Source organism: Numenius arquata, chromosome 13, assembly GCF_964106895.1.
Source record: "Numenius arquata chromosome 13, bNumArq3.hap1.1, whole genome shotgun sequence".
In the NCBI taxonomy this organism is placed as follows: Eukaryota; Metazoa; Chordata; class Aves; order Charadriiformes; family Scolopacidae; genus Numenius; species Numenius arquata.
In genome coordinates, this window is record NC_133588.1 from 1462282 (window position 1) to 1593564 (window position 131283).

Consider the following 131283-nt stretch of genomic DNA (forward strand, 5'->3'; position numbering starts at 1 on the left):
TTATTCTGGTCATTCTATTGGGCAAATAATATGAGGAGAATATAAAATAACATTTCTAATAAAATTCCGCCATTTCATTTAACCCCTTTCTGGGATTAACACTGAGTAAAGGGCATTTTGAACAGGGGGGGCAGTGAACTAACCTGTCATGTTTTAAACTGCAAAATTATATTTTGGAGACATTTGTGGACATGTTAGAAAGGGGAAGCTTGCCAAAGCCTGTCTGGACATAGTACTTGGAGAAAATTGATTTAGTAGAACAATATTATTTATTTTTTTTTGTAAACTAATATGCTAAAAACAGCCTGAGATGCTTTAAATATTGCTGCCCTGCTACATTGCCAATATGTTACTAGAATAACACTCCTAAGAGTTTCTTCATGGTATGATGAAGGTAATTTGGCTATCAGTGTTTGGCAGCTGGAAGTGAAGCTGCTCCGATTGCAAGCTGAAGAAGTGTAGGAAATGGGTACTGCTATCATGTGACATAAAACCAAATTTTCTACTGAAAGCAAGAATTATATGAGCTTTCACATGGCAGATAAATTGGTCTTATGATTTCCTGTTAAAGGATATACCATTATGAGGCAATTTCAACTTTTTTACTTGTACCTCATCCTAACATAACTCATGAAAACAGTTTTGCTGTGTTTATGGCCTGCAAAGATGCCTTGATTAGCTGGAGAAAATAATTCTCTCAAAGCTTCTATCTTACTCTATTTTATTGGCTGTTTCCTCATTTTGGCAAGCTGCTAGACAGTACTGATTTTTTTTTTCTGTTCTGCTTACAGAAGATAACATAGAAAGGCTAACAATTTTCAAAATTTAAGTTCTGTTTAAATTCTGGTTTTATATGCTTTAGAGTAGTCTTCTTAATACGCATGTAACCTTGTATAGAAGATAGTATTACATGATGATACACAATAACCCAGCAAACCTCCTAAACTATAAATTCAGCCTAACATTGTTCAAAACCTTAATCAGAGAACTAGAACTTGGATAAAGTTTGTGACTAGATCTGTGATTTGTCATGGGGACGGGAACCTGCTAATAATTTGACCGGCTGATACTCAGCAGCAGCATCTAGCAAGACTCCTGCCATAATTTCCCTACTATGTAGTCTGTTTTTCACTCAGTAACAGACCTCAAAATGTGCTAAAAGCCAGCACTCCGTGTCAGGATATATTGCACATAGTAAACATTTTGCTGTGCCAACCTGAAGTACTTCCAGCTAATACAGAGGGGAGCCAAGGCAGCAGAGCTGTAGCAATAGCTTCAGTAATATTGGGGTCAGATACCACACAACTTGGTTAATACACAGCAACTCAAAATACAGGAAAACAGCGATCATGAAAAAAGGAGTCACACATTTCCTGTGTGGGGAAAGAACACATATTAAAAAGATACCATTCAATACCATTGAGGGCTCGATGCTTCCCACACAGATAGGCATAACAAGACACGAATCTACAAAGAAAAAATAACACACACAATTGAAACTGCCTTTAATAAAATACCAAATAATGGCATATTTAAATGATACTTGAGTTTTAATGGTTTAAGCACCAGCAACACACAGCAAACAGGCATATAAAGTTCTACCAGACAGAGGACAACCTATAGTTTAAGGATTACGAGGTAATTTCATCATGTGAGGATTTCTATGATTGTGGAGCATCTGGAGGATCATGAAGGAAGATTGACACAGTGACCTTTGGAACAAAGTCTTCTAAATGCTGGAGCACAGACTGGCATTAAGGAAAAAAATTAGCTAATTATTATTTTTGTGGTTTGAATGTAAACTAAATAATCCCCAATTTTTAAAAAAATGACATTTTTGACAGTACCTTAAGCATAGACAGCTAAGCTGTCCTCCTTTTTACACCATAGCAGGGTGAAACAAGCAGACACGAGATGAGGGATCTTAGACTTCCACGTTTGTTTCATTTTCCCTCTGCATCACACTGCAGTTTAATTGAACTCTTGAACTTTAGAAGTAGTCTGTTCCTCTGTCCCAAAGAGAATATAAAAGAATTGAATGAAGGGAAAAAGGCAACAGGGATGCTGAAAAATGTGGAATGGTTTCTGTATAGGGATTGATCATAGAATCATAGAATGGTTAGAGTTGGAAGGGACCTTAAAGATCGTCTAGTTCCAACCCCTCTGCCATGGGCAGGGACACCTCCCACCAGACCAGGTTGCTCAAAGCCCCGTCCAGCCTGGCCTTGAACCCCTCCAGGGATGGGGCAGCCACAGCTTCTCTGGGCAACCTGGGCCAGGGTCTCACCACCCTCACAGCAAAGAATTTCCTCCTAATATCTAATCTAAATCTCCCCTCTTCCAATTTAAAACCATTACCCCTTGTCCTGTCACTACACTTCCTGACAAAGAGTCCCTCTCCAGCTCTCCCGTAGGCTCCCTTCAGATATTGGAAGGCTGCTATGAGGTCTCCCTGGAGCCTTCTCTTCTCCAGGCTGAACAACCCCAGCTCTCTCAGCCTGTCTTCACAGGAGAGGTGCTCCAGCCCTCTGATCATTTTCGTGGCCCTCCGCTGGACCTGGTCCAACAGGTCCGTGTCCTTCCTGTGTTGAGAACTCCGGAGCTGGACACAGTATTCCAGGTGGGGTCTCATAAGCGCAGAGTAGAGGGGTAGAATCACCTCCCGTGACCTGCTGGCCACACTTCTCTTGATGCAGCCCAGGATGCGGTTGGCTTTCTGGGCTGCCAGTGTGCACTGCCGGCTCATGTTGAGCTTCTCATGCACGAGCACCCCCAAGTCCTTCTCCTCAGGGCTGCTTTCCATCCATTCTCCGCCCAACCTGTGTTTGTGCCTGGGATTGCCATGTCCCCGGTGCAGGACCCTGCACTTGGTTTGGTTGAACTTCATGTGATTTGCACGAGCCCAGGTCCCTCTGGATGGCATCCCTTCCCTCCAGCGTGTCGACCACGCCACCAAGCTTGGTGTCATCGGCAAACTTGCTGAGGGTGCGCTCTATCCCACTGTCCATGTCTCTGACAAAGACGTTAACTAGCACTGGTCCCAGTACCGACCCCTGAGGAACACCACTTGTCACTGGCCGCCACGTGGACATTGAGCTGTTGACCACAACCCTTTGAGTGTGGCCATCCAGCCAGTTCCTTATCCACCAAGTGCTCCATCCATCGAACCCATGACTTTCCAATTTTGAGACCAGGATGTCATGCGGGACAGTGTCAAATGCAAGAACTCTTCAGTCTGGGAATAAGAAATGACTGGCAGGTGCAGGGTTTAATCAGATAAGGACTACGGAAAGGATGGATAGGGATCAACTGTTCACTGTTTCTTCCAACACGTGAACTGTGGGGAGCCAGCTGAAGCTAACGGGGAACCAGCAAACAAACAAAAGGAGGTGGTTCTTCACACAGCACGTAGCAAAACCTCAGTGCTGAAGGTTTATGTGAGTTGAAAGATAGACTTAGGAAGTCTACAGAGTAAATTTCCACCAAGCTTTATCAAACACGCAGAAACCATACCTGGCTCAGGAAACTCCTCAGCTGTAATTGGCTAAATGCCAGAGAATACATGGGGCAGGTGTAGTCACACATGGTTTGTTCTTATATTCTTCCTTAGGCACCTGCTTTTGGCTGCCAGCAGAGACGAGATACTGGGCTAAAAGGACTTTTTGGTCTGACTCAATATAAGAAATAAGAATCCCTAAACCCAGATCATGTTATTAGGCTCAAGAGTCAAATGTAAGGATAATATGAGATTGGATGGCTGTGGAGTCTATTAGCCTTACATTGTATTAACATCCATAAATAATTAGATTTTTAAATAAGAAAATGCTTCTAGCACTTTCTGACAGCGAAAATACTTGCTTCATTTAATGGAAAATCATTCACAGCCATTTCTAATATTAAATAACAATTCTACAGAAGCAATAGAACACATTACAGAATGATAGCAAATTACCTGTGCCTGAAGATTGCGTATCTTACATTTTTTCCATACAATATAGTATGTGTACATTTAGTAAATAGCTGTTAGCGTAGCTGTGTGTGGCATCTCAGAATCAATCCTGCCTACTTTTTATTTCAGATTAAGAATGCCTGGATAAGATAATTCTGAATAGCAGTATAGTACAACACACCAGCTTCTCTAGCTATGCAGAACAACTAAGTGACTGAGGGTGTAAGCATTCCTCTCCAAGTTTCTTTAGCTAACACACCTATGGTGGCTGCTACAGAGCAGGAAAAAAATCCTTGTATTCCTCATAAAATTAGTACAATCTTTCTGCTTTCAGCACAGTTAACCAGTCTCCTGATATAAGGCCACAAAACCAAGACTTCATGTCACACTAGTGTCCAAGCTAGTGGCTCAATGCTTGTGTATTAAAGGAATTAAATAAGACTCGGAAGCTGGTCAAATCTGCTGAGCAGGATTGTTTCACAACACAAGAGGTTGCAATTTGATCTGCTTTTCAGAGAGACTATAAAAACACGCTCCGCTGCAGGAGCAATTGTTAATATCATTGCCAAACTTCCCAAACTTTGTTAGTTCAGAGGCATAGGAAATTAAATCAGACTCCAAGCTACATTTGTTGCGGAGGGAGCTGCCCTTATTATATTAGTTACAGCAGATTATAACATTGGAAATGAACTTAGATCAACACAGAACTAAGAGACCTAGAAGTATAAGTATTTAGAAAATAATACAATCTGCAAGACAGAGAAGACACTGTGATTTTTATCTATAAAATTATCAATAAATTAGAAACTAATGACATCTAAGTCACAATCATCTAACCTTATGCAAAAGAATCAGTTCTATGGGCCTTGAACTCCATGCACCACGAGCAGAGAAAGGCTACACCTCCATCGCCTCCAGTCTTAGCCAAAAACACAATAGATGGTTCCCCAGTGCCGCCCTGTGTTGAAAATGTATAACTACACAGACAGATCCTTTTACGTAAGAGTATGCTATAGGAAATAGCGTATGCCTGATTTACGTGCAGAAAAACAGCTACCATTTGTGGCACATTTGTGTTTATTTAATCAGAGATCCTTCACTAAGAGATGCACTCCTAAGGCTTTCTTTAAACTGCTGAATAGCAAAGCGAGACGTTGATCCTATAGTAATATAATATTTACATGCAATCCCTGAAAACCAAGTAGCAATGACAGTAGGTTTAGCTAAACGATAAAGAAAAATCAAAAAATCAAGTGACTTTTGGCAGCAAATCATCCAAGCAGTATTTGTTATCAGCAATCATGTTATCAGTAATGTATTACTCAAAAGGAAGAGTATGTAAACAATGTGTTTGGTTTACTCGGTAGCAATTGGGGCGCCATACATACATGTAGATAAGGATTTTGGCTAGCAACCGCTACAAATAGCGACTTAGTGACAGCTGATTTAGAACCAGCCAAAGTCTCACCTTAAATTGTGACAAATCTATACATTCACTGTTGGAAAGCTTGTACTATGTACTATTTAATTACTAATTAAAATTATATACATTCATAATAATGTTGAGGAAAGATATTTTTAAGTTTTCCCATAATCTCTGCATAATTGTTATTCATATTCCTGCTTATAGTCAGAATTATAAATATAGTTCTCCACTATCTTAATTAGCACCTCTACTCTCGTGAACCTGGTATGTCTGGTTGTACAAGAAAAGTATTTCATCATATACTTGAATAGTTTCACAACTGCTGGAAACGTGTTCTGATTGTCTCTGATCACTCTGTTCGGGTAAGAAAGCTACCCATATGTAAGCGTGTATTGATGCATGTACCGCAGGTGCCTTGTAAGCGCTGCTCCTAGCACCAGTTCTAAAGCAGTTTTCCCTGAGCATAACAAACAGGACATCATTTCTCTGGCAAGTGGTATAAAAACTATCATTATTTGCTACTGAGCTGGGTAAGGGATATAATTTTGTAATATTATTAGAAGACTGATTAACAACAATACACACAGCAAAGAATATTTCAAACTTTCTATTTATAGTGCAAGGTACACGTCTTTTATTATGTTCTGGAAGTGATCCCAGGGCGGCTCTTCACTAAGTTACTTTCCATGGTGATAAAGAAGCACTGAGAGTGTTCTTGTTTGTACTCGCTACCTCATGGGCTGCTGTCACAAACAGTATTTGCAAGACCTGAGAAATGTCTGGTACATGACTTTTCCTACACTGCACTTTCCTTTGCAGCAGTTGCAGAGCAGAGACATTATTAGCTGCTGCGCATCACTGTGAAATCCCATTTATACGAGAGACACTCCTGTAATCAAGGAGGCAACATTCAGATCAGCTATGAACCGATGAACATAATTCTCTGATCAAGGCAAAGCATGCCACTTCCACACTGTCATTGGTAGCACGTTGAACTGAGTTTGTTGTAAGACAGCTATACCAATCCTGCAAATACGGTTCTGTTTCAAGGCTGCAGAACTAAAGGGGTTAGACTGGTAACTTCCTCCCCTCAGCATTAGCAGGCAAACAAGGTTACTAACATCTGTTTCCAGTGCCTTGGCAGATACATGATACTTGGTGATCATTATTCTACAATCACTTAGTAGATAAGCACTCAGAGGATCCTTCTGAAGACAAAAATTAGAGAGGATTTTAAAATTCTTTTTTGGTACAGCTATTTATACAAGTTAAGCGATACGGATTTCCCATGCATCAGCTACTCTGTGAATTGTTACAGACATACTCTTACTGCACGGAGGGGTGGATGCACTTTGAGCAGAGGCTGTTAGCACAAAGACTATCTGCATCTTGTAGTGAAAATCTGATTCTCAGAATAAACATGTAAAAGCTGGAAATATCAATTATAATTTACATTTAGTGGTCCAAACACAGCTGCCTGAAAATGTTCGGTAGTAGTGTAAATTACAGACCAACCACCAGAGGGAATCTCACGCATACGTACAAAGGAAAATACATAATTTGAAGGATGAATGAAACATCCCCCTAATATTCAAGCCAAAGCAAATTCTATTCAAAAGTTTTCTTAGCATAGCACAGAATTCTTGAGCTTGGAAAGTTTTCAGAAGTTATTTGCCAATCTAAAGGTAACAGTCTTAACAGAAAGTTTCCCATGTTAATAACTGAACTGTTGCACTGCATACAATATCCATGCACACAAAAAACATGATAGATTTAGCCTTTTTTTTTTTTTTTCAGAGGAATGCAGCCTAATTTCACTACTGTTAATAGAATTAGACGAGACTTTATGAGGTCTGAAGTCCAACTGCATGTTGATACATTAAAAGTCCCACCCATGTTTGGCCACTGGAATGAGTAAGATACGGAGTTGTTCACCTGCTGTTGTGTTTAGCATGTTATTGAACATAGTACAATGCTTCCCTTTTTAATGGAAATATTTGTTACATTTCCCATAAAGTTTGTGTGCTGCTAGCGTAAATTTGACAGATAACAGTCAGACACTTTTAAAGAATATTAAAGACAGGTTACAAACAATCTGAAGTTTTCACAGTAATCCAACAGTCACGCAGAGCACTTCAGAAACATGCTCCCTAGCTAACGTTAGCTCTAATATCTCTGATATTAAGTCTAATAGTCTGTCTTCAGAGCCTTACTCAAAGAAGTCTTAGCATTTCAACACATCTGGGATCTTTTTTGAAACAGAAATCCAAGGCTGTTGCTGCAATTCAGAGATTCATTTGTTTTCTTGCGTAAATGAAAGATACAGCTAGAGGCCATCTGGCAAGCAAACTTCGACTGAAGTGAAGAAACATGTTTCTGAAAAATGTAAGGGCAGATGCTTCAGAAGTTCACCCAGATCCATTCACCACTGGATTAGAACGATACTAATACTGATACCAATCAGCAATTGTACAGACAACTGCTCTTTGCACCAAAAGTAAAGTTTTAAGGAGGAAAGTCTTACAGAGATGTCACCCGATGTGACAGGGACATGCAGGTTCTTTTGGTAGAATTCCTTGGTAGAATGAGGACTGGCCACAGGGCTGTAGTTACAATTAGAGCTTGATTATGACATAAAAATTTTAATTATCAGGATAGCTAATTGTTATCTACAATTTCTAGCAGCTAGCATAGCTTATTGTTATACAGAATTTTTAGCAATTATAGGTTTCAGTTAAGCAGAATTTCTTGTAATTAGTATAGCTTTCTTACTATCTAGAGTAGGCCTAGTTATCTATAGTCACCTCTGCCCTCTGCAGATCAGGTCAAATTCTTAATAATCAATGATATAAACATGATACAATAATCATAACCTAGATTCAGGTTTTTTTTTTAAGGTATTTCAGATACCTTAAAGAACCTACCTGCTCCTGTAGCATCATGTGACAAGAGGTACTGGGCGTCTCTCCTTGATTTTTTTTTTTCTGATAAATAAAAATTTGCAACTTAGTTCAATCTAGATATGCCACTGGCAATAAATAAAGCCCTCCCAAAGTTACTTCTGGAGAAATAATGATGTGTATAAAGGTGATTTCATTAGAAGAGGCATTGCCCAGCACTTTCTTTCATTGGTGGATTTTTACAAGTGGTTTTCAGAAATTCCCTTTAGAGTACAAACAACTGATTTGGGTTTTTCCCCTACCCAATCTGTGTTAAATGTAGTTAAAAATAAAAGGAACTAGAATCATTTATCTGATTAAATCCAAATTAAAATCTTTATTACACAAATAGTATTTTGATGATATAATACTTAACTTCAGTGGAGTTATTCTGGATTTGCTTTTGATCTCATTACACTCTTATGAGATCAAAACCAGCTAAGCTGATTTGGGAGTGGTGGTGTTGCAATCATTTTCCACAGTGAAAGGTACTTTTCAACTTAATATTGTGTACTACATTTGCCCTGTTTGTAAAATTCTACCTCAACATTTAGGGAAATAATCTGTATCACAGTGCTAAATTTAAGAGAGCGAGCTACGCATAACTCCTTTTTTTTTCTGTGCATCTTTTTTATGGAAAATACCCTTCCAGTTTCACTTCTGTGACTCGAACATTTCTGTCGGTGCTGCTGTTTTAGTTCCTCCTTTAACTTTTTAGAAATGGACTTTAAAAGATGATGTTTTAACATCAGGATAACAAAATAGTTTCATATTCTTTGGCCAGACACTGAAGAACTTAGGATTCACACAGGATTTGAATACTGCATTGACTACCAAGTTTCCTAGGAGGTAAAGTCATAGCCCATTGCTGGCACAGCAGAACAACAAATTTCTGTCTGACACGGGTCATTTCCTCCTGTAACCCTTTGTCCACACTATTCTGATGGTTATTGTTTGGCTAAAGGACTGCAATTTCCCAAAGCATTAGAAATACAACTCACACCCACTTTATTGTACCAGTACAGTCTCACTATAGGGCAAATGTTGATTGCCTTTATGACAGCATATTTCTAAAGCATGATTAACTTTTCTGCTGAATATAAAAAGGTGACATGAAGGCAGTAAGCACAATGCTTTGGTATGGAGTTTCATGTCAAACATATAATGCACATTTGTGATTTATCTGCCACTCTTTTTTGGTTTTTGAAAAAAAAAAGTTGAGTTATTCATACAAACCAGTGGAATAGGATAAGAGGGTTTGTTTCTCTTCATGGCTGTTGATTAGATCAGTACCTTTAACAAAGTAGCAAGCTTCTTTAAATCTTCTGGGACACTTTTGAAAGACCACCACCATGCTTTAAAATCTGCTGAACTAGGATGGATGTATAATTAAAAGCAAAGTCGGGTGCTACATTGTATTTTTATTTTCGCTTGGTATGCAAAAATGCACAGTCTTCCTAAACAACAGGAACTACCATATGTGGTCATATGTTTGTAAGAGTGAGCATAAGGATGTGAGCTCATATGCTGTATTAGTCTACAGAATACCAGTTAGAGAACTTCTTTCAAGTAGTTCACTAACACCTTCAGAATAAAAGCAGAGTGCAAAGCACCAAGGCTATTGGCAACCAAGAAGAACTGAAGAATTTCCAGAATGAGTCAAGCTGAGGAAAGCAGTATCCACTCAACGTGGAATATTGTGAGGTCAGTGGTCTGCGTAATACTGAGCTTGTCATTTATTATTGGGACCCCTGGAAATTGCATCGTCATCTGGACTGTTTGTGCAAAAATGAAGCAAGTATCTCCTTCGGTCCTGCTGATCCTGAACCTGGCTATTGCAGATGTCCTTGTACTGATTACTTTACCAATTTGGATTTACTCCTTTGCTGACTCATGGGTTTTTGGAGTTGTCTTCTGCAAAATACTGGTTTTCATTATTTACTGCAGCATGTATGCTAGCATATTTCTAATTACAGCACTGAGCCTGGAGCGGTTAATGGCTGTGTATTACCCTTTCACAATTCAAAGATACAAAACAAAAGAGAAGATTTGTTTAATCATGTTCCTCATTTGGTTCCTGTCTATTGCTTTCGGCATTTCTGTCATTCCATTTCAAGAGACAGAAGAAGCAAATGGTCGACTGCTATGCACATGTCGCAACTACTCTTCTAGTAAACAGAAAGTGTCATATCTTTTGCTGGAGACTCTTGCAGGTTTTGTAATCCCTTTTTTAATTATTTGCACTTGTTATATGTGTGTTGCAAGAAGAATAAGCAGAATGACTTACCAATCTAAGCAGCGATCGGAACGACTCATTGCCAGCATTGTGGTGGCATTCATTTTATGCTGGTTCCCTCATCATCTCTTTAACATCCTAGATATTATTTCAATTCAGATAGAGCTCTCTAATGAGGAAACATCTTTGGCACTGGGTGAAATTGTAGACAGAGGAGTGTACATCTCTGGAGCACTCGTATTCATCAGTAGCTGTATTAACCCTCTACTTTATGCTTTTGCTGCACGAAGATTTCAGAATCACCTGAGATTTGCTAAGATTTCAAAGCTGTTTGAACAGATGAGTCAGACTGTAACAGAGGAAGACAAGAAAAAAAGTTTGGTTGTAACCAAACGAGAAGATACTTTAGTAAGCACAGAAAATCTCTAACAAGGGACATAGACTTTGTGAATAATGTGATTCTGTGTCATTCCTTCAGTAGTCCTTTCTCCTCATGCTCTCCGTATTATTTACTAAGCAGACTGGGTAAAACTAGAGGCTGATCAAAGTTATTAGGGTTTATTTCGTGTGTTATAAAAGAATTGGCATTGGCAATCTAGTTCAGTTCCTAAGTTAGTACCCACGTATGAAATTAGCACTATTTTAATGGTGCAGAGAACCTCAGCAAGATGGCTAGAAGCCCAAAGTGTAAGGAATACAGCATTTTTACTTTCCATTAAAATTATTTGTGATTTCTAAAAAGTCTGTGTGCAGAAAAAAAAAAAAAAAAAAAGGACTCCATGCGAAAAGCAGAAGCTTTGAAAGCATAAAACTAACTTTTCCCTTGGAAAAAAATTTCAGATGCTCAAAAATCCTTATATAATCTAAAGTTTTAAGAGAGCACACTTAAATTCCTGATATGGTTAAAAACGGTTTTAAAGTATATTGATGACACATAAAGCTCTTTTGGGTAGTTGGAGAACATAATGCTATTTTTATTTATTGCTTTATTTAGGTTTGAAAGTAGTAAGGGCTGTTTACACAGTCAAGCTCATTTACTGAATTATCTTCTGTTACTAGGTTTTAAGTAAAATGTGAAGTGTGACATGCCTCTTCAGAAAAAAACAGGAGGCACAAGAATTCTGTGTTGTATGGCAAACATAGGTACAGACTTGGCGTCAAATACATTGCATACTTCAGTGGCAATTAAATTATTGATATATTAAATATACATATTGCGAGTATCCTCAAAAAGTTTGATTCAGTTAAGCTTCCAAGATGTCTATTAAATTACAGGAATTGGATCAGGCTCTGGTGGGAGGGAAGGAGAGATCTTTGATACTATTTTTTATGTGTAAGAAAATTCTGGTAGCAGTACAATATGTCTAATATCATAAGAACTTCACCTTGCAAATAAAAGCATTATTTTTTTCTTCTCTTGTAGAATAGAGTGGACTTTGCCATAAGAAACCAATAAATTCAGCACTTGCAGGGACTTTATTTTAGTTTTGTGAATGTGTGCAAACTCACTGTGGAAAAACTGCATGGCATCGGGTCTTTGCTTTTGAAGTTTTTATTTCAATTGTGCCTAAGATCTTTCGTGATTACTCTTGCTTATTTCTAAGTCAATGGTTTGTAGTAATATATTGCTCTGGACAGCTGTTAAGTAGCTATGATAGTCATCTTTACAAAGAAATGACAAATACTAACTAGAACTTAATTTTCAAAATCAGATTATGTAACAAGCAAGCATGCTTGAGGTGTATTAATTTAGCTTATAAACTGAAATAAACACAGGGAAGTAAAATCCTTACCTGTTAGTGCAAGAATATTTCTCTAAACTTTGCATGTGCATTTTTTATTCCTGCTTGTTATGAAAAAGTAATTTTTTTTCTTCTCAGTAGGGGAAAAGTCCACACCACAGGGGTCTTTCCATCAATAGGACTCCTTCACTGAAATTAAATAAAATTTTAAGAAGACCTTGTTCACAGCAAAGAGTAAGCAGCAGGTAGAATCCCTTAGACTTTACCCCATCCACATACCACTTTTTTCACCCCACTAATGCCTCTTTAATCGCTATTAGTATATTCAATATAGTGTGTGTGTTATTAGTAGATATTCAATATAGTGGTGTTAGTATATATTCAATATAATGGCACTGTCTCACAATAAAAGCACCAACTTTAATTATCTACTACATAGAAAAAATGAAGCTGTATTTCCCAAAATGTTTGTCAGATAGGAGTCACTCACTATTCAACAACACAGATCAGATGAGGAGATAATAAGCACATGAGCACTGCAACTGAACCAGAGGTCTAGGCCACACGGAGCTGAGCATTTCACAACTTACAGGTTGGGAAAAGACCCAGACAAACTTTAGTACAAGCTACCTGGCCAAAATTTTCCCTTCTACCAGTCTTTGCCCTATACCTAGCTATAATCAATCTTCTTATTAGGAATTGGGTTAAACCCTAACCATCTCTGTGTCTGTATCAGCTATCTCATGAATGAAGCAGTATTTTTGTACCATTTGCTATTCAATAAGCCTTTTGGGAGCATTGACTTAAGTGCCTTGTGCTCGGCTATGCCTAACCCAGGACAGAATATAAAAGGGATCAGTGGTCAGATACATAGTCTGTGCAATACTGCCTACTGCAGTGGTGTTTGAGGTTTTTTTAAATCAATGGATAAGGAACAGCGAGTCAGACCTTTTTCCTTTTCTTTTTATCCTGTCACTCACAGACAAGTGAACTTTACTGCTCAGGCTGCATCCTGCCCAGCATCCAGGATTCTCAAAAAAGGAACCAGTAACATCCACAGATCAGTAAATACATTCTAGGGAACAATAAAATGATCAGTTAAGGCAGTTTTGAATTGAAAGCTGTTAACTCTGAGGACTCAGAATCATTTACTACCAGCTGCTGCTCTTCGACTGAAATTACTGTCCTTACTATAGAGACCTAAACTAAGTTAGCTAAACAATGAGAATGTTTCTTATGTTTCTTTGGTCAACAGACCAAAAAGCAGCATGGTAGCTATATTCTAATTCTGTTCTCTGCCAGTAGATGCATGAGTTTTCTTTCTCAATATTCATTTTCTCCACTGCTTTTTACTCACAACTGCAGTACTGAAGACCTAGCATAGGTTTGGTCCAAAATGCTGCATCTTATGATAGAGATACTTCGTGCTTCTTCTTGACTACATTACATATGCGTCTTATATTGGAAGATTGATAGAAAGCAAAGACTTTCCTTGATTGTTCAAACTTGTCCAAAGCAGTGACTTGAAGGTGAGAGCAGTCTTGCTAGTAACTCTTGAGACGCTCGGACCCTTCTGAGAAAAATGAGGTTTCATCTCATTTAAGTTCCTCTTATTTTTCTTACTTCCTTCTGTCCTTCTTTATAAAGTCTGTCTCTGTGGTTTCAGTGTCGAGCTATTTCTGATGACACAGCAAGGAAGAAGGCTAGGCTACGAGCGGGCTGCTTCAGTCACCTGAGCCATCACCTCAGATTACACTGAAGTACAGGGCACATTATGTGGAATTAATGCAACACTGCTTAGAGCACCAAGTACTAGAAGGTGACCAGATGGTTTGAATTTATCACGTTTGTAAAAATTAATAATCTTCTAACATTAATCTCTAACATGGAAGTCCTACCCTGCCTGAAAGTTGCTGTGCGCATTCCATGGGTATACATCAGGAATTTATCACATTTACTGTAGTAGGATCGTGCCACATAAAGTGAATTCGTGCTGTATGAAAAGATTGAAGGAGGGCCTAAAGTATTTTTAGTTCATGCATAGCCAGTACACAAGAAGGATTTAAAAAAAAAAAACAAACACAAAGAACAAGTATCAGTCTTACACCTTTAGTTGCCTTCTGACATCAAAAGTTTTCTGCAAGCATCATGGTAAAATAGTTATTACAGAGGTCTGGATTAAAATAGTAGCACTTTGTGGATATTTAGAGGCAACTTGTAATTTAAGAGGTAACACTAGGGAAATCACAGAAATCATTGTTTGCAGGCAGAAACGGGCCAACTGCATTATACTAAAGAATTATATTTTTTTTAACCAAATCAGCAGAACATTGGTTAGGAAGAATTAAAGCAAAAGTTAAGAGACATTTTAAAGAGAGTTAAGACTGCAGTTATGGAACTCCTAGGATTTCTATTAACAGGACAAAAAGAATGATTTGCATGCAGGACTTGGGTGAAAGGAGTGAAAGAACCTGCAGCTAACAGATGTCATGGAGACTACTGACATGGAGACTAATGTAAATTCACATTCAAGCAAGAGTCTGGTCCATAATAAATATTTTAGAAGATACCGAATTAGGGAATATTAACAATGGTGAAGTTTTTCTCTGGTTTTATATCCTACAAGTTTTTGTATTACTCAATTTTCTGCATGTATAGAGAAAAGGGGAGAGTAAGGAAAAAAATTAAATTTGGTTAGAGTGGAAAAGCAAGTGAAAAATAAGTCAGTTAAAATTATTATTAGGAATACGGCCATAGAATGAAATTGAGACATTCAGCTATGAAAGCTGAGTATACAAAGAGAACAGAGAGGGAAGTGAGAACTATTCTGTCACAAGGCAGTTTCAGGTTTTTAGAAATGCTTTCTTGTCAGATCAGTTAATGACTAAAAGAGTTCTTTATTAGAAAACTCCTCAGCTAGATCTCCACTGATTGTTGATAGGTTAAAGAAAAAAAATCCAATGAAACATAGTTTAGAGAGACATAACCCTGTCCTCTGAGAGGGTGAGCGGCTTATGCCGCTCATGTTAGCATCAAGAGTTGGGTGTGACCAGGGCTGTGATGACAGCCACCAGAATTTCAGAAACTTTACAACACTGTTTGCAATACTAAGACAATTCTTGCACTGATAGGCATAGAGATAACAGTATTGTATGCTGTTTGGTTCCTTCCTGTCTTCTTTCCCCTTAAGTCAATTATTTTAAAAGTCATGCTGGTAGTTCGTAGTAATGATTCAGTGTTTTAGATTGAAAAAAAGGTTCAGATTAGAAGGAAAATATTTTTATGGAATGTGTGAAGTCAATGATTTAAACAATGGAATGAATGGAAAGGATGCTATAAAGTCTTCCAGTACAGGCTCAACAGTCACAACTCTTAAGTTCGGAAGATTATACATCTGCTACAACTGCAAAATCCACTTATTCTTAATTTAATAGAAATCAGCTACCTGAGCTGCATTTTGATTGCAAAGGTAACTGGTTACACACCAATTTTGGCTGCAATTGTGTAAGTACTAACAATGTGTACAACTAAGTGCATCATTATTTCCATTGATATTAACAAGAAAACAGTGCTAACAGTACTGAAACATCTGGAAACATTACTGACATCCATAATCACAATACACTAAAGTGAAGTGGCTGTTCAGAGGATCTTAAATGAGAGAATTAGTAGTTTGTACCACTCTCAGTAGATCTTAAAGCGAAAAAATACAACTTCTCATTTTTGTATAGCAGACCTGTTCCTGATGTATCACATTACATAAAAAACAAAGGGTTAAATATTTCACTTTCAGAGAATTGTGAATTTGAAGCACCATTTATGGCCTGTCATTAACCTGGTAGCATCACTGTAAAAGAGACAATAGGAAAATAGCTATGTGAAGATCACTTCTAGCCATTGACACTTCATGTTATGGCAAGATGTGGCAGTGTAGAGAATCTAAAATCACGTTGCAGATTCCATATCCTAACTGTACTACAGAACTTCAACAGTTATGGGTAATATTAACATTCACTGTATAATTCCCTATTGGACTTGGTGGGTAATATCAGAAACTTAGAAGTCATGGACATATTTTTAAACATTGTAACTGATTAATTATATTCTTGTTCATTAGATATAAAAATATAGCTGCGAATCTCCAGCTGTGCTGTGAAAGTGAGCATTACGTAGTTAAAACTGAAGGAAGAATTTAGCATAGCAATCTTTTTATGTGCCTTGTCCTTTCCTGCCACCATGTGGCTCTTCCATTTAAAAGAGTTACGCCTAATTATAATGCCCAAAGTCACTGAAACAACTGGTGAGGTACTTTGTTCATTGTTTCAGTTGTGAACCGTATTTTAAGGTTCAGGTCATTGAGACAGAAAGGTTCGCAGAAAACCACAACAGGAAATTAATCACCCAAGCCCTATTCATTTCAGTGTGATCTAGTTGGTTCTTTTCTTGCTCTTCAGGAACCCAAGCCCACATTATTTCAAACATTGCATAGATTAGGCAGGCCAAGAATTTTTGACAGAATATAATTACCTCATGCTAGTTTGTGAAAAGCCTATGCTGAAAATGACTTTTTTTTTTTTTTTTTTTTTTTTTCCCCAAAAAAACCCCATCAATAAGCATGTTGAGCTAGATCCTGAGTCTTGAATTTGAGTAGCTCACATCTCATCCCAGGTGATAGCATTGATCTTGATTAGCTATCAATGATAGCATTGATAGCATCTAGGCTCTTGGTAGTTTTGAGATGCCCTCAAAAAGTTTCAAAATGTCTTGACTTCATTGCGATAAAATTAGGAGTAGTTTTTGCAGTCTTAAAGATGTCCATGACAAGAAAGTCAGAAAAGCTTTGCCTCTAAGAAAAAAGGAGAACTGTTAAGAGTAAAACAGAAAATAGAAACAAAGAGATTTGATTCCAAATTCCCTTTTTCTCTTTTGCAATGTTCAATTTCTATATGTAATGCTTTTAGAGTCTGTCTAAGAACAAGGCTTTGCTTCATCCCCTTACATTTGTCACATTGAATAGCGTTACACTAATTGATTAATCCTACTTTTTAAAAGATGAGAACTAGAAGAAACTGATTTTCCTGAAGAACTCCTTGTAAGCACTTCTATGAAGAAGAGCTCTTGTAGGTTCTACCTACATCTTTCCTTAAACATCCATTCTGTCCTAAGACTTGCATTGTATATTGCACTAGAAAACATTTTACATTACACACCTTGCTTTGCTCTGCAATGACTAAAGTAACAGGAAAACTGAAGATTTTCTTTCTCTGTGGGTTCATGCAGGGTTCCTGTTGTCATGCAGACAGGTCTGTTCCAAGGGTCAAGCCAGGAAGTCAGTCTGTACATCAGGGTCAGGATTGGGGCTGTTGAGAGCAACCAGCATCAGACAGCCCAGTGACCACCAAGCAGGACCACAGTGGATGGTCAGGGCTGAGGTCAAACCAGGAAGCCTGACCTCAGCCTGGCTTGACCTTCTCTATAGAAGCTGTAGGTCAGGGCCTGTATCAGCAAAGATACACGGCCAAGCATGGCTGTGGAGAACTCAAACCAGGCACTCCAACAACATAGCTCAGGGCGGGATGAAGATCCAGGCCTGAGTTTATACAGACTCCAGGACCTACAGGCAGGGTCTGTGTCATGGAGACCTCAGGTAGAGCTAATCAGGATCATTAAGGGTTATTAGTGCACTCAGGGACCTAGTAGATTCTCAGCAGCAATGGAAACATCAAAGAACAAGAACAGGATAATGCAAATTATTCATGGAATAATGCCCATAAGCCTCAATTGCCATTTTATGTAATGGTTTAAGTTGGGCAACTTTGTATAGAGGAGGAGCCTCAAAGAAAATATTATGCTGGTTTTGCTTTTTAACATTTCGAGGTTGCTACTTTTTCACTGATATTTACGTTCCTTGTAAATTTAGTATTGCATCCAAAAATGAATTTTAATATAAGAACTTCAGAGTCTTCTTCCTACATCTAACCCTTTTTCTTTCCTAAAGTCTTGAAGTCTTATCACAGTTTCTGTGTTTGAAAAACAGGGAAGTAGTTAAATTCATCTGAGATATAGAAAATTAAGTCAACTTTTCACCGTTGGAAATTCTATCAGCAAAGGAGCTCAGAAAGCGTACACTGTTCTGATCACAAAGATGTTATCACAAACTGCACCAAGAATTTCACCTGCTTTGGATCACTGAACTTTGCCTGGAGTTAACCAGATGATTAAATAGCTCAGTGTAGCTGTAGGACTGGCCATGTGATACGATCTTTCATTTCATTTAGATGAATGCCATTGGTTGAATAAAGTTAAATATTTAGCGTCCTGAGCACAATAGCAAAAAAAATAAAAAATGGTTGGTATGTGTTTAAAAACATAATGATGCATTTCCCAAGCATCAAATTCATATTACATTAGCTATAAAGCGCGGGTTTCCTTGTTGCTATATACTTTTACACACATAAATAGTTTCAGGCACACTGATAGTCTCACAGGGAGGTAGTGATGCTATTTTAATCTTTTAAATTACTGGTGTTATTCACAAGTATCAAGCTATATCAAAAGGAATGAAACTAAGAACCAACAGAGCATTTTCCCGCTTTCTTTACCAATAGGTGAGGGAGCGGCGGGAGGCGAGGAGGCCTCTAGCCTGAGCTGACCTGGCAGCACGCTCTCTTTTACACTTTCCTCACACACCCATTCCTCCTTACGTTCGGGGAGACAGCACCCCTTTCTGTGCTCCAGCTGCTATTGTAGTTACTTAGTTCCTAAATGTTTATGACAGCTTGGGAACAGCATTTCTGAAGGAGCTGGGACCCTGCCATCCCAGGTCAAGGAGCTGCCCATGTGGCTGCCAGACCCCCCAGCTCTGCGGTGGTGGGTTTCATTTCGGATGTACTCGTTTCTAGCTCTTTTTCACATGTCGGAGTAACAGTGAGACAATGGCAGATCGATACACTCCTGAAGTCCCGCCTTGCCATTATTTCTTGTATGCGAAGGAATTCCCTTCTCATTTTCTACATTTAGGGGCAAAATTAAACTCACAAAGCGTGGCATTGATAAGCCTGGGAAGTGAAATTTCATACTTTCAGGCTAAGTGTAAACATTGGCTTATTTTTCACCTTAGCTGCTTTGGCCAAAACCACTTCCTTTTCTTTCTATTTTCCCTTTCCACACGCAAAATCCCTCAGCACCATTCCTGTTTAAGGAGAAGTACAGTGGTGTCTGTCATCCCTGCTACAGGCCGTACCTCTGATGTGGAAACATGCCTCAGATCAGCATCTTGCTACAAAGAGGACTACAAAAAAAAAAAAAAAAAAAAACCCAATTTTTTTTGGGGGGGAAACCCAATTGGATTTGTCTGAATCAGAAGATAAAGGTTAGCCTCTTAAGCTAGCAACTCCCCATATTTTGATTAATATTATAGTTTATTCGGTTCTCAAAGAGCTGTATTAAAGGAATAGCAATTACTAAAAAATTCAATGGCAGGAAAACCTAAGGTTTTATCTCTTTTTCTATAATATTATGATTAAACCTAAGGTTTAATCTCTTTTTCTATAATATAATATTTCTATAATATTATCTATCTCTAAAATCTGTTGTTTAAACGCCAGCTTTGGATATGTAATTAACAATTACATGATAGCAAATAAACCAATACAGCATAAAAATATTTTTCCTCTAAGGAAGAAGGATTTTAACCTGTAGAAGAGGCTCAGGAAATGGAAAATTGCCTCTTTGCAGTAGTTAACAGAATTGAGAAGATTCCATTTGATCAGCAAGAAAACAGGGGATGCCAGAGTAAGAAAGGCAGTGAACGCAAAGAAGTATTTCTCTGCTAAATTTATAATTTGCATGTGGAAACCGGGGCTGCAAGTGTCCGTGGAAATTAGTAGTGTTGTGGGAATTGTAAAACGCTGTAATTTTATGACCAGTTCTACAAGCTCAGGCAACGATACACAGTAACTCTATCTACTGCCCTGGGATACACGCTGGGGGTCAGGAGGGCACTCCTTTTAATGCCCCCGTATTACCTACATCTCAGAAGAAGAATTTTGTTTGTGTTTTTTCTGAGTAGAATTCACATTCCTAGAAACTTCAGAAGTTTGATGATTCTGGACAAAGAGTTCAGTTTTGTATTTCATATAAAACATTTCTGTAGAAATTCCATCGTGCCTCAAAACGCAAGCCGCAGGTAAGAATGGGGTACAGATGCTGCCTTGATGATCCGCATGCAAGCAAAAACCCTCTGCACAAGTGACAGAGGCTGTGCTGTTTGTGATACTGGGCTGTGCTGTGCTCACTGCCGGCTTACAGGGGGGAAAATGGAAGGTGAAGGGAGGTGCTCAAGGCTACACAACAAGTGTCAGGGTAAGAGTTAGAGAAGCGCAATAATATATTACCATAGTTAAGTAAAGGTCTAACAAAATTATCAACATACAGCACAGGTAGGCAAAATACTTCAAAAATTTTATTATTAAAAGACTGTTGGCTTTTTATAGAATTGATATTTCAGGAAGGTAGACTTCCTAAACTAGTATGGAATTAAATTTAGTGGGGTTTTGCAAGTGGTTTCCGGGTTTGAGAATAAGGGATAAATAATAGCAGAGAAAGTTGCATTAAAATAATACATTCAAATTTAAAAATTAACATTTTCTCAGTGTATAGTTAGAATGAACAGAGAGTTATATATATATAAAGTATATACTAATTATATAAATAATCACCTTTACAGACAAAGCTTCCCACATTTTAATTAAAGCACAAGTTTCAGCTTTTGATTGTGAAAGTTTCTGAAGGTTTTAAACAAAAGCAAGGAACATGTAGTCACAAAGCAATCTCAAACAGCAATTTTTCATCTGCAAAAATCATTTTGCAGAAACTAAAAAATAACAGTCTTCAGAGTGAACACCTACTCTTTTGGCATTTGATTTCAACGTGTCTCAAAGGTCAGAGAAGATCATACATAAATAGTTGTTGATTTCCATCGCATATAATCTTTCATTTTAGAAATGAGCCCAGAGGCTACCTTAAGATGTCTTAGAAGCCAAGAGAGCAAAAGGACTGTTTTTTTATTTAGTTTCAAACCAGAACAAAAAAAACCACTGTAGACTCAGACTTGTAACGAATTAGAAATGCAGTAGGAAGCCTAACATTTTTCATTGATAATACTAGCTTTGATTTTTAAAATGATTCATTTATTATCATGTTGTATCATCATTGATTGTTACTTCCTGAAGGTATATTTTCTAGTGTGCTGTATCACGATTTGTTATTTTAACATCAGGCTTCTAAAATTACATTTCAAATTAGGTATATATTTCCCATTTGGATGTTATGAGCACAATAGTACAGGACAGATTTTTTGTAGATGAGTTTAATTTTGGGCAACTTATACTTCAGAGAAGTCAAAGAAGGTGAACATCCATCTAGAATGGATTTCCTTCTCAGTCTACAAGGTGTTTGTCTCAAGTATTACCTTATTTTCAGGTATTTATCACAGACAGCTTTCTTCAGGAGTTTAAATGTTGTCTCCAAGTTGGACTGCCCATTATGAATCATTGCTTTAGAAAAAAATAATCCAATGGGAAGCTAATTTTGCTGACGTGTTATTCATGCCTTCACAGCTCTCCATTTTTCACCCTGTTGCTCAGTAGGTTGGGCTGGGCGGATGCTGCAGATGACACATAGCTCTTTCACTGAGCTTGCAGTTTTATGTAATGTGCCTATCTCATTGCCTCCAGCATTTATTTCTTTCATAACCTACAATATTCACATATTCGCTATAATACAGAGAAGATGACATGTATTTAGAGAAGATATAATGAGCTAATAAATCATTATTTTACCTTCTGCTCAGTCACCTCAAGGAACCAGTCAGTGTACAAGAACAGTTTGTGTTCATGTGCACGCGTCTGTATATGTGCACATGCACTGTTGTATATGCAGAGAGATCGCGTATATAGTTTCATGGTTTTTTACAAGATAAATAAATTGTTTTTACTAAAGTTATAAGTCAACCAAATATATATGTTATAAAAGCAAGGAAAATCCCTAATTGTGCAAGGAGTTTGTTTCTGCATAACTGTTGTGGGCTTTATTTACTGTCATTGACTTTAATATGACCACTCCCAAGCTTAAAATTAAGTATGTGCTGAATGTTTAAATTTTCAGAGGAACTAGAGTATAAAAATCTTCTTAAATGGAAAGCTGGTTCCAAGGATTTTTTTCTTTTCTTTTGGAAGAACTTTCCTAACATGTATTTACTCTGCCCAATGTTATTTCTGGTACCTACAACAGTTTCTTCACATGTGTAGTCTATTGCCATGTGTGGGTGTGTTTGAAATAGAAGATGCATCTACTGTCTAAAGATATTCAAAAGTTGTAACTCCCAGAAGGAAATAATTTTGTACATTAAGGAAGAAGGGCCCAGTATGGTCACCTAGCCTGAATATGTATGTAATGTACACAGGTTCATGTTGGCTAACATAAGTATCATAAAGTCCTTTTTTGTGTAGTAACAGCACATAATAAACTAGAGAAAGAACAGGTTGCAGACAGCTTCTGCAGAGCATGTGATGTGCTGCATGTTCACACCCTAGCATGCCCTGGGGTAGCTTGTTTGTACGTCTGTACCTATAGGCAGTACAATCCTTGTTTCACCTTTTGGTCAAACTTCATTTAATAGCTGCAAGCAGCCAGGATAGTAGAAATAGAAAAAAATAGTATTAAACTGGCTAAATTTAGTCTGCATACCATACAAAGCCTTCATGACTAAGGTATATCAAAGCAAATATCAGGTATATTAAACAAGCAGGGAAATTTTTCATATATAACCAAACAAGAAAATGGTAAACACCACTGAGAATTGAAAATTTGAAAATGCAGATTCTGATCTATTTGCATAATGTAAGGTTTTGAGATTAAAAATAAAACCCAACAGACCCAAGAGGCTTAATGAGATTTGCAATAAAAGACAGATGTCTGCAAATGTAGTGGTAGCTTCCTCTTGAAAGTGTATAATACTTCAAGTACTACAGTAAAAAAGCAGTGCTGTGGAGCAAAATAGGAAAGACTGGCAGTTGAGGATATTACTAATTCTACTTTACTCAAACTTTTGGGGGCATGATTTGGTTAACGTGAATAGAAAAGACATGAGAATCTGAAAATATAAGTTTGAAAAATGCTTAAGAATGCTAATAGCCCCTCTTCTATATGGCAGCGGCGCAGTTCTCACCATCTAACTTAAGGTATTTAACTAAGGTGGTTAAGTTACAAAACTGGCTCCCTCTGACTTCAGGGGATATCTTAAATTAAATTAAAAGCTTGATGCTGTCATAAAGGACTTCTCTCTTCCCTACACCCTTCTCCTGTAACCCTCTCTGCTCTTGGCTGCATGATCCCACTCCTTACCCTGAGCCACCTCTGGAGCTCATCTGACTGCAGGTTGTTCAACCTGATAAAACAATAAAAAAAATTTTCCTTGCCCACCTTGTGAAGGTGTACACTTTTGCCAGGTTAGTGAGTTTAGTTGTCTGACCTTGAGATTAGTCAGATAAACTCCAGAGGCAACAGAAGAAAGATGCGGGAGAAAAAAGCAGCCCTCCCTCCGTGAACTGTTAATTTGGCTCAGCCACTTGCCACCCTCTGCACTCCCTGTTTAACCTGTAGAAAGAAGTAAGTAGCTCTTGAAGGAGTTTAGAGAAAGGTCTTATTCGTCTATCAACTATATTAAAAAAGGAGATTACTTTCCCTATTTATCTTCTTAAACTAAAAGTTTAACTTTATGTGGTATAAATACGCCACCTTCTTCTTTACTCCAAATCCAACCTCCAGAACAAGCAGGAAAAATATTCTATGGCCTTCCATGACTTTTTTCCATTGTTAATCTTTTCTATTTTGCATCTCTCTCATCCTTCTGGTGTCATTTTCTCCTCGGTACTCCTTTTGTTTACATTTCTAGGTGTGGGGCATTTTAATTTTTTTTTTTTTTTTTAAGTTAACTCATTCACTAAATACTTTGTTTTCTTTCAATGTGTGACTTTGTGTAATTCTTCCCACTCCAGCATTTGTATTAACAATGTATCTTTTGTTCTCATTATTACTGCTCTTCTAGCTATATAATTGTAATATATAATTATGTTTGCATTCTTCTGCAGTTGCTTTGGCTACATCTGTTTGAATTTTCTGCTGTGAATGCTGTCTGCTATTTGGCAACATCGTTGTCTCTACGATTGCTTACTTTCTGTATAACATTTAATTTGGGGTATTTTTCCAATTGTGTATTTTTTCTATTTCAGTCTTTTTTTTTTTTTTTTTTTTTTTTTTTTTTTTTTTTTTCCCAGAAGAAAAAGCAGCAGGAGGTTTTAACACAGCAAGACATCACCAGCAAATAGGAAAAAAGCCTCAGGAAAGGTAAGAGATGGCACTTTTTATCAAGCCAAACTTGTTCACTCATTTAACGCCTGCCAAATAGGATGAGTCAGAGATTTTACTTTTTCCTGTTGTTAGGTATCTAGCCAAATATTTGGTTCAGAAGATGCTTCCATCAACGTAGGGATTTGAATTTCTGTTCTGAATCAGTTCTGTAGCATCTTACATCTGTAACTCCATAAACAGGAAACCCCCTCAAATGAGCAGAGGTGTGTCCTCATGCCATAGATCGTGTAGCACAGGCGCCTCAATTCAGATGTGGGAACAGCAGCCTGGAGGCTGGAGGGTTTCAGGTTGGGCTGTGTCTGTCTTCAGTGAGACAAGGGAAGGAAAGGGATGCTGCAGGGCTGCTCAGCCAGTGTATGGAGGCCCGGCTGGATGAGAACGTGTTTGGAAGCAGTTGTGTAAATCTCATTTTCAGTGCACAAAACTTAATAGGTCCGAAGATTACGTTCAGATTTTTATATTCCCGTGTTACCTATCAGATAAGCATTCTTTCTTATTTTACGGAAAGAAAATGCAGTAGATTAAGTAACCTCTTTAGGATTTTTAAAACTATAGTAGGTGGAAATAGAATAAAAACTTTCTGATTCTGTGGCAGCTCTTTTCCCAATTAGATTGTCTTTCTCATGTACATGATGCTACCCAGCTGATACTATTGGTATACTTGTTCTTTGTATCAACGTGTTCTCTATGTATATTTCTCCTGAGAGTTGCAATAAATTTAGTGATTTTTAAATTGTTTTTCTCCTAAATCCATCTCCTTGTTTCCTCTCTCCCTTGTTGCTTTAGCCACATCTTTTGGTCATTTGGGTCACCCCTGTGAGAGATTTTACAGCACATTTGTGATATTGGTGCTAAAAGGAAGCTCACAATATAAAATATTGGAAGAGGGATAAAAAGATCAGTTTGAGCTATTGTGTCAGTAAGGCATTAATGTAAGTCCCAATAAGCCTATGTCTTGTAAAACTATCCCAAGAATTTTCCTTCTGTCATGACTTGAATTTGCAAATGGGAGCAGATTCACATAGTATTTGAAAACAGAGGCTATGACACAGAGCTGATGAATTCTGCTCTGTATTTCGTATGTCTGTTTCCTTGCTTTTTGTCCTCATAAAAGCATGACATCATGCACAGATTGAATAGTCTTTCTAACTACAAAATGAATCTGCTTCGTGACTGTCTGTGCATCGTCCTTTACCACTGTGTGAGCTACTACCGCAATAATGATTAAAGTTTGCTATCTGTAAACTATGTCTCAACCTATTGCTGAGTAAGACCATAATGTAAGTGCTTGTGGACAAGTTATGAAAGTTTTCATGTCTATTGACCCTGTACGCCCCTGGCATACTAAGGCAGGAATTCCAAAGAGCCTCCTATTTACCAAGGTATTATTCACATAACAAGCCATAAAGAGTTCTCTTCTGGCCCGTGTTTTCTGGGCCAATGTACATGGGTAGTGCTTCCATTGTTAATCATTAACATAGCAGTGATAAAAGAATGGTTTTGAACTATTAGCATTCAAGAGAGTTTTAATTTGCTGACGTGCTCCACTCTGAGCATGGGGCCGGAGATAACCCTGAAAATATCCAAAACCAGCATGCCTTCACAGGATGAGGAGCAGTCCTTTTCACGCACAGAAGATATATTAGAAATCAGGAATAAACTGAGTTTCTGCTTATAAAATTCAGGGATTGATGATTTTCTTTCTTGTACAGTACAATATAGAATCAGATTAGTTTATTATGGTGGAGCTTAGTTGATCTGATAGAGTTTGGTTAATTACATTTCTTTTCCTGTTTTACAGATGACTGAATTTTTCCCTTGGGATATGGTGTGCGGACTGAAGTAAAAGAGTTGGCTTTGGTCCTTCAACCCCTTTCTCAAAGTAAGGCAGATACAAGTAAAATTTACTATATCTCAGTAACAGCTGTGTTACGAGCGTGACTTGGGCACAGCACAACCATGAGTGTAAGTGTAAATGAGGCAACTTTGCTCCTGGCACAGATATTACCTAACACAACCACAGGATCAGACAGAAGAGGTACAGCCATAGCCAGCTTTCTGTCTCATGTTCTTAATACAATGCACAGAGATTTATTTCATTTAGTATGTTGCAATAGCTGTAGCAAACTAATTTAATGGAATAAATAAGAAACAACACAGAGCCACAAGTCTAGTTATTTGCATACTTAGTAGACTTCCTGAACCTGAAAGTCAACAGTGTTTATGGTATCAAAATTCCCTGCCTTCAATCTTCTTCTCCACTGTTAACTGGCAGTTTGCTGTAAGCATCAAAGTATAAACATGTCTTGAGGGTGGATTTTAAGTTGAATGCTAATTAATTGGAGCAGGGTTTTCTAGGTTTAAGGGATAGTGTGGAAGACAGGCTTTGGCATAAATAAATAAACAAGGGGCAAAAGCTGGTGTCTAGCTGGAAATAATGGGATGACAGATGAAAACCACTGCGGAGGACCAACCTGACTGAGGACTGTAAATGTAGGGATGAGGTGAGGGCAAAAATCAAAGACGTTAGCAGAACCTCTGACTGATTTTAGCAGCATTTTTGAAAGATTTAATTTAAAACATAATACATGCATGACTAGTGTATAAATTTGTTTTCATGCATTCTGATTAGTTTTGGTAGTATTCTCATCCCCTTGATTTTCAGCATCAGCAGAGAGATGAAGCTTAAATCTAGCCTGGACTATAACAGATTATGTTTTATTTCCTCCGTAGACAGACTCAGCCTTTAAGAATGTAATTTTACACCTGTTAAAATAACTTTCTTACTTAGGTCTCCAGGGTAGGATCAAAAATATATATGATAAAGCTAAGTTACGTTGTATGCTTTGGATAGTGAAGGCTACATGTGTACAGGAACCAAGCTTTGCCATAGCTGAGAGGCAGGATGACTGTATTAGAGTAAGAACAACACTAATTAATGGTTGCAGTCACAGCCTGCGTTATCTCACCCCACTGCTGTACCCCCTCATCTTTATTGGGGAAGAAGGGGAGAAGAATGGAGATGATAAGCAGTTTTACTGGGGGTAAATGTCAAATAAGAAAACAATTTAAAAAAGGGAAATCTAACATTACTAAATAAAAAAAAAAAGGACAGAAGCTCATTTGTTTGATATTGCAGACCACTCAATTCTGGTGGCTGAACTCTTTCATTGCCCAAATAGGATTGGTGCAAAACCTCAGTAACCACTCTGTAGAAAAGACTATCGAAGAATTTCCATGGAATGTGTTCCATTATCCCATTTGCATCGCACAATTTTATGAGTCCAGACAGTTAATCATTTTGTTTCCCAGATCTTGTATGACAGACCTTCCTAGCACTTCCTACCTTATGAGAATATCACTGCCTGGAATATCAAGGAACAAGAAGAACAAAGCAATGACAACAGAAATATTCTTTAACTTAGTACAAATAATACTTTTGAAATTATTTAATTATTCTGGATTTGTGAGAGATTATTTCAGAACATGATGAAATGATCTAAAAAACTTGAAGCTTGTCTCTTCTGAAAGCAACTTTGCATTTTGAATGAGAGACAGTTAACAGCCTCTGTTCTGAAACTGCGCTTTCAGAAGCTCAAAAAATATTTTTTTTTTCAGGAGTTCCTTGTTCCTTGTATATGTTCCTTATATAGAAGTGTAAAATCTTGCAAATTTGGTTTCCCAGTTTTAGAGTGTCTCTTTGGTCCACCGTTTTGATCTCTTGAAAACGTGTCTCAAAGTAATAGGAAAACTTAATCTTTTTGTTAATGAGCTCAGCAGCTTTCCGGATGAATGTGACTGCACATACCAAACATACTTGCACAATGACAGATGGGGTAGCTGTGCTCGCCTTGGGGCAGGGTTGGTGCATCTTAGGTTGTAAGTAAAAACACAGTCTCTTGCAGTGAGTAATTGGTGCTGGGAAGAGCTTTCTTCAACAGTTGTGTTAGCCAGGCTAGCAATGAAGCTGGCTCTTCCCTTTGTGTCAATTTGGGATGAAAATTAAGAGAATCAACTGAAATATCTTTTGTCAGAATTCTAACCAGACTGAAGAAAATGATTGGACCTTTTGAGAGTTTAAAGTTTCAGATTGCCAGGGGAATTATTAAGTATATACTTTAAATACAGCTTTCTTTTTTCAGTGTCATGATCACTAGTTTTTACATGTGAACTAGTGCATATGGGCATAAAATGAGAAGAAATTATATTGGTTCTGTTCTTAGCTTTGCCTCAGGACTCAGTTTAATCATTTGGTCCAGCCTAGCTTCAGCTGGCTCATGACGTCTCTAGACCTGTGTATCTGCTACTGTCTCTATTCAGAGGATGACGGACACCTAGGATTCACCAGCAGGGACACTTTGCTTTGGATGATTGCAGTTGTTCACACCCATACTCTCCACCTTGCTGCTCTTCAGGGGTGCTGCAGCCATTCACGTGGTGGTTGCTGAATTTTTGTATATTTTTGACGTATTTTTCAACATATTTTTCTATATTTTATAGCCTGCCATGTTAAAGCTGTGATATTTATCTTCAGCGTGTTGGACTGTAAATTGCAGTACAGCTACTGCTTCACAAGCTTCACAGCTGCTTTACAAACAACTGTGCTGAATCCCTACAAAGAACACAGAGGAAGGACACATGTCGAGCTGAGCTTCTTGTTAAAGAACTGCAAAGCCACTCTCAGATCGCCTCCTGGACTGCAATTTGTAGCAGGGTATTCTGAAACTGTGGTAGGTCAGGGGCTGATCCACAGGCAGCAGAACGTCTGTGTAGCAGAAATGAGGCACATCCCTAGGAACAGTATTTTCATCAGCATCCAAAGCTCATGTATCCCTCTGACTGTTCAGTTGCCTTCTGGTAATACAGTTAACTTCAGGTATCTCAGCTGTGACATGGGTATAGGAAAGAAACATGCCCGAAGTATTTTGATTAGGAAATAACACCAGTTCTGTATACCCACATTATGAAGTATGTGGATCCCAATAAATTTAATAGCAGGTATAAGGACATAAAGACATTTGAATGGTCAGAGATTACACATGATACTATTTTAACCTCAGTTTAAAAGAGAAAACTAGACAGATAACCCAGATTCTGTGATGGTGCTGAGTTTCGTTCTCTCATTGTCACACTAATGTAGTATTGGAATAACACCAACATTAGTGAAATGTTCAAAGCAAAGAAAATTCCCAAATAAAAATGTTCTCTGCTTTACATAACTGATATTTTTTTCCTAAGCAAATAATGACATTTCACATATGGCCCTAAAAGACAAGATTCTTATTATTTCAGCCATACATGGGGATCTGTACATCCCTGCGCAGTGTAGAACAGAATGTAAAGCCTGCCCTTGAGCCCAAACCCTGCTACCCAAGACTCTTGTTCTCTTTATCTTTAGTGGAAAAAAATAATGATAAAATTTGAGTCGTATTAATATCTATCATTCTGTCATCACAAAACAAACATCATGGGTTTGTGAGTTTCAGAAACCAAAATTTCTGTGTAAATCTGAAGTCCTTTATATTAAATTTCCGAGTTAATATGAAAGAAAGTTAGACCACCAAGTTTACATATGTAAACATAAACAGTGGCAACAATTAAAAGGCCCTTATAATTAACTTTATAATTATATTTTTACATGATTCAAATATATTCAATCTTTTGCATGTTTAATATCTTTTGCATGTTTTTTACTGTGCTGTATAAAGTGTATGAATTAGGTTTTTACAAGACACTAATTGAGATCCCTGTCTCCCCAAGGTGATTATTTGTCCTGGGTCAGGGTGCAGTTCCACAGCAGTTTAAGATGACCAGGGTGATGTCTGGCAGCAGAGTGGTAGCTGCGTCCCTCCCATCCCCAGCCGTACACATGCCCTTTCCCCATCAACCTTTTGCTTGGGGCTTACATTTGCTCTTACCTGACCCTGTCAAAGTCAACTGAGTCAGATTTTCCCACATTTTTATCATTGACTTGGCCAATCTTACTGTAAATATCCAAGTCATCTTTTTATATAACAATAGTTTTCTGGAGAAAGAGAAGTTTCGGTGATTGGTACTGAAGCTGTTTTCAGCCATGCAGCAATCTGCTGAGTGGAGAGGGAACTTTCCGAAGCTGTCCAGATGTTGTAGGAAGGGAGGCTCAGGGACCAGACAGTGGCTCTTTTCCTGTAATACACAAGAAATAGATACGTTTCTTCAGTTTTAAGTGTTGACCTCTGTTAAAGCCAATCCATTCTTACAAGCTTTATAAAAGAATCTTAGTGAAAAATAATTTTTTACTGAAGTACTAAAGAACTGTTCTGAACTACTTTATTTTTATGTAAAAGCAAAGTCAAAAATAAATGATAGAAGGATTCTGGATTTTTTGAACAATAGCTTTGATAGAATTACGCAGAGTTATTTTTTCCAATTTGTATTTTAATGAAAAAAAAAATAAAATGTGTTGGTTTTCTATTTGCATGTCAATTTTACTTTGGAGAAAAAAGCCTTTCTTCTGATGAAAGAGGCACCTTTTTTTGAAAAATACAAACCAAAGATTTTTCTTGCCTGCAGTCATCAAAAATCCCCGATTGCCTAAGAGAGAAGAATGTCAATCCAGGTGTTGCTGCCAAATTCCAGTATGATAATTGCATTTCCTACCTAAATTGTCCCCTCTAATTTCAATTAGACAAGGTATTCTCCACTTTCTGTCTTAAGATACCTGTGTTACTGGTTCCCTCCCTCCAGGCAGCTGACTTACTCTTGAAGGGTGACCATGTTTCAGTGTGGCGTGGGCAGATCCTGTAAACAGTGTGTGCCTTGTAATTGCTTTCTAAAACTTCCTCTGTGTCTGGACTCTAGCAAGGAAAAGCAATGGAAAAGTGAGATCATGCTTTTATGAACAGACAGCAGCATGGGAGCAGAGCTAGCAAGACATCTTTTCACATGATAATATTCAGTATTCAGTAGTATGATAGTATTCAGTATTCCAAATATGACAAGGTAACAGAAATACACTGAAAGGCAACAAAAGCCTAATAAAGAGCAGCTAAACTGCAGGAGACTGACCATCAAAACCTAAAAGTCAATACCAACAAGTTTTGACTAGTGAATTCTCTGGCTAGCTGGGGAGGAGATAATAGATAAAATCCAGACAGCTCAGTCTTCTCTGCCCCTACTCGAGGGCTTGCCTGCTGGTGGGAAACATCAGTTGTGTTACAAAGCTATTGCGATTCACAGTCCTTGGACAGAATGAAGATCATAGAATATACTACGTAAAATTGAAGGAGTTTTGGCACAGATCTCTTTGATCCACTCTGTCTCATGATCAGTGTTTGCTCTCATATGAGGGTCAAATCTGAGTTCAGCTTTGCCTGTGGATTTTTGTGGAGCTATTCTCTCCTTGATCCAGCAAACTCTGTAGCTTCTTCCCTGTAATATGATGTTCAGAAGGAAAGCTGCAGTCCGAAGTGAAGGAATAGGAAAGAATTCTTTTCAGTGTTCCTGAATTCTAACATTGTGTGTCAAGAATAGCACAGCATTTTCAAGGTGTTTTGTCTCCTTCTCGTTTTCACTTCCCTCATATTCCTGCAGTCACTAGGAAAAAGCTCTTAACGCCTAGGTATGTTAGATCTGAGCATTTCCTGATTAGTACATTCCTGACAAGCTTGTCATGTTGGATGCTGTGTCTGTAATTCCTATGACACTGTCAGCATAACATTAGCCAGTTGTCTTGCACAGCGGACTTGCAGCAGATACCGGTTATTTGTGCACAGAAACAGAATATTATGCTTGCCTTTACTAGCTAAACCAAATCAATGGAGAGTTTTAGGCTAGCTCACATTGCTGCCGCCCAATGAGTCCTGCTTTTATGAACAAAAAAGATTTTGTTATCCTAAGCAGGAATCTTTCAGTAGTAGAAAGTTTTATTTCAATTGTTGGTTTCTAATAAAGATTTTTCATTGCTAGAAGAATTTCTGTGTTCAACTGGAGATGGCTAAAGTAAGGCTCTCCAGTCTTTTCAATATTCTAGGCAAGATGCCAATGTCAGAGCATTTCTCTGAGCTACTATGCCCTTAAGCCATCTGATGACGAACTTCCTCTTGTGTGAATCCGTGTGTGTAGGCAGCATGTCATGCACTGCATTCCAGGCGTTCAGCATATAGGTACAACTGACAACTGAGCCTCGATAGAATTATTTCACAGGGCAGATTTGGCCTTCAGTCCACCAGCTGAAGTGGGGGTCAGAGTGGGGTCAGAGTTTTCAGGGTTTTCTCCCTGCTTGCTGACTAGCTCACTGCTCCTTTCCTGGTGTCTCTTACACACTAGTGTCTCTGCAGTTCCAATATAACTTGCTAGCGCAGTGAGAGTTTGTTCATACAAAATATTAGCAGACCTGAAGCTGCTAAAGATGTTACTTGCACTCCCAACGCCCATCCTACTTCTTTGCCATTCCCCAACCACAATTCCACAATATATACTCACAAATCTGCCTTTCTGGCAACAGACTTCCTGTGACACTGTGTGCATCCTTTTCTGAGTAATCCCAGTGACTTCAGGCTTACTAAACACGTCCTAATGAAAGAAAACAAAATCTGTTTTTCAGATGGAGAAGACTGAGCCACATATGTTTACTGCTCTACCCAAGATTCCACATAAGAATTAATTATTTTTATTGTTTTCCACAAGTAATGAATTTTCAGCTTTGAATTTTCTGACACTAAGTTTAAAATACAAAACAAACAAAAAAAAAAACCCAAAACCAATATTCCTGTTATACTGTCAGAAGCAAAATTTGGAGGACAGTATTTTTAGGGTGTGATGAAATATTAGTTAAGAGATTAACCAAGAAAAAAGGCAAAAGGTAAGATATGCTGAGACAGAATAGGGTTTCCAGCTTTGGTGAAGAGTGGATGAACATACAGATTGGGCTACGGGGAAATTTGAAAAGCAATCTATATTACAGTGAGTTATACTGGATAATACTCTGAGAAGAAATAGTTTCTTTCTTTTTACATCACAGACAATACAGAAGAATCTCAGAAGAACATCAGAACCAAATAAATGAGTGTAATTCCAATTAACATAACAGAAGGCCTATCTATGTGTACACACAGCTGTTCTATCAGGGTTCAGGGTTCTAAACCATCTACAGGAAGGCCACAAGGGTAATTACAAAGTAATTCAGTTCTTTCCCATAACAAAGGACCAAATATCACACTTGATTACACTAATCTTATTATACTCCAAAAGATATATAGATGAGAACTTCAGATTGTGAATCTCTCTGGTCTGCTGTGCTTACCAGTGTTGTCCAGAGAATCTAAAATCACCTGGAAGCTTTTTTCCTGTACAGCTCCATTAAAACCTAGAGATCAGGTGAGATGGGTGACCGTCAGGCTTGGCGAGTGCTGTTATCAATGCAGTGGGCAGCAGTGCCTTCCTATTGAATGGCCTTGTCTCCCATCACTGCACCATCACCTGTGTGGATGCCCAGAGGGCTTATTCCCCTCCATCAGCACAGGAAATAGCTCTGTCCTTAGGCTGGTGAAGGAAAGGGTGAAGGGGTCTTACTATCCTTTGTAAGAAAAGAGGGGAGTAAGACAGGAAAAAACAGTAAAAGTAAGTAGTTATGATGCAGTTCTGGTTTAGGAAGCTCAAAGGCAAACTGAGGGATCCCTGTACCTCTTACCTGGTATATATGCGGATTATCTTGTTTGTTTCCTTTCCTGGTCAGATAAGGGGAATTTGTATTTATCCCTTCTGTAATTTCACAGAATCACAGAATCTTCATGGTTGGAATGGACCTTTGAGATCATCGAGTCCAACCACAAAAAACAACAAACAAACAAACAAACAACAACAAAAAAAACCCACCACACTCCACACCCACCCACAAACAGACACAACCCAACACTCTCGGGCACTAGAGCATGCCCTGAAGTGCCACGTCTACACGTTCCTTAAATCCCTCCAGGGATGGCGACTCCACCACCTCCCTGGGCAGGCTGTTCCAGTGCCTGACCACCCTCTCAGGAAAGTCATTCTTCCTAATATCTAATCTAAACCTCCCCTGCCCCAACTTCAGACCATTTCCTCTGCTCCTGTCATTATTCCCTTGGGAGAAGAGGCCAACACCCACCTCTCTACATCCTCTTTTCAGGGAGTTGTAGAGGGCAATGAGGTCTCCCCTCAGCCTCCTCTGCTCCAAACGAAACATGCCCAGTTCCCTCAGCCTCTCCTCATATGACTTGTTCCCCAGACCCCTCCCCAGCTTGGTGGCTCTCCTCTGGACACGCTCCAGCAGCTCCATGTCCTTCCTGTAGTGAGGGGCCCAGAACTGAACACAGCACTCGAGGTGAGGCCTCACCAGTGCCCAGTCCAGAGGCACCATCACTGCCCTGCTCCTGCTGGCCCAGCTATTCCTGATACAGGCCAGGATGCCGTTGGCCTTCTTGGCCACCTGGGCACACTGCTGGCTCATGTTCAGCCGGCTGTCCACCAACACCCCCAGGTCCTTTCTGCTGGGCAGCTTTCCAGCCACTCTTCCCCCAGCCTGTAGCGTTGCCTGGGGTTGTTGTGACCGAAATGCAGGACCCGGCACTTGGCCTTATTAAACCTCATCCCATTGGCCTTGGCCCATTGATCCAACCTGTCCAGGTCCCTCTGTAGAGCCTTCCGACCCTCAAGCAGATCAACACTCCCACCTAGCTTGGTGTCATCTGCAAACTTACTGAGGGCGCACTCAATCCCCTTATCCAGATCATCAATAAAGATATTAAACAAGACTGGCCCCAAAACTGAGCCCTGAGGGACACCACTGGTGACCGGCCGCCAACTGGATTTCACCCCATTGATCACAACTCCCTGGGCACGGCCATCCAGCCAGTTTTTTACCCAGTGAAGAGTACACTTGTCTATGCCATGATTCGCCAGCTTCTCCAGGAGAACGCTGTGGGAGATGGTGTCAAAGGCCTTACCAAAGACCAGCTAGACAACATCCACAGCCTTCCCCGCATCCAGAAGGCGGGTCACATGGTCATAGAAAGAGATCACGTTGGTTAAGCAGGACCTCCCTTTCATAAACCCATGCTGGCTGGCCCTGATCCCTCGGCTGCCCTGCACTTGCCGTGAGAGCTCACTCAAGATGATCCTCTCCATGATCTTTCCCGGTACCGAGGTCAGGCTGACAGGCTTGTAGTTCCCTGGATCCTCCTTCCAGCCCTTCTTGTAGATGGGTGTCCCATTGGCCACCCTCCAGTCATCTGGTACCTCTCCTGTTGACCAGGATTGTTGACAGATAATGGAGAGAGGCTTGGTGAGCTCTCCCGCCAGCTCCCTGAGTACCCTTGGGTGAATTCCATCAGGCCCCATGGACTTATGCGTGTCCAGCTGCATAAGTAAATCATTAACTACTTCCTCCTGGACTATGGGGGGGTTGTTCTGCTCTCCATCCTTGTCTTCCAGCCCAGGAGGCTGAACACCCTGGGGGTAGCTGGTCTGACTATTGAAGACGGAGGCAAAGAAGGCATTAAGTATCTCAGCCTTCTCCTCGTCCTTGGTCGCAATGTTTCCCCCCTCATCCAGGAAGGGATGGAGATTCTCCCTGATTCTCTTTTTGTTGACGTATTTATAAAAACTTTTTTTGTTGTCCCTTATATTAATGGCCAGGTTGAGTTCCAGCTGGGCTTTTGCCTTCCTAATTTTTTCTCTGTATAACCTAACAAGATCTCTGTACTCCTCCTGAGTTGCCTGTCCCTTCTTCCAAAGGTGGTAAACCCTCCTTTTTTCCCTAAGTCCCATCAAAAGCTCTTTGTTCAACCAGGCCAGCCATTTTCCCCGCCCTTTAATTTTGCGCCTCATGGGGACAGCCTGCTCCTGGGCCTTTAGGATTTCCTTCTTGAAGAGCATCCAGCCTTCCTGGACCCCTTTGGCCCGCAGGATTATCTCCCAAGGGACCCTCCCAACCAGGGTTCTGAACAGGCTAAAGTGCGCCCTCCAGAAGGCCAAGGTGGAGGTTTTGCTAACCCCCTTCCTTACCTCACTATGAATTGAAAACGACCATTTCATGATCACTAAGACCAAGACGGCCTCCGACCTCCACATCTCCCACTAGTCCTTCTTTGTTTGTGAAAAGTAGGTCTAGCGAGGCGCCTCCCCTAGTAGGGTCTCCTACCGGTTGTGTAAGGAAGTTATCTTCCATACACTCAAGGAACCTCCTAGCCTTGCCTGCTCTCTGCTGTGTTATATTTCCAGCAGATATCCGGTAGGTTGAAGTCCCCAACCAGAACAAGGGCTGGCAATTGCAAGATTCAGCCAGCCTCTTATAGAATACTTCATCAACCTGCTCATCCTGGTTGGGTGGTCTATAGCAGACTCCCAGCACAAAATCCCCCTTGTTAGCCTTCCCCTTCATCCTTACCCACAAACACCCAACTTCATCACTGGAATCTAGCTCTATACAGTCAAAACACCCCCAAATGTACAGAGCCACACCCCCGCCTCTCCTTCCTTGCCTGTTCCTTCTGAGGAGCTTATAGCCATCCATGGCAGCATTCCAGTCATGACCATCATCCCACCACATTTCTGTGATGGTGACTACGTCATAGCTGTCCTGCTGCACCATGGCTTCCAGCTCATCCTGTTTGTTGCCCATGTTACGTGCATTAGCATAGATGCAATTGAGCTGGGCTCCCGATTTCACCCCCATCCTTGACATTACATCCTAATGATTACATTGACCCTACACTATTAAAACAACTATAAAACTACTATTAACTATACTGTTAAACTTATTGATTTCTATAACCCTCTCATATAATGGGACTAGCTTACTTCCACGCAAATTCTATGCTATGGCTGGTTTCTACATCCACTTCTTTTTCTAACATCGTGCTTTGCAAGGCAAGTACAGTGTGCATTTGAGCATACATTACTTGATTTATGCTTTTATAACACAGGAAAACAAACATGGCAACCATAACATAATTATCAACAGAACTACCAGGCTGATAACATCAAAATCAATGATACTTTTGTGAACAGAAAAGATTCATTGCTCCATCGTTTCTGATGGTTGTTCATGATGCTCAGCTTCTAGATACGGTCGAACATATCGTGCTGGGATCCACTTGGGACCATTTCCTGTGGAAACACAAGCGTATCCCTGCCCCCAAGTTATCAATGGCACAGGGCCTTCCTATTGTCCAGTGGCCATATCACGAATATGGACCATTGACCGTGTTTTGAACATTGGGGAAGCTCCGAAGTGTTGACTTACTCGTGTCATATCACTGTTGTCTCTGTTTAGAAAATTTGAAACAAAAGTAGCTTTCCAAAGTCGTTCCTGTGGTGGATCTCCCAGACTCCCGCTTTTTTGTTTAATTAGCAATTGCTTTAGCATTTGATGGGCACACTCAAGAATCACCTGCCCTGTGGGGGAGTGTGGAATTCCAGTGATGTGGCGAATGCCCCATTCCTGTAAAAAAAGTTGTGTGTTTTTAGATACATACGCAGGGCCACCGTCTGTCTTGATGGTTTCTGGTATACCCATAGCAGCCATGGCTGCTAGCCAGTGTCATCGGACATCTTGACTCTTTTCTCCTGTATGTGCAGTGGCAAAGATATAATTAGAAAAAGTATCAACAGTGACATGTACATACTTTAGGCGGCCAAATTCTCCAAAATGTGTAACATCTGTTTGCCAAATTTGCAGTGGTGAGGTGCCACGTGGGTTAATTCCCAATTGTGGCAACGGAGCTATAGATTGGCATTCAGGGCATGTCAAGATAATATTACGTGCTTGGTCAGTGGGTAGCTGAAATTGCTTTTGCAGCGCCTTCCTGTTTTGGTGAAAAAACTATGTGGGAGCTGTGCTTGTTGAAATAACTGCAGTGTGGCGAGGGCGACTGTGGCTTTATCAGCAGCACGGTTGCCCTCGGCTAGGGGTCCTGGCAGAGAGGTGTGTGACCATATATGCGTGATATAATAGGGTAGTTTATGATAGGAAACATCATGCCGTAATTTTTTAAGTTGTGCAAATAACGCTGGGTTGTTGACTTCCTTTAGGAGAGAGCCTTCTATACACTGGACAATTCCTGTAACATATAAAGAATCAGTTATGATATTGAGGTTTACATCAGAAAAAAGCTGAAAAGCATGCGCAACAGCTGCAAGTTCGACAACTTGGGGCCATCCATCGACACATTTTGTATCTTGGTTCCAGAGATTGTCGGTGGATCGCCAAAGGACCACTGCCCTGTGTGTTTTCCCAGAACCGTCTGTGAATGCTGTGACTGCATTAGAAAGTGGAGTATGAGAAAGTAAGGTCCGATTAGTCAGGGGTAATTCTTCTAAGGAATTTAACAGAGAATGTTTAGGTAAATGGATCAAAATTTGACCAGTGTAGTCTGCAAGTGCAGTCTGCACACTCAGAGATTCTGCTAACATCCAGTGCAAGTCTTTTTTGTTGGTGGGAATATAAATGAATTCTGGATCACTAGCTTTTAGAGTCTGAAGTCGGTGACGACCTTTCTGAATCAAGTTGGCAAACATTTCTAATCATGAAGTTACAGTCTTTGTGAATGCATGAGGCAAAAAGAGCCAATCTAATATCACAAGTGGGTCTTTTTTTGTTGAATCCCATTGGCTTAGAAGGGCATATGGCTGAAAGGTGTTTTGAATGATGACTAAGTACACTGGAAGCATTAAACAAAGACAGTGATTTTGATGCATCTGTAAAGCCTCCATTACTTGCTGTAGACATTGCAGTCCAGTAGGTGTCAGCTGCCTTTTAGAGTTTAGGTCAGGGTCACCCTTTAATAATTGAAACAGGGGGTATAGATCTTGTAGATCTAGGTAGTGATACCTAGAAAAGGTCTGAGCCAGTTGATGGCTCCTAACAATTTTTGCAGATCATTCAGAGTCTTTATTTGTAACGCCAGCTTCAGTGCTTGTGGCTGGATGGTGTGAGTTGTAATTTTCCATCTTAGATATTTCCAGGGTGGTTCACATTGGACCTTTTCCTCGGCTGTCTGCAAGCCTGCTCCTTGAACAGCAAGGCGGACTTGGCAGATGACTGTCTGCAGGTCTTTGTCATTTTCAGCAGCTAAAAGTGTGTCATCCATGTAATGATAAATTATAACATGAGGGTTTGCATTTCGGACAGGTTGCAAAGCATTTGCTACAGTTAGCTGGCAGATAGTCGGGCTATTTAGCATACCTTGTGGCAACACAGTCCAATGACACCGTCGTGTGGGCTGTTGCTGATTGATAGATGGTACAGAGAACACAAACCAGGGTGCATCCCTTGGGTGTAGAGGAATAGCAAAAAACCAGTCCTTGAGATCAATTATAGCTATTGGCCAATTTTGAGGCAGCATAGAAGGTGAAGGAAGACCAGGCTGTAGCGCACCCATGGGCTCAATGACTGCATTTGTAGCTCGAAGGTCTTGTAACAATCGCCACTTGCCGCTTTTCTTTGGTATTACAAACACGGAAGTGTTCCACGGGCTGGTGGTGGGTACAATGTGGCCAGCAGCCAGTTGTTCTTGTACTAAGTCATGCAAATGCAGCAGTTTGTCCTTTTTCAGGGGCCACTGATCTACCCAAACAGGGTTTTCTGATTTCCATGTCAATGAAAGCGCCTGCTGCTTGTCAATAGCCCCTATTAAAAATTTGTTTTCAGGAGGATTCCCCACTGGCTTAACAAGTCTCATCCCCATAACGTACAGGGCACGGGGAGGACATAAGGATCTGTTTGTGCAACCTGACCGCCAGGTCCCTTGAAAGTTAATATCTTTGCACTTTGTTTGGGTCTCTGAGGACCTCCTACCCCCACAGTAGCAGAGGTGGAATCTCTCAGTGGCCATTTGGGAGGCCAGTTGGAAACATTAATGATAGTGACATCTGCTCCTGTGTCCACCAGACCAGAAAAATGCCGATAGTGGACTTGGCAACGTAACAAAGGCTGTTCTTTAGATACTTGTTTAGACCATAAAACTACAGGCTTTCCAGTGCTCCCAAATTCCCCTTTACAATTCCCTTCCCCACGGTTGGTCACAGAGAGGAGACGTACTAATTGTGCAATTCATTGCCCTTTTGGAACAAAACAAGGCGCAGACGGTGTCCAAGCCATAATTTTGATTTCTCCCGTAAAATCAGCATCAATGACTCCAGGCAAAACAGAAAGTCCCATTTGTGTGGTCGAGGAACGCCCTAACAAAAGAGCACTCCTGCTATTTCCAAGAGGTCCCATCACCCCAGTGGGGATGAGAACAACTGCCGTGGTATCTAGAGTTACTGGTTGGGCGGTGGCCAGGTCCATTCCTGCACTTCCAGCTGTGGCGGGTCGGAGTGTGCTGGCCAAGCATTGTTCTGTGGTCTCGGGGCCGTATTTGTTGTTACCACGCACGGTCTCACGCTCCTCCCCACATTTCCCAAACCACCAAGGGGTCGACCATCGGCATGGAATTTGGATCTGCATTTACTTGCCCAGTGCAGTCCTTTTCCACAGCGAGGGCATGGTCGGGTTGGGAGGGATTGGTTTTCTCGACCGCCTCGCTTAACTGTTTTACAATCTTTTTTACGATGCCCAGGCTTTCCGCAATTATAGCAGTCTGCCTTTTGAGCAGCCCCCACAGTGAGCTGTGTTGATAATGCATCAGCTAAGAGACTCATTTTACAAGTTTCCGTGCCGATATCTTGGCACGCTTTTATCATATCAGTGATAGAAGGATTAGCATTCTTAATTGTTTGCAATACTTTATGACAGTCAGCATTAGCATTTTCAAATGCTAATTGTTTCATAAGAATATCACGAGCTGCTCGGTTATCTACTTGTCTCTCTATCGCATTTTGGAGCCGATCAAGGAATTTTCTATAGGGTTCTCCAGGCGCTTGTGTGATAGCAGAAAAGGAGGCTTCTGGAGCGGCTGTATCAGGTACCCGTCTTATCGCGCGCAGTACAATGTCTTTTACTTGCTCAAAACACCGTCTGTCCATTGGGGCTTGCATATCGGGAGCAGCCCGAGGCCCCTCACCGACGAGCTCATTCACACCAATATGATTTAAATTGCCAGTTAAGTTATCCAATGCTTTAGCAGTCGCGAGATCACGGTACTCGGTCATGAATACAGCATATTGCATAGCCGACAAAATCATACGCAACAACAATTTCCAATCATGAGGAGTCATAACATATCCATCCCCAACAGCTGTTAGTAAGTCCATGGTGTATGCTGATTGGAGACCATCATCTTTTACTGATTTCCTCAGCTCTTTAACATGATCCTAACTCAAAGCCTCCCACGCTCCGGGTCGGTTTCCGCGATAAATAACAGGGAACGCCTGCAAAATGTCTGCGTCGCCTTTAGCTAAGGCTTCTTTTCAACATTTGTCCCACACATTACGACAATCACTCGAGGGGGTTAGGTCATTCCCTGCTACCTCTTTCAATTTATCATCACAAAGAAATAGATTAGGTTCTTGGTCTGGGTCGGTTGGCCCGGGATCTCAGGAGTCTCCCGAGACACTCTCTTCTGCAACACAGCTATTGTCCACGGGTGGCAGCGGCGGCGCGGAAGGACGTGTTGGGCTCTCCTCAGAGTTTTTTTGTGTCCCTTTGCGGAGCTCTACTAGGGCTTCAGATATCTGCCGCCAAACTGGTAAATGCTTGGCTGCAACCTTATCTGTCCCTGCAGCAGCGTGCCCAAGGCTTTGTGCCAATTTGGTCCCATGTGTCTTTGTCAAAGGTGCTGGTCTTAGGAAAGTCCGGGACATTTTCTCGTACCCAGTCTAAGGCAGTTACCAGAGACAGGGTAGGCACGGATCGATTCTGAACTTTTAAAATATAGTGTAATATTTCGAGATTCATTTGCTGCTCTTTCGGCAGAGTGTTTCCCATGGTTCCTGATCGCTCACCTCTGTCCTGCAGAAGGTGATGAGCCTGCAGTGAAGTCAGTGAAGTCAGTCCTGGAGGCAATCCCCTGGTTCGATCGGGCTACGCTACTGGTATGGACATCTTTAGTCTCTTGATTCGTGCCCCACGTTGGGCACCATTTGTAGCATATGAAGGCATGGACCCCGCTCGGAGGTGCAACCAGAATCGTTTATTACAACAAATACGCATCTTGTATAGTACTAAGTATCTTCTTTCCCAACCAACACGAGGGACCCCTCAATCAGTAGGGTCCTTAGGCGTTGTTTGTGGGTCCTCCCCTGCCAGTGTTCCTGCTGCTTCTATTCCTTCCTCTGGCCTTGTTTCTTCCACAATACTGCTCACCCGCAGTAAATATTTTCTATTTTCAACAATAAGAAGTCAGGGGTATTGTCTAACATAAGATGATAGTTTCTTGTTTTCCAAAACTGGAGAGATACTTAATGTAGGATTTACTTGTAAAGAGCATTGCCCCCAGCCTGTAAGTGCAAAATCAATTAGTAATTTTTTTCATTTCATTTTAAAATACAGTACTTAGTGTTACTAGGGAAGCTATCAACTGTGCAGAACGAAGGTAACTTATACATGGAACCCACCTCCAAAGTGTTAGAGTAGCAGCTGCACTGATGAATTAAAGAATAAGGCTAGGTATGGCTTGAAGGTTTGCTTGCCTAAGTATGAGTTAGCAAATATAGCTTGGCTGACCACAAACAGGGGCTTACCCCCTTGCAGAGCTACGAGTGGGCAGCAGTTGTGAGGCCAGCACAATGTTATCTTATCTCTGACAAATGGGGGGCTCCAAGAGGGAGGTAGCATACGGTAATGAATTACTGGAAACTAATGAATATGTTAATTAGTCCTTGCATGAATATGTATGTCTGGTGTGCATATATGTTGTTACACTGACTCTGTCTGGCACGCACATTTGGAGGAGCGATCCCCTGTGCGTCCAGCGCTGCAATAAAGGATACCTGCTTAATAGTCATCCCGACTATTGAGTCCTGATTTCATCTTTCACGGCATCAATTCTGGCACCCCAGATGGGACCCTCTCTGCTCGGCTGCAGGACCCGCTGAGAACAGGACTCCCCAGGGTACCCCCGGTATTTTCCCGGAGGGACTCCTCACCTCATATGGATCATGCGGGGGCAGACAAGGACCATCTAATGAATAAGGTATTCTTTTTAAAAAAAAAAAAAAAATAATAAAAATTGTTGTTTGGAACCGGTCATTTGGGGTTCCCATAAGCCGTAGAAGACGTCCTACGCAGGGCACTGTATGCCAGGCTACTAGTGTCTGAGGGCACACTGTGTACGTGAGTGCAGGCACATGTTGTACTGCATACTCTTGCAATACGTACACTTGGTTTGTGTACGCGGGTATGAGCACGTGTTGTGCTTCATACTCTTGTAATTCATACACTTGGTTTTGGTACGTCGGGTACGGTCGCGAGTAAAGCCACGTACTTTTGCATTAATGTGCCTTGTGGTCATAGTAACTTATTGGTATTGGAACTGTTTAAAGGAATTGTGTATTGAAAGCTGGTTTGGATTTGATAAAAGGTGTGTGAATGAATTGAGTTAGCTCTTGTATGTATGATTTGAGTGACCGAGACGCAGCAGAGCTGTGAAGCGAGTGTGGAGTTCTGATCCACGGTTCCGTTATCCCGCGAGGGGTGCGGCCGGAGACGAACGAAGCGAGTACCAGATGCATGTGACTGGTTATATAAATGGGTAATTGTCCCCTCCACCCGGATAATGGGTGTAACCCAACAATAAGTGTTAAATGTTAAAATTGTTCTAAGATATTTTATGTTCATTGCTTTGGATATAATCCAGATTGTACTGATTTTGAGTGCCCTAATTGCCAGCTGTGGATGCAGTGGGAGGAACATTGGGGAGATAGATTTTTATCCTCTAACTGTACTGTGTGGTAGGGCAATTGGGGAGTTAAATTTATAAAGATGGGAGGACAGCAAAGTGGTGGAATTGTGAAAAGGAGCCCCATAGGATGTATTTTAAAACATTGAAAAAATATAGGGGGACCATCAGGTGGGAACGTGAATAAGAAAACTTTGATAAAATATTGTAATCAATGGTGGCCCTTATATAAATTAGATGATGGAGAAAAGTGGCCCTTCAATGGGACTCTAAAATATCATACCATGTTGCAGTTAATGTTATTCTTACGAAGAGAAGGGAAATGGGATGAGGTTATGTACGCGGATATGTTTTTCACTTTGCGAAACCATCCTGAATGGCAAAAGGACTGTGGCTTTAATATACCACCGCAAGACCCTCTAGTTTTGTCCCTAGAGAAAGAACAGAAAGATAAAAGAGAGGGGCAGCAGAAAATGAAGAGGTGCTGCTCGGCATGTAGTATTGGACAAAGGTGTTTGAAAGTAACAGAATCCAGAAAGAGGGAAGAGGAAACAGAGAATCAGCTTGAGGATTTGGGAATGCCTCCCCCTCTACTGCAAGATCCGCTTTCTCCACACCGATCACCATTCACTGAGACAGAGGGTGGCCGTAGCGGTGAGGAAGAAGGGGAAGCAGCAACTGCCTTTACTCCAGTTACTGTAAGAACCAGGAGTAAAACCCAGAGAGCTCCACAACTCCTAGCCCCGTTACAGGAGGTAATGGGATCTAGTGGGCCAGCTAGAGTGAAAATTCCATTTTCCACCACTGATTTAAATGATTGGAAAGAAGTAGCTAGAGGGTATCGAGATGATCCCTCTAAGGTGGCAAAGCGATTTGAATTGATAGTTAGAAATCAAGATCCGGATTGGAGAGATGTAGATTTGGTTTTGGGAGAGATGACTGAGACAGAAAAACAATTGGTATTAAAGACTGCCTGAACCCATGTGCAGGCTCAAATTACAGGGAGAGTCCTGCAAGGGAGTTTGGACGAGCACGTTCCACTGACTGATCCGAACTGAGATCCCAATGATGGACAAGATTATTATTCAATGCTAAGACGATATCGAGATTGGATCAAATTAGGGCTGGAAAATGCCGTTCCAAAAGCTATAAATTGGTCAGCATTATATGCTGTCAAACAAGGACAGAGGGAGACTCCTACGGAGTTTTTGGACAAACTGAGAGAGGCAATGAGAAAATATACCACTTTAGATCCCTCCTCAGATATAGGGGAGCAACAGCTTGTTTCCTTGTTTTTAGGACAATCATCTCCAGATATTAGAAAGAAGCTCCAGAAATTGAAAGAACCAGATATAAGGGATCTGGAGAAATTACTTGAAGAAGCCTGGAGAGTTTTTAGAAATCGAGAAGATGTGGATAGGGGAAAGCTGACAAAAGTGATGGCCACAGCCACTGTGGCAGCATTAGAACAGAGAGGAGTAGTAAATGGTACGGGATTTAGAGGACTTGGAAGAGGGAGGTCTTTTAGGAATAGAGGAGGACTAAGGAATTTGGCAAGAGGTAGGGATGTTAATGTTGAGAATGTATTGGAAAGGAATCAATGTGCATATTGCCGGAAAAAAGGACACTGGAAAAATGAATGCTCTGAGCTTAAAAGTACCCCACCTGCCCTGATAGCTGAAACAGGGACTGATTGACGGGGACCTGGGGCATCTACCCTAGCAGATCCACTGGTTAAGATAAAGCTAGGGGAACAAGAGAAAGAAGTTGAATTTTTAATAGATACAGGTGCCTCTTTCTCTGTTTTAAATCAAGAATTAATACCTGTAAGCAAGGATTTTGTAAATGTGATAGGAGCCACTGGCCAGCAGAGAAAGGCATTCTTTTTGGAACCCCTCAGATTTAAATTGGGGAAACAGATTGGAATACATCGATTTTTATACTTGCCATATTCCCCCAGATCACCGTTAGGGCGAGACTTATTAGAGCAATTAGGGGCAGTGATAGTTTTTAATCAAGGAGTCATGGAATTAAAAGTAAAAGAAGATCAGTTGATTGAAATTTTGAGCCTAGCCCTAATGCACTCTGAAAAGCTCATTGTATCATCACCCGAACTTGAAGAAATCATTAATCAAGTATATCCAGGCGTTTGGGCTACAGGGATTCCAGGAAGGGCGAAAAATGCCACCCCCATAGTAATAGATCTTAAGGAGGGAGCGAGCCCAATACGTCAAAAACAATACCCCTTGAGATTAGAAGATCGCAGGGGAATAGAAGGCCCAATTAATAACTTTTTACAACATGGACTACTAGTGGAATGTGAATCAGAATATAACACCCCCATACTCCCGGTAAAGAAACCAAATGGAACTTATTGGGTAGTAGAGGACCTAAGAGGAATGAACAAAATTGTTAAAGATTTGCACCCGGTAGTTGCCAATCCCTATACCTTACTTACCAAATTGAAAAACAGTCAGGTATGGTTTACAGTACTAGACCTAAAAGATGCATTCTTTTGTCTGCTTTTGGCTAAAGAAAGTCAAAAGTTGTTTGCTTTCGAATGGGAAAGCCCTACCACTGGTAGGAAAACCCAGCTTACTTGGACAGTGTTACCCCAAGGTTTCAAAAACAGTCCAACAATTTTCGGAAGTCAGTTAGCACGAGAGCTTGAGGCATGGAAGCCTCCTTCCAAAAATGGAACCCTTTTACAATATGTGGATGACCTATTAATAGCAACCGAAACAAAACTTGAGTGTATCCAATGGACTGTGAGCTTGTTAAACTTTCTTGGACTAAATGGATATTGAGTCTCTCAACAGAAAGTTCAAATGATACAAGAGCAAGTGACCTACCTGGGATATGAATTATCTGGAGGACAACGGGAGTTGGGAACCGGACGAAAAGAAGCCATCTGTAAAACCCCACTTCCTCAGATGGTAAAAGAACTCAGAACCTTCTTGGGAATGACAGGTTGGTGTTGATTATGGATTTATAACTATGGAATAATAGTGAAACCTTTATATGAACTTCTGAAAAATAATCCCACTCAACTGATATGGTCCAAAGAAGCTCAGAACGCATTTGAAATACTTAAAAAGGAACCCATGAGGGCCCCGGCCTTGGGCTTGCCTGATGTAACCAAACCTTTCTGGCTCTTTTCTCATGAGAAACAAGGAATAGCTCTAGGAGTTTTAGCTCAACGGCTGGAACCATACAAAAGAGCCGTAGCTTACTTCTCTAAACAATTAGATGAAGTAAGTAACGGATGGCCAGGATGCTTACGAGCAGTAGCGGCCGTAATACTAAATATAGAGGAAGCCCAGAAATTTACTTTGGGCCAGAAGATGACAGTATTGGTTTCACATACAGTATCCGCTGTATTAGAACTAAAAGGGAATCACTGGCTTTCCCCATCCAGGTTTTTGAAATACCAGGCCATCCTCATTGAATCCGATGACGTTAAAATTGAAGTGACTAACGTTGTGAACCCAGCTTCTTTCCTTAGTGGAGCAACAACTGAACCACTGGCACATGACTGTTTAGAAACAATAGAGACCGTGTACTCCAGCAGACCAGATCTGAAAGAAGAACCCCTGGACGACTCACAGGTTTCCTGGTTTACGGATGGAAGTAGCTTTGTCCGACAAGGTATCCATAAGGCTAGATATGCAGTGACCACAACAAATAAGGTAATTGAATCCCAACCATTGCCTGCCGGGACGTCAGCTCAAAAGGCCGAGATTATTGCCTTGACTAGGGCTTTGGAATTGGCAAAAGGGAAAAGGATAAATATATGGACAGACTCTATAAATATACCTTTGGAGTTGTTCATGCCCATGGAGCAGTCTGGAAGGAATGAGGATTGCTTACCGCGCAAGGAAAACAAATCAAACACGCAGAAGAGATACTTCGCCTATTGGAGGCAGTACAGTTACCAGCTAGAGTCACCATCATGCATTGTCGAGGACATCTGAGGGGTAACACTGACCAAGAAAGAGGTAACAGATTGGCTGATTATGCGGCTAAACAAGCAGCAGAAAGAATACAGAAAGAACAACGGCTTAGCAACACGGCTGGCTGCAGGCACTCCAGGAAGCTTCTAGAGTGCCTAGACGACAACTTCTTGAGACAAGAAATCACCAGCCCTACTCGAGGAGATGCATTGTTGGACTTGTTGGTCACAAATGCAAGTGAGACCATCAGGGATATCAAAGTTGAAGGCAGTCTGGGCTGCAGTGATCATGCTCTAGTGCAGTTCACTCTCTTAAGAAGTTTGAAGCCCAAGAGGAACACCATCAGGACACTAAATTTTAAGAAAGCGAACTTCCAACTCTTCAAGGAGTTAGTAAATAGGACCCCATGGGAAACTGCCCTTAGGGACAAGGGAGCAGAACAAAGCAGAACAAGGCCTTTGACACGGTTCCTCACAACATCCTACTTGCCAAATTGGAGGGATACGGATTTGATGGGTGGACGGTTCGGTGGATAAGGAATTGGCTGAATGGTCGCACCCAGAGGGTGGTACTCAATGGCTTTAAGTCCAGATGGAGAGCAGTGACTAGTGGTGTCCCTCAAGGGTCCGTCCTGGGACCAGTACTGTTTAACATTTTTATCAAAGACATAGAGGGATTGAGAGCACCATCAGCAAGTTTGCAGATGACACCAAGCTGTGTGGTGTTATCGATACACCAGAGGGACGGGATGTCATTCAGAGGGACCTGGACAGGCTGGAGAGGTGGGCCCAGATGAACCTCATGAGGTTCAACAAAAGCAAGTGCAGGATTCTGCACCTGGGAAGAAACAATCCTCAGTATAAATACAGACTGGGGGATGAGGTGTTAGAAAGCAGCCCTGAGGAAAGGGACTTGGGGGTGCTGATTGACGAGAAGCTGGACATGAGCAGGCAATGTGCTCTCGCAGCCCAGAAGGCCAATCACATCCTGGGCTGCATCAAAAGAAGCGTTGCCAGCAGATCCAGAGAGGGGATTCTGCCACTTTACTCTGCTCTGGTGAGACCTCACCTGCAGTACTGTGTGCAGGTCTGGAGCCCTCAATATAGAAAGGACATGGACCTGATGGAGCGGGTCCAGAGGAGGGCCACCAAAATGATCAGGGGGCTGGAGCACCTCTGCTATGAGGACAGACTGAGGGAGCTGGGGTTGTTTAGCTTGGAGAAAAGGAGGCTCCGGGGAGACCTCATAGCGGCCTTCCAGTACCTGAGGGAGGGCTACAGGAAGGCTGGGGAGGGTCTGTTTACAAAGGCCTGCAGCGACAGGACGAGGGGCAATGGTTTTAAGTTGGAGAAGGGGAGATTTAGATTGGATATTAGGAAAAAATTCTTTACCATGAGGGTGGTGGAACACTGGAACAGGTTGCCCAGGGAGGTGGTTGAGGCCCCTTCCCTTGAGATATTCAAGGTGAAGCTCGACGAGGCCCTGGGCAACCTGGTCTAGTTGGGGGTGTCCCTGCTGACTGCGGGGGGGTCGGACTAGATGACCTTTGGAGGTCCCTTCCGGCCTGGACCAATCTATGAATCTATGAACAAATTCTAGCCTTAATTCCAGACAATAGAGATGAAGACCTGGATGACCAGGAGGGCATTAAATATTCTAGATTAGATGAGGAGTTCATACAAGAATTAGGAGGACAAGTTCCTTCCAAGGGATGGGCTCATTTAAGTGATGGTAGAATTATCATACCTGCCAAACTAGTGTGGGGACTTGTTAAAGAAGAACATGATAAGACACATTGGGGAGCAGATTCGTTATATAAATTTTTGAGCCAAAAATGGATAGGGAAGAATACCACTGTTTGACAAGTGACTCAACAGTGTGAAATATGTTTGAGAAACAACCCCAACACAGGTAATCGAGTACAGTTAGGAACTATTGGGAAAGGAAACATACCAGGAGACCATTGGCAAATTGATTTTTCCGAACTCCCAAGAAAAGGGGGTCACAAGTACTTATTAGGGCTTACAGACACCTTTTCTGGATGGCCAGAGGCTTTTCCCTGTAGAACAAACCAGGCGAGAGAAGTGACTAAAGTGTTATTGAACGAGATAATACCTCGATTCGGGGTACCTACAGTCATTTCATCAGATAGAGGTACTCACTTCTGTGCACAAGTAGTGCAACAAGTTAGTAAACTATTGGGAATTGATTGGTAGTTACACACCCCATATAGGCGGCAGGCCAGTGGGCAAGTAGAAAAAATGAATCACATGATAAAACAGCAGTTAGCCAAAATATGTCAAGAAGCGAATTTGTATTGGTATCAAGCATTACCCATAGCTCTGCTTAGACTACGTGTAAAGCCAAGAGCTAAAGAGAACCTAAGCCCTTTTGAAATATTATATGGGAGACCATACCAGACAAAATATAAAGGAGAAGATTTAAACCAGTTGGGTAATTCCTATTTACAAAAATATGTTATTTCTTTGGGAAAACAATTAGAGAAAAACAATAAGAATGTCCTAGGAAGCAGAGTTAAGGGATTGGACCACCCTATCCATCCCTTTAGTCCTGGAAGTTGGGTTTATATCAAGAATTTTTCAGGCAATCCACTGGAAGAGAAGTGGAACGGACCATTCCAAGTGCTACTGACCACCTTCACTGCAATCAAAGTGAAGGAACAGCCAGCCTGGATTCACTACTCTCGAGTGAAAAAAGCTCCAGACAATCAGTGGACTTTTGAACCTTTAGGACCTTTAAAACTAAGATTACAAAAACGGCTCTGAGGCATAAGGAAGATCCCCCACTTGAGCAGAAATGGACCTCCGAATGTACTGGACCAGCAAAACTGCGATTCCAGAAATCATTATTGTGATCATCTACATCACAGCTGGACAGACAGAGAACTGCACCACCCATCAAGATCTAGATGATGTCCCTCACCCTGAAGACTGGACGAGGAATGGATACTTGGGCAATGCAGCTCTGAATATCACATATAAAAAGACTAAGGTATACACAGTTTTAAAAATTGATGGCCAGATTAGAAGAGATTGGGGAGATTCACGACAAATACCGTCCTTTGAAATAAGAGAAAACAGCTTGGTTGATATAGCATGTAAATTCGATATGACACAAGTGTACCTAACCACTGTAATAATGGTTGGCATTTATGTATACAATGTAGAAGAGCCGCAACAATGCATATTCTCGGCAGTATGTACGCTTCACCAAGACTACTGTCGAGCAGAGGTTCAGCCTAAAGCTAGTTCAATGATTAGGTGCATAGGAGTTATATATGATGGAAGGAAAATGATAAGATCATACCGACAAGCGGCTTTGATTTCAATGCCAAAGGGTATGACCACCACACATGGTATGGAGAAAGCTCAAATGACTAAATTGATTGCTCTCTCTCCCCAACCTATCCCCTTTCCAAAAGTGAAACATTCAAATACTATTCTCAATTATAATGTACCAATAATATATAAGAAATATGTAATACGTGGGGAAAATGTAGCATGCAAAAAGGAGATAAAAACTTTCACCCAACCATTTACCTTTAGGAGTATGGTTACTTGTAATGCATCTGAAAAGGCTGAAAACATTACTATAACTATAAAATACGATAGCACTCAAAAAGGGAAACTTACCATATGGGAAGTACCAACAGCTACTTTGAAGGCTATATGTCAGCAACCTCAATGTAGCCTTACTATAGTAAATAAAGGGGAAGCAGTTTAAACTAAATGCGCTACGGAGCTTAGAAAGCCTTTCAGGAACATTCCCCTTTTTGCTTAAAGTGCCTTGGAGAAATATAATTACTCCAAGTCCAACCACCATCCCTCCGTTTGAACCAGCTAACTGTGCTGTAAAATACCACAACATCTCATTCGCAGGCCCTTATGTAGTGAAACAACCCAACGAGCAGAAATTATTTCTGGACCCCACATATTCTTTAAAGAAGGTACAGGTAAGAGTACAAGCTGATATATCTCAGATAAAATCAGAATGCTTACCTTTTATTTCGCAAAGCCTTAAAGGATGGAAGGCATGGTTACATTCCAGAGCTCACCACTCAAGGAAACAGAGATATTTAACAGAATGGTTTGGATCTGGACTAGGAGTTTTAAACTCGATTGATCAGGAAGTTATGATTAATAAACTGAGCACAGTCACCTCTGATTTAGGAAGGCTAGAAGTACCATTAAGGTCATCTCTAATTACTCTGGCTGATACTCAGCAATTAACTGTTGATTTTATTTCCCTACTATCTAACCATACTACTGAGGATTTCCAAGCACTAGCAACTTTTGTACAAGGACTACAAGGAAACGTCTCTATTGCCATTCAATGTACACAAACACAACTCTGGATACAATCTGTGGTTTCTGATATAATCAGAGAAGGGATGTCAGGAAACCTACCACAAGAGATTAGAGAAATTATTGCTAAGAACAATACTACCACCCCATTCGAATTAAAACATCAGGCTTGGTGGCAATTAGTTAATTTCACTTATGATGACACAAAAGAACAAATTGAAGCCTATGTGCTCACAATTCAAAAGGCAAAGGTGTGGGATATTTTCCCTATTTTAGCACTAGGGGCAATCCATCAAGATGTAGTGGTCAGACCAATAAACCATAATGTTTGGGCAAAATATAGTGATGATATAAGGAAATGGCAGACCATTAGTACTGAAGCCTGCATTCCAAAGGAACAACTAGGATATGTTTGTGAGAATGCAGTAATTGAAAACGAAGATTTGTGCTTAGACACAGAGGACAGTACATGCACGTTTGAGATGCTTCCCTCGGAACATGCTCAATCACAGGTGTATTATGTAGGAAAAGGATGTGTCTGCATAAGGACTAGTTGTGTTAATGTTAGCATTGATACTTGTGAAGAAGAAACAAATGGAACTAACTCTTGTGTTTGTAATTTTACCAAAATACAAGGTTGTGATTTTAACTATTCTGCTCCTATAACCACTTCTCAGTTGATCTCTGACAGTTTCATGCTATACAATGATGTACCTAAACTACAGATTGGAATGGACATTAATGTCCTTAAGAAAATGCTTTCCCACCCAGACATTAAAATACTGCTAAAGAAAGTGAAAGAAACTTCTAAACGAACATTATGGCAAGTCCAGCACGATACTCTGGAAATAAAGAACATCATCACAGCCATCGAGAAAACTGGTGAACACCACTGGTGGGACATTTTTCTAAATACCTCACTTAAATCTCCAACCGCTGCACAGGTTTTCAACTTCCTAGTGCATCCTCTACTGGTGTTGATTTTTGTAGCCCTACTGCTGACTATTCTCAGCCTTTGGTTGTGGTGGAAAGTACGGACTGTTGCACAACAAGTACATGTATTATGGACTGTAAGCAAAATTATGCAAAAGAATTTGCAATAGCATAAAGAAAAGGGGGGATTGAATTAAAGAATAAGGCTAGGTATGGCTTGAAGGTTTGCTTACCTAGGTATGAGTTAGCAAATATAGCTTGGCTGACCACAAACAGGGGCTTACCCCCTTGCAGAGCTACAATAAAGGCATGTATGTACGTGGGCAGCAGTTGTGAGGCCAGCACAATGTTATCTTATCTCTGACAAATGGGGGGCTCCAAGAGGGAGGTAGCATATGGTAATGAATTACTGGAAACTAATGAATATGTTAATTAGTCCTTGCATAAATATGTATGTGTGATGTGCATATATGTTGTTAAACTGACTCTGTCTGGTACACACATTTGGAGGAGCGATCCCCTGTGCGTCCAGCGCTGCAATAAAGGATACCTGCTTAATAGTCATCCCAACTATTGAGTCCTGATTTCATCTTTCACGGCATCACTGATAAACCTTTATTGGCGTGACCAGCATCACCTGGGGCTTCCACCCACACGCCTGGCCAATTGGTCCAGGAGCCCTATTTCAGCCCAGGCCTGGGAAGCCGCTCCTGGCCTTAGCTCCCTGTGAAGGAGCAGTGAGAGAGGGGCTGCTCTGTGTGTTTGGGAAGGGGCAGCAACCCTGGACATCATGGGTGACTAGTGCACAGGCTGCCCCTTTGCTGGAAAAGGGGTAATCCTCCAATACATGACGTGGGTGTGAGCCTTCAACAGTCCCAGGTGAAGCGAGTTAATGAGCCTGGGTCTATTCTTGTAGTCCCAGTCAGCAGCAGGAGGAGGAGATGGGGCCACAGATCATATTGGAGAGAGAAAAGCTACCTGTGACACAGGTACATGTACAACATGGCTGAGTGGAGGACTCGGGGACCCAGGGCTGAGCTGAAGTGGGCTCTTGGGGCTGGAGGCATATCATGTGGATGGAAGCCTCAGCTGAGCTGAGTCTGGTCACTGGAGGCCTGCTGGGGTCCTTGGGCACTAACAGTGACTGTAGTATATGCAGAAAGTTAAAAAGCCTTTCTGAAGTACCTCGCCATAGTTAATCTCCTGAATGGGTAAAATGATAGGTAGATCAATCTAGCAGAAGTGGGGTTGTTATCTGTGTACTTGATTTTGGCCTTCCTTCTGGTACAATGTTCTCTGTGGGCCTGTCTAGTAAATGAGGAAGAATTACCGTGTGAATAGCTCACAGTGCTGCAGTTTTTGCACTAAAAAGCAGGAATACATGTTCTGATTTGAAATGTAAGATCTCTCTCACCAGCTGCTTTCCTACGTGCCACCTCATCCTGCTCACACGTACAACATCCTTCCTTCAGGGAAGCATCAGCCACTCCAGTGCAGGTGAATATGTCAAAGAGTAGTAACAGCTAATTTACTACCCAGTCTTTGAAGGCAGATAGCTGAGACATCGGTTACTACCCTTGCAATTTCATTCTCTACAGGATGTTGTTCACCTCAGGTGGGTCATATATTGTTTCACTAATTCTGACAGTCTCACAAATTAACTCCTAATAGTGTGCATTTAGAAGGTAAGCGATTGGGGCTTATCATTCATGAAAATAAGCTCAATTTAGATCTTCAAAGCATACCTTAAGCCTTCATCTTTTCACCTAATGCCTCCTAAAGGTTTTAAAAGTTAGTGGAGCTAGTCTTGTGACTCTGGCATCTCAAATACCTGACTCTTCTGACTAAAATGAAAGAACAGGTAAGAAGACTTGCATAGTGCACTCGTTTTCCTGTGAGTAATTGCTATATTTGCTAGAGTGTTACTGTAGGTTCACAAACTGATTTTTTGAAAACTGATTTTTGAAGCTGTGAATGGAATAGGAAGTCCTAGAAGACTTTCATATTAGAATATGAAATATCTTGGAAATCTTGCATCTATTTAGTATGGGAAATTTGTATCATCTTTGTAGAATGAACACTTAAGGTCCAACATAAACATCACTGTCAGAAATGTATTTCTTTCTTTCCCCCCCCTTGTGCCATACCAAACACCCTATGGCTATTTTTTTTTTTCTTTGGTTTTATGCATTTCCTGTAAGTCGTTACCAGAATGTAAATGTTTCAGGATCAAGTCAACTCTTATGGCACTGCGGTCAACCTTACTGTCTTATTATCTTTCCACTGTCTTTCTTCATCCTATGTTCGTAGGCCAGCATGTGGTCAAGAGCATCCCGGACAGCCCTGTGCCAAAGTAGGAGCAGGTAGAGGAGATGAAGCTACAGCCCGGGGTAGCTCCTATGGTGAGCCACTAGAGGCTGCTCAATAAACGCAGCGCCCAACCTCACCCCTTAAGGAGGGTGGATGACATCATGTGTACGACTGAAGAAAAACATTACTAGAGCAGTTGCCTAAAAGACAACATGTTCTTCTGAGTTGGGATAGGGAGGAGTTAGAAGAACAGAAGTTAAAAAAAAAAAAAAAAAAAAAAGTTCTTTGATTTTCTTTTCTGATTTCTGGGTCATTTTATTTGGTGGTTGTAAGTGTTAATAGCTGAAGACAAGATCTTGCTGATTGATGTTATTTCTATTACACATTGGCCATTCTGCTCAATGACATTGAGGGGAAAACAAAAAAAAACATGTATGCACAGAAACTAGTTAGAATGCCAGCAAAAACATCCAGGGATTCCATCCTTGGCCATCCTTCTGAATAACTCCTTGGGGAAAAAAAGTGTGTATTTATACTTACATAATATACATTTTAAGTATATATAAATACAAACCATGTTGTTCAGGAAAGCATTCCCAACAAATCTGTTAATCCTTGTGTCTTCTTGTTCCCATCAGCCACTGGAGTTTCTTGTTAAGCTCAGATGAGAAAGCCATTCCAGTGAACAGAAAACAATTTCTCTCTCTTCAGCGGCTCTACCAACAAAATACTTTATTTTGATGTTTAATAAGGTCATACAAGGAATCGCTGAAAGTACTGTGCTGAACCCTGAATCCCTGAACTTCAAAAACATTATCTAGGACCTTTGCAGCTAGGAAGAGCAAAAACTATATAGATGTCATGAGTTTTGATAGTCAGAATGAACTACATCACAGAAATTAATTGCGTTTACCGGAATCTAGAGACAGATTCAAAGGAAGAAGAGGTAAGCAAGTACCAGAGGCAAATGTGAGCTCTAGAGTGACCTCCCAAAATGGACACTTTCATGAGTAAATTTAGTATTGTGGAGTTGAAGGGACAGCAGAGTCAGAAGCTTACTAGTAGCTCAGGGCTGATTCATCTGGGGTGTTAAACGTTGCATTAGTTAAGCAGCAACAATTAAGAAAGAAGCTGTTTCCTGGAGATTAACAGGTGATGGGGAAGGCTCAATGGCCTGAGGCTGCTTTTGTTATTGAAAGGTGGCATGGGGAGTGAAAAAAGCTGGTCCTGGTATTTGTTCATGAGCAAAGCTGGTTAACAAATAGGGACAGGATGTTTCTAAAATGACTATTCCAGCCATCAGATTGGAGCCCCTTCTTGAAAACCTGAATCACTTTGTAGCAGACTAATATTATATTTAAAGAAAGCAAGTGTTGAAAAGGATATGTATGTGCATATACTGCCTTAAATGCATGTTCAGAACTACCTAAAGGGAATGCTCAGGGTACATACGATGCATTGAAAAGATCTGTCCTTCATACCATTGGGTTTTTGTGATATTCTGGGAAACAAACACTGACATTCTTGTCCAAGATCTGTTTCTGTCTCATACATCACTGGTATAAAAAGTTTAAGGATAGTGCTGTACTACTCTTTTTCCTCAGCTGTTACATCTGTGCTCTAAAAAGATTTGAAAATGTAAAATTCCAAAAGTAATTTGCAAGACCCAGAGGCTGAAATAGTTGCTGTGTATATTTCAAAATACTGCTAGGTAGCTAGGAGTGCGTGACCCATTAACTAATTAAGAGTTCGGCTGCTTACTGTTTAAGCTCACTTTATTGCTTTGTCTCCTTCTGTAAATGCATCTGAAGTAAATAACCGTTATGTCTTTAGATCGATGTGCTCTGTGCTAAACTGATCAGCATATATGCCATGATGTTTTACTTGGGACACCTTAAGGAAGTCTGTTCTTATGTCACCTCTCATACTAATGTTATATTTGTTTGAAGGACCCTACAAGGGCATAACGTCATGATGATTCTTCTTCATGGCAGTACTTGCTAAAGCAGCTTATAGTTAAAACAGCATTTCCACCCCCAACGAACTCCCAGAACGAAAAAGGCTGTGAAACTGCAACTTAATTTAGCTAAAGGATAGTTAGGGAGCTTCTGAAAATTCCCTCAAAAAATTTACTTGCCAAAACAAGTTTTAAATGTCTGGTTACAAACACAAAATCAGCTTTTTCCAGTGTGTAAGTAATTAGAGGGGTGTTGCATCGTGACTTTGGCCAGTCCTATGGGTTGCTGAAAGGGAGAGACTCCTGACTGTGTGCCTCTCTGCTTATGTAGGCTCTGGCAGTAACAGACTGTGTAGAACAACATCAGCCTGGTGACTAAAAGGTGTTTTACTGGTTAATTAACAAGCTGCATTGGCTCAGCTGGAGTCTGACCACAACCACAGCAGGTACAAAGAGATGGGATACATGAAGCTGGGAAAGAGAAGAGTGGGGAAACAAGAAGGACCTCCCACTTCTGGCAGTGGTAAGCTGTCAAACCAGCTTAGCTGTAGTTTAACTTAAAAAATTCTGTTCAGAAGTTTTGCCTGAAAAGGCAAGTGTCAAATAAGTTCAGAATTCAATTCAAATTTGCAGATGGTCATGTGAGCCTGTTTTGTGATAACTATTCAAATCAATAAAGTTTTAGTCTTGGGTATCATCTCTATATTAAAGTTTTAAAAATTTCCCTTGGTAATATGATTCAACAAAAAAACCCAAACAAACCCATACAGGGACTTAAGATTACTGCAAAACTGGCTGAGGATATTTACCATGCCCATTATGATGAAAAGTGGCAGAGTAATGTACCGGTTACTATGATTTTATCAGTTTCTTAAACTCTAGTCCAGCATTCTCTTAGCAATGCTGCTGCTGAGACTCTTGAATATGCCATCACCCATAACCTGGGTTTTTTTTTCATTCCTGTCATCTGGAGCAGGTCTGGCAGCAGAAAGGATTGTATGACTGCTCCCTAGTACTCTATGGTTAAGATCGTCCCATATGTCATAAAATATCTTTGTTGGCTGTTTAAACTGAAGCAGATGACTTTTGAAGAAAATGAGATAGCGTGTACCTGCCTTGTCTGACAGCAGACCCGAGAAGCTGCACTTTCTGCTGCAGAAGCTCTGACAAGTCAATGGGATGCGTTACTGTGTTCACCCGACAAAACTGTTCACAAAGAAAACTTTATCTATACCAGGTCTGGAAATGTTTTCTCTACTCTGGGGCTGAATAGAGCTTTGAAATGCTTTTGGCAGGCTATTAGTACACACTTCTGTGCTAACTAGTTACAATTCACACAAAATATGAAAAAAGATTGGCTGAAGGCCACATGAGAGCTGAATTGTGAACTGTGTTTACTTTCTGGATCGTTGCTTAACCACCCTGATCTATGTAGTAGAAAACATTCAAGCAGAGGATGCCATATTATTCAGCTGCAAGGGTTAATGTAGTAATGATAAAAGCAAAACTAAGCGAATAAATGGACATTTACCATTTAACATACGTGATACAGTGTTTCTGTTAACAAAGGCTGCTATTGCTGAGTGTTGCTATGGACTGTAAAGTTTCCTCTTGGTTTTTTGGAGCCACAATTCAAGACAAAAGACTCAGATGTTTGGGTTTGGTTTGAGGGGTTTTTTAAGTTGAAATAATCCTTTTCTCCTGCCTCTTTGAGACAAACTATACAGCAGTGCAACAGCAATAGCAGTATTTGTCCTCTTGCCTTGGGTGTATTGTGCAGTCACTGCCTAAGAACATATTTCAAAGGTGACCTAGCGCTGGGTAGGCTATAAAGACAAATTCCCTGTTTAAAAAGGGAAAGTATATCCATGGAGTCTTCGAGGCTTCTGTCTACCACCCCTATTATGAAAGTCTTGCATCTGTTTCCCACATGTCATTATTATATGTATATAAACATACATATTTTATATTTAAAATTGGATTGGTCTATTATCCTGTGGTTTTCTTTGTAGTGCATATGAAGTGTGAGACTCATTACTGTTTGAACATGCCTCCTATATTTTTTAGATACAGCTACTTGTTTTGATACTTTTCTTCAAGGTAAAAAATTCAAATTGGTCCAGAGAACACACAAACCCGAGGGAAAAGTCTAGTCATTGAGTAGAATTTGACTGTCATCTTCCCAAGACATGAAGGAGAATTATTAGAATTAAGTTGAAGGAAGCAAAGAGAAAGAGAAGGCAAAAGATGTTGTGCAACTGTTGAGGAGAGATTTCTTCTATAATGTTTTGTAAAACAAACACAAGCGAGAATCTCTTCATGTGATGGTAGTCATTTAGGACTGACTTTGCAAATCTGAATGGGGTTTGATCTGCACAGTGGTCCAACCATAAAAGTAGTCTGGGTACAGCTTAATGTTACATCCTTCTGTTATTTCCTGAACTGCATGCAAATTAGTATGGATTGTTATTTGATTGAGTTCGTAGAATAAAATCCATGATAAGGTATTGGTTCAGTTGGTAGCACTTACCATTTGATTTGAAGGTGAGACAGTAATGTCAGACCACTGGTATTGGGGTACTGTGCCACTACCATCTTCCAGAGCACTTCTTGTAAGAGATTCATGGTTTCATGGCCAAACACAAATGCTTCATGCTATTTTGTGTACTTAAAGGCCTCCCACACTAATTTCAGCTTTTTAGAGCGTATTTCACTGCATGCCTAAACCAGTGTGTGGTCTTGCAGAGATTAAATGACAGTTAGGTTCCATTAATATAAATCTACCCTTTCTTCCATGGGCAAAGGACACAGTTTTTGAATTTTCAAAATGGAAACAAAGGCAAGTATTACAAATAACCTTAAAACCTGCATTCACTGCATATCTTACAATGGTGGAATAAAATGTACCTAAATAATGCAAAGGAGTAAGGTACATCAAGCATTAAACTAGCAATCCAGAAAGGATCTACAGTCCAGGAAGTAGAACACAACTAATTCATATAAAAATAATGACAATAAAGCTTTTTCTTTCTTCCTTTAACTTTCAACAGGAATTCACCCGTGTACTATGCAGGACTAGTAAATAAGTTTTTACAAGACCCGCTGGAGTCTTTTATCTGCTGACTTCCATTCAGTCTGCTTAGCAGGAAGCAATAGTTGAACTTGAATCCAACAAGTAAGCTTCGTGCTGAATGCTGCTTTCATAACTGGCATCTGTCGTGTCACAATGAAACTTCTTGAGAAACTGCACAAATGGTAAGAAATACAAGATCTTTTGCAGGAATGTGGTTTACATTGCATTTGGGGTCTTTGCATGGCCTAGGAAAAATTCAGTCATGATCCAGCTTTGGAGTAAAGCCTACCATTGGAGTTGACTTGCTATCAACAGAGTTCTTTTCTACATTCTTAATCAATGGAAGCATATCCTCAGCCCTTTCCAAAGGCCCTGTCAAGCAGACGTCTTTTGAATTGTGGCTACAATATGATGCCACACTATTTCCAAATAGGAGCAGATATCCTGAGTTTCTGAATCCTTACAGAGAATTCTGCCAGTTGTGCCTTTTGTGATGTCAAGGATATCAAATTGGGACACAAGGACTGCAACTGTGGCCATGTGTTGGCATGTGTGTACACAGAGGAAGGAGTAATGAGGGAAAAAAGGTAAGAGATTATACACCCATTATACATAGTACTTGTAGTTCATAATCAACATAGGGAAAGAAAATTGCTTTGAGTCAAGCAGTTCAGAAGTAGTCCTTGCTGTACTGACATGAACTTCATTTTGTTAGGTTTTTACAGTGCATCCTTATGCAGAGTACATTACAACAACATAATCCACATGGAAAGCAATTATTAAGGGCTCCACAAGGAGCAACAGTTGCATAGGTATTGTAACTTCAGAGCAAAGCTGCTTAAACGTGAAGGCATTGCTGGGAGGGGTGGAGGAAAGGTACCATAAAGAAGCATTTATGTGGAAGGAGGACATCTCTCCTAGGCAGCCATTCTAAAAAAAAAAAAAAAATGCATGTAATGGCATTGTAGCAGGTGTGAATTTCACCCTATTAAGGTAGTTTTTCTTTGAAGTGTCACCTCACTGGGGGCAAGGGAGAGACGGTAATGACTATATGTTGGGGTTGGGAATGATGTGTTAAATATATATTCAATTTGTATTGTAATACTATTTTGGGAAACGGACATTTGATCATTCTGGGTTGCTATATATACTCAGCTAATATTCTGCATTTTCAGATAGCTGAGAGAAATTATAGAAAAACATAAAATAAAGGAAGATCGAGGAAGACAGAAATGCTAACAGGGAACAGATCGAGTACCTGCCTTTGGCCCAAACTTGAAAATTCTGAGGGAACAGAAAGGTGAGGAATGAAAATGAGTATATAACAAAGGATCTATGTAGATGCACGTACATTTTTGTTTATAATATGAGATCGTGGGTTTTGGTGAACTTGCTATCCAAACATTAATTGGTTGAAATAAGATGCATTTTGATCTAGGAAATAGATTAGGAAACTGAATTGTTCTATTTTGATTCTTTGAAATTTGATGTTGAAGTCATTGAAGTGGTTCAAAGAGTATGTAAATTAGCTTTGTATTTGACTTTATCCTTAAAGGGCTAAAGAAATGAAACAAGTACATCTCTGAGCTCGAATTTTTCCTTCGTCTATAAACAACGCTCTTGAAATTACTGGGTTTTGTCTCAAGTACAGTGGATCAAATAAACTCCTCAATGTTTCACCCCTGTACTAGTATTTCCTTATACATGCTGAAGTTTTTGTTACACATTAAAAATGACGACAGCAACTGAGGCTTTATAAGTTTGAGGCAAAGGATGTGTATTGGAATGGTCTCAGTATTCCTCAACTGTTGTGCAAACCATCCCGCCCAATGCCAAGCCAAGTTCCCTGTTGAAATGTGACAAATGTTTTTTTTTTCATCTAGCCTTGATTGTATTGTGGCAAGACAAACAAAGACTGATGAGCAAATTTTATGTTAAATAACAGCACTTGACAATAAATATTTGTTGCCCAAGAACCAGGAACTGTAGGCCTGACTTGCAGGTCTGTTGGCTTAATTATCCCCTTTCCTGAAATAGACTTAACACTTTTTGTCAGTGGTCACACAATTTATTTTTTTTGAAGTTGAGACTGTATAATCCTGCCTGCTTAACCCACGTATTACCAGTCCCTTAGAACATCCTTTTCTTAGAAGAATCCTTTCTTCTACATGAGAGAAAAAAACAGGTCTATCTTATGCAGCATATTGTCCCCGCGACAAAGAAGAAGTTACTCTGTGACTTTGAGCGTGTGTATATAGTGGTTTTGTAAATCCCTTTGAGCCTAGTCTTGAGAAAGGCAACTAATCCCAGTAAAAGGGTATTGCTTAATTTTTAAAATCTTTGCAGAGCTGTGGAATACCCTGGGCAACTGGGGTGGAAAAATGTATTTGCATACTGGGGCTTTGGTTGCGACTATAGATAAACTGCGCAAATAAATGAAACTGGCTGTTATTTTACACCTACTAGGTGTTCTTCATTATGTATATGTTCACAACATCCTCCTGTCCCCTTGCTCCCAAATAGTATATTGTGTTCCTTTGAAGCAATGGAGATGCATCCTCCGGTGCATTGTCTGTCTCCTCTGCTGCTTTTAGGTCTGTGCAACCAAGTTGTATTTCTTAAAGTATGAATCCTTTCCCATTGCATTTGAGCCTACATCATCATAATGTGTACTGCAGGCTTCATTCTCAGAAAAGCAAAAGTAACAATAAAATAACTGCTTCCCAATTTTTATTTTTCTGTAGTTGTCTGCCTGTAAATATTTTGCTCTTTAAAGAAGTTATGAAGGAAACTTGCATTAAAGCACTGTTGATTTTTCTGTCCTTTCTTTTAATTGTTGTGATTACAAAATACTTTCATGCCCATGAGCTGGAGGTTTCTGATCAAATTCCCACAGAATACAATTACTCACACCTACTCCACCTTGCTGCTGTGCTAGTAACACTATCTTATTAATCATCATGGCTATCCACCCAAGCCTTAGAAGCTACTAAAATTTGTAGCATCACAAAATCTGTAAGAAATACTTAGTGGTAACCTGAAGTCCCATTTGCAGTATGCAGTGGCAATAAAACAAAAGGTAGTTTAATGTCCTGAATCAGAGGGATGGGTAAAGGGGGAAATCTGTGAAACTACAAGAATGATTAATCAGTAAGAAGGTTTCTAATAGGTTTAGTGTGCTTTAGACATTTTTTAGTTTCAGCAGTGAGTTCTGTGCTTTGCTTTATTTTTTTTAATAGTACTGAATGGTTGTGTTTAAAAATAGTTTGGTTTTTTTTTTTAAGTATGCTATGGTTTAAAAAAAACCCACCAAAACCCAAGCACAACAACTTCCTGAGATTCATATAAATAATAAGCATCGACGGGACTGAAATATCTTTTTATCTAATGATATAAATTACAGATGAACCAGAAAAAGAGGGATGCAAGTGATCTAGCAATTATACCGTGATGCTGCCTCAGAGCACAGAGAGGCTGGTTTACATATAATGAACCCTTATCCTGTCTGCTGGAACAGTAGTCAGCCTACCATTACTCTCATACAGCGTATACACCAGCCCAGAGGGATTTGAGAGGAACCCAGCAATTCATTTTCTTCTAGTCACACAGCAGCCACCAATGGAAGAGCTGGATTCAAACTGATGAAAGGGTAGGAAACATCTTACCAGTATCCTAAGCATCGAATGCATTTGAAAAATACATCTTGTGGTCAATGCTTCCCCAAAGCCTTGTGTGAACCATTCAACAAGAGCACAAAGATAGGTGATGAGCACTGGCCTTGCCAGCAGCCAGGATCTTAAGATGTAGCTGTTTATGCTTTTTAACCTCCAATTATCTCTCTGGAATACAGGAGACTGCTCTTAAGGCTGCACTGTGCAGGAAGTGCTAAGTACATTCATAAAGGTGTGGCTTAGCTCCCTAGCAATTCCATGGTAACAGGGTGTAGTAAACTAGCCTTAAGTAAAACAAACAGGCTTTGTGGAAATCAAAAGCTGAGAATGCAAGCTGTTCACCTCTCTCTGATTAAAGCGGCTAATCTTTGATTGAAGGTGGTGGGCTCCACCTTGTTTCCCTACACCAAACAGGTTCACAAGGGTTGGACAGATTAAGTCTTGTGCTTTCAATACCAATGCAAAGGAATGGGTTTTTTAAGTCATTTTTGTAAGGTGTGTTGTGAGAAAAAGAAATTAAATATACACGGTATTTTATCACAATCATACTGTTAAATAAGAGGAAAAGCCCTGTATCATTTATTAAAAATCTCATCACCCTGTACAGAGTGGCTCATTTTACACCAAGATGTACAGAGCAGAACCCACAATACTGAAAAAAATCTCCACCCTTTGTTATTGAGTCCTTTTGCCTTATCTTCCCCAAGGGAAATGATGTATTCTTACCAGCAGTTGACCAGCACAAGTTCAGCTCTTACACAAGGCAAAGCAGATAGCTGGTATTTTCATCTAGCTAGCGAGAATTTAATTTATAGACAGCGTTGCCTTCTCCAGAAAACTACAGGGAAAAAGCTTTTGATATACCCTCAGACAGGGATTCCTGCATAGATAGAAAGCAATCCAGAGATCTGAAGAGACAAGACCTGATCTTCACAGTCTTACAACTTATGTTTAAACAAAGTAGGTGTGAAATGCTACTAACCATGAGTGATCTGTACCGGTGACAGGCAACCTGGCTGCCTTTAGTGACAGCTGTAGGTGTTCAGTAGTAACTGGCCATAGAAAAACTTGATGTGCCCTAAAGCCATGGATTCATGATGCTAAAAGGCATCAGTACTCCTCTTGTTTTCCGGTTCCACTATCTCGTTTTTGCCAGGATAACTGTTTGTGGGACCAACCTTTGAACCAAATGAGAGAATGGATCCATCTTAAGAAATACTCTACCAAAATGAGGTGGTGTGGTGTTCTGTTTGGTTTTAACTGAATCAGATCCAGCTTTCTGAAACTGGATTGGTATTTCAAAGCCGAGTGGCAGTGTAGTCCCACAAACAGTAGTGCTGAGGAATCAGAGGAGACAATGAGCCAAGGGTCGGATGAGACTGAATAGCTGAGGCTGGGTGGACAAGGTATGCCTGAAATTTATATTCATATCAAACATATTTTATTGTGAAACACGCATCTTAAGAGGGCAGTTTGTCATATGTGACAGTCCCAACCAACTCTGACCTATTCCCATTTCTTCAGTGGGGGTATATTTGTTTATAGTGCATGCTAGGATTTAATCTGTCTGAAAAAATAATGGAGTGGATTGAACTCCTCTGCCTCCTTGCTCACACAAAGCAAAGCACTAGAGAATGGTAAGGAGTGGTTGAAAGGTGCTAAGGTAATGTTATGTCCTAGACACCTACTTCACCCAAAGCGTTATCAGTACGTTCACTCTGCTGACTGGGTGGCCACTCCCAGGCTGTGCCAGGCAACTTTCTCTTCGGTATGCCACCGCGCTCTTTTGCTCACCACCGTATATTTCAGTGTAGAAAAGGCAAAATCTTAATACCTTACCTGTGTCACACTGTGATTGAAATAATTGCTTGAGAAAACCAAGGAATGACTGAATACAAGGTGACATTTCCTGTCAAACAAGGGTGTACCACATTAGCAGAGGGTGGTGGAAAGGAGGTGTGGTGGTACTGGCACTTATAAAACAGCTCTGTCATGGTACCTTATCACAACTCCAACTTATTGTGAAGGGAAAGAGCAGAATTCATTGCACCTGCTTGCCATGTGCTTAGTTATTATCTGTGTTTATAAAGCAATTCTGAGCCTATTAAGAGATAAAATGCACTGAATTGCATCATATGGCATCTTAAATTTAAAATTTCTGCAGTGTGCCAAAGGGAAGAATCTAGGTAGAGCTGTCTTCTCTTTTTGTTTTTTCTTTTTTTTTTTTTTTCCTTATTTTGCTATTTTTGGTTTTTACTTGAATACATTTACTTACTCTGCAAGATGTTTCTTTGAGAATGTTTCTTCTCAGGAATTCATATCACACTCTGGTATCAGTCATATGAATCAGTAAGGATGTAAGGACACTACTTCTCTCTATTCCACAGCATATAAAATCCATCATCAAGCCAAAGGATATTTGCTCAACTGCGCTCAGAGGTTAAAGTGAAGAGAGAATCTGTTGAGTAGAAACAAGGAAATTTATTTGAGTGAGAGTCTGATGACTCTACTGACATAACTGTAGCTATATAATACAGTTCAGTGTAAACTAGAGTCTTCGTGCAAGTAGTTGCATCTAGAGATGCTGTAGAAAAAAAAATGAGATATCTTTACAAAAACTGTAGTTGTTTTACCAAGTTGCAAATGACAGAGCGGAAAATAAACTCATCTAATCTTCCTAGAAATTGGCGTATTAGTTCTGCCAGAGTCTGGTAGTAATGAGCTAGACAAGACTTTTTTAAAGACCATATACTTGCAAGGCAAAGATAGTGAAAACAGAAATACAAAAGTTGTATCAGAGGCCTAACTCTTTGGGGAAATTGTTCCATCCTTGTATTTGGTTAGAATAGGACATAGAACATGTTTGAAATCCCCTGGTCAGATCCTAAGTATGTAATAATTGGTGGTAGAAGTGAAGCAAAATAAACATAATCAAGATGAAAGAACACGAAACCATTGAATGATAGGTCTCCTATCATGTCTATTTTGGATGCATGTAATTGCATTCATCAGTTTATTATAAAAAGTACTTGGATGAAATGGTTTTAAAGCCTAAGTACTTCAATGGGTGGCTAAGTTTTGCTTAAGTTTTGCATTTGTATTTTACTTCTATTTATACTGTGGTGAGAAAAAGATGTGTATTAACATATCTGTATGTGGAATAAGTTTAATTAAATTATAATGAAGAAGCAGGTTAAATATCAGAGCGGCTAAATCAAATGGGAATGAAATATTATAGGAACACACCCTCATTTTTTGTCAGGGTTTTTAAGTCATCTGAGAGCTTGTGGTACAATCTGAATAAAAAACCAGAGTTTAGTAATTTCTGCCAAGATACTCTCAGGAGGCCAATATCAGCCAGTTGTCGGGAAAGCTTGAGAAAGTGTAAATTGCATAAATTCATCATTAATTGTGTAATTCATACAGTTGTTTTTCATCGATCAATTTGGACTTGCAGTATACAGTCTTTTGCACTCACTTGATGATCAGTTCTTTCATCACTGCTATGTTGCAGAATTGATTTTCAACTCTCAGTACATGAGTAGGGTATAGCGTGTAGATCTCTTGATGTAGATAATTACATTTCTTATGATGTGTAATTATTTTTTATGGTTGCATGCAAGGTGACTGGAATTGGATATACAAAGTTTCAGATGACTTTGGCTGTCTCACTTTGAAACATCAGTGATTCTGTTTCAATGAACTTCCGAGAACTTTCTAGATTTACAGTGTGAATGCGTTTATGTGTGGGAATATGGTGGGCTATCATCAACTAATTAAAGGAGTGAATACACAAATTCTTTTGTAAAAAGTTAAAGGACTACTTAATTTACTGGCTTGCTGTTCTGATGACTGGAAGTCTCTGAGATGGTCTGTTAAATATGCAGTATAAAATGGCCGGAATGAAATGCTTCACGTAGACATCAGGTCATTCTTGGTTTCTGTTATGAGGAGTTAACCACTTGATCTTTTCACAAGAGGATGTAAAGTTTATTCTGTTGAACTTTAAACATGCAAAGTAATTTTAAATGTTATTGTTTATAAAGTTAATAAGATTATTCTATTTAATTACATTTAAATAGTAGTGAATGAAAGCCCCCATTTTGGCTTTTAGCTATTGTGGTGAATTGTCTTATCAATTCATGTATTTACTGTCTTTGGTCCAGTGTGCTAGTGGTGGCAGCAAGGATGGTGGTAGTGGGTTTTTTCCTTTATAGCTGATGTAACAAACAACTCATTATATTAAGCCTCATCATTAAAAAGCAAATTTTTTACTGTTGGATATGCAGTCACACTGACAGACTTGTAAACTGCTCTATCCTTTCAATGCACAAAGAGAGGATGGGTAGTAATAGAAGTGTTTTAATCTACTGCTGAATATCAATTTGCTTAAAAACCTGCCACAGAAATAGTATTTTCCATTGAATTTCCATTTCCATATTATACCTGAGACTGGCAAAAAGAAGTGACCAATTGCAATGAAAATGTATTTAGGCAGATTCTAGAGGCAATAAAGCTTCGCACAGAGTGAATTTTCGGTCACAGGTAGATTGAAAGGTTCAGGAAGTACTTGCGTATTCATCTCATTAGGTAACAGAAATCCTATCACATGGCTTGTCTAATTTACCGTGGCTTAAAGATCCTGTCTCAACTAGTTGCAGTGAATTATTTAAAAATTTAGCAGTGAGATCAGATTGGCCGCTAGGAAAAAGTTTCTCACCGGCAATGAGTACAGCGTTGGAACAGCTCATCCATGGGGGTTTGGAATCTCTGCCCTCAGAGGTTTTCAAGATGCAGTTAGACGAGGCATTGGCTGGTTTGGCCTGGTGTTGGCAGGAGCCCAGCTGTGGGCACAATGTTGGACGAGGACTTTCAGAGGTTCCTGCCAGCTAACATTTCAATTATTATGATTCCAGAAAACTTTGGTAAATTATTTGAAGGAAAGCATTATTTCCGATGAGAGAAAAATCTAAAATCACTGTGTATTTGTTATAAACTGTTCACTTTAATGTAAGTCTACAGTAATACTAATGAAAGACGCTACTATGCATGCATGTTTGATCTGTCCGTAAATCTGATAGAAAAGTAAATGTGTAGATCTTCAAAAGCCTGAGTCCTGTAATCTGGAGAAATTTGGCTTAACACCATACACCTATACTGAAGTGAGAGCTGAGCATGTATAAAACCTTTGCAGGATTAGCACACTGGATTGTGTGCTAATCTCTCCCATAAAGGAGAGAAGCTATGTAAAATAATAGGGAAAGTAATTTCATTTTTATTTATCTAGCCTAATAACCAGTTTTATGTTCTAATTTACCTTTGAGTCAATGGAAATTAAATTCTAACTGATACAGGATTCTAAGTGAATGCTTTCAGTATGGCTTGATGGGGCTGGTTATCTGCAGGGTAACAATCCATCGGAAACCACCTTTCTGAAGCACTTTTGGATATTGCCAAGCTTTTGTGAATATCCCAATAGAAATTATTTCGAGGCTTCTACATTGCATTGTAATCATGACAGACCTACCTGGCAGGCCAAAAAAAATCAGATCTCTCCAAACATCTGGACAGCAATCAAAGAACACTGGTAAGCAGTTGTTCCCATGCCCTTTCCCACTCATCTACTGTTAAAAGAAAGGATGCCAGAAAATTCTTTGCATACGGGTTTATGTTTCAGGGGCTACAGTGAGCTCCTCCTTCAGAAAATATTGCTACAGTTGCTTAGAATCTCATCCAGGAGCCAAGGACTGAGTGGGTATGAAATCTAATTGTCTTTTCACATTAACTTATAAATCACTTGCAGATCTTTTACTTCCTGTGCCAGTTCAGTTTGAAGATGCTGAGGCAGAGAGAATTTACTACTATCCCTGTTGTGCAAATGAACAGCAAGGCTCCATACTTATTTAATTTAGCAGCTCTGTTTCTCAGAACCACAGAATAATTTTGGCTAGTAGAGACCTCGGGAGGTTGTTTGGTCCAACTTCCCTGCCCCACCAGCATGGCCAATTTTGAAGTTAGATCCGACTCCAAGCTTAGCTTTTCTCAGGGCATTTCAAACCATGTTACAAGGTTAAACGTCATCGTCATTGTCTTCCTTTTAACTGATGAGTAAAGTATTCGTAAGGAAGACAAATAATTTTTCAATCTCATATGAGTTTGGAACAGAAGATTGACTTTAGCTTCCCTGAAAGGTAGTTGAAGTATCGCTGGAGTCTGAATGTGGCCAGGATATTACTCCAGATCTCATGTCTCCAAGTTTCATACTCCATTATTTAGACTATAACCAAAAATACTTCAGTGATCAGGACATTCAGTTATGAGGGGTTTTTAATAATAATGTAGTAAAGGTAAAAGGGGATGATGGTTTTCTTTTCTTTTCTTTTCTTTTCTTTTCTTTTCTTTTCTTTTCTTTTCTTTTCTTTTCTTTTCTTTTCTTTTCTTTTCTTTTCTTTTTTCTTTTCTTTCTTTTTTATTTTTTTTTTTGGCTTTTTTGTCTTGGTCTGTGAAACTGGCTAATGTGTATAGTAAGAATGAAATTGTCACTACACATCTGTCCATTGCAAACCCAGTGCATTTCATGAGCTTCTTCAGTGTTCTCAGGTGATCTAATTGTAAAACCGTTCTATTTCCCCTTTTTGTTTGATTAAAAAAGAAACAAACAAAATAATCACAATACTGAACTTGTATAAAAATGGATGTCGATCTTTAAAACTTCTGTTCTCCACCCAGTTACATTTATGAGACATTATCTTTGTATGGAGCCTACAAACAAGAATGAACCTCTATAAATATGCTTGCCAGGACTAAAGCTAGAGGTGAGCAATAACTATTTCAGCAAGATCTTGGTTAAAAATTAACTTTGCTAATGCTCAGTGGACAAGGGCTTGTCCCACATGTTGTTTCAGGAAGTGGATCCTGTTGCTGCTCTGTGGAAACATGCCATGTCATTCCTTTAAAAATTTTTTAGATCAATAGCATTGCAGAATCTGGTATAATTAAGAGTTATACGCAGAGAGAGGGAGGGTTGTGGGTAGAAGGTGAATGGGAAAACAATTGCATTTAAAATGTCTGAAATCCCAATCCTAAAAGACAATTAACGTAGGTATTGGCATTCTCTGCGCCAATTTACTGAAGCTTGGGAGCAAGAGTATATCATGTGCATAATTTTCTATACAAATCTGCTGATTATAATCCCATTTTGTGTGAAGTAGCTACATACTAGGCCTATGCAATGGCAGCCTCACGAAGGCAGCGAAATCGTAGCAGACTGGTACTTTTTTCTGTGAATGTAGCTACAGGTAAAAATCCACGTTTGCATTTATCTGTACAGACACTGCCTCCCCCCACGCCCCTGTGACACGCGTGTGTTTGGGCGGGGAGGAATAGGTTGGGATAAGAGGAACAGTTCTCACACTTGAAATAAGTGTATTTTTATGGTTACGGACTTAAGGGATAAGAATCATCCCATACACAGTGAAAACATACTGCTGAAAACATTTTGAATGTGTAAATATACATATATATGTTCCAGATTAAAGTTTTCATCTCTGAGCGTTTGGGAATTTGCCCTTTCTACAGCAGTGATCTGCCTCCAGAGCCGCTTTTCACGCAGCTGCGCGTGTGAGCAGCAGAGACAGCAGCAGAGCGGCATTTAACAACCTGGTACCGTTCGGCGAGACACAGCTGTGCACCGCCACACTCCCTGCACGGCCTCTGCCAGGTAAATGCTTGCAATATATCAATTTTAAGAGAATTCACCTGAGACAGCATTCTTGAACTGTAGCTTACTTTCTTTGAAATAAACGGAAATAGTCTTGGTGATGGCGCTAGCATGTGAATTGGTGTTTGCCGAAGGAGGTCCATAATAACGGCTATAATTAACCACTTATGAAATTAGCATATTAAAAGAAGTAGAGAAAATGTGATGTTAATATTTAAACCCATCAGATATTCACAGTTAAATGTCCAGCTCTGCACTCTCCTGTGATAAATGTCAGTAGCTTAATGGCAGCACCGTTTTTCATTCAGTGAAAACTGTATTTCTACACAAAACTAACATTGAAGTATAAACTGGAGACTTAATTAAGCAAAGAAGAATTATGATTAGTCTAACTTGGAGCATTTGGCCTTTAAAAATTATTAGTAACTCATCAGTGGTGGCAATAGGAAAAAAAATAATGTGGTTAAAACAGTTTAGAGGCTTTTTGATTTTCATTTCTGCTTTAAAATAAATTTGAGACTGACGATGTCCCCAGAAATTGTCTCGGCCCCTGATATTACAAGTGTTACTGCTGTTCCCATTGAGCAGATGTGCTTAGAGGAGTATTTTTATAGCAACTAAACTGGATGGTATTTTCCCGTTGAAGAGTCTCACCTGTGAAACAGAAACAAAGTAGAGAGAAAAACTGCCAGTTATGGACTGTGGTTAACGGCCAGGGGGTAGTTCTTTATGGAGCAGCGACAGGGTAGAAAATACAGGGCTTTATATTTCCATTTTGCAAAACATCCCAGATACACCCTTTCTCAAAACCAAACCATTTTACTGGGACCCATATGCAGAATAAGGCCTAAAATGCAAAGCAGTTTCTGCCTGAAATATCACTTTAAAATTACCATTTAATACTACACTTTTATTATACATTCACGTTGGCGTTGGTAGCTCAATGCACCCACAGCAACGTGCACGAAAGGCAACTAATTAGCAGCGGGTGAAGACACTGGTTTTGTCATTACAAAGCCAAGCCACAGGTTGCATTTTAGCAACCGTTCCTGTATATTCTTCGCGTTTCCAAAAAAAAAACCAACCAAAACAAAAAGGGGGGGACCCTCTCTGAGCGGAGAGAGCCTCAGATAAACCCCCAAGCCCCCGCTTTAGGCCGGGCGAGGGGCGCTTCTCCGCGGGCGCGCAGCCGGAGCGCGCATCGTCCGCGCCCAGCGCCGGGCGGGATCCCGCAAAACTGAAAGCAGGTAGAGACACTTCCTGCAGAGGCAGAATTAAGGAGAGAGAAAGGGAGTTTTCCTCTGATCTCCCTCAAAAACCAATCAGGCCGGATCAGCCGGGCGTTGAGTCTCCCTCCGTCCCTCCTACACCTTTTCCCCGGGCCCAATGGCCTTGTCCCTCTGGGAGATTGACTCCAGTCACATGAGCTGCACCGGGGGCAGGTAACTCAGGAGAGGGGAAGGGGAAGGGGGAAGGGAAAAAAAAAAAAAAAAAGAGAGAGAAAAAAAAAAAAAAGCAAGCCCAAGCCCAGGCTGGGCTTCTGCCATGATGTCAGAGGGAAAGAAACCCACAGCCTGCTAATTTCACCTCCCAATCAGCCCCGGGAAGAAGATCACCGGGAACAGGTAGACATGCGAGCTTTCTCCATTTTTTTTTTTTTTTTTTTTTTTTTTTTGCCTCAAACACCCTTCCCTCCTGAATAGCTCTTTCTCTCCTCTTGATATTGTGACTCCTCGTTCGCTCCTTTCCCCTTTGATCACTTGGAGGTAGGGGGTGAGCCTTGTGGGATTTTTTTGTTCTTTTTTTTTTGTTTGTTTGTTTGTGTGTCTGTCTTTTTTTTCTTTTTTTTTTTTTTTTTCTCTCTTTTTTTTGACCTCTGCTTTTGATTGTAGTTGTTTCCCCCCTGTGGTCATGACGGCTTCGCACAGTGACTCTTTGGTGGTGTTGTTTGGGGCAACAGCTGGTGCATATGGGGCTAAACTGGGTTCGGATGAGAGGGAACTAATTCTCTTGGTGTGGCAAGTTGTGGATCTACCCAGCAAGAAGGTATGGCTTCGACCCCCGGTCCGAGGGCGCGTTCCCCGGGCGCAGGGCGAGCAGGCTGGCCCGCCCGCTCGCCGCCACCCCGGAGCCGTTTGTTCATTTCACAAATGCACCGAGGGGAGGGGAGGGGAGGGAGCGGGCCCCCCCCCCCCCCCCTGCCCGAGGGACATTCGCTCCTCGGGGGATTCACTTAAGAAGCTCCTTTTTCTGCCCTTTTAAGGGGTGAAGGAACTTCTTAAAGAAAGTTTGGCCGCTTCTACCCCCCTGCCCCCTTCCCCTTAGCTTCAAATTCGAAGCTTCAAATTCGAAGAGGTCTGCGGACTCGGGAGCTTTACAACAAAAAGCTGCCCCCGGTGGGCTCCAAACGTGCGTGCTTTCGTGGAAGCTCTCAGGGTAACCGTTGGACCCTTTGCGGCCTGCTGCGGGAGCATAGTTTGTTTTTTTTTTTAACCAATGTTTGGACAACCCTTAAGAGAATATTGACTCCTTTAATTTTTAGGCTAATCTGAAAATATGTTCTTTTTTTTTTATTATTATTATTTTTTTTCCCCAAAGCCCTATCCTAACCCAGAGCCCCCTAGAGATGAAGGGCTTTGATAAAACAAACGCGAGTCTCAATTTCAGGAGCAGACTGGGGCAGCTGCCTTACCGCGGTGTGATCTGCCCTTCGCAATTAGCGACTCCCGCGGAGACGGGCGCTGACTGCACGGGGCGTCCCACCAAACCCGGTTCCGGGGAGCGGAGAGCGCGGTTCTCCGGGGCGGGAGGGCGAGAGACCGAGGCAAAAGGTTTCGATTTGTGAAATCCACAAATGCTTTTTCTCACGGGGATGGTTACCGGGCCCGCCATCCCGCACCTTCCTGATTTTGCTGCAGTCTGAACGCATTGTTAAAAAGAGCCAATTCGGTTGTTCCTCACTTCTGTCCGTCGTTTCTTAACTGTTTTTAGGTAGGGACACTGCACAAATCCCTGGTGAAAGCAGACAATTTGGACTTAAGTGACCAGTGTCGCGAAGTGAGTGGCTTAACGCCAGAGGGACTGGGCAAAGCTGAGCCCCTGGACCGGGTTCTTCAACAGGTGAGGTGCTGCTGGTGGGAGCAGGGGCGATTCAGGGTGAAGCCTGGGAACGAGATTCAATTGGTTTGGTAAAAGGAATAGACTTTAATTTTGCCATTGACTTTGAAATCGCTAGCAAGTTCTTGTGCTTATTTTAAAGCTAACCCAAAAGAGACCATGGGAACCCCATAATTCTCAAACAGTTCTGTGCAATACCAGAATATTTTAGCTGATGCTGTAGTCCTTGGAAGGTATGGCCTTCTGATTATCTTAACGAGTCTACTTTTATTCCAAATTTCTCTTACTCAAGCCTTAAAAAAAGTAGGATGATAAGAGCACTACTCAATTTAGCAGTGCTAATCAAACTTTCAGAATTTTCGTGGTATTTTTTTGATCCACTGCAATAATAGGTATTAAAAAAACCTTTTCTCACTGTTTGTCTTGAAGTTGGTTCAACTCCTCAAAACTGTACGTTCATAAAACATCAGATGTGCTTGTCGTGTATCGCTCTTGTACAGATAAACTTAATTAGTTTAGTGGATTGTAAACTGATTAGGTTTTTTTCTACAATTTCTGTATTTTGCTCTTTGGCTCGCTTAATATCAAACTAAGACATTAAATCTGTAAGTTTGTGTGATCCTTGCATTTCAAGAGGTCCTAAGTTATCTAAAAATTTTAATGCAAGTAATGTATACGTACACAGTTCCTGAAAGTTTTTCATTTACTGTCTGTTCTATATACAAAGTGTGCTTGAATGGAAAAATACAATAGTGCATTTTTGTGTAACATATAAAGCTGGCTTTCCACACCTTGTCTGAATCATTCGAAGGTGTGTTTCAGCATGAAACTCGCTCAGGCAGTAGAACAGGTTCGTGTTGCTGTAACTTCTGGTGACACAGATAACTTGGCAGACGAGGTCCTAACCCTCTTTGATACTGAATGGTTAACACTTCACTCGGGAGCGAGTATCTTTGAAAATAGAAATGTGTAACTTTTATGTGTCTTAATCTGTCAACATTAGCTGCAGAAGGCATTTATTCTACTTGCACTAGTTTTGCTAGAGTCCGAGACCAAGGTGATTAGGTGATTTAATTTGTTGGATTTTTTTTTTTTTTTTTTTTTTTTTCTTAAGCTTCAAAATAACCCCTGAGAAAATGTGCAGCTGCAGGTTTGATCTTGTCCCAGATCTTGCACTAAAGACATCTGGAACAGCTTAGCCTAGTACGCTCTGTTTACCTTTATAACAGACACACTTTAATTATACTCAATACTTTATGAGAGATTGTATCTTATTGCCATAAATTGCACTGTAGGTGGGTCTGCTTTAGCAAATAAAAGGAAATACTACCTTTGTGTGTAGGTGGGCAGAGACTCTTGAGAAACAACAATTTTTTTCCTTTTTGTTTGGCATATCTATGCAACTAAATAATGATTTTGCTGTTAATTATTGGCTGTGAGTTGTGAGGTGGCCAGTTCCATCATATGTCTTCTGGAACACACTTTACCTGAACTCATCTCCCTTGCCCTCCTTTCCAGGTGTCCTGGCTCCGTGAGGAGTCATCCTCCCACTTGCAATAGTGGCAAAAAGCAAAATTCCGTATTCTTTAATAGTAAATCCTTCTCTGCATTTTTGAAGTTAAGTCCATTAAATATTTTAATTGCATCATGTTATTTTAAGGATGTCAGGTGTTTGTCAACACATACTCCCCCCCCCCCCCCCCCCAAGTTAAGTGTTTTGATTAGCAAAAGCACAGGTGGGTGAAGTGGTTATTTGAAAAGGAGGAGGAAAAGGAAGCAGACTTGTACCTTGATTTGAGATAACGTTATAGAGCATGTGAAATTAGCTTTCCACACCCTGTTTGGATTGTGGTAGAAAATTTGATGATGCAGCTGAAAATTGCTCACTTGAGCACACATCTCAGTCATGTAAATGAAAGTTTCAGTGCCTGTTTCTGCCTTTTGCCTTGGGTTCCCAGTCTCTACATGTAGAGGGAAGTGAGAATCGCTAAGCACAAATCCACTGTAACTTTTATCTGTGTTTCAGAGGTCTCTCCCAACCTCAACCATTTTGTGATTTGTAACTGGTAAACAGTAGATGAGCTATTGTGGGTCTGGAGTTTTTCCACTGACCACAGAAAGCCTCCTTCTGTTACTATTTAGTGAAATTTTCAGCAGTGACCGGGTCTACCAAAAGCCTGTAGTCTGTGGTTAAGTCTTTGCTCGTAACAAAGCACTTCAACAAATGATGCATCCTTTCAATTATAGTTCATATTCTTAACAGCGTTACAACTTGCATTACTCACTACTTGAGTTTGTCTTAAGAAATATGCTAAAACAGGGTTCCCCACCGATACGTTTTTGCTGTATAACTTTACAAAGTGAGGTTCTGAAGCACAGTGCCCCCCAAATAACGGATCTGTTTGTTGCAGTGTATGTTCTATACGCTTTGCTGCAAGTTTTTAAGTATTGTATTTGTCCAGGGTAATAAACATTTGATTCCACAGATGCTGGTGCATTTATGGGATCCAGCTATATTTTCTAATAGGCCATGTGCAATGTTCTGATAGCTCTGTTTTGGGTGAGGAGGGGGGATTCCAGTAATGTACAAACATTAGGGAGATATTACCTGAAGTCATAAAATGTGTGCCCTTTGGAAGCAGGCCGCTTGATGTATATAGTTCAAAATGGCATTAACAACTTACCTCTGTCGTTGGACCAATAATGGTGACCTTATAGCTGCTGACTGAGATGTGTTGTTTTAGTTGCAGAATGCTACTTAGTAGAAAAATGTGAGGATTTTTTTAACAAAGTAAGGAGGAGATGTCTTGTTCAAGTATGTTTTTGGAACTGATATATATATATATAACTGCTGGAGCTTTATGGTTTCACAGTTTCTAAGCTTTTAAGGGAGAAAATTATTTTCAGGTTGCTCTCTGAAACCTCGCAGGAATGGAGACTTGCTTTTAAAGAGCAAAACCAAAACGAACTTTGCCTTTCTCTCAGCCCCATTACTCTGTCATCAAAAAGCCGAGATCTTCATGTGCTTCTCTGATTCTAGCCATGGGGGTTCTAAGTTAAAGATCGAATACTAAGTTGAAAGTGTTGTGGATTTCTTAATCCTTCCCATGTAGAAAACCTGGCTGAATCAGCATGACTTGCCTTAAGACATGTTGCTTTTCTTTTGTGAGGCACTATTTGCATGTCTCCCTGACAAAGGATAAGTCTAAGAAGAGCTAATAATTTTGGAAAGCTGTCTGCAGTATTTAGCTGTAATTACCATCCTACTTTGAACAATACACATAAAAAGGGAGAGGTTCTCATGAGAGCTGGGTCTGCTTTTGGACCTATTGGAAGCATCCAAATTTCATTTATAGATTGACATTTAAGTATTAAAAAACTGTTTGAAAGAGTGTCCTGGTCTTGCCGATCTTTCATGGCATTGTGCTTTGTATCCAATACATCAGTTCAATTCATATTCTTAAACGGAAAGACAGAGCCGGGCCTTTTCCCCCCAGCTCTCAAAAACTGCACAAATTGAAAATACTGAGGGGTTGCCACAGGTGATAGTGAATTAGCAGTTCTCTAAAGCATGTTAGTGTGCCAATTGATCACCCGGCTGAGCTGCAGGTGCAATTTATTTTCTCACATATCAACAAATTCAGCAAGAAACAAGCTGGTTAGATGAGCATTTGGAAACAAATGGGGTGGGGGGAGAGGTGGAAGAACCAGTGAATTCCTCTAACCTGATAAACCGGTTGCAACTTTTTTTTTTTTCTTTTTAAGAGAAACTCGTTCTGCAGCCTCTTCTTCACAAAGTGCTAGTAGAAAGGTTTGTTGGCTGGCTTGCCAGCTGTCACACCTTCATTTTGGATAAATGATTTTTTTTTTTTAATATTTTTTTAATACGTCTCTGAACCTTCAGACTGCAGAAAAGAGCCTGAAAATGCTGGGTAATTTTTTTTAAAATTAATCTTATTTTATTAGTTTCGTGGTTGGTCTTCCAACTCCAGAGTATTTGGTGACTGCAACACCTCAATAAAACTCCTAGAAGAGTCTGTGTTTTGGAATATTTGCTGGGTCTGAGTTCTGTAGCTGTGGAGCAGGTGTTTGGCAAACCTTTGGCAAGTGTTACTGAGCAGGCTGTTCTCTCCACAACAAATACTCGGGGTGTAGTTTCACAAGATTTGGCTTCAGCCGTGAAGCCAGCTTCTTTCCTGCCCCTGCACGGTACTTTTGCCATCTTTTTGTTGTGTCAGTAAAACTCTTTGTGAAGCTGTGCTGTAAACAGGATCACTGAAATGAGCAGGTAGGGTGGGAACTTCTAAGCTGCTTTGCTGTCCAAGCTCATGTCCCGTGAAACTGCACCCTTTGGTTGTATTTTCATGATCCAACATGTTTGATGGCGATACCAGCTTAAGGTATTTCTGCCCCCGCATTGTGTTCTCAAGCTGCAGTTGTATGAAAACTTCTTAGTGGCACCTTTTACGTAGGTAGGTGCTGCTACATGGACCTCCCTCACCTGTGGTCTGCCAATGGAAAAGTTTTTATGTATTAAACTGGAGCAGGGTGCTGTTCTGAGTTAAAACAGTTTTGGAGCGGTTCTGTCTGACGTATGGCAGGTGATGTAGTTTTTCTGTGGGCAGCCGTAGCGCCGAGGTGTGGGCAAGCAGCGCGGGTGAAAGGAGAGAAAGGTTTTAAGACAGATTGGCCACCAAGCAGTTTGCATTGTGAAACTGTGGCCTTGGCTGGGTGTCAGCAGGGAGTGGTGAGGATTTCCTGACAGACACAAGGTGGCCTTCAGGTTGTTCTCCCTTACGGGAGAGCTGAGTGTACTTATGCATGGCTCTTACTATATATTAGCATCTAATAACTCTCTATTTCCATTTATATACTTAGAAGAACATTAGTTAAATTATATTTAATACCAAATATTGGAATATAGTCAGTCTTTATTGTGGGGAAGTAGGGATGTGCTAATGCTTTCTGTAGCTGCAGGCTGTTACAGAGTGAGATTTTTTTTTTTCTTTAGCAGTGAAAATGGATGGCTAACTTGTGTTTCAGAACCCTAGTTGTAATTCTGCTCTTGATGGTATGGGCAAACTATTTTTCCCTTTACAAATTCTCTGTGCTACCCGGCTCCCACTACGTTATGACTGAAACACACACATCTGTTCTCAAAACCAGAGAAGAGTTAGTACCAGAAACAGTTCCTCTGTCACATATATAATATATATACATGAATATACATATGTAGATCATGTGAATGCATTTGTTATTGCTAGCATTAATCTTCTATTGGGTTTTGTGGAAAAGCAGTGCCCTTACCTTCTCTGAAGGCTGCAGTACTGAAATCCCTGAGTATTCCTACAAACCTTGCTTTGTTCCTATATTAAGGTGCATTTCACTTCGGAACGAGCAGAGAATTAGATAAAGGAATTTGTCTAAAGCTGCGTATTCTTTTCTTTGCAAGCATAAAAATGCGGTGGTCTTGGTTAGCTGGGGGCTATCTTCTTTTAAAATTCAAAGTGCCAGTATTCATTAGAAGTGAATAATTTGGCCCGGTGGTATGAGAATGAGCCTGAGCAGACTTCTTATGACAGCAGGTGCTGCTGCTTGTTCTGGTGAAGTTAAAACAGTAGCATTAAATCTCTTACCAAGCCTGAGTGGATTAGCATATATAGAAAAACAAACTTTGCTATGACCTGTGCAGCACAGCTTGAAATGCTTGTGTTCTCACTGAGTGGTGATGCGAGCTGTTTGAAAACTCTGCCACTACCACGTGTGGATGTTCTCGCAGCTCTAATGTTATATCTGAATACTTGAATTTCACTTGAAATTGTGGGTTTTTTAAAGTCGTTGGAAGACGGTAAAACATAGGGTAGAAGCCTTTTAATGCAAAGATTGCTGGATTACATGATCCTCAAAGACTTTGAATTTCTCTCCTCTAACGTGCTGCAAGTAGCTACTGAAAAGGTCACTGGAAATATGTTAATGAGCTATTGTCAGGGTTTTCAAAAGTGGCTGAGGAGTAACAAATGGGGAATAAAGGATTTGTAGTCCACCGTTTTGACAGTAGGTACACATGTAGTGCTTCTACAGTTCTTACATGTTAACATGGAAGCATCTCGGCAAGCTTTGTGTGGGTACTCTGGATTGTCTGCGAACTGCACCAGTTTCCCTCTTCCCCGGTAGCATTTTGGCTGGTTCTTGGCACAGCTTTTGAAAGGCTTGCACAGTTTTTTTTGCATCTGTGCGTCGGCTTACTTGGAGTTTTTTGGTTAGTTTTCTTTTTCTTTCCTTTTTAAAAAACAAAACACCTTTAAGTTATGTGCAGAAGGGCTGGGGTAGCGAAGTGCTGCCAAAGGAAGGCAACAGTTCCGTCAGCGTGTTGCAGCGCTTCTTTGCTGAACAGTTAGGTTGGAGAGTGACGCATAGATGCTGGAACTGATATTGCTAGCAAAGCAGTGGTGTGGCCAGAACTAAAAATGCTGATTGGAGATTAATTTTTTCTTTAGCAGCATAATGTCAGCCCTCTTTTATTTTATGATTTATATGGTTCAAATTGGAACTTTTATGTCTCTTAAGTAGAAACATAAACAGTAACTCTCCTTCTTCCTCACATTCATGTCTTTGCCTTCTCCTGTCTGCTCTGGAAAACGTCTTTTTTTTTTTTTTCTTCATAGTAGTTGCTTCTTTGCGTAAAACCTGCAGAGATATCATGCTGCTGTTTTCCCTCACGATCAGTTTCTGCTAGCTACAACCTTATTTCAAGAAAGGAGGAAAATATCAATACTCTGAAAGGCAACTTCATGTGTGTGTCCTGAGAAGGTACTGAATCAGAAGTTGTGTTTGCTCTACAAACCGTTTTTTAGTGATTTGTTCTGATTAATTCTGTTGATGTTCTTTAAAGAGTTCACAACTTACATGGGTATATTTCTATACAATAGCTCTGTTCTTGCTTTGTATATAAACAGCTGCTTTACTAATCTGTCCTTCATTCATTAAATCCATATGCTGTGAATGTAGATGTGAGTTATAAGATAAATATTATGCAAAGGGTGGAGGTAATTGAAATTTAAATGCTCACCACATGATAAGTGACAAAACAACAAAAAACCCCACCAACCCTGACTCTTCTCCCAAACTTCCATTTAAAAATACTTTGGTTTTTCTTCCCCCCTGCTACCTTCCCTTGTAGAGCTGCAGTGGGCAGAGAGGGGCAAAAAGTGTTGAGAAACGGGTGTTGTATTAGCACTAAAATGTTGGAAAGAAACTTAATTTTAAGATTAAGAAACAGTTGTAGTCTCTTTTGCAAAAATTTGGCTCCTGTGATGATTTTGGACACCCATTAGCTGAAAAGAAAGTGTTCTATTACTAGAACTCTAGGACAGTCTCTCAATTGTGTTATCGTTCTTACTGAATTGAAATCAACATGTAATTAGTGGTGTTTCCATTCTCTGGCTCTAATTCTAGAGAAATTTAAGCATGTGTTTTAACATAATGAATTGTGTAGATGTTGGCAATGTGTGAAATTAAACATCTTTACAGAAATTATGGCAGAATCGCTTTCCAGATAAGTAATTCTGTTGCAGTGAATTGCACCAAGAGTACAGCAGAGCTATAGTATGCAACTTGAAAAATAAAAGTGTGAAAACCACTGTGGAGGTTTACTTTGTAAGTAGATCTTATTGTAGCTGTGTACCTGAAAGTTAATTTAGGAGTCCTTTGCAGCTGAAGAGAGGCACAAAACAGTGTATAACACATCAAACATCTTGAATCAAATAACTATTGGATTGGAGGGGGATGTGTGAGAACTGGGAAGTGCGGAGCAGTCACTAGAACATGACTATGACAGAGCTTTGGGGTTTGCTTCATTGGTTGATTACTCAAGTGTGTTAGCCAATGTTATTTCTTACAGCAGAATTAAACTGTTACAGGATGAACTTTTGCTTATTGTAAAGCATGTGAAATGGCACCATGTAAATATGAAGCGAGGGAGAAGAAAACTGCTGCTCTTGTGGTATGCTTAAAGAAAGAAATGGAAATATAAATAAATCCCCTCTTCCTATAAACCTCAGAGGCTGAGAATTGATCACAAGAAGCTGTGTGACTTCCTATTCCAGACAGCTCATATCAAGTCTTTTCTGTTATAATGAACTCACTTTGAAAATAAGAAGCTACCTGAAAGAGACGATGTAGTTCTGTAGGAGCAAGCAACATCTAAATAACATTATTTAGTCCTTACTCTGTAGGCAGGTCTGAATCTTGAAGGCTAAGTGTAGAGTCTGATCTTATTCGGTTAAGAACAGCTAAAATCTTACCGATAATAATATCTTACTCTCATTTTCCCTTTTATCAAACACAATCAATTCCTGATGCATGGGATTGCTGCCCATGCAGCAACTGTGACTTCAAAATTTCAGAGATTAAAGGCAAACTGATTTAGGGATCTATTTCCACTTCTCCTTTATATTTTTGTGAAGGCATGTTGAACAAGAAAGGGAAAACTCCCTTTTTCTCAAGCAGACTAGAGCCAGTTTATAAAGTTACAGTTTGTTGTTTCTTTTTTTTTTTTTTTTAAGCTGACATTTATAAGGATTTGAGCAAGAATCATATGTATTCTGAAATAAGCAAATACACTTCATGGATCTCAAGACTGTTATTCCGTGCCTATGTTATTCTTACAGTATAAGTTTAAAGGAGAGGCAGGAATATGAAAGAACCTTGAAGAAAACTGAATTGTGGATAAAATGTATGTCTTCTTTCTTTTTATGTCTCCTCTTTTTTTACTTTCCCTGGATACTACTACAAAAACAACCTGAAAAAAAAAATAGAAAAAAAATGTTTTAATTTTGCAGGTATTGGCTCTTCTCCTCCAACTGGTTAATCTTGCCCTACAAACAATGAGGTAGTGTTGAGTAAATAGAGCAGTACCATGCATTACAGTCAATAGACCCAGTGCTAAAGATCACATTGCTAATGAAAGTTTGTCCTTGAAACAGAGGTAAGTGGGAGTGGGGGAGGTATAGAACACTGAGAGAGAGAGCTTGTGCTTAAATCAAGACTTTAGGAAATACTGCAGTCACGGCATTAATTAAAACCTAGAGTTTGGAAAGTATGTTCAACCTTGTCTTTCAGGCTGTAATGACTTGCTCTGTGAGTTGAGCTGATAGCAAGCAGCCTGTGAGGAGTGTGAGGCACCTTTGTAATCCTGCTTGAAATGTAGGTAAAAGGTTGACAGAGTATGGGTTTTTGTTTTTTGCATTACTAATAATCAGTTTCCTTTTGCTTGAAGACAGACTCATGAGCAATCTATGCTAATAAATGCTAAGGTGTTCTGCAAGTTATGCATCTTTTTTGTATTATTTGGGTGTTTTGTTTTTTTTTTTTTTTTTTGATAGCTAGTGGCCTCTTTCATACAGGTTAATTTAAAGATGAAAACGTATTTTTTTCTCAGTAACTGTTTCCTTATTTAGCAGTTTCCTGGCACATAATATAGTAGTAAAGTAAGTCCAGGAACTGCAATTCTTCTGTTGCTGGACTAGGGTGCTTTATCTTACACAAGGCTAACTTCGAGTAGCTTATTTGTGGAGTACTCTGCATATTTCAGCACTCTCTTATTAAAACAGGTTGTGCTTCTGAAGATAAAAGCTCTGACATTTAGATGGCCTGAACCCTGGTCTTGCCTTTTATGCTTAATGCATTACCTGAATTAGATGCTGGAGATACCATAGCTGGAAAGCATGCAAATAATCTGGTGTTATAAACTTCCATCTAAGAAATAATTAATCAAAAACAGTCATAAAATGCTCAAGTGGCATGGCTTGGACAGATCTTTGTCTTGGCAGAGGGTTAGATTTTTGCATTCTTTCCTAGGAAGAATTAAAACTTTTAGTTAGCTATTGTTTACTTTGTTGTAGAAAGACCCAGGCCCAATTGAAATGAGCTGAAGAAAGAAATAATGTGGAAGTTTCACCCCTAGGAGAGTTTATCATGGTACTGAGTCACGATGGTCTGTTTTCTATGCTCTACAAACTCTCACTGGACAGACAGAGCATGACAACTGTTTCTCTGTTTCTGTATTTCATATTCTACTTGTTGCTGAACCATACTAAACAAACCTATTTTTATGCAGAAAATTAGCTATAGACGACCATCACCTAAGCTTAGTTTCCAGTCCCTCTATGTAGTTCTGAAGGAGTATGATGCATTTTAAAGTACTTTTCTGTGTTTTGTTGAATGGAAGGATGTGATAAACTCAAAGAGTACCTTCCTCTTTTCTTCCTTGAACTCTTGCAGTCATTATAAGACGTATATGAAGGCTGTGTGCCTTCCTGACTTGAGAACTCTGTGGTGACCTGTGTGATGACAATGAGGAGGAGGACAGGGTGGTATTACTTCCACGATCTTCGGCTTCCCAACAAAGTAAAAGATATAAGTGGATATCTTAAATAGCTTTAAAAATATAATTCTGGCTTTTTAACTACTTCTTTTGAAGATTTTTGATATTTGGCATTTTATGGCAGAAGCCCAAGCATAGGATAGTTGAGACCTTAACTGTTACCTTTGTTAGCTCATGCCACAGGTGGAAAAGAATTCGTTTCCTTCTATGAGAAAGGCAACAGTGTAAGTTTATGTCTATACAGACACCCAGTGTAGACGGAACCATTTTGGAACAGCAGCAGGATGTGTGGTACCTGGCACCTGGCTTGCTGTTGTTGGACCTCTATTAGGGAGAGAATATGAAATGACAACAAGATTAGTAGGTAGTAAGAAGCAACATAATATACTTGAGGAGAAGACAGTGCTTGAAGCTCAGTGCCATATCCTGCATCTCCTTGACACTTAAGGAGAGCAAACCTGCTCACAGAATCATAGAACGGTTAGAGTTGGAAGGGGCCTTAAAGATCATTGAGTTCCAGCCCCCCTGCCATGGGCAGGGACACCTCCACTAGAGCAGGTCGCTCAAAGCCCCATCCAGCCTGGCCTTGAACCCCTCCAGGGATGGGGCATCTTGCAAATTCCAAAGTTGGATGGAAACTCTGACTGGTTTGGGGTAATATATACGTAGCTCTCTCTCCCTCTAGTACATTTATGGTGGCCATTGTGACCGATTACTCATTCGGTTATTTAATACAATTTATATACCTTAATAGGCGTAAGGTGATATGTAAGTGGACTGGTCATACTGAGCACAGTTACATTGTCTGTGGTATGCTGGAAATTAATGTCATGCTTCTGTCCAGGCCAGTCTTCAGTCACTAATCTTGGTCATTAGTGTTCAGTAGAGCAAAAAATTGCTTTCCTCTTAATAGGAGAAATTAAACCGGCGATATTGTTTTTGAACATTTCTAGTGAGTGGACCTGGGCTGCCTCTGTCATCTTCTACAAGTTCCCCCTGCAAAAAAATAAAACCAAGGGGCAATTTATTTGTCATGTTTATGTCTGAATAGTATCTAAATACAGTATATTTTTCCTATTTTGCTAGAAGGGAAAAAAAGTTATCTGCAGCTTATGGCTGCACTGTGGCCTTACGCTTTTTTTTTTTTTTTTCCCCCATGCAGCAATTTCAGTACAAGGTCACCACATATCCATTATCAGCCATGTGGAATAGCAGTTAACAGATGAATAAAGGCAAGGGCTTACTATAGGATTCTCTGTTTAAAAAGTTACCTAGCACAATAAAGGGTTATCATACTTGTAAATACTGCTGAAATGCAGTCTGTGCACCTCCCGGTAGTATTGGCATGCTTTAAATTCCTCCATTGCATGGATAAAGCTGACATTATCACCAGGATTTGAAGAGTGAAGGAGCAGAAAACTGCCCATGGAGAGTATTGTAAATAAATGTGAAACCCTCAGGAGTGTAGGGCCTGAGGCACAAAGTCCAAGTGAAAATATTTCCTGAAGTTGACATGTCATGGTATGTTCTGTGTGTTCAACTTTGTATACCAAACCCATGGCTTCTTACGCTTGAGTTTTCTCATGCTGCATTAGAGCCTTTAAGTCTTAAGGGACACTTCAAGATTGATTGTTTTCTCAGTGGTACTCCGCTCTTGCTTATGTTTTGGTGGTTTCAGTGTAGCTGCAGAGTAGGCAAAACAGAGAGAGGCACCAAAAAGTTCAGAGAATCACACAATAGCTGAGGTTGGAAGGAACCTATAGATGTTGTCTAGTGCGACCCCTGAAAGCAGGGTCAGCTAGAGCAGGCTGCCAAGGATGTTGGCCAGTTGGGTCTGGAATACCTCTAAGGATGGAGACTCTGTAGCTTCTCTGGGCAGCCTGTTTCAGTGTTCAACCCCTGGAGATCTTTCAGGAACCGCATCTGCAACTCTGTATTTGGTTTCAGGTGTTCTCTGGCAATAAATCATAGAGGGCGTTCTGTAAAATCAGGCTTTGAGGCAAGAACTGCAATATCTCTGCCTGTTGAAGCAGGACTTGTAGTTGAGAATCTTCAGAGAGACCTTCTGGGGGATTGTCATTTGTTTCCCACGCTTCTCTTACCTGAAAGAAGACAGATCGTTGTTACGCGCTTTATGCTACAAGCAAAGAATAACCCACACTAAAGGCCTAAAAGACAGACTGAAGGTCTAATGTGACCTACACTAGTGCCTAATAAGTGATGTTGTTTTTTTTTTTTTTAACACAAGTGAGATTGAATATCGTATACGGTTATAAACAAAGCATATGTGATGTTTCTTGCAAAATGGTAGTATATATGATGTTAATGTGTGAAGTATTTGGTCTCATTGCCAGGGGAGCTGCAATTAGAAAAGTTTAACATCTCTTTCTATTGCCATTTCATGCACCAAAGTGCGAGAGTATACTCTGATATTTCTGGATTGAAAAAGTGCTTTATATGGTTGCTACTTCAGTTGTTTCTACAACATAAAACACTGCTATATATGTGTGAGTCTATAGATCTTATGGTATGATTGACTTGTTTTGGTAAATTCTATTTGATAATCTGTCTGATAGACTACAAGCTATAGTTCTTAAACTTCATTATGCTAATAAAATGTAACAGATTTCAGGATTTAAATGTTGAGAAATACGATGTATTTAAATTTAGAAATAATATTATAAATTTAGAAAGTCTGAATTGTTAGATGTGCAAACATGAAAGTTCAACTGATCTGATGAGATTTTTAATATTATAATTTATGTCACTATATATAATTCTATACATAAATATATGTATATGTACACAGAGATCTATGTATCTCTATATTAGAGCTGCCTGCCTGTAATGGTTTCTGTGCTGCCCTCCACCTGTTTTTCTAATAATGTATTACCAGAGGAAGTCTCTTATATAGGTAAAATAATTTGCAAAAGAGTTCTAAAATAGATCTCTAGCTTCTGCTTCACATGGAGATGTGCACTGGTCAGAGTGGAAGTTTATTCTTGATTTCTTAAATTGAATATGGAAAAAAAAAAAAGAACACATGTAGCTAAATTTCCAAGCGTGAACATGAGAGATGTAGACAGTTCACATTTACGTGTCTCGGATAAGACTGTTTTAATCTCAAACAGTGTATTTTACAGCCCCGTGGAGTGTATTTTCACTTTCTCTAGGACAGTTACGTATTAGTAATAGGATTTCTTTAAGATCAAGGGAATATATTGGAATATATGAGCCTAAGTGAGCCAAAATAACTTCTAGTCTAAGTTATTCTTGACAGTTTTCCTTTTAATAATGACAAAAAGATGTCACTCCTGAATAAGTTTTGGGTTTTGTGGTGTGGTGTTTTTTTGTTGTTGTTTAGAGGTGGGGTTTTTTGTTTTGTTTTTTTCTGTGTTGTGTTTTTTTTTAAAAGTGATCTAGAATGTTAAGCCTGTTCAATTTTTTTTTTTTTTTTGACAGGTTTATCTCAAATCAAGTATCATCTCTCTGTATCATGTCTTAATATTTGGCTGGACCAGGTGAATTTGTCCTCCCACTTGTCTAAAGATAGCACAGAAGTCAAAATGAGCACTTTTTGATTTGCTGGTTTGGCAGGAACTTGATCATGTATTCATGTGTCACCAAATTGTTATCTCTGGGCAATTTAGTGATATGTCTGTCGATACTACTGAGTTGAAAGCAGGTCCCCCCCCACACTGTGAGGACCATCCTTTGTGCAAAGAATATTGATAAATCTAATAACTCATCTTTTTACTTGGGAACAGACGCGTGTCTAGCTGAAGTGTGGACTACAAGCTAAGCTTCTTTCTGGATTTTTATGTTCTGCATTAGCATAACATTCCAGACCTGGTTAAATTGCAAGGATGCTTTTAATTCTGAAGGAGCTGCTGGAGGGCTGATGAGTAAGAAGGAGCCAAATTTTCTGTTATTTCTCAGAGGTGAATGAAAGAGAGAATCCCCCAGAGTATCTTGGTGTTTCAGAAATGGTTCAGTTGATGGCATGGATGCCTTCTGCAACTGAATTGTCTCAATATTTCATGACCATGCCAGGCACAGACACCGTGCAGATGCAGTGGCCTTTCTCAAGGATGAGAGCTATTTTTAGTTAGGGAAATGGGAATATCCAAATAGCCAGAGGTTTATTTTAGTGCTTTGTGCATCATAACTGTAGAAAGAGCTTAATGAGGAATCTCCTTGTTTCTATGAGATCCGCAGCCTTGTTCAAGTTATACCTGAGGCAACACGAAGGGGGCTGTGTCACTTCAGCCACTTGGGATTCACTTGCAGAAAACACAGCAGCTCTGGCTGGCTCCCATCCAGCTTTGCTGCTGGCAAAACGTGTCTCTTCGCTCTCTTTGTACTCCCAGCTCCAGGACCAAAATCCTGTTTAGCCAGTTTTTCAGACTGGTGCTCAAACTCTCTCTCTCCCTCTCGCCACCTTTTCTCTAAGAACTGGTTTAGGTTTTGTGGAGGTAAACATGCAGAGCGGCTTGATTGATTCTTCCTCTTCTCTCTGTTCGCTTTTTAATCTCAGCATTGAGTTATTGAACATGTTCCTTAACATATGGACTGATTCGTCAGAGCTCTACTAGAGACACTGAGCTGGTGGAATAAGCACTAAAGGGTGGAGGGTGATGCCAATACACTGAGGTTCTTGCAGTCAAAATGAGGGCTGGTTGCAAGATGCAAACCGTGGTAATTAACACTCTGTATTACTCTGTTGCTATGAAATGAGTAGATTACCAGGGGAGACAGAGGGTGGAGGAAGTCTCAAGGTGGGGCAGCTTTGCATGCTAAAGTGGGGGAGTGCTATGGAGGGCAGCATGAAGATGAGTGACAGGAGGTAAATAGCTGAGATGGTTTTTACTGGTGGAGTGAAGGAGATGTGGATGGAATTTAGGAAATGACAGAGTTGTGGACAGGTTGCTCAACATGTGAGACTGAAAAATGTAACGTAAATCTGGCACTGGTCTTAACTTGTCCTTAGCTTGGTGCATTTGGGTGTGTGCCAGTTTGAGGTTGTTTTTTGAGATGCTTCCTGAAATTCATAGTGCGAAAAAGGAGGCTGAAGATGGCTTTTCCACAGGAGCACTGAATTGCTTAACTTATATTTCAATGTGGCTTTATAAACACATCTGCGCTGGTTGCTTTAACTCCTTTTGATACATGTGATGGGCTGTATCTGTCGCCTGAAAGACTTAAGGGTTCAGTGTAATCTGTAGTAGTGAGAGCTGGTCCACAGCTGTGCTTTTCATACTTAACTTTTCCAGAATTTGGAGACATCTCACGTAGATGAAAGAAGCCAGTTCAGGCTAATCTGAAATATCTGTTGTTCCTCTGTGGCAGTGTTGTGTTTCCTGTTTTGCCCTGTGCTCTTCTCCTCGGTGAATCTTCCCACTCACACCCCGCTTCCCCATTTCTCTCCTCAGGTAACCCATGCCATAGCTGAGCTGTTCCAAATAGGAAGGATTGCTTATGTCACCTGACTATTCTTCCCACATTCCTTTTGCCCTCTTCTACAGTGGTACACCCCAAAGTTTGAAAAAGACTATTTTTAAAATAGAAGTTTCTAAATAAGCACTCAGCAAGGCCTGCCAACCTTGTGGCATTTTATCTAAGGCACTTTAAGCTGCTGGCCTCTAGGAAGAAAATTGAGAATTGTTTTGGCGTGTCAATTGTCCCACTGGAAAGGAGCTTGCAATGTTGACTATTATCACTGACGTTTAATAAATATGCAGTGAAAATACTTAGGCTCAGTTAAAAATAAAAACAAATGCTGCCTCTCCTGCCTTTGTTGAACTTTAGTACACTTGGAGTGTACTAAATTAGTGGACTTATTAGTGTCCTTATGTAATATTTCACTCTTCTTAATGTCTTTCTCACCAGGGGCTTCTGGAAATAATTGTGCTGTGTATCTGTCTTTTCAGCTGTATGTTGTATGGGGAAACAACATCTGAAAAAATGTGATTATTTCAGTACAACAGTCTTCATTTTTACCAACTTCAGTTACACCATTTTGCCTGAGTATTTCTTCCCTTGTCCAAACATTTTTCTCCTTTTGTTTTCTAACTTGGTGAAGGTTTTTTGAAATACAGTTCTTACATTTTATTGGTAAAGCAGGAGGCTGCACACATTTGCTGCTCCCCTCAAATTGTGTATGTTGGATTTTTTTCTTGTAGCTGATCAAAATCGCTCCCTGATTGCAGTTTTTTTTATATAGGCTCTTGTGCATCTTCAGAAGCCCAGGGTACAAAGGTGAAGGTTTGGGGAGTGTTTTATTACTGTTCATCAGTAAGGCTCTGCTTCCTTTTGGCAAGAATCCCTGTACAACTTCTGGAGGCTAATTCCTATCGCCATTTCCAATCCCTTTTTACAAATATTTGCTCTTTACTGTGCCCAGAAGTTAAAACAGAAAGTAATAAGGTGTCGCATTCAGTAAGAATGTGGATTCTCCTCATGTCTCTTATTGAGGTTAGAATATTTATTGCTGGCCTATGACAGTGGCAGTCCCCAGAATTGCATTTCTGAAGTGGTTCCTTTAGAGTCCTCTGGAATTTTCTTCTTTTTCTGGTGTTTACACATCAGCTGAGTTATTTTGAGCACTCTCAGATCTCAATTTTCTTACTTTAAATCATCCTTAAACAATGACTTGCTTTATAGCCTCATGTTCTTCAAGACTTCAACTTGTGGTAGGAACAAAACCTGGGCTCTTTCTGTGAGTTTTGGTAGTGTGCAAAAAATTGCATTGTAAAGGGCTTTTGGGGGTGGGGAGGTTATTTGACTCCTCTTAAAAGTTTCAAATATCTTCTGTTTGATATTAAATAACTTCATTATATATATCTATATCTGTGTATCTGTCTGCAACTCAAGAAACTTGCACAAGGTGATGATGTAAGAGCCTTTCCTTACCCAACTTTGCCCCTCACTTCTCTGTCTTGATATGCAGTAGCCACTACTACAGCATTTAACGGTAGTGGGACACTGGTCACCTATCGAAGCCTAGAAAAGGGCCTGAATTGGATTTGAGCAGTTCTTTTGAAATAAAGCCTGGGTAGTTGTGTCTCTGCTCCTACTAAATCAGGTTCAATACGTGGTTTCTCCCTCATGGAGCCTTTCCTTTGGGACACGGATGCTGCAACATTGGTTCACACAGTGAATGCTGTGTAGCTGTGGGATGGGTTCATTAGGACACCATCTTTCCTGAGCAGAGACTGTAACTATGTGAAGTGTCAGAAAACAAACCAACCCTCTTTTCCCCCCAGACACAGGTTAAAAGACAGCATAAAGATATTGTCTGAGTTTCAAGTCAACTTGTAATTTGCTTTTGGTGGTGGTTGTTTTGGAGTTACAAGCTATTGCTGAAAGTAGTGGGTGGCTACTGTATCATGATGTTAATTACTGCCTTGTTTGTGAGGTGATGCTTTCCTGGGAGGAGTAGCATCAAGAGAGAAGCCCGGAATAATTATATTTTTCCCCTTGAAAGTTAGTTAACAAGCTACTATTTACTGATTTGATACACATAGGTACTATAATGCAATAGCTGGCTATTATGAACAAGGAATTTAACAGTGGTATGGAGTAATAAAAGGCTAGAAACTGTTGTGTAAGGATGGAAAAGAACATTGAACAAGACGGATAGAACCCTTTCCTCTTGAGAATGAACATATTGGAGGTAGTCCATCCAACAGGTAAGAAATGATTGTATCTAGTGTTTGTAACGCTCTACCAAGAACTATTCTCTCTACCAAGAACTTTGGTCTCAATCTGACTTGTTTATAATTTCACTTCTGAAGGTATTAGACCACAATTATTTTGGCTTTTCTTAGCATATAACTATTGAACCATTAGTCAGTCATGATAGGTAGCTTTTTTCTTTTTGAAGTTCAAGTGAAAAAAAAAAAATAAAATTGACATAACTGAAGTCAAAGATGCCATAGGTGAAGAAAGGCTATTGCAAAATCAGTATTGTGATTGATCTTGAAAGGTTTTTGGTTTTTACTTTCAAATATTTTATCACTTTTATTGTAATTAGTTCAGATTTTGAATATTATCATTATAATGCCATAATTCACAATAATAATTCTGCCCTATTGACCTATCTGTTCTCTTTGCCATACTTTATTTTCTCTTCTGCAAATGCACATAGTTTCTTTGCCTGCCTTTATCAGGCGCCCAGATCTGTTTTCCTTCATGTTTTTTTTTTCAAAAAAGTTTTGTAATAATGGTAACTGCTCATTTTATGGAGTTATCTGTACAATGAAGTTTATCGCTTTATTTTTCAGTTTAGTCAGCTGGTATCCAGTGATTTGAAAGTACTTGGAAGGAGCTCTTACACACTCTGCAGTGATGGCCAGTTACTCATTCGACAAGTCCTCCACCCAGAAACATCTAAGAAGGTATGAGGTCAGAACTAATGCAGAAGGGCGGTACTGTGTTTTAAGGACATCAAAGAAAATGGCTTATGCGAGTTTGAGACGAGCAACTCAATTCAACCTTGGGAACTATAATGTTCCAAGAATATTTAAGATGATCCCCCTCCAGTCTCAGCCCTGAGTAGCAGAGAAGTATTTCTTGGAATTTGCTCTTGTAAGTCAGCTACAGTACTTGAGGACTCCCAGATGAGCATAATGGAGAGGAAAATTAGGAAAGACAGGATAGAGGCGGGAACAATACAAGTCCTTTGAACTCTGTGTCTCGAGAAATGGAAGCAAAGGTACAGGTCTAACCTCAGCAGAGGTGATGGAGAACTATTGCTTTGTTTAGGCTGGAGTTAAACCACAGGTTCCATGGAAAGCCACGGGTTTCTACCAAGATGTGAAATTGGTAGGAGCCATGCGTCCATGTCCTATAGAGACTAAACACACAGGCAGTGACTTGCCCTGGAGAGTGCCAGTGGTTCCCCATCTGCACTTATTCAGGGGAAGCAGAGCTACAGCTTATTGGCTGCTCCCACATGAAGCAGCCGTTCCTACTCCAGGTTCCTGGAAGGGCTTAGGGACAGCTGTCTTGTACAGGGAGCAGAATCTTGCCTTTGGTGGTGGCGGCTCTGGACTTGGCTCGCTGGGCAAGGTCTGCAGCAACCCCACAGGAATGGCAGCTGCTGACACGGAAGGAGCTGACTGATCAGTTGTATTTTGTTTCTCTATATGAGGGTATTGGCTCATGATGAGCATTTTTGTTATATTAAAACAACACTGTGGCTTTTTATGAAAAGTGCGTGTTTGTGTAGGGATGAAGCGAATAGGGAAACAGGAATGATATTTAACATTCAAACATGATAGTATTTCTTTCTTCTTTTTTTTCCCCACCATGCCATCCTGCAGTATGGAGCGTAGTTCTGGGTAGTTCTTTGTGCTTCCATCTTGAAACAAATGGGCTAAAACAAAACAAACACTGTAATGTTGTGGGAGAAGTGATTGTCCATATTAGATCAAGCGTTGAGTCTCTTAATACTGCATTTCTTTCTCTTTGCTTGGTTTTTTTATTCAATACTTTTTCAGTTGTGAAAGTTTATTTCTTCTTGCACATTAAACATCAGTAAGAGTCAGACCTTAGCTCTTGCTGTTTCTAGCATTCCAGGAAGCATTACCTTGGGACTTTCCTCAATTCTTTATTTACAAAGATGGGTGCTGTTTGGCTAGACCAAAGTCAAACTGTTATATAGTAGAACAGTTGGAGAGTATGAGAGAGAAAATAGTGAATTAGACCAGAATTATTTGTTTTATTCCTTGAAAAAATAAGCTCATGTCCGAGTGAAGGGCTGCTTAAACATTTGTTTAATAATGTTATATAATTAAAGTTCTTACCCATTGCACAACAGTAATGAATAAATGTTTTTCAGTTGCTGGAAGATATTTTGTACACTGTAACTATTTATTTAAACTTTGTTATCATGTTTTTGGTACAATATTGCTTTTCAGTATAGCCACAAAAGAGAAAACACAGTATCCTAAATGGAAGTATTTATAAACAAGCAAAACCTAGATTTTTTTTTTTCATTTTTTTTTTTTTTTCATTCCCCAGCCGTCTTGTCTAGCTGTTTTGCATAGGTCTGCCTCTCAGAAGCTATTTGGGTTTGCTCATCTAGAGATCTAATTCTGTAAGGCTGTGGAATTTGAACTGTGTTACAAAGGAACTAGACTGGTCTATCGTAGACAAGCTGATGACATGCAACTATGTGATTGTTTTGAGACTGCCTCATTCAGTCCAAAAATGTTAATTGGAATTTAAAGGAATGGTGTGTACAAAACAAACTTTTTGTCTTCCTTGTAGAACTTCCTGCTGTCAGACTGCTTCTATTCCTTTTATGATCTGCGCAAAGAATTTCACACTTGCTACCCTAGTTCAGCCCCCGTGAAAGATCAGACTATCAAGACCATGGCAGAATGTATCCTTTTGCTACAGCTTTTACACCAGAATCAACTATGCTTCTTTAAGTTTTACATCTGTCATAGTTACAGTTTTCTTCGTCTAAACTAAGATGTGGGTTTTAAAAAGTCGCAGGTAAAATAGAAGGAACGTTTGCTAAAGTGTGTGTTGGGGCGGGGAGCTCTGCTTGTAGTACTGGGCTTTTTTTCCCCGATTTGATTCTAACAACTTCTGACAGTATTCAGTAAATCCACTAAAGAAATACGTCGCTTGTATTGATACTTATCTTGAAGGAAAGGCTTAGCTGTCAGTGGGCCTTTTCAGCACCAGCCGGCCTGCAAGCTTCTGCTGTTTGCAGCTGGTAATAGTCCTCTTGTAGGATCCTGACTGAACTGAGTTTAAAACAAAAACTAATTAGAAAAACAAAGCGAACAAAAAAACCCCAAAACCCCAAACCCAACACCCTACATCTAAATTTTAGGATTGTTGTGGCCTAGCTGAATGTGGTTAAAGTTCAGTTATGTTTGAAGTGATAGGAACTTATTCTGTTTTGCTTTACCCTTTTTTTTTTTTTTAACTGTTAACATTGAAGTGATGTAAGCTATCAATAGTTTTCAGACTGTTGACCATTGAAGTGAATATTAACCAGTTTATGAACACAGTAACAAATGTCTAATGGTCACGTGTCCCTGCTAAGACCAGCAAATTTGATTACCAGTTCTGTGTTAATATCAGAAAAGCCTTATGGCTTGTGTACAAATGATTGTGCAAGCCCGCTATTTTCTATAATTGCCTGTTCAGATCTAGGCTTAGGGACAGATGAAACAGAGGAGGACTTTGGCGTGTGGCAAGTGAAAACCATGGTGGCTATCATTTTCAGCATGCTCTCTGAAAGTTGTAGTAAGTGAACTATTTGTCCAGAGTGCCAAAATCTGTCTTTTCTGTAAGAATTGGCAGTGGTACTGTCATTCTTAAGTAATCTCTGACCTTGGTTATATTTAAACTTCCTGTTTTGTTGCAGATCACATATTTACTGAGCCTGAAACTGTGAAGTACAAGTATGAAACAGGTCCTTGGTGAGTGCCCTTGTCATGATTGTTTACAACCAAAGATGAGCCTTGTCTAGAGCAGGGAGAGCCTGTGAATGTTTCCCCATGGTCACTGTGAAAGTAGGTTGGTTCCTGAAAACAGCGACAGTGTGTTCAGTGGTCTAGTGTAGACAGACCGTAGCTGGTGTGTTGAATGCTGTACTTTGTCTCTTTAAAGTCACTGAAAGTTAAGCGCTCTTTGTTCTCTAGCTTCTGTTTTGCGAGGCCGACTTATCTTACCCAGCGGTGAAGAAATATTTGTGAACTTTCCCTAAGTCAACAGGGGTAATGGCTAGTGTACCCCATACATGGAGCCAGCTGAGCTACACGGTGCTTCCAAAGAGTGGTCTAATACACTGTATTGTGTGTGGAGTTTAGGGAGAGAAGAAGCAGAGTCGTTCTTTGTTTTCAAATACATTGCAGTAGCTGGAGAGTGAAACATCTTAAGCATAAGTAACGTATTGATATTTAGGACTGCCTTGTAACAGTCTATGTTGGATTGTTAGATCTTCCAATAAAATTAAGCCAGTTCCTTATTGCCTCTCTGTGAGCCAGTCTTCCTATTTATTATTTCTAAGGAACTGCAGTGTGGCGACAACATAGTGCATCTTAGGTGTTGTGTGTATAAAAAGATTATCCCAGTTATCTTTCCTTTCTTTGTTGAAATGAGTAATGGGAATTAGAAGAGTCCCAATAGCAAGTATACTCCTGATTAACAAGCTAAATTAATTGCAAACTGAAATTTGGTAAGATAATGGCAAACCTATATTCAAGCTTACTTTGGCTGCGTGTTTTTTTTTTTCTTTCTGTGCAGTAGTAAATCTGAAACAGTGGACAGTGAGACAGTAATACGTGCCAGGGGTTTGCCATGGCAGTCTTCAGACCAAGACATTGCTCGATTTTTCAAAGGACTCAACATTGCCAAGTAAGATAATAAGAATTTGTCTTGCTTTGTCACTTTGTCTTTAATAGTAAGTTCTTTTAATATTTGTTTAACACACATCCCCACAACCCCCACTAGAGTCCTCCTTTCTACTGTCTTTCCCCATACTTGCTCCTTCCCACCCCACGGTTGTGATAATTGAACAGGTTTACCAGCTGTAGGCGTGCAAGAAAGAGCAAAGTGTGTGAAGAAGAAAAGAGACTTAACAATTAAAAACTAACATACGTTCATTTATTGCTGGTACCTAAAGGGAGAAACTCCTACTGCATTAATCAAGTTAATCAAGGCAAAGTCCAAGATATAACAGAAGCTTTAATTTTCTGCCAGCTCTTTAGTATTCTGCTATACCTCCTAAACAGGCCAGATTCAGCAACCTCCAAGTGCTGTTTGGAAAAAAAAAAAAATCACATGGCTGCTGTGTGTACACCTCTGTGTATATCTGTATATACAGATATATATATAGAGAGAGAGAGTGAGTGAGTAATTTACCATACGTGCCACTTAATATATATTCTAAATTCTCAGCACTGAGAAAATATAATTTTTTACTTAGAGGTATGAGAAAATTCAAATCTGCGTTTCTGAGATGATAGGAAGGGCTTGCAAACTTACATCTACATGGAAGTTGAGAAAGTGGTGAACAGCATCAGATCTAAGATCTCACTGGAGCGGATTCTGCAGTATTATTGTGTTACAATTAACTTTCATTTTTAGTGTGGATAGTAGCAATTTCTTTTTCAGTCTGTAAACTCTGTGTTACAAAGTCTGATTTCTCTACTATTCTTACGCAATTGTTAAATGTATTAAAGATTCAAACTAAGTTTATTTTTGTTGGGTTTGTCTTTCAGAGGTGGTGTGGCTCTCTGTCTGAATGCTCAAGGAAGAAGAAATGGGGAGGCATTAGTTCGGTTTGTCAATTCTGAACAGAGAGATCTCGCACTGGAAAGACATAAGCATCACATGGGTAGCAGATACATTGAGGTAAAAAGTAGTGACTTCAAACAAGTCTTTGGAGAGCAACCTGAATATTTTAGACTACGGTTGTAAATGAGAACGAACCACGCTTCTGTTTTGCTCAAAGTACCAAAATGCAATTCTCTCACACGTGGAAGGGTGAGTGTGTTTTAGAGATGAATGTTGTAATTTTCACGTGTGGTCTTTTTTTTTTTTTTTCTGTTTAAGGTTTACAAAGCAACTGGGGAAGAATTCTTAAAAATTGCAGGAGGTAAGTGATGCTGGAGTTCAGTGTAATTACTTAAGTTCAGAGGAGTGTTGTTCTAGTTCTGATTTTTTTTCTCCCCCCCACCCCTTGACTGAGGACACAAATGGATAATGAAGTAGCTTTTCCTGTTTTGCCTTCCAAGAATACTTGACCCTGTCAAGTTCTGTTTTCACATGGTTGAATTTGAGCTGTGAGCATTTGGGCTGTGATGTTCACAGTCAGGTCTTGCTGTTTGGGAGGAAGATGAGCCTTTGCAGTGGCAGCATCTGTGTACCTTGTATGAGTTCACGCTAATCTCGTCTTTGTTCTAATTTCATTAAAACATGAAACGTTTTCAGGGTAAGGGAATTTCATTTCAAAGTAGATTACTGGGAGTTAGTGGTGCCTCAGGTCTTCCGTGGGTTTGTTGCTAGTTGCTTACCCTCCTATATGGCTCCTTCATGCTTTGCTGCTCTTGCGTCCTATGGCCGTGCTGGTGAGTCAATTCCATATGTTGTTGCTGACCATATGTTGTTCTCCTCCTACCAGGCACCTCCAATGAAGTGGCCCAGTTCTTATCTAAGGAGAATCAAGTTATCATCCGGATGAGAGGCCTTCCTTTCACTGCTACTCAAGAGGATGTCTTGGGGTTCCTGGGGCCAGAGTGCCCAGTCACAGGAGGGAAAGAGGGACTTCTCTTTGTCAAATACCCAGACGGCAGGCCTACAGGAGATGCGTTTGTGTTGTTTTCCTGTGAAGAATATGCACAGAATGCACTTAAAAAGCACAAAGAAATACTCGGAAAACGTTACATTGAACTCTTCAGGAGCACAGCAGCGGAAGTCCAACAGGTTGTAACTATTGGCTGTGAGACTCGAACCTCAACAGTTAAAATATTTCTTCTAAAACTTGCACGCAAATATGTTGTAGACAGTCATGAAAGTTATTTTAAAGTGGAGTTCTAGAAAGGGCAATATGTGCTTCCTGATTGGCATGGAAAATTGTGCAGTATTGTTTTTTGCCTTTTTTACTGCCAGTTTTGGTTTTTTTGACATCCCTTAGGTTGTAAAGTAAAAATCATTGGACATTTCCCTTTTACGTAAAGGTTGACTGATATCAGAAAAATAATTCTGAAAATATACTAGGTTGATAGTGTCAATGTAGTGCTTCTTGAAAAGCTGCAGCATTGCCTTTGAATTCTGGTCTCCCTGTACAGAATTTCTAACGTTAAATCCAAAGCTGGATGCATTAAAACAGCTTTTCCTACAACTGCTTTGTTGGAAACTAAGAGTTACCAGGATGTGTCTGACTTTTGGTGAAAGGAAATGAAATATTTGTTTTCCTGAGGTAATATATTTCACTTTTTCTCTATCCTTCACCAGTTCCTATTATCACCTTCTTAAAATGGTAAAAGCATATTATTTTGGCTCCAGCAACTTGAGGTGGTGAAAATCATCGCACATTGCATTTTTCTGCCTGACACAGAGTATTTCTAGACTGATAATGTCAAAGGGAACCATTATGAGATTTGATCTGGTCTTTGCATAACCACTGGCTAAAAAAACTTAATGCAGTTACTGTTTCGACCTATGTGACACAAGAAGCCTTTTCCGTAGAAGGGTTGGGGCAAGGGAAAGAATATCCACACTTGTAAACCTGCCATTTACCCCCCTGATATCAGATTCTTGACTTTTCTAATCTCCATATGCGTATCATACTATATGAAATGCATGGTAAGATTTTCTTTTTTTCCTTTCTCCTCAAAGAGAACGAGGCTAAATCCTGTAAGGAACAAAAATACTCAGTCACAGTGACCAAGTCTTTGCTCTCACTTTTGTTAGGGAGACCTGGATAAAACTTATATTCTACCAATATGTCATTACTACTTCTTCTATGACAGCTCCCTAGGGTGACACCCTAAGTTTTTTTTGCTGCTTGAGCAAGAGGTGATTTTTTTTTTTTTTTAAGGGAATTACAGGCTGCTCGTTTGAGTAATTATGAGAGGTAAAGCCAGCTCTCATCTACTTAGTGTTAATACAAAGTAATTGCAGTATTCTTTACACAGCTGAGGGAGATTTCTGGCTTGAAATGTGCTACAAATAGGTTCTTGAAGAAAGGATTCTGTTGAGACAGCCTCCCTAGGCTGAATCATTATTGACAAAACTAAAGCTTTGTAACCTCTTTTTTGGTACCTCTTTCAGTGGAATGTGTTTCTTTATTTCCAATAATCATCACGAAAGGTGTTGTTCAGCAGTAGGCCCCAACAGCAAGTTATGTTCTTCTGTCATTTGAGAATGAGTCAAGAGAAAACAAAATGTTGAGATCAAGGTGTCCTATAGTTCTTATTCTTTTTTCTTTTTTTTTAATTACTTTTTTCTTCCCAGAAACCCTGTAATTGGAGATGAGGACTTGTTAAAAAAACAAGTACCCTCACTTAATTCGTAAAACCTGATCAGTTAATTAGAGCTAGTGTTTTTATTTATTAGTTATTTCAGGTCTCAGTTTTTTTAAAATAACTGTTTTTAATTTACCCTAATGTAATAAAGAAGTGTATGTGACAGGACTGGTTTATTAGCACAAATCTGGTTTTCAGATGTTCCTTGTCGGGAAATTCTAAAATGAACTGTAATCTGCTTTTAACTTTTTTATAATGAGATTAGAAAGATCTGTTATTAGGGTCTAGCAAATTAGATTTGTTAGACTTCCCCTCTCCCCTTCTGATTTTTAAACTTTCAAGTCCCCAACAGGAAACTATTCACAATAATTTGGTTTAAGAAGGGTTTTTTTTTTCTCTGATGCTGGAAGTGGATTTATTAAAATGTGTGAAATTAGTATTGTGAGAATTGATTTGTGCTCAGCCAGATGATGTGTAAATCTCTATCAACGTGCTTTTTTGCCAACAGGTACTTAATCGATATATGTCAACGCCTCTTATTCCCACTCTCCCCACTCCCATCATTCCTGTCATACCCCCGCCATACACCATTGCCACGGGTAGCATACGTGACTGTGTCCGGCTCAGAGGCCTTCCTTACACTGCTGGCATTGATGACATCCTGGAATTTATGGGAGATGCCACAGCTGATATCAAGCCCCATGGAGTTCACATGGTCCTTAATCAACAGGTAACAGCGTTGTGCATGAGAGGGCTCACTTTCCAGTTATTGAGGAGGGTTAGAAGCCAGGGTAGCTTACCTGTCCCGGGCTGTGCTTTAGGTCTTCCATAACTTTGAGAAAATACTATGTTCTGTTTGCCTGTCTTTTTGTTCCTGTCCTTTTACAGACACACTTGTTTTTCTTTCTATATATGTATGCATAAGACTGGGGAGGATGAAGCTTGTTCTTTTAATGATAGCTTTATCCTGGAGGCTCTCTTAAATAGTCCCTTGTGTTTCATCAAGTGCTGGAAGTACACAAGACAGAAATGTCTTGTGTTAGATGGCATAGCTGCTCTGTCAGCTTCAGGGCTTCTGCGCAGTGGTAGCTGTGTTGTTTGAGTGGAATTTGTGGAAAAATTAGGTTTTCCTAACCTCTAACTTGATTAGAGACTTCTCAGGCTTTAAAGGAAGTTGATAATTAAAAATTGGTTTGGATATATTTTAATGACATACAGGGATTTTTTTTCCTTGCTGTCTTGTGTTAAAAAATAAACTCTATTAGCCACAGAAATATTGCGGTATTAAAGAAAACAAATGAGAGCTCTACTATATTTATTCTGCTTTTTTGCTGAAATTTTTAATATTTTATACACACAGCAATGTCTGTCAGGTGGCAGAAAATCAGACCTGGAAATCAACTTCTGAATTAGCTATGGACTTTATTAAAGCATGTCTGGAGCTTTATACTGCTGTGCTATTACCTGAAAAATAGCTACAGGGAAGGCAAAGCCAGACTCTTCCTAGAGCTTCACAGCAGAAGAATAAGAGAAAATGTTATTAAACTGCATCAAGGAAAATTCCAGTTGGGTTAAAAGAAGGGGGGAAAAGAAACCACAATGAGAAACTGGTTAAGCACTGGAACAGGTTCCCAAACATGCTGTGGAATCTCCACCCCTGGAGATGCTCGCATTTCAAGTGGAGGCGGCCTTGAGCAGCCTGATGTAACTTGAAAGTTAGCCCCGCTTTGAACAGCGTTTGGATTAGAAGCCTCCAAACTTTGTTTCCATGCTAAATTATTCTCTATTTCTTCCTGCAGAAGACAGAAGTAGGTTGTGTTAACTGGGTGCTGGTTACAGGAGTGTTGCCTTTCTGCTCCTAAAAATAATTGCTATTAGTCATTGGTGCCAGATGAGGAAGAACAATACAGACTTTCAGTGGATATTTGATCTTGGTGCTTTCTGCTTTTCTTTGTGCTCTGAGTGCTTTAATAGCAGATTGACTTACGATTATTCCCCCACCACCCTTCCCCTAGGGACGACCGTCAGGTGACGCTTTTATCCAAATGAAATCTGCTGACAAAGCCTTTATGGTGGCTCAAAAATGTCACAAAAAAATGATGAAGGACCGTTATGTGGAAGTATTCCAGTGTTCAGGAGAGGAGATGAACTTTGTTTTAATGGGTGGCACTTTAAATCGTAGTGGCTTATCCCCACCGCCATGTAAGTTACCATGTAAGTCTCCAATTCTTCTGCTCTCTGCTGCTAAAGGCTGATATGTGGTAGGTGCTGAAGCTTTGTGGCCTTTCACCTTTTGACTTGGGTTTTGCCATAATCAATAATCATCTATCTGTATACGTGCTGAGATTGGAATTGTTCCCTTTGGGCAATAATGGGATTGATCAGAGGCGTTTTTATTGTATTTTTCGGTGGTGAATAGAGGGCAGCAAGGCCTTGCCAGTGAAATCGTTGCACACTGCTTCATGTGGGTGGACTGTTCTTCTGAGCTCTGCGGTAGACTCGCCTGTAGTGAAACCTATTTGGAATTAGAGGGATTTTAAAAAGGGGGAGAAATGCTATATTCTAGCTGCCAACGAGTGCTCTTGCTATCTTGCCTTAGAGCATTTAGAAGGTACTCTATGGGCTTATTTTTGAAGGAAGACACCCGCTGGGATGATACGCTAACAGACAGTAGAATGGTGAAGCTGGATGGAATTTTTTAAATTTATTTTATTTGAGATCATAGTGAACCTTATTGTAGAACCATAATGGAACTTTACTGTTCTAATTAGTCTCTAATTGGTCTCACCACCAAATCACAAAGCAGATACCGATGTGCATTTGCAAAATAGTAAAAAGTTGCCAAATATAGTATGTAAAAATCAATTTGACTGCGCACCAAGCCAAGCTTAATGTTCCTATACAATCAGGTATTTGTTCATCAAAATTCATCAGAATAGTGATCTAGTGGGATATTTTTTCCATTTGCTATATCCTAAAAATACTTTCTGAAGTTGCAGGAGGCCTATACACAAAGACCCATCGTCAGCAGTTGTGGATGCCCATGTGTAGCTAATATTATGGTACTTTTGTCCCACAGAGTACAACTTCTGTTAGAGAGAACAGAGAGTGTGTTGGTGTGCACGCCAGCTTTCTCTATGCACATGGCTTTATGCTTTCTTCGAATAACTCTGAAGTTCCCTACTTTCCATTTGCATATGGAGAAGGCTGCTCAGCTCTAGGAGCTGTGAACTCTTAGGAATTGCTCATTTCAAATGCCCCAGTTGTCGTTCATGGTGACGTAGCAGGGGTCTCCAGGGGAGAGGCCAGAGAGCACCCTTTGAACAAGTGTTCGTTAATCATGCCTGGATTGTATTAATCACACTGGGATGAATAATTCCTTTCCTATAGCAGAGATCTCCATTCTGATTGTTTTTTATTGCTATGTCCTGGTTTGGTTTTAGGTCTTTCTCCACCAGCTTATGCTGCTTTCCAAACAGCAGCTGTGATCCCAGCAGAAGCAGCGCTTTACCAGCCACAAGCCCTCTTGCCAACCACCAGGACTCCCCAGGCCTCCGCGGCTGCTCCTCCAGCTGTTACCTACTACCCAGCTCAGGCTGCCCAGCTTTATATGAATTACACAGCGTACTATCCCAGGTAACCCCTAGGCTTAGCTGCTTCTCTTGGCATTTCATTGCAGTGGAGCAGGCACCTGTGTGGTCACCCGTGAACTGCTCTTAAATTTGTACTTATGCAATAAGCCTGGATAATCCTGGGAACTTGATGTTCATCAGCAGAGAGGGTAGCCATTTTAACTGATTCTCTGTGGCCATCTAATGAAGTTTGGCTTTTCTGTAGGTTCTGTTTGAATCTCATGATAATGTTGGTCTAATATTTAACAGTGTGTTTGGCAGTGGGGCAATGTCATCAAAGCAGGTCTATTTCTCGGCCGAGTGAGAAGCTGTGTCAATACATGCCTCTACCCTCATCCCTTAGTTTGTTCTTGAATTTATAATACTGTTTACACACTGAAAGACTCATCATGGGTGTGTACTACGTTTCATTTCTTATATCAGTGAGACCAAAGAACACTTCACATGTGTAAGCAAAGCAGATCTATACCTTTTCCCTTTCCTCCGATGGCATCAACGTGGCTCACTGAAGTCTAGCACTTGGGTCCATGGGGCAATACCTTGTTCACTGGTAGTCCCTAGGCTTGTGACGCTTACTAGCCTGAGTATCTAGTGAACTGCTAGACGGGCCCTGACCAGAGATGCTACTTTACTTCTTTACTTACTGTTCTGTGGCTCAGAAGTACCAGATCAGGGCTCTTGCCTGCTTTTCATACTTTGATTCCCTCCGTCCCCACCTTCTTTTTTTTTTTTTTTTTTTTTTTTAAATTTATGGTTTTATTAATGATCTTAGAACAAGTCATATGCAGCTACTATTTTTCTCTTCCCCTGTGAAATAGCAAATGCCACTCTTTTCATGTCTTCGGCTACAAATGTTAGCTGTTTTCCTTTCCCTCCCTTCTCTAAAAATAATTTATCAGATCCTGAAGAGAAATGAAGTCCACAGAGCAGCCCGCGTGAGGGCTGCTTGGTTTTATATGGTTTTTGGGCCTGTTCTCAAATGTAAATCTTCAGTTTCAACTTTGCCTATTCAGAGTACTAAACCCAGTTATTGGTTTTCGTAACGATTTTGCCCCTCGTTCTCTTTCAGTCCTCCGGTATCCCCTACCACGGTGGGGTATATTGCAGCTCCTCCAGGAGCTGTAGCCGCTGCTGCCACTGCCACCCACACTCCCATTCTGCCCCAGCCTGGAGCGTTAGTCCGGATGCAGGGCTTGCCATATAACACCGGAATGAAGGAGATACTCAGTTTCTTCCAGGGGTACCAGGTTAGTACGCAGTCCCTCTCCTTGATACTGTATTTGGGCCTTCAAATAATGATCAGCGGGGGGGGTCAAACTGAGCGAGTGAGTGAGTGCTTTTGGAAATTGCTAAACAAGCGTGCAAGCTTGATGTTGTATATTTAACTGGCAGACTGAAGCGTAATATATGGTTTGCTTCATTCCTTATATAATAAACATACCCTAATTTGAAAGCAGTGATTTAGTGTCTAGAGTTAGGGTTTGAGTTTGGAGAGGGAGAAAGCACAGAGCCCCAGTGTGAATGGGGCTGCAAAGGGGCTGCCAGAGGAAGGTAAGAGCTGCCGAAAGCTTTCAGTCTTGGCCACTTTTTGGTGGAAGCCCTAGGTAGGGTCAGTGTTTGGCCTTCAGGCTTAAGACTTAAAGTCTGCTGAGAGCAAATTTCTAGTACAAAAGGCTTTGACCTAGGTGTGGTGACTTGCTTGCAAAAGGAGAGAGACAAGACGCCTCTGTCAGACGCTCTTTCAAGAACTAATTATTTTGGTTACAGGCAGGAACATTTTCCATTAGAACTGCACTACATTGCAACCTAAAGGAAAACTATTTTCCAAACCATAGCAAATATTCTATGTGCAATAGGTAACAGTGAGTATGTACTGATTCAATGCTCTGTCAGTGAGCAAACACTTAGAAACTTACTTTCGTGAGCAACGTTGGAAAAAAAAAAAGCACCACGTACAAATGTTTTTTTTCCAGCAGCACTTATTTGAATTCATGGAATGGGTCTTTCCATGACTCTGCCTTTCATCTCAGAGCTTATTGTATCTATATCCCTGTTTTGTCATCACATGTTTGCTAAAAGGAAAGATAATTGAATATGGTATATTCTGGTGAGTATTTAACTTCTGTGGATAACAGCACTTACACAAATACCAAATCTGCCCTTTTGATACTACTCGGAAGCCCTGGCTTAAAATCCTCTTGGTGGGTCTCAAACCACTGTTCAAGTGATATGTGTGAAAAGACGACAATTTTTGCGTGTTTGTCCTTCAAAATTCTCCAAATTGGATAACAGTGGTATTGTTAAAGGGGAACACGCAAATGGATTCTTCTTAATGCATAGCAGCAGTTAATATGAAATATTCAGGCATGGTACATCTTAAATTTTGCTTTCTTTTTGTTTTCTTTTTTTTCTTTAATTTGTAGAGCCAGGTATCTCCTACGTAAATGAATGTAAACTGAGAACAGATGCTGAAATATATGTGTTCCAGATTCTGAGTATTTGGAAGATACAGTGCTCTACCTGTTGTGGTTCCTTTTCAAATGTTACATTTATATTTGAAAGTAGTTTTGCATACTTGGTTTTTCAGTGGAAAAATGTGAAGTTTAGCTTATAAAAAGTGTGAGGAATTTTGACAAACATTAAAAAGAAACTGAATGTCATCGTGTTTTAGGGCTTTTTCTTAGACATATATTTCCAGAGTTCAAACCAAATTCAGTTACTTGTGGCTTTCATGATTTCCAGACAAACAGTAGTAATGTTCTTCTGTTGCTTTGCCATTTATATATTACCTTTTGGTTTGTGCTTTGGGGTTTTTTTTGTTTGTTTGTTTGTTTTTTTGACTGGGTATTTTGGTGTATCGATGGTAGGTGTATTAAAACCTTAGGTGAGGAAGCCCATTTTCTGCATTGAAATTCAGCTAGAAGTGTAAGTGCACCTTTGAAAAATGTGACCTGAACCTGTCTGGAACAGGTCAGTGACAGCGTCTAGTAGCTCTGTCTTCCACTAAGTCTTCAGTTTAGTGAATCTGGACGTTGGGTCTGGTGCTGAATTTGCCCTTTTTCTTGTTTCTGCATTTGGAGAGCAGTTCATAGTGTTTGTATTGCACAATGAAATGTTTCAAATTAATAGAAATTTTGCCACAAGGTGAAATGATATTCTTCTGCTGCAACTTCCTGTTGTCATCAGTTACTGATATTAAATCGGTCGCCTCTTTGATTTCTTTAGAAGATGTTGTCCAAATGAGATCGGGTTCAATATCTTATAAAGGAGCCAAGGAATTATTTTGAATTGTTCTTGGAATCCCACATGTGGTAATGCTGGTTTTATACTCACTCATTCCTTTAGGGGAAAAAAGAGGTGGTGACTTACTGTATTGGGACAATACTATGTCTCTGGTGCAACAACTAATCTTTTTTTTTTCTTTTTTCCTCCCCTTTACTCTCTTCTCACTTTTTTTTTTTTTTTTTTCATTTTCTGCTGCTGCCCAAGGAATTATTGCACGATGCTTCTGCTCGTTTATAAAGTGAGCCCCTAATGATCATCAGTGGTTTGGGCATGGTTTCAATCTCTGTTTAACTAATTGATGTTGATATTCAATAGGCTTCAATGTTGGTATTCTGGGAACCAGATCAGAGATGCTGAGATTGAAGGGTGATTTTTGTCTTTGTATGTCGCTGTCTGAAAGGAATAGGTTTTAAGTTCTTCCTTTATTCTTCTCTGTTTTCTTCCTTCAGTCCATGGGCACTGTATATTGCATGTATGCGCATTGCTACTTAAGCAAAAGCAACTTTTATACCAGACCTGCCTCGTAAGAGATAGACTTTGCTTATCATGGGCTTCAACAAGCTGGTCTCAACATCAGTACATGCTTCTAATAATAAATTATATAAAAATCTACAGATCAGCTTTTTAATTTTAATTTAACTTTATCAGCACTAGCCTCTTGTTTAGTGGTTCATCAGCTTGGTTTCTTTCTGTAGTTCTGCTTTCTTTCTTTATTGTTGAAAAGTCCTTCCAGTTTGCATGTGTTTAATGTATCTTGCATTAAACAATCTTGAAAAACTTGTGAAGAATTATAATAGTAAATCTTGGAGATGGTAATTTTCCCCATCACCTTTCTGTATAATACTGTAGTATACTGTAATCTTCAGAAGAGCTAATATTAGTACTCTCTTACTCAGTACATAACTCATGTCAAACTGCTTTTTAGTTGTACTGTAATGCATTTGATTGGCCATTGATTCGACTCCAATCGTATACTGGATACATGGCTAAAGGACACTTAAAAAACCAGCAACAACTGAAAACAACCAAAATCACAACCACAAAAAATACCTACTGCACAATTCAGATAGGGCAGTGCGATGACAGTAGTAGTTCTATGATTCTGACAGGGACTAAAACACCAGCTGCTCAGCAGATGCTGGTCTTTGGGCATTATGTTGAAGTAAGGGATCTGTGGATGTTTACCGGAAACTTCTCTTATAATGAAAAATATGTGATTGTGAATTGAAAAAACATGTGATCTTAGAATTAAGAAAAATAATTTCAGATCCTATGGGGGAAAAGTTTGAGGGAAAAGTAGTGCAAAAATACTAATAACATGCAACACACTTCTCATCACTCTGCACAGTTGTAGAAACAGTGAGAGAAATCAAGCAAATAAGGAAGGAACGGGTGTAGTAGTTGGGTGATGGGTTTACATGAAGTTGTTTGTGTGTATCAGAACAAAATTTTTTGCTGAAAAGTATTTTTCTTTTATTTACTGGCTAAATCCTCTATGGATTTTACTCTTTAGCCGCTACATGAATCAATGAGAAATATTTCTAGTCTCCGAATAATGACTTTTTTTTACAATTACCAGAATGCAGGCATATTGCTCACGCTTGCAGAGTTATTCTGCAAGCTATTCTGGCAAGAACTGTTAGGTTTACATACAAGTAGATGCAATTTAACTGTGCCCATGGTCTTAACTGACCAAAAGCTAGTTCACAACTGTCAGCTAGGATTCAGCATGCATTTAGTAGTAGCTGCTCAGTTTCTTGGAGATTGGCATGAATGTAAAATGAACTGGTGTCTGCCTGAAAAGGACTGTGTGGATTAGTTCTTAGGAAGCAGACTTGCTATTTAGGCAAGTTGTGTACGAGTGTAGTAGGATGTTTCATTCAGAACTAGTAAAAAACTAAAGTAGGAGAAGACTGAGATTTAGGGGCCGTGGTCACCCTCTCGGCTTTATTTACAGTCTCCTGAATCTGCTAGGATGGAAATGTAGGGACTTCTTTGAGTATGTGTTTTTATGTCAGAGAATTTTAAAATAAATACTATTCTTTAAACCTCTGCTGGGCTTAGGTGCCTTTTATCTGCAGCTAAAAAGAGCTTTTGCAGTATATTAATCCTCCAAGTCTTCTGAGTTGCAGAATTCAAGGCTCATTGTTGGGAAGGGAGGAGGGTGACTTGTGCTTAAAACAGTAATAAGGAAATTAAAGGAAGTGGATGGATGGCTGGCTAAATTCTGAGGGCATTAACATTTCTCTCTCGTATCAGGACAGCAGGCTTCATTGTCGATGACTTTTTAGGGATTAGTGGTTTTTTTTTTCTCTGAAATGCATGCTTGAACAAAGAAGTATTCTCTCTTTCCTATGGGTTCCTTTTGAAATCTGACTCTTTGTAGCCTGAGAGGGACACCCCATCGTCTGTGCCAGTTCTAGGCATAGCACCTTCTGATGAGGGAAGGGAAGGGGAAGAAGATGTGGTAGAGGAAGAATTCCCACTTACTGGTATTTGAAGTCATTATTGTATGTTCACCCTGAGCATTCAGAATCTAGTATGCTGTTTGTTTTGCTTTATTCCTAAATTTATCTTTCACCCGGAAATGTTGCCTGTGTGGAGAAAGCATCTGTGAGACTGGGTGCAGTAAATTAGTGGTTCCTGCCTGTTGCCTCCCATGCCTGAAGCAAGAAACTTAAGTTGCACCATCTTTAAGCTGTATTTTTGGGAACAGGCATTACATATTTCACTATTCCAGAAAACATTCAGGTGGTATCTGTTCCACAGAGCACACAGGTGGTTCCTGGTGCTTTTATCGGCACTCTTAAAGTATACTTTATTGGCAAGGCCAATTTAGGGTATTTCTCCTCACACTTGTGCCAAATGTCGCAGTTACCTATTTATCAAATCGGATTCTACGTTCCAGACATAGAAGGGTTTCTTCCCTTTGGGAACTATTCTATGTTGGACTTTATTAGTAGTTTAGGCTAGAATTGCAGCTGCAATGCTGAAGTGGCCATTCTGCCTGGGATTTTTTCCTTTCCAGGTGAGAACTGTTTTTATCTTTCATTTCCCCTTGGTTTTTTTTTTCCCAGTTGGGGCGTATCTAAAGATACTTTCCAATTGCTAAAAAAAAAAAATTAGAATGGATTTTTTTTTTTCCCCTCAGATTGCTTTGTATATGCTGTTTTAGACTGATCTTTGAATGTCCACTGTAGGAATTGCAAAAATGAAATGGAAATCAATATCTTGCTGTTTAGTGACCCATTTAAACCTGTGCACAGTCTGTGAGGGAACAAGGACAGTCCCATAATTCCCTTCAACATAGCAGGTATTTCTGAAAGAAGCAAACTAGCTTGAAGGAAAAAAAAAAAAACCCAGGAACACAGAGTCTAGTATACTACCTCTTTATTAACCAGTCTGTCTCTGGTTGCTATCATCTTAAAAAGCTTTGCACTGCTGTAAGCATAGCAGATAGCCTGTCTGGGAGATGCTGCCGTACTGGATGCAGCTGTTGTTCAGAAATGGCCATCTACTTTAGGAGACAGGAGTTAGTGTTATTTAATGTACACCTGTCATTTAGTATTATTATAGTCTATTCTAATATGTTATTTAATATTATAATAACTGTTATTTAATATACATGAGTTGAAATCTCTGCCATTTCAAATGCTAACACCTAGAAAGGTATTTACCTTAAGCTCGTAAGGTAAACTGCTGATTCTGTAAAGAAGCAACATGTCCTTCAGGAAACGTCATTTTACCATTATTAACAGACATGTCTTAAGCTATAAAAGCCCCCACTGTCACGGGGGAGACAACAACAATAAGAAGAATGTAGGGAACAGGGGACATCCTTCCTTCTTCGCTATTCAATGCAATCTCTGCTCCAGTCGGTTGTGGGGTTTTGTTCAGTATGTGCATGTTCTTCCTGCTCTCTTGAGCCTGCCCTAGAGCTAATCATTGACCCCAGAATCTTATTTAGTAACCACTTGCAAAGGTTCTGTTTTGCTTCCTTCTTTGGTTATGTTCTAAGGTTATGTTCAAAATGCAAACCTTATCCCATACCTAGTTTCTGTATTTAGTTTTCATCTTTATTGATCCTAGCTCCCATCTCTGATCACTAGAAGTCAGTATAGCACCAGAGTGGACGCTGAGAGCCAGATTTTGATGTCCTTAACATCTGAGGCTGACTTTTGTAATGAAGCTTTTCATTTAACAGTGGTATTCTGTGCGATCTTCCTTACTAGACCAAGCTAGACTTCTCGATGGCTGCTATGAAGGGGAAAGAGAAATTGCTTTATTGTCTGAATTTATTTCTAAATTCTTCTTCAGTCATTCTAGGAAATAGGTCTGCCCTGTTCATCAACTATGAGCCTGTGAGAGTATCCAGTTTAATAGGATGAGTTGAAGGAAAACTCTGATAGAGATTGTGTTCCATAGATTAAGTCATGGCTTAAAAAGCAGGATTTTCTACTGCATCATTCTAGTAGACCACTGTATTTTAATGCTACTATTGGCATAATGAGATTAAAGTCCCTGGGTGAGAAAGAATCGCGGAATCTTTTAGGTTGGAAGGAAGTCCAACACCCCAAGAGTTGTGAGAGGAGGGGACAAGGCAGCAGCTCTGAGGAAAGAGGCTGTGTTCCAGCTCAGAGAAGCAAGAAAGGTGGGAACTAGATGGTAGTGGGATAAGAAGAGGGTCATGGAGGCACTAACAGTGAGATCCGCGTTTAATTTTATTTCACTTAAGTTTAAGGGGAACTATTGCAGTATTTGGTAACTTCTTACCAGTTACTTGTGTGTTAAGGATAGGTATTTGAAAATACAATATGAAATTTCATATTATCTCAGTATTATACTGTCTCAGGTCTCAATAACATTTATACAGGAAATAAGCTGCTAGAATCTAGCTCAGTGAAATTGCAGCTGGAAATACTGGGGCATTAAGTCACTAGGTGGTGTTTTTCAAATCTAAATGGAAGCAGAATTTGGCCCACTGTGTTGCAGAATGAGCCAGCAAAACTGTGTTTCTATTTTGAGCACAGTGAGTTTATAGGTTTACTGCTGGCTTTACACTGTTTGTCCTGCAAGCGTGGTTGGGTGGTTTTGTTTTGTTCTTATGGGTTTCTGAAATGCAGACAGAATCAGAAGTATTCATGATCATGTACTTCCACAGGCAAGTTAGGTTAGTTTCAGTTTCATTCACAGGGAATAAGAATTCCCCCACTTTATTTCCTAGCTTGGTTTGCAGTACTACTTTTTGAATCCTGTAGGTTTGAAGAATTTACTGTTCCACAACTTCTCTTTTGATTAGCAGCAGTCTCTTACCTATCTTTCTTGTGATTAGAAGTTGCTTCTATTGCTAGGTATTTAGCAATAGATGTTTCTCTCTTTGCTCCCCCTGCTTTGCCCCCCTCTCCCTTTCCGTAGGCCTGGGCCTAAGCTCTGACAACTTTGACGTTTCTGTGCAGGGATGTTTCCCCACTTTCATGTTTTCCCCATTGTTTATGCATTTCAAGTGTAACCTTTTAAACACTGTCCCTCACAAGAGACCATAGACCTTTGCTTACTGTACATCTACTGATAATCTAAAGTATGTACTATCTTGAGACATTCCTTCCAAAGAGTAAACTCACATTTTGTAGACTTGTTTCAAGGGCAGGTCTGGGAACTGATAAATCTAATATTTGCACAGTCTGATTGCCCTGGCAGAGGCTATCTAGAAAATACTTCTTATATTTGTCTTTTACTTAATGGCATGGGTCTAGATGTGAAGGTGGCTAGAATTCAGTAGTAAAAACTCTGGAAGGTTCTTTTCTTTTACATTCTCTGGGCTCTTGGTTGTTGTTCTCTGTGGAAGCTGTATACTGTGATGGTTGGGTTTTTTTCTTTTCAATTTCACTTTGTACGGATAAACATGTCCTGAATGCCCAAACATAATATCTTTTTCTCCCTAAGCTGGCAGGAGACTTTTTGTATTATAGAAATATCAAAGGAACGCAGCATAGTATGGCTACGTGGTGTGCATTTGGCAATCTTCTAAAATGTTAGTGCAAAACAGCCATTTTAGGTAGAGATAGGAAACTTATTGCCACTGAAAGGATATTCTAGAACTTGGGTTATGCTAAACATTTTGTCTTACAGGAGCCACTCCAAAGTAAGTCTTTGTAACATGTGCATGTCTGCTCAGTCCCTTTCCAGGGTATATAATTTTGGAAAGATTATGAGATAAATACAAAACAATGTTTCATATTCCCCAAGATCTATTTACTGACTATAGATTTCATATTTGTACCAGGCCTTCCAATAGCATGCATGATTACTGTTTAGATCCAGGACCTCAAATATTTCTTAGATCTGATTGACATGTGACGTTTTGTTTGATTGGTATGACTATACTGTACAGTCACTATTCTTACTTTAATATTCTTCTACTACAAACCTATCACGATGCAGTTACATTGTATAGTTTATTTCTTTTTGCTATATGGAAATACACTATACTAGTATAAATGCCATTTTATTTTTTAAGTGGATTCATGCTGGGACATTGCTTTACTTTAGCTACACTGGTGTGTAATCTATGTAATGCAAATATTATATGCAACTGAAGTGTTTATCACTCTGCCCTAGAGAAGCTGCAGTTTATTTCCATGACTGCAAGATCTGAATGAGATCTGTATCCTAGTTCTAATCCCCCACTTCAGTATGTGTGCTGGAAGATGCTCAGCTGTCCCAGTGAGAGTCATTACTGGAAGGATGATTATGCAAACTTAGGAGTTTTGTTACCTGATGCAGCTGCCTCATGAGTAGAAAGAAAAAAAGAGCACTTCATAATCTGAACTATTTTCCTTCCTTGATAAGGAACAGTTCAAACACACAGTTTAGAATATCCCCCACATGTGTTTACTTTAAATTTATTTCTACAACTGGTAATTTAGTTAATGCATTTTTTGTTTTATCTTGCATAAAAATAGTATCTGTCAAATTCACTGTCTCCTGCCAGTTATTATAGCTGATGCTCTTAATTATGGTTGCAAATGATCGTCTGTGTGGCTTGCTGTACCAGAACTGTTCCTTCTCTCGCTGATTATCACATATCACACTTGTACTGTAGTATGCGCCTGATGACTACAATGGCCTTATTCAGCTGAGCGATCAAGCAAGGAGTGTGTTACAAGCACCGAAAGAGTGGGTCTGTTTGTAACTCTTTGTAACTTCTGAAGAAGGTAAGATGCGACTGGCAGAAACTGGGTCTCCAGTGAATGGTGGGTCTCTTTGGTGAATGGGAAGGGAAAGAAGGGCTTGGTGATACTGAGTTGTTTCCTTACGGCTCTTCCTCCTTTTTAGCTTGCGTTGGGGTCCTCGCTTTAACCTTTCTGCTTTTGTCCTATTAAAAAATCAACTAACATAAAGAAACAGCCAATTGTGACCTGTAGTTGATGGAATAGCAGTGGAGGTAGTGTGATTGCCTGGTTCTGCTCAGATGGTGCGTTAAACTTCCAGAAGGCTTTATTAGTGTTCGTTTCTCATGCGACTCTTTCAGGCCAATGGTTTGTTTTTAGCATAGCAGTGTAGATGATTTTTTTTTTTCTTGTTATGGCTACAAAGCGGACACAAACATGTGCCAAAACCCCCAAACCTCTGGCTTTCTCTTTCATGAATCACATAGCTGTCTAGACATTAATTTTTCTGTTTCTTCATCTCCCTAATGCAATGTGAACTATTACTTTTTCTTTCCTTTTTTTTTTTTTAACCCAAGAGGAGGTTTCTTTGGTATAGTGGCTCTCTAATGCAACTAACTAAACTTGCATATGGCAAACTTCCCTATATTTTTGGCACTAACACATAATCCCTACAGAAATTTTCTTGTGACCTATGTGGAGTTTGTGACTTCCCAATACTATTGTGTTCTATTCAAAATGCTACCGATTAGTTACTACGCTATTTCTCTCCTCAAACAAAAACCACACAAAGCTTTCAATACAAAAAGTGGCAATCAAATACTGAGCCTTGCGAGAAGTACCTTCACAGATAAAGCTACCTTCACATAGTCACCATCAACTCAGTTGTTTTCAAATGAATTAGTTTCTCATGATACTGTTAGATCTGCTAAGGAGAAGCTGGATTAGAGGCTGCATGGCCCAGTGATGTACAGAAGAACACCCATTATTATTCTGACCATTTCCATATTTATGTGACCTTGGACAATCTGTTTGGCTCTCTTGTTTTACCCAGTTTAACTGGAAAACCAGATCAGCAATAGAGTTCTACTACGTATGGGATGGAAACAGCCTTTGACTAAAAAATAATTCATGGGGTAGCTCATTCTGAATTCTAAGCAGTCCAAAGTGGTACCACATAGACAGCACTCTTTCTAGAACAAAACACCCAGAAAAAAAGATTTGTATGGTTATGAATCTATATTTTAAAAAATTTATGTACATAAAAAACCTATTTCTAGCTATAAAGCAAGATAAACAAGAACCTAAAACTAGTGTGTCTTAAAATGAAACCGAAGGGGTTTATTTAACCCTTTTAATTATCTTGCTTGCAAAATGTGTAGACTTCTCTGCTAACTTTATGCAACTTTTATAACATGAATTTCTAGATCCTTACCTTGGTATTATACCAAGGCTGCTATTTTTAGAGCTCTCCTCTGTGCTCCAGAGGTCTAACCATGCTCCATGTGTGTTTTCAGCTGACTCTGAACTGCAATATTAAACTTACATTCAGGACCAATGTGTTAAATGACTTGATCCTATACGGATCAAGAGCAAAGAGCTGCTTTAGAGCAGACCGTCCCTTAGCTCAGATTTGCGGCTCAACCCAAACTGCGTGCGACTCTCTTTGAGCACAGTGTTATTCTGAAATAAACCAAAATTGCTTCCAAACCCAAACTGGGCTTCAGACCTGATGTTTTACTTGTCTTTGAATTTCTTTCTGCATGCTATTTCTTGACTAACTTTAGTTCTGTGAGAATAAATTATACAAATTCTGTACTAACTGTCTTAACATATGCTTTTAGTTTCTAAAGTGTACTGTTGCTTATATCTTGAGAATACTTTTTCTGCCTGCTGAGAGTTTGGGTGACTGAAGCTCTGGCATGTACTTGTTTTATTTTCATATGCTTGATTGTAAAGCTGATCAGAAACTGCTGCTGGTAACAACTGAGAGGTTTGATATTTCTTGGAGTATACCAGGCACATGCAAATTCTACAAAAAATGAAACAAATATTTTAACCTTTTATAAAATCATGAGGATATGTCACATGAACTTAACTTGAATTGGGTTAATACTCATAAAACTGGTTGGGTTTACAGCATGTGTTTTTTATCTGGCACTGACCTCTCCAAAAAACTGATCTTATATGCTGAGCTTTTGACCCTTCAACCTTTGGTTTTGAAATTTCACCGAGATCCATTTCTACCCAACAAACAGGGCTTCCAAACTTAGCTTGGAAGGACTTCCTGCATGTTGTGAGAAATGGTTGGGGTGCCATAGGGCAGGCAGAGATGTCTGCTTTAAACCCAGCATTTTGAAGCTGTTCTTTAAGAATTCAGGAGGGCAAATGCACTCCAAAGTAAATTGGCTCCAATGACTAAATAATCTCACTTGCTATCCTGTTTTTTTTCTTGGCTTTGTTAAAAATGCAAGAAGGGTTTCTTGAATTCAGTTGGACTGCACCAAACTTTACTTTGTTTTACTGAACAATCTGTCTTGCACTGTTAAGTTCAGCTTATCCTCCCAACACAGAACTCTCATACAGCTATATAATTTTTTTTTTAACTTTGCGTGTGAGTATTCACATGCCTTATAGCCTTTGTCACTTGGCCAGTAGTCCACATAGTGCAAGAATTATTTGCTGAATGCCTGGACTTTCTTGCTCCGTTTGCCCTTTATTAACATCTAAGTCTTTCTTTTCTTGTCAACCTTTAGTCTGAATTACTTCTCTAGCAAAATCTTTGCATGGAATTGTCTACATCGTTCTGTTTAGCACAACAGCAGAATAAGAGCTGCTGCTGTTCTCCAAGCCCAGCTTTTAATCTTTGGTCCTTTCTCCTCCTGCCTATTCTCACATCCAGAATCTTTTCACCGCAGACACAGGATTGGAGTGAACCAGACGCCCAGCATTACAAACTGCAGTTCCAGCTGTGGTTTCTGATCTTAACTGTGTTTTTTTTTCTTTGTCTTCTTGTGTCGTTGCAGCTCCATGCAGATTCCATCCTCCTGCTTTACAACTTTAGTGGCCAGCCCAGCGGAGAGGCGTTGGTGACTTTTCCAAGCCTGGATCTAGCTAAGAAAGCAGTGGCTGAGAAACATGGCCAGCTCCTGGGAAGCCGCTGTGTAGAACTGTACTTGGTCTAACTAAACACTCTTTGGGGGATGGGGAAAGAACGTTGCACTAAACACCGTGCCTTTTGCAAAATGAGAAGTCTTCCCTTGTCACCCAGGCAGCAGCAAATGTGCCTTTTCAGCATAATATGTTGGAATGTAGAGTGGTATGTGTCCTGTATTTAATTTGAAAAATGGCATTTCCTATGCCAAAGATAAAGTGAAACCAAAAATTATGCAGTTAATTTACTTAATTTCTAATGTACTTGTTTAAAAATAAGCAAACCCACTCCTGGCATCTAGTTAATTCTGAAGACAATCTAATAGCACTTCAGCTATTGCAGCCATGGGAGAAACCTGTTCAGTAGCATTTGAAGTGGAAAGCGAACCTTGAGTCATTCAGATTCTTCTGTGTTTAGTTTTTAAGCATTTACACTTGGCAAAGTGTCTGTTTTTTGTAGAGTTTAAATGTCTTTAGAAAGGTCTTTTGGAATGCATAGCTTTCCCAGTTCAAAGCTTAGATCATATTGATTTTTGTTTTGTTTTTTTTTTTTGACTGGAAAATACCAGGATGCCGGACCCCAAATGCAATTGTGCTTTCTCATGTTTTCATTATACATTGTTTTGCAAAAGCCATATTTGTCTTTCTTACCAATGTACTGCTGCCAACATGTAACACACAAAAATAAAAACAACGGCAAAACCAGGAAAATCCTTCCTGCCTGCCCATAATTCCCTGCCCCCAGCACCAAACTTCTAACCTCCACAGGACAAAAATGGCACATAAACCTGAGTACTAATAAGTTATATTTTTTTATTTAAGCATAATAGCTTTCAGATACTGTATTAAAGATTTTGCTCTAGTTTATGTGCATGCAATTTGTTTACATCTTTAAACTACTTTATTTGTATATTATGAAACAACAAAATATGTTGAAATCTAAATCTTCTAGTGCATGCTTTTTTCTTTTTCCACGTGTGTATATATACATAAGCTAGAAGAAGTACTTTTACGTCATGTAGCATGTGTTTAAAAAAAGACATCTGCTGTAGAAGCACTTTGTTTTTACTGTGCCTTACTTCGAAACCATTCCAAGTGCAATACCAGCAGAGCAAAACATAATGAATCCTGTTGTGACAAGTTCATGGATGTCTGAATTGATCTTTTTTTGTTAGTGTACAATTTGAGTTGTACTTAAAAGAACTGAATGATGTATGCTTCTTTATATTACAACAAATAAAAGAGATGCTTATGATGTGTATTGGCTTTTGAAAGTAGCTTACACTTTGTTTTAATGTATTTTCATGGGGCATCATTCTCTGATAAATAACCTTTTACTAATTTCTTTTTTTTTTTCTTTTTCTCCTAGATTTAGGTAAGCGTATGTACCTTGTGAGAGTGCTATGAATTTTTTTTTCTTTTTGCACGTGCTGCTAAGCCAGGCGTGATATATGTTTCTCTTGTAGTGGAACACTTCTTAGGCAACGCGATGTCACTGTTCTCGTGCTTAGTTCCCTCCTTCCGGTGCCAGAAGTACTGAAGTGGAAATCGTGTTCATGTTTGGGTTTAATTGGCCTATTATGTCACTTCCTTTACTATGCCAGGCAAAATGCTACATTTATGTCACTGTGGAGCCAGGCAACCTTTCTGTAGTAAAAATGGTGAAGGGAAAGGAAAAGAGTTTGTTTCTCTCTAGTCAGAAGCAACCCGTGCCAGATGCTGCTTCACCATTAAAACCTCCCATCTGAAGTTTTATCCCAATCAGGTGGGACTGGAGAGAAAGCTTTTGCGTTATTTTAAAGCGGGACTGTTAAAATTAATCTGTTCCAAGATTTGTCTTGGCGAAGTCTACCGAAAATATGACTTTAACGTAGTACTGGGCCCTTATGCCTTTGAGGAGAACGCTTCTCCCTTTAAAAATTTTGAGGAGTCCCTGCCCTAAGCAACACAGTTCCTCTGCCGTGCAGCCACCCCTGCCGGCAGCCACGCTCCAGCTGCTCACCTCTGGGTTATGGCTTTGGAAACACTTGAAATATCTTATTTTTCTCTTAATAGCCTATATGGAACGTATGGTTTTCTGTTGGCCAAAATGATGCTTAATCTACTAAAACCATATATAGTCCTTAACAGCTCCTTCCATTCTTGTTTAGACATGATTTGTGCCTTCCTTGGCAGGTTGGGAAAGCCGAGCCGGGGCTGGAATGGAGCCCCTCATGTAACCATGAGCCATGTATTACCTGTACGCGTTGTTCTCTGTGCTCTTTAACACCTTCACGGCAGTTTAAACCTTCAAAGCGCGGTCCCATGCTGACAGAAGCCCCGCTCGCTAGCGGACCCCGCCGTGTGGGAAGGCTATATCTGTTAAGGAAGCCTCCGAGCAGCGCTGCTGCCGGTGCGCTTTTGGGGTGAGAGGGAGAGTGGGCCCTGCTGCCCCCACCGGCTGCTGCCCCCCCCCGGCTCCCCTCAGCCCCCACCGGGAACCTGCCGCCGACGTGGGGGGAAAAGCGAAGGAGACCTTCACCTGCAGCCTGGCAATTTTACCTTTTTCTGCGGTGAAAAGGAGACAGGCCCACGCAGAGTGGTTGCCCTGGGGGGGCAGGGGAGCCAGTGGCCCTGGAGGGCCTGTCTCCCCGCCATGTTGGCCTCCCTCTGCCATGTCCCACCACCCCACAGCTGATGGCACACAGATATTTTTCCCTTAGCCACGGGCACGACCAGACTGTGCTTGCAGTTGGTGTGTGAAGTTTTCTTGCAAGAGGCTAAGAAACAAATCCTGCCTTATTAAGTCCCCTTCTTGGCTTGGTGCCTGCGACCCAACAGGGCCGGCTGCCCTGGGGGTCTGTATGGCCCAGCTGTGAGGGGGGAGTCTGCTCTGGGGCCATTGTTTCTTATATTGGTGTGTTATTATGTTCCTTTTGCATTTTACTTCATATACTTGATGATTTTTAAAAAAATGCAGCTATTTGAAGTTGGTTTCTATGTGCTTGCTGATAACAAAAAGTAGAGTTTAAATAAAATGCCTTTTGTAAATATTGCTAAAGGACTATTATAATTGTGTCTTTGGGATAGTATCTTTTGCTGTGGGCTTTGGGGGTGGTTTTTTTCTTAGTAATCTTTATTTAGTGGCCTGAGTAAGGGGTTTTAGATTTGTCAGAAGCATCAGTGAATTTTTGTTTGGTATTGTAATTTTATTAAACTGCTGGTTTGGTATTTACTGCCTACAGTAATCTTTGCTACCAGTAGATGTCCCCTTTCGATCAGGGTTTGCAAGTACCGTACTTGAAATACAAATATTTGGGGGCCTGAGGGGGTTTCCCTGTTCACAACTGCAGTAGAAGCTTCTGCGTACTCATGTCAGTAAATAATCTGATGTCCGTTAGTGTTAAAATTGGAGGTCATTATGTTTCCTATACAACAGTTGATTTAATTCTTTTTATTATTTTGTTCTTGGTTTTCTATTTTAAATGTTTTCCATGTAGGGCGGTACATTCACAGATATGCAAAGGAGTTGTTTTGATATGTACAAATTCATTTCAAAATGTGAAAATTAAGGTAGTATCTGACTCCGTTTAGTTGGAAAAATAAACTTTTAGAAATTGCTCTGCAAACAAGAAATTATTAAAATTTCTAACAGAAATCCAGTGGAAATGGTTTGGCAAAAGGACTGCTTTAAGTGTGACCCAAAAGTCACACTTAAAAGTCATACTATTTTAGAACATGAGAAGCCATGAGACCAAACAAAATGACTCTTTAGCTGGTTTTAAGAAAGAAAATAAAGTGATACCAATAGCATAAAATTTAAGGATTTACGACCGATTAAATTTGGTAGCAAAACCCAAGGTTGCAGCCTAGGTAGGACACGCACTTGGTTGCGACAGCTCTCTGCTCCCAACTGGTAGATCCGAGTGTGGTGTTTATGCTTTGCTGATTGATTTACTTGCTCTTGGCCTTGTGGTTGGTTCTTGGTTTCCTTGAGCGGTGAAATGGCCTCAATACTGGCAGGGTTTCTCTTTGGGAGGTGGTGACTTTCTCAAGCTGTTTGTTCAGCTCCTCCTTGCTGGGGGTTGTAAGCTACTGTTGGCAGAGAGCAAATTTGCTGTTGTTGCTGTTTTGGATCTTGTTTCCAGCCTATTCCAGATCCACAGCTGCTGGATATCCTGCCACGGTGGCCAGATATACTGGGACACCATTACTTGCCCTCCTCCTGATGCTGCCTTGGCAGAGCAGGCTGTCCATGTGGCTCAGAGGGGGCTGGAGCCCAGCATGAGGAAAACCAGACTTGACATTTACTTTCCCCCTCCATCTAAGGCCCGTGTCTGATATTCTGAATCACCCTCTATGTCTTAATTTCCCCTCATGAAGAAAAAGCCAACTTGATGATGTAGGCTTGTTTTTATTTTCAGCCGTTCTCAGGTCTCTCGGGTCACTTCCTTTGGTCGTGTTGAGCACCGAGAACTGACAGTCTTTAGAAATTCTCTTTGTAGAGGATCTCGTGCACGTTAATCACTGGGACTATGGTGGGCACGTAGTGTAGAAAGAGCTGTCATAAAAATAGGGAGGCATTTTTAATGTTTAGTATTAGATTTTCTTGTGTTGCTCTAGCACTTGCGGCATTTTGGGACTATCTCATTTGTTCAAGAGAAAGTTCTGTGAATTTAGGAATGACTGGGGGGGAAAGGGATTTGTGTATCAACAGTTCCGCTCTTAAAATTAGACAAACACTCTCTCTCACAACCCTTAACCTTCGAACACGTGAGTGGGCTTTGTAGATTTTTGCTGCTTTTAAGCATTCGCTGTCTTATGATGTTTCCCACACAGTTCAAGCGATCGAGGTATTTTTAACTCATTTAAAATATGAACACAGCAAAAGAACTATAAGGAAGAAAATCATTAGCTCTTGAAGGCGGTGCTTATAAGAGAAACTTGTGTTTCATTAAAAAGAAAAATTCACAATGAGCTCATTTGCAAGGTATGTTTTTAAGTGAAAACATATAAACTCCTAACTTTTGACATTAGAAATTCTAGTTTTAAAATTCTGGGGTCCCTCTCCCTCTTCCTCTTCCTCTCCCTCTGCTTTTCCCTTTCCCTTTCCCTTCCTGTAAGTGTAATGAGTATTTATGTTACTCAGACTTCTGAGCCTGCACTAAGAATGTTGAGGTAGTGGTAAGTACAAAGGAATGGTTGGAAACAAGGGAGAGTTTAGAGAAAAGCTAGCAAGATTGAGCCAATACAAATAGAATAAAAATTTTAGACTTATGGGAATGCAACCCACCTTGTGTCAAAAGCCTGGGAACATTCAATGCCTTGTACTGCTTGTAGACCTTCAGGAACATTCCCCCCTTCTTGAGCAGTAAGTAAAAATGTGCACAACATCTTGTGTTGCTTTTGTTTTGGGAAAGCTGCTTTTACAATAGACGTGATGAATGTGCAATTGTTCTGGTTTATATCAATTTCTTGTACTGGTCCCTACCTTCTAGCTTGGCTGTTTACAGCATTGTAACTTTAGAAAGTTGTTGTTGTTGTTGCTGTGTTTTTAATCATGACCTGTTACCAGCACTTAATTTTCTGCTTGCTGGGGGTGGGGGAAAAGCAGGTGTGTTACTCCCTCGAGTCACTTGTATGTGTATATTCCCTTTTAAATTAACTTAGGATGCTTGAAATTCATGCAAGTATAGCTCTAAAAATATATGCTTATATGCAATAAGCTTCAAAATCTTTACTCTGGGTGCTTTTAAAAGAATGATATTAAAAAGTATGCAAGGGCAAAATGAAGAAAACTTTTGAAATGAAGAAATGGTTCTATTTCTTCTTACCACCATCCGCAAGAAGGGCCTCGAGGCGGAAGGAAACCACATCAGAGTAACTGAGGAGAGAAAGAGTGAAATGTATGATGGTATTTTGGGGAGGGGGAAACTTACAGGAATTTTTTTTCCAGAAGCTCTGAAAAACCATTGGTAGGTTTGTTGGAAAAATCTGACGCGTGCAATGGAGTAGCAGTAGAATTTAGCTTTTCTTGCTGCATTGAAAGCTAGCACTTGTGGGCTTGTCAGGAAGAGTAAGATCTTTTCCTGACGTTTTCTGTACTGCTTTGCCGTTAGGGATCTGTCTTCCCAGGCCCAGGTGTGTACTTTGTGATACACAAAGACATGTGTTGGGAGCAAAGTAAAGGTGTGCTGTAACCGAACAGCAGGAAAGCAGGCAAGGAATAGGTGCTTCCTTATCTCTAGGCAGGGTGTGAGGGGTTAAGTGAGGACAGTTTGAGTCTCTTCTTGAGTGTAACACTTGTTGCTGCAACTTAATCTAATGAGTTCCTATTTAAACATGCTCTGAAAATGTGGGTCTCGTTTCCATTGCATTAGGTGTGCGTGTTTTCTGTTTGATGCAATGCAGTCCTTGGGCAAACGTGAATTTTACTGTCAAAATCCATGCAAACTACATTGAATATTAATTGTAGTAATAGTGTTAATTTAAAATGTCCTTGAAAAGATCAGGACTGCCTTTTTTGGAAAGCCATGCAGAAACTTAAAAACACAATCAATTTTGCTTAATCTTTACTGACACTGAAGTCACCTACGCCTGATGAATCTAAGTTTGAAGATTGGTTACAATGTGGTATGTTTTGTGTATAGTATTTACCTCTTGAATCTTTCTAAAATGACTTATCAGAAGTCAAGTACATTGTACTCCTGGTGGGATCTGGAGTTCAGGTTAGATGATGATCTGCATGCCCTAAGTGGATATATCCTAAACAAGCAGTAAAAAGCTGGAATTAAACCTGTTACTGTGCATGTGAATAATAGACCATTTCTCTTGCTTGTGGGGAGGAAAAGGCTTATAAAGATGGCAGCTTCCATGTTCTCAATGAAATGTGACTTCTGCTTGTCTTCTAAATTTGATCTTTTTGCTCAGCTAAGATACTGGTGACTGAGAGATAACAGCATGTCAGGGTTTTTATTAGAGTAACCTGATCTCACTTTGGAAAAGTAAGCCCCCAGAAAATAAAGGATTCTGAATTTCAGAATTTTCAGGTTGTGGGGACAGTTTTGGAGCTGGTTGGGAAAAGAAAGTAAATTATAATGCCACAGGCCTAGGCACTGATGATGGCATCACAGAGTCAGTGTGCTAACAACAGGGGAAATTGTGAGTGCAGTGAAGGCAATATTGAGGGGGTTCGGTGGTTTGGGTTTCTTTTCTGTTCTGTTCACTGGCACCAGGAGATCATCCAAATGCTCTTTTTTTAAATATAAGCCACTCTGGGGAAATAGCACGATGATGTTGTAGTGTAGTCACTTGCAACTGAAGAGGGCCTGAAGACCTTCCAACTACAGGGCAAGTTCAGTTTCAGATATTGTGGCTTTCAGAGGTTTCGTAATGACTAGACTATTTTGGCTAGTAGCATAGAGATTAACATCACTCTTGTAAGGATTCAGAAGGTGGTACGATTTTGTAACCTGTTTTGAACAGGAAAAGCAGGTTGGAAAATATGCTGAGGAGGCAGTCTGCAGTGTTGGCCAATACTGTGGGTAGGGTGGGATGAGCTGGAGGCGAAGGGCATTACTGCTGGCAGACTATTCTTGGGATAATTCTGGATAGGCCAGAAATGGAGCAGTGAAGGTGAGGAGGAAAATGAGTCAAAGCACTTTGTAGACTTAACCAGCTGGGTGGCTGTGGAACTGCCAGCAATGCAGCCTCAGCGGCACCGAGTGCTGGTACGTCAAACAGCTGGAGAAGCAGGGATGTGGTTAACAACACCGAGGTCATTCTGTTCATGTTGCTAGTCTCATGAGCTGCAGTCACAACTGATTATAAAATGACAGACTTGATTTTTTTTTTGGAGACAAGAAGGATAAACAAAAGTAGGGGAAAGGTTGCTGGATACAATTGGGCGTTTGTTCGTTGCACGTCTGTCACTGAGTATAAATGAAGGTTTAGCCTCTAGATATAGAATAGGAAATTGGATTTGAAATCAGAAGGAAGAGCCAGGGAACAGCTTTTCTTAAGCCAGACTTCATTCTTCATCCCTGTCAAACAAGGCTTATTTAGCAAGAAGGAACATGTAATACTTGTATTGGTGTCACTCTAAAAAGCACATAACTTTGTTTGAGGTATAATTATGGAATCGATGATGAAGCAGCGCCTTTGGATCTTAGGACCCTTGAATTTGTAACTGGCATTTGAGTCAGATATTCTTCATAAAAGCTATTACTGAATTAATGAGTAACTTTTGAATTCTATTTAGCAAGCACAACACGCCTCTTCAGAAATTCTTCTCATTCCTATGTATTGTTACCAATTTCAGAAATACTCAGTTTCATATTAGCTATAGATATAAAATTTGTGAAGTGTACAGGAAAAATGTGGTTACTGTTTAACAGACTATGCCACTAAAAATTGAACTCTACAAAGTCTTTGTGTAAGAGGACTCGCATTTTTTCTCGAATGCTCAAAACCACTGTCCTCCCTTCCCCCACTTGAATGTTTTTCTCTATTGTTCAGTGTACCCAGGGAAAATAAGACTCTGTGGTTTATCATTCATTTTTATTTTTTACCCACATAAGCCATAGGGTGTTTTTTGAATTTTCTTATTAAAAACACTCCATCCTTAGTCCCTCAGATCAACAGTAGAACATTGATACCTAAGAGATTAGGTTTTCAGTACCTTTCTTGATGCAAGTAACACCATGCTTTGCATATGTGTGTTGTTTGGATCATGTTGTGAGTGACAGTCTGCTTCACTGGAAGATGCGGTGTTGGGGAGACTACCAGTTATCCCCTCTTCTGTCTTAAATGGGTTCTGCTGATAAACTTTAGAAATTACATGAAGTTTCATGCTTGCTGCCCTTTAATCGTTCCAAATTTGATAGATTTACAAGAAGATGTTTTTTCACAAGTGACAAATAGACTCTAAGATCTGAAACTCAGCCTCTCTCCTTCATTTGCAAGGTTTGCAAATAGATGATCATGAATAATATGGAAAACAATCCAAAATACTTGCTGTCACTGTGGTGGCTTTGCAGTGTTAAAAGGAGTAAAGCATGGTAGGTTAGTTTGGGTTTCTTTAACAAGAAAATGGAAGTGGCAATTCATAACCACAGAATCACAGAGTCATATGGGGTTGGAAGGGACCTCTGGAGATTGTCTAGTCCAACCCCCTGCCAAAGCAGGTCCACCCAGAGCAGGTTGCACAGGAACGTGTCCAGGCAGGGTTTGAGTGTCTCTGGAGAAGGAGGCTCCTCCACCTCTCTGGGCAGCCTCTTCCAGGGCTCTGCCACCCTCAAAGTAAAGAAGTTCCTCCTCATGTTTAGGTGGAACTTCTTATGTTCAAGTTTGTGCCCGTTCCCTCTTGTCCTATCCCTGGGCACCACTGAAAAAAGACTGGCCCCATCTTCTTGACACCCTCCCTTTAAGTATTTATAGGCATTGATCAGATCCCCCCTCAGTCTTCTCTTCTCCAGACTAAAAAGACCCAAGTCCCTCAGTCTCTCCTTGTAAGGGAGATGCTCCAGGCCCCTCATCATCTTTGTGGTCCTCTGCTGTACCCTCTCCAGCAGTTCCGTGTCCTTCTTGAACTGGGGAGCCCAGAACTGGACCCAGTGCTCCAGATGGGGCCTCCCCAGGGCAGAGCAGAGGGGGAGGATGACCTCCCTGGACCTGCTGGTCACACTCTTTCTGATGCACCCCAGGATGCCATTGGCCTTCTTGGCCACAAGGGCACGTTGCTGGCTCGTGGTCATCCTGTTTTCCACCAGGACTCCTAGGTCTTTCTCCTCAGAGCTGCTCTCCAGCGGGTCAGCCCAGGGGTGATATAATAAAATTAGTGTGAAAGGAAAGCTTTTGTCTCACCTTTTGGTGCTCATGAGGAGCTGCTCAAATTGTGCTTCTAGAACACCTTTGTGGCACAGCCTAGACTGTGCCTCAGGTCTAAGGGTCTCGCATGTCTCTGGCCTGTCCTTTGTGTATTCCCTCTTCAGAATATACCCCACTTCTGCACGGTGGACGCTTTGTAACCTCTGCAGAGCAAGCGTTCTGTATCAAGTTATCTGTTGTGGGATTTTCTTGATCTTTCTCTGAATGGATTGCGCAGGTAGCCTAGGCCAGCACTCTGCCCAAAACAACAGCTGTTGCTGCCCAGGTTGTCTCTGATATTCCCTAAATCTAGACTTTGTGAAAGGAGCTCATCTAGTTTTGGCAATGTTTGGGTATATTTGAAGCACATTGTTGACTTTTAGTTTAAAATTATCTTTGTTTACATCCTCTGTTTTCATGTAGTACCTCAACACCGAATAAGATGGGTAACTTGTGACTATTTTTTTAAATCTCCTTCTTCTCCCCCAATTGTTCACGCTTTCATTTAGAAGCACAAAGAAATAACTTTTAAAAAAGTGTTATTTTTCTAGGTGTATACAGTAAATGCAGTCCATTTCAGACCAATAGTCAAACCACACATATAGCCTTTTGACTGAAATATATTAAAGTATTGAAGATAATGTTCTCTTGGTAATGCTTCATGATGGGAAAGCATTCTTCCCTTTCAAAAAGTGCCTCTGCATTTATCTTACTGCAGTGTTCCCTAAAAGACTGCTAATGAGAAGCTTTATAAATAATCCTTTCTGCCCTGCTGTAAGAGTAATTTAATGGACATTTCTGGGAGGACATGCTGATGGGAAGATATTTATAGGAAGTATCAAGGGGTGTCTGACAAACTGAGGTGCGTGGTCGGGCTTTCAAGTTGGAGCTGGGAGCAGGGAGGAGGGTGTTGATGTTGGTGAACGCACAGCTTGCTGCTGTGCGGTGCAAGCACACTTTGTGCCTACTGTTCCCAGCCCACCCACCACGTTCTGAGAAGCGCTCGCCTCTCCAGCTCTTGTAAACACTGCTCCAGCTGTGTGAAGCCAGTGGACTGGCTACTCTGGTTGCTGGAAGGCCAACCGAGGCCAGCCTTAATTATGCAGACCTTTTTAGAGAAAATATTTTAAATGTTCCCAACACTGAGCAAACAAAGACTTCCTCTTAACCCTACCAGAGCAGGAAGACCTTTTCCCGAAGGAGTTTTTTTCCTTTTGGAATGGTTTCTCTTCCTGAAAGCCCTTGCTGAATCATCAGTCCTACCTGGCTGTGCCTCTGGATCCAGCCCCTTTTATCTTGTTTTTTACAAAGGGAGCTTTCTCCGTGCAAAATTCTGCCATGCTTTTTAGACAAATAGGGCTGTAGAGGGTGGGTGGTTTTTTTCCCCTCACTTAATTTTTTTTTTTGTTTGTTTTTGTTTTTCTTAGTTTTGTTTTGTTTTTTGGGACATGCACTGTGGCAAATTTTGGGGTACCAGGAATCTGATCTGTAAGATTTAATGCTACATTCCATAAATACATCTTCATGTGGCCTTTTCTTTAGTTGTGCATTTGTTTTGCGGAAACAACCAGTTGTGTAATACTCTCTTTCAGGTAGCTTTTGTGGCAGGGGGAGACGGGAGACTTTCTGAGCAGTTGTTTAGCATGGCTGGTGTTTGAGGCAATTGTTTCATGTGGTTTGGCTGCTTCTGTGCTGTTGTAGGAACAAGAGAGGGACACTGAATTAATTGTTTATATATAAATTATTAATTACTTTTAAATTAATGAAACCAAGAAGAGAAACATGCGTTTAAAAATTTCTAGGGTTCATCAACCACCAGCTGTTACTTCAGTGAATTTGATGTTGCGGCATAAATAAGGCATTAGGTGAGCCTGATCTTTCAGTAACAGCAGCATTTTGGAGCTGAGAAAGAAGACTGTAAATATGAAATAATAGGAACAGGATGAAGTGAGATAACACGGCTCTAACCACAGAGCTGGCAGGAGGCAGTACTGCCATTGCAGACGTATATTGCAGATAATATAAGTACTTGAATAGCACTATCCTGCCCCCCTCCCCACACACTTGCTGCTTAGAAGCTTTCCCCTTCATGAGCTGGGGACCTGTTGTGAGTGCATCTTCTGAACCTGTCTAATCCTGCCTTTTGAATTAGGGTTCCTAACCGGGAGGATTTGTATCACTGGTCCTTCTCCTCCCAAGTGGAATCTGATATGGATTCACTAAGTGGCATGGTGAATAAG

General features: G+C 40.1%; 2 protein-coding genes across 4 annotated transcripts; both read left to right on the plus strand.

Moving 5' to 3' along the window:
- The first annotated feature begins 9968 nt into the window (after positions 1 to 9968).
- Positions 9969 to 10979, plus strand: LOC141471584 (leukotriene B4 receptor 1-like). Its single transcript, XM_074158173.1, has one exon. It carries the CDS (start codon positions 9969 to 9971, stop codon positions 10977 to 10979), a length of 1011 nt encoding a protein of 336 aa, XP_074014274.1.
- Positions 10980 to 74370: 63391 nt separating this feature from the next.
- On the plus strand, positions 74371 to 119229 carry ESRP2 (epithelial splicing regulatory protein 2). 3 transcript variants are annotated; one of them, XM_074157944.1, is made up of 15 exons: positions 74371 to 74505; positions 75451 to 75579; positions 94246 to 94359; positions 96236 to 96350; positions 97133 to 97231; positions 97353 to 97407; positions 98234 to 98344; positions 99211 to 99343; positions 99545 to 99587; positions 100113 to 100414; positions 102467 to 102688; positions 103974 to 104172; positions 105402 to 105594; positions 106660 to 106837; positions 119071 to 119229. In XM_074157944.1, exons 1-15 carry the CDS (start codon positions 74371 to 74373, stop codon positions 119227 to 119229), a joined length of 2187 nt encoding a protein of 728 aa, XP_074014045.1. The 3 variants fall into 3 exon arrangements, with proteins under 3 accessions (XP_074014045.1, XP_074014046.1, XP_074014047.1); XM_074157945.1 differs by lacking the exon at positions 119071 to 119229 and adding an exon at positions 115978 to 116067; XM_074157946.1 differs by lacking the exon at positions 119071 to 119229 and adding an exon at positions 115978 to 116067 and having other exon boundaries at positions 103974 to 104160.
- Positions 119230 to 131283: the final 12054 nt, after the last annotated feature.

Bases quoted from the DNA above. Each gene is read 5' to 3' on its own strand.
- LOC141471584 (XM_074158173.1), top strand. From the start codon at position 9,969: ATGAGTCAAGCTGAGGAAAGCAGTATCCACTCAACGTGGAATATTGTG.
- ESRP2 (XM_074157944.1), top strand. From the start codon at position 74,371: ATGACGGCTTCGCACAGTGACTCTTTGGTGGTGTTGTTTGGGGCAACA. The intron at 97,232-97,352 runs GTAAGTGAACTA...GTTTTGTTGCAG, and splicing joins CATGCTCTCTGAAAGTTGTA to ATCACATATTTACTGAGCCT. The intron at 99,344-99,544 runs GTAAAAAGTAGT...TTTCTGTTTAAG, and splicing joins TGGGTAGCAGATACATTGAG to GTTTACAAAGCAACTGGGGA.